General features: G+C 34.4%; 3 protein-coding genes and 3 long non-coding RNA genes across 10 annotated transcripts in view; 2 read left to right on the top strand and 4 right to left on the bottom strand.

Annotated features, from left to right (window-relative positions):
• The window catches only part of eml6 (EMAP like 6), a 64,062-nt gene extending 30,904 nt beyond the window's left edge, over positions 1-33,158 (top strand). Inside the window, exons 9-43 of one of the 3 annotated variants that reach the window (XM_058792143.1) lie at positions 359-496; positions 576-832; positions 1,964-2,173; positions 2,251-2,418; positions 3,501-3,607; positions 3,831-3,931; positions 4,825-5,011; positions 5,296-5,401; positions 6,514-6,607; positions 6,694-6,794; positions 7,200-7,402; positions 7,517-7,628; positions 9,667-9,794; positions 12,140-12,281; positions 12,368-12,520; positions 13,446-13,577; positions 13,929-14,017; positions 14,098-14,265; positions 14,802-15,003; positions 15,159-15,285; positions 16,034-16,112; positions 16,223-16,352; positions 17,532-17,630; positions 17,892-17,912; positions 20,455-20,628; positions 21,928-22,136; positions 23,855-24,012; positions 26,420-26,534; positions 26,622-26,810; positions 28,302-28,474; positions 28,559-28,721; positions 29,816-29,919; positions 30,000-30,153; positions 32,004-32,104; positions 32,185-33,158. In XM_058792143.1, the coding sequence (XP_058648126.1) occupies positions 359-496; positions 576-832; positions 1,964-2,173; positions 2,251-2,418; positions 3,501-3,607; positions 3,831-3,931; positions 4,825-5,011; positions 5,296-5,401; positions 6,514-6,607; positions 6,694-6,794; positions 7,200-7,402; positions 7,517-7,628; positions 9,667-9,794; positions 12,140-12,281; positions 12,368-12,520; positions 13,446-13,577; positions 13,929-14,017; positions 14,098-14,265; positions 14,802-15,003; positions 15,159-15,285; positions 16,034-16,112; positions 16,223-16,352; positions 17,532-17,630; positions 17,892-17,912; positions 20,455-20,628; positions 21,928-22,136; positions 23,855-24,012; positions 26,420-26,534; positions 26,622-26,810; positions 28,302-28,474; positions 28,559-28,721; positions 29,816-29,919; positions 30,000-30,153; positions 32,004-32,104; positions 32,185-32,209 (4,819 nt within the window). In that variant the 3' untranslated portion in view covers positions 32,210-33,158. Of the gene's footprint in view, positions 1-358; positions 497-575; positions 833-1,963; positions 2,174-2,250; positions 2,419-3,500; positions 3,608-3,830; positions 3,932-4,824; positions 5,012-5,295; positions 5,402-6,513; positions 6,608-6,693; positions 6,795-7,199; positions 7,403-7,516; positions 7,629-9,666; positions 9,795-12,139; positions 12,282-12,367; positions 12,521-13,445; positions 13,578-13,928; positions 14,018-14,097; positions 14,266-14,801; positions 15,004-15,158; positions 15,286-16,033; positions 16,139-16,222; positions 16,354-17,531; positions 17,631-17,891; positions 17,913-20,454; positions 20,629-21,927; positions 22,137-23,854; positions 24,013-26,419; positions 26,535-26,621; positions 26,811-28,301; positions 28,475-28,558; positions 28,722-29,815; positions 29,920-29,999; positions 30,154-32,003; positions 32,105-32,184 lie in introns of those variants that run through there. The other 2 variants (XM_058792144.1, XM_058792146.1) reach the window with 2 other exon arrangements.
• A 6,897-nt stretch (positions 33,159-40,055) lies between these two features.
• On the bottom strand, positions 40,056-45,603 carry LOC131549795 (uncharacterized). Its single transcript, XR_009273485.1, has 4 exons — positions 45,412-45,603; positions 43,420-44,773; positions 40,819-40,933; positions 40,056-40,673 (listed from the first exon to the last, which is right to left on the bottom strand). It is a non-coding gene; the product is annotated as an uncharacterized LOC131549795 (long non-coding RNA).
• On the top strand, positions 44,659-48,766 carry LOC131549793 (protocadherin-20). Its single transcript, XM_058792276.1, has 2 exons — positions 44,659-44,797; positions 45,480-48,766. The coding sequence occupies exons 1-2, from the start codon at positions 44,747-44,749 to the stop codon at positions 48,075-48,077; spliced, it is 2,649 nt and encodes an 882-aa protein (XP_058648259.1). The 5' UTR covers positions 44,659-44,746; the 3' UTR covers positions 48,078-48,766.
• On the bottom strand, positions 48,359-49,777 carry LOC131549794 (uncharacterized). Its single transcript, XR_009273484.1, has 3 exons — positions 49,661-49,777; positions 49,350-49,554; positions 48,359-48,463 (listed from the first exon to the last, which is right to left on the bottom strand). It is a non-coding gene; the product is annotated as an uncharacterized LOC131549794 (long non-coding RNA).
• Positions 49,778-52,094: 2,317 nt separating this feature from the next.
• On the bottom strand, positions 52,095-95,881 carry LOC131549796 (uncharacterized). Of its 2 annotated transcripts, XR_009273487.1 has the most exons (8): positions 95,594-95,881; positions 89,020-89,100; positions 88,132-88,334; positions 86,371-86,484; positions 79,926-80,102; positions 53,811-53,874; positions 52,632-52,681; positions 52,095-52,224 (listed from the first exon to the last, which is right to left on the bottom strand). It is a non-coding gene; the product is annotated as an uncharacterized LOC131549796 (long non-coding RNA). The 2 variants fall into 2 exon arrangements; XR_009273486.1 differs by having other exon boundaries at positions 88,132-89,100.
• Positions 95,882-97,294: 1,413 nt separating this feature from the next.
• tdrd3 (tudor domain containing 3) lies at positions 97,295-120,528 on the bottom strand. 2 transcript variants are annotated; one of them, XM_058791689.1, is made up of 13 exons: positions 120,346-120,528; positions 118,489-118,579; positions 118,269-118,334; positions 117,728-117,888; positions 112,519-112,660; positions 111,475-111,546; positions 111,212-111,361; positions 109,858-110,007; positions 108,394-108,565; positions 107,994-108,116; positions 104,633-105,483; positions 103,810-103,935; positions 97,295-98,618 (listed from the first exon to the last, which is right to left on the bottom strand). In XM_058791689.1, exons 1-13 carry the CDS (start codon positions 120,381-120,383, stop codon positions 98,502-98,504), a joined length of 2,259 nt encoding a protein of 752 aa, XP_058647672.1. In that variant the 5' UTR covers positions 120,384-120,528; the 3' UTR covers positions 97,295-98,501. The 2 variants fall into 2 exon arrangements, with proteins under 2 accessions (XP_058647672.1, XP_058647673.1); XM_058791690.1 differs by lacking the exon at positions 118,269-118,334.
• Between the last annotated feature and the right edge of the window lie 23,651 nt (positions 120,529-144,179).

The raw sequence follows: 144,179 nt of genomic DNA, 5'->3' as shown, positions 1-144,179 counted from the left end.
ACAAAATTGTGTTGCTCAAAATTATTTGTTATATTTTCATTTTATTACATTTGGAAAAACATTTAATTGTTAAAATTTTATTGATGCATTAAATTATAATCTATAAATATAGAAAAAAATTAATACATGAATTTAGGGAAAAATAAAATGAATTTATTGGGCCTAGATTAAAGTTCATTCTCAAGGTCTAACAAACATGTGGACTGCATTTCCTTCCCCATTAATAGTAAATTAATATTATAAAATGGGAAAAATATTGTTGTAATATTTTTAGCCATATTGCCCAGTCCTAGCTTAAACATACAATACAGCCATAAATATGGACACATTTGAATTTTCCTCAAACATGCTTGTTTAGACTGTGGAGTTTGTCTGAACACACGTTGATCGCTCGCTGTAACATGGAAGAGGCGGTTCGCAGCGTTTCCTTCAACAACGATGGTTCCCAGTTGGCTCTCGGCATGAAGGACGGCTCCTTCACTGTTCTTCGTGTCAGGTAATTGAATTTGGGTCCCCTACACTTCATTATTTCAGCTTCATTATTCACAAACTGAGAGCTTGTCTGGTTTTCGAAGGGACATGACGGAGGTGGTCCACATCAAGGACAGGAAGGAAGTCATTCACGAGCTCAAGTTCTCACCCGATGGCTCTTATTTGGCCGTGGGCTCCAACGACGGGTTTGTGGACATCTACGCTGTGGCCCAACGCTATAAGAAAGTGGGAGAGTGCAACAAGTCCACCTGCTTCATAACACACCTGGACTGGTCCGTGGACAGCCGCTTCCTGCAGACCAACGATGGAGCTGGAGAACGATTCTTCTACAGGATGCCAAGTAAGAATAATTATTCATTTATAATTCATGGGAAAGTCGTGAAAATTATTGACACTTTACGATATGTATACATTTCAAGCTGTATTTTCTTTCAAAAATTGTGCAATTTTTAGTGAAGTTGGATGATAAAATACAAAATTCCAGTGAATTATGGGACAGGAAAACCTGTTTGGAAACAGTCGATATTTATGCATTTTGTCATGAAGTCGGTATACATTGTTAAAGTTTTAAATATTTATTCAAATATGCATTGTATAAATTACTAGGGTTTTCACAGTCATGAAAAAAGTTTCAGAGCCGGAAAAGTCATAAACCTATTTTAGTGAAGTTGGATGCTAAAATGTTAAATTCCAGTTACTTATGGACATGAAAACCTGTTTGGAAGCAATTTATGCTTTTTTTTTTTTTTTTAAATTATTAGGGTTTTTACAGTCATGAAAAGTGATTTTAAAATTGTGATTTCCATCAAAAGCGGAGCTTGTGAAAAAAATCTGGGAAGATTCATTGATAATTCATGTGAAAGTCATGAAATTTAAATTTTTTTATTTCACTGTTAAAGTTTTAAATATTAATGTATTTAATATTTATGCTAATATGTTTGCATTTTCTTAAATTAACAGGGTTTTCACAGTCATGACAAATTATTTTTAAAATTTTCCAGACCTGAAAAAGTAATTAAAAACCTTCACAGAGGTGGTTGCTGGTCAAAAAAAGGTCTTGAAAATGAATGAATAATTAATGCAAAGCCGTGAAAATTAAAAACACTCTAGGATTCATTTAAATTTCAAATGTCAATAGACATTTTTAAAGTTTTAAGTATTTCAGAGCTTGAAGTCACTCTTTGTGAGTGGTTCTGTAGAGGAAATTTCTCTTGCAAGCAAATTAGCAATACGACTTGAGTTCAAATTCAAGTTTTAAAACATTTTTGACTTGTTTTGGACAAAAAGTCTATTTATTAATTCCAGGAATTCACACAACAAAGATATTCTATGTGATTTTTAAAAATCTTTGTCCAGCAATCAACAGCGCTGCAAAGGTCATGAAACCCTGAATTACATACTAAGAAGGTAATAAGGTATTTTATGAGTCATATCATGCTTATAATTTTCCTAACTGTTGTTCTGTCTATAGCTGGTAAATTCCTGCCGAAGGAGGAAGCCAAAGGAATCCATTGGATGACGTGGACCTGTGTTCTCGGACCAGAGGTCAACGGAATCTGGCCTAAATATTCCAACGTGAACGACATCAATTCTGTGGATGCAAACTACAGCAGTGCAGTGCTGGTGACGGGTGACGACTTCGGCCTCGTCAAACTCTTCCGATTCCCTTGTCTTAAAAAAGGTCAGCTCGGTGTTCCAGATATCTGTGTGATCCGTGCTGAATAAACCAGTGTGCACTAACAAATGCCATTCTTTCAGCTGCCAAATTCAAGAAATACATCGGCCACTCTGCCCATGTGACCAATGTGCGCTGGTCACATGACCTGCAGTGGGTTCTGAGCACAGGCGGAGCCGATCACTCCGTCTTCCAGTGGAGGTTTCTGCCGGAGGGAGTCATGAATGGAGTTCTGGAGCCGCTGTTGCAAGGTGAGTAGAATTATGGGATTATTATGGGACATGAGAACCTGTTCGGAAACAGTTGGCATTTATGCATTATTCAAAATATTATGTTTTCGCAATCATGAAGCATATGGAAAGGTCAGGGAATTGTAAAATTGTGATTTTCAGACCTGGAAAAGTTATCAAAAACCGTGTTGAGAATTCATTAATAGTTAATGGTAAAGTCTTGAACATTTATGACACTTTATGATTCATCTACATTTTAAAGGTCAGTATTTATGTAAATATTTTATGCTTTTTTTTTTGTTAAAAAATCATCTATTCACAGTCACACAAAAACAAAATCTTAAGATTTGAAAATTAAGAATTTAAAACAAAAATATTAGCTTTGTAACTAATTATTATTATTAGGCCTAAAATATAATTGTTTTATTTCACAGGATAATTGTAATTTATAACAATAATGTTTATAATGTTATTGTTATGATTGTTAAACAATTAATAATAATAAATAGTAATATAAAATAATACATAATATTATAATAATATATTTAAATGTAATTAATATAATAATATAATGTAATAAATACTTAGTATAAATAATATAAAATAATAATAATAAAAGCTATATACATGCTGATACATGCAGGCTTATGCATAAATAATTTTGAGATAAAAAAAATAATACATAATATATTTAAATGCAATTAATATAATAATACAATGTAATAAATATTTAGTATGAATAATATAAAATTATAATAATAAAAGCTCTATGCATACTGGTACATGCAGCCTTATGTATAAATAATTTTGAGATAAAAAATAAAACACTTATTAAAAAATATTAGATATTTTATCTGTTTACGACGTGGAAGTCATGTGACCAACATTAACCAGTCATGAACATGTGAATTAAATTATTTAAATATTAACTTAAAATCTCAGGTACTGTAAGTAAATATTTTACGTCTAAAAAAAATTTGGGGAACCTCTCAATAAAAATGAGTATAGTGTTTTTAATTGTACGTTTTATTTATTTTTTTACATTGAAATGAATCATATCACACAGAGAAAGCGATATTCTGACAGTGTTTTCTGGTTCACAGAGAGCTACGCTGACTCTAACAGCGGCGATTCTGACTCCGACTTTTCCGACGTTCCCGAGCTGGACTCAGACATCGAACAGGAAGCCCAGATGAACTACGAGCGTCAGGCAAGAGACACTTTAAACCCCAACAAAACCCATGTTCCCAAACTGAGAGGGTCTTATGTTGAGTGTTTTATGTAACAGTCATGCTCGGCTGCTTTCTTCCTGTTCCTCTCGTTATTTTCACAGCTGATTGGCCGGCTTCTGTTGCCCTTTATGCTTTTTCTGAATCTCTGAATGTGTCGCGAGTGGATTTCTCCCTGTAACTCTTCTCCCAAACACCCCTCAGGTGTATAAAGAAGATCTTCCTCAGCTCAAGAAGAAACTGGCTGGATCTCTGAAGAGGCAGAAAGCGCCAGATGAGGGGCTGCGCCTGCAGTTCGTCCACGGGTAAATTCATTGCAAACGTTATTATGTGTTTGGTATGAACTAAGTGTGTGTACAAATCTTTTACCCTCTCTTGGGTTATAAATTGTACTGTATGTAAAAAATATTTTTAATATTTTTATTTTAATATATAATTATAAATTATACTTATAAAATTTATTATATTATTATATATGTACTTTTTCTAAATGTATATGAAAATATATAAATATATAAAATGTATAATATTTATATGATATTATATGATTTTATATATACAGAATGAATCCATTAATTATAAAGTATACATATATACAATTATAAGATATATTCATGTTATATGTATAATTTATATTTATATATTTTATAATATAAATTAGAATTTTTAAACTATAATGTGTAATTATATATTTTGCCATTAAAGTGAGATTTACTGAACCTAAACAGGAGCCTAATAAAAGGCTCATTTAAAAGAAAAAGTATAAAAAAAAATATATATATATATATATATATATATATATATATATATATATATATATATATATATATAAATTGGAATTGTTCTATGAACTTCATGTATTTCAGAACTCTTTTTTTTATCATGTATTCTGACAAAATCCATCTTCAAACTTTTATTTTACACATATTTTGTATATAACAGGTTATATATAACCTAAATGCAAACCATGTGAGAAAGTTGAGTTTTGTTAAAATTAATGTTTAATTGTTTTTGTTTTTCTATAAACTTTACATCTTTCAGAGCTTAAACATTTTTTTGGGAATCAAATGCTTCCCCATTAGTGCTTTTAGGATTGTATTTTTCTACAATGCACAGTTGCTTACATTAATAGAGCTGATGGCTGGTTGTTTGATTGATTTGTGCAGTGGTTGTTGACTGGCGTGTGTCTGTGTCTCAGGTACAGGGGCTGTGACTGCAGGAATAATCTGTTCTACACTCAGGCCGGAGAGGTGGTGTATCATGTGGCGGCTGTGGCCGTGGTTTATAATAGACAGCAGCACACGCAGCGCTTTTACCTCGGTCATGACGACGATATCCTGGGCCTCACTGTGCATCCGCTCAAAGATTACGTGGCCACTGGTCAGGTGAGAGGTTTACAAAACAGCAAGACTGAAACTGTTGTCCACAATCTGTTGTCAAACCAGATCAGATCAGATTTCATAGGGTTTTTCCCCCCAAACAGATTTCTATCAAATATGCCTAACAGTTGGATTTGAGCTGTCAGCATGCACAGCCTCATTTCAGATCATATTGCCTTCAGTTGGTGATAATTTTATGGAGTGTGTATTTTCCTGACAGCTGTTCTCTGTAAGGCGTGGTTATAAATGTGCAGTGCATGATGTTGAACTGGTGTGTGTGTGTGTGTCAGGTGGGTCGAGATCCGGCCATCCATGTGTGGGACATCCAGACGCTCAAGTGTTTGTCTCTGCTGAAGGGTCAACATCAGCGCGGGGTTTGTGCTCTGGAGTTCACAGGTCAGACCACGACATATAGTTTACATGGAAACCTGTAATAAAATGATATTTCCATTAATGCTTTTTTAATTTAATCCTAATTTGAGACTTTAAAATACATTATAAAAAAAATTAAAAAAAAAAACTGATTTTATTTTAATTCTTTTTAAGGACACATTTCTCATTTTCATTTATCTCAATGTACCAAAATAAAAAAATAAAATACAAATTAATCAAAACTACATAGACATTAAAAGATTTAAACAAATAAAAATTAATAAAAATAAAATAAAATAAATAAAAAACTAATAAAAAAAATTAAAAAAAAAAAAAAAATGCACAACAAAATTTCTAAACTTTAACTAAAATTAAAATGAAAACAGAAAATATAAAAATAAACACTAATTCAAAATATTAATTATAAATAATAAAATATTTACAATAATATTATACCTGGGTAAAATGTATATATATATATAACTTTGAAATACAATAAGTGATTAAAAAAAGTATGTATTATATTTTAATCCTATTTTTATTTAACTCACGTACACTATGAAGCCTCTGAATATTCAAATGACACAAAAGTGGAGAATCTCTGCTTTTACGACAATTTTAAAGCATTTAGATAGGATTAGCAGTTCAAAAGTTATTAGACATTTAAGAACAATAGTTATTTTTAGCCGCGGGCGGCTGTCTCGGTCTTTGAGGGTTAATAAACTATATAGATTTTTTTTTTTTTTTTTTATCTAAAACTAATAAAAAAGACAAAAATGCACAACAAAATTTATAAGCTTTAAAATTAAAATTAAAGCAGAAAATAGACAAATAAAAACTAATTCAAAATATTAATATTAAAATAATAGTATATCAATGATACTAAAATAACACTGCGTTTTGCATGGAAGTCAGCTGAGAAACTTTGAGTTAAAAGTAATGTTACATTTTTTTTAAATTACATTTAAACTATATATATTTTCAGGGCTTACTCAATTTCATTAAATATTCTGACAAAATTGCCAGAGTAAGCCAATGCATCTCCATTAATGTTTCCAGAATCTTATTTTTATACGATGTACAATTGCTTAAACATGTTTTTAAACATTTCTGTGTCACATTCTTCTCAAATCTAGCGGATGGCAAGAGTTTAGTGTCAGTGGCAATCGACGAAGATCATTCCATAGTCATCTGGGACTGGAAAAAAGGCGAAAAACTGGCCAAATCCAGGTAAAACCATCCCTTTATAATGGTAAAGAGTGTTTACAGCAATCTGAATCGCTCACAAAAGACATCTGTCTCTCTTTTTACCATAGAGGACATAAAGATAAGATCTTTGTGGTGAAAGGAAACCCGTTCCGCATGGACAAACTGCTGACGGTGGGAATGAAACACATCAAGTTCTGGCTGCATACTGGTGAGATTCATTAGTTAATGCTGTGAATACTAAGAGTCTCGCATCCTAAATCACAGCAGTAGCACTTGTTTTCAACTTAGGGTGTTTGTTATATGTGCAGACAGTGTTTTTACTGAAATATCTGAAGCATAAGCTCTTGCCCATCTCTCTCACGAGAACATGACTGTGAGGAGAATCTGCCACATCACATCGAGCCGTCATAAGCTGATGTGACTGTTTCATCAACTTTACCATCAGCGCGCCGTATTTGACCAATTAAATGTGAGCACGAGCTTTAAAAAGAGCTCAGTGAGTCAAAACCAAATGCTCCAATAACAGAATTACTCTCTGTGAACTAATGCTTTGGTTGCTTTTTCCTCTGGATAAATTCAAATGCATTTGCTTGATGTCTATTTCTCACTCCAGGAGGAGGTTTAACATTTAAAAGAGGCATTTTCGGGAATCTCGGTAGGCAAGAGACCATGATGTCCGCCTGCTACGGACGCTCGGAGGATCTGGTGTTTTCAGGGGCGACGACAGGTGACGTGTACATCTGGAAAGACACAACGCTCATGAAGAGCATCAAAGCTCACGACGGGCCCGTGTTTGCCATGTGCTCTCTGGATAAGGTGAGCTGATTTTGCCACAGGTACATGGTATCCTGCTTAGACTGTGCATTAAATATAGATAAACAGTAGGTCAAATGCATTTCTTAGCTGTTAATGGTGTGTTGTGACCTAAAGGGTTTTGTGACGGGGGGTAAAGATGGAGTTGTTGAGCTGTGGGACGACATGTTTGAGAGATGTCTGAAGACGTACGCCATCAAGAGGGCGGCACTCTCGCCTTCATCTAAGGGTAATTATAAATCCTCAAAACAGAAATAAATATACTATATTTTGTTTCAATAATTATTAGTTATTATTTTGTATTGTGAGGGATTTCATGGTACTCAACATTATTTACCTCCAAAAAATAAACTATTTATTTCTATATAATAATAATAATAATAATATGTTAATATAAATATTAGAAAAACAATTAATATGATTTTTAATTATTGCAGTGTTTTTTTAATGAAATTATTTAACGTTTTGTATTGTGAGGGAATTTCATGGTACTAGACAATATTTACCTCTAAAAATATTTATTTCTATATTAATAATATGTAAACATAAATATCAGAAAAAAACTATTAATATAATTTTTAATTAATGCAGTGTTTTTTAGAGGTCGACCGATAGTGGATTTTACAGATACCGATAGCTAGGTTGGACCACAATGGCCGATACCGATTAATCAACCGATACTGAACGAAAACTAAAATAGAGCTTTACTATTTTTTAAAAAGCAGTAACAGTACTGAACCATACTTTGTAAATGAATAAAAATTGTAGTATTAATATTAATTATTATATTGATCATTAGTTATTTCATAGTTTACTAATGTTAAAAGAAGAAACTTTAAAATTTAAAAATGAAGCCTATTAGTAATAGTAAATGTTGAAACGAAATGAACACACTCTAACAAGGAACAATACTTCTACAGCTTTCATTAATGTTACAAATGAACTCTTATTGTTAAGTATTACCATTTAATTTCAACAGTCATGCTTAAAGATAGCCATTTTGAAATACCTACACAAGGCCATATTAAAATTACATGCACAAGTTATTGGTATTGTATGTATACTCTCACATTTTCAAGCACAGCGTTGCGTCTTAGAGAAGTCCCAGGTGTCACACACAACAGACGCGTCATATTCAATTCAAGCAGCGGTCTAAAACTGTTTATTTAATCACCAAACGGACATAAGTTTGCTTCAAGAATGAACTATGTGGCATAAATGAGTTTGAAGTTCGGTGTTTAAAAAAACAGAGCAAACATAAAGAGAGCGCAATCTGTATTACAGCTCTCTTTATTACAGCTCTCTATATGAAGCATACAAGACTGTATTAGAGCCACAGAAAGACAAACATTTTGCTGAAAAATGCACAATACATAATCTAGGATGAAGTCATTATGTAAATTAACAATGATTTGGGACAAATATAATGTTATTTAGTGGAAAACTATGTGAATGGCGCTCTGTTCCGCAGCAGGATTTTCTGTCGGCTGCATTTAAATGCGCGTTTGAAGTTTCCCGCTGGCTCAGCATCACATGCCAAAACAAACAACATGTGCTGTCAGTGATTGCCGCCTCTAGAGGCCGCTCTCGTACTTTATAATGACAGCAGACCATTCTCAGCCACTCCAGCAACAGACGCAACACGGAAAACTATCGGCATGGATTTTTGCCGATAACCGATAGTTCTGCAAATCAACTATCGGCGCCGATTAATCGGTCGACCTCTAGTGTTTTTTGTACTGAAATGAATGTACTATATTTTGTCTCAGTCATATTTATTATTTAATATTTTGTATTTAAAGGTACAAGACAGCTCTAAAACACATCTTATTTCTATTAAAAATAATACAACACAAATATTAATAATATTTACCTCTAAATTTTCTATATAAAATAACACAAATATTAGAAAAATCCTTCCTATTATTTTTGATGAATACAGTGTTTATGTTAAATGAATGCTGTGTTTAACTTTGAAATAAATGTACTAAATGTTTCAATAATATTTACTTTTTAATATTTTGTATTGTTTTAGGTATTTCATGATACTCAACGATATTTACCTCTAAATAAACACTATTTATTTTTATATAAAATAATACAAATATTGATGCATATTATTTTCAATGAATACAGGCAGATTTATTAATAATTAATAAACTCACCAAGTTTCCTACCATTATGATGTAGTAAAAATGACAAAACTTTGAAGTGACCACAGACCTACAGAGGGTTATGCTTATATAATAAAACCTACTGTTGTTTAGGACTGCTGTTAGAGGACAACCCGTCCATCAGAGCGATCACTCTGGGACACGGACACATTCTGGTCGGCACCAAAAACGGAGAGATCCTGGAAATCGACAAGAGCGGCCCCATGACTTTACTCGTACAGGTGCGTGTCACGCTCAAATATACAGCTGCAAATCCAGATGTAACGAGTCACTCAACTCAAATTCACGATTTGATTTTTTTTTTTTAACAAAATGAGATTGAAGACAAATTATACAGTAAATGAGAAGGTGTCCTTTTATTAGGCTATCGCTGCACGTTTCTTTGTGAAGTTTAAATATAACAAAACTAAATTGAAATTTTAAAACAAACCAAATCGAACAAGTGACACAAATAACAAACAAAGGTTTTGTCTGTGCTCTTTCCATTTAAAATTGGAGGCAACCACTGCATTTTAATCATGATCCAAACAAAGATGCAGCATACAAGCAGCAATTTCGAAATTTGAAGCAAAAACAGAATGGTTTGACTTTAGTTTTGTTAAACTATACTACATTAAACATATCTGAACAAAACAGCAGACGAGCTGAATGAGACTCAAATTCACTTTCTGCCAGCAGGTGGTGCTTATGAACAGCAATCATATAGGGCCCTATTTTAACGATCTAAGCGCATGGTCTAAAGCGCACGGCGCAGGTGCACTTAGAGCGTGTCCGAATCCACTTTTGCTAGTTTAAAGCCCGAAACGCATACTGCACGATTTTCGGCTGTCCCAGATGCCAGTCTTTCGTCTGGGACAGGGCTTAACAACGGAAAAAAACGGTCAGTGCATGGTCTAAAAGGGTTGTCCCTATTCTCTTAATGAGTAATGGGTGTGTTTTTGGGCATAACGTGCAATAAACCAATCAGAGTCTCATCAGTTGCGCTCGCGCCATGGCAAATTCGCTATTTACACAGCAAGCGTAAAAGACTGAACACGTCTCCGAGAGGAATTCTGATACATGCAATGCCTATCCATTTTGACATGTAGGTATTTTTATATTTATGTAGCATACACAATAATAATCTTTTACACTGTAATCCTTTAATTTTTAATATTTGGCATGTTTGTGTGCTGCTGCGCTTCCCTGTGTGAGTAATAAGCAGAGTGTACGTGCATTGTGGACTCGCCTATAGGAGCATATTACTAACGCGCTCTTTAAATAACAAAAAAATACTGTGCCATTGACTTTAGAGCAGGTTTTAGTTGGTCAATGGCACGCTCTATTTCAGTCGCCTCAAAATAGCAACGCGCCAACGATGCACCTGAACACATCTCGTTTTCAGACCAGCACGCCCAAGGGCGCACAAATGGGCACAAATGCATTTGCTATTTAAGCAACGTGGCGCAGGACGTGAAAATGATAACTGTGTCGGGCTGAAACTAGCAAAAACACTCGCGTCGTTGTGTAAATTGATGCAAACGTGATGCGATTAATTTAGTGCCTCAGATGCGGCCGTTCTAATGACGTACAAAACACTTCTGTTATTCACTCGCCAGAAAACCTTGTTAACTTCATTTGAGCATGATTTTCAGAGTGTCCAAGATCTTATATAAAGCCAAAACACCAACTCTGATGACGCATTGTTTAATTACTGGGAAAAAAGACCTTTCCCCCTTTCTATCTTTTTTTTGTGTGTGTGTGTGTGTGTGCCGTGGGATTTTTTTACTTAGAAAAAAGGTTGGGAAACACTGCCATAGTGTTTCCTGGGTTACCGCTGTAAACAAAGCAGAGCTGCGTTTATGAACACTACTTTAATATGCATCGTTCAGAGGCAAGATGAAAAGAAAATGCCATCTAAACTTTTCTAAAGACAGTCAGTTCCCCTCAGAGATACATTCATATAAACTCCTACCCCCAACTGTATCGCAATTTGTTTAGCATCTCAACCGATTTGAATTGTCACATATGTGACCCTGGACCACAAAACCATAAAAATACAAACAAAAAAATAAGTGTCAATTTTTTAAAATTGAGATTTCTACCTCATCTGAAAGCTGAATAAATAATCTTTCCATTGATGTGTGGTTTGTTAGGATCGGACAATATTTGGCTGAGATACAACTATTTGAAAATCTGGAATCTGAGTGTGCAAAAAAATAATCAAAATATTGAGAAAATCGCTTTTAAAATTGTCCAAATGAAGTTCTTAGCAATGCATATTACTAATCAAAAATTAAGTTTTGATATATTTACAGTAGGAAATTCACTAAGTATCTTCATGGAACGTGATCTTTACTTAATATCCTAATGATTTTTGGCATAAAAGAAAAAATTTATAATTTTGACCCATAAAATTAATTTTTGGCTATTGCTGCAAATATACCCCAGCGACTTAAGACCAGGGTCACATATTTGAATCGATTTTCAACCGGCTCACGGTTGAATCGTTACATCCCTACAAACCAGATTAGATGGTCAGGCTGGTCAACTAGTTGAAGTGTGTGTTGTGTTTGATGTGTTTTAGGGTCACATGGAGGGGGAAGTCTGGGGCCTCGCTGCTCATCCGCTGCTGCCCATCTGTGCCACTGTGAGTGACGACAAAACGCTGCGCATCTGGGAGCTTTCAGCCAACCATCGTATGGTGGCCGTCCGGAAACTTAAGAAAGGTTCGTGATTCGCTAACCTCCGTCCACATTTGGAAGATCTCAAATTAGTTATCACAAGCAGTTTTGGTGTATGTGTGTGTTTGTAGGTGGTCGATGCTGTGCCTTCTCGCCAGACGGAAAAGCCTTAGCGGTGGGTCTAAACGACGGCAGCTTCCTGGTGGTGAATGCAGACACGCTGGAGGACATGGTGACCTTTCACCACAGGAAGGAGATCATCTCTGACATCAGGTTCTCTCAAGGTAACTGTCTGGCAGTTTTAGATATTAAAAAAGGCTGATAATGCATATGTTATTTAAAATACAAATTCCCATTAGAAATATGTGATAGATATAGTTGTAGTTTTGTAGCTCCAGAGCTGAATTTATCTCGTAAGCTTTGACCCACAAATTTGCTCTGCTTCCAAGTTAGACATTTTTATCCAATGGTAAATTAAATTATTCCACAAAAAAATTATTTTGGGTGTTAAAATCGAAGGGATCACAACCCTGGAGGGGTCAAATGAGGTGAAAACATTTATTGTTGTCAGAGATGCTTTCTAATAGTATGTCAACAATATATAATACGTAAAATAAAAAAGATAATTTGGTCATTCATTCATAAACCCACATATAAGACCAAATGATATTTTGCAGAGTAATTTCATAGCCAAAATTGATGTGCAATTAATTTGATGAATTAATTGGTATGTCATGTAATTAGATGTTTGTTTGTTTTTAAATTAATTAATTTAATTTAATATTTATAAGCCCAAATATTTATAAATACACATGTATAAATGATAATAATAAAGTATTACTTATTTCTGTAAATACATGTAATTAAATAGATATATAGTAAATTAAAAAGTGTGTATATATATTTTTAAATAAAATATAAATGTATATATAAATTTATTATCATTTATATAATATATATAAAATAATATGTGTGGTGTGTGTGTATATATATATATATATATATATAAACAAAATTAATATATAATAATAAAATAATCTAATTTTATATATACAATTATAGTATTAAAAAAATATGTATATGTGTGTGTGTATTTGTATTTTAGTAAAATAAATAAACAAATAAATATTAAATATATTTCATTATGTAAAATGTTCATAAAACATGTAATATATCTTTTTTACGGTTTTTTTTTCTTCTTTCTTGAAGATGCTGGAAAATACCTCGCCGTGGCCTCCCACGACTCATTTGTGGACATTTATAACGTTCTGACCAGTAAGCGGGTGGGAATCTGTAAAGGAGCGTCCAGCTGTATCACACATGTGGACTGGGACGTCCGCGGTAATCCAGACATACACAAAACACAAATATATATTCAAGCAATAATATGCACATTAATGTCTCTCTGCATGTAATGAATCAATCCTTGAATGAAATACAGTTAAAATACAGTTGAAGGGATTTATTTGGCCAGCTGTAGCTTGAATTATATTTTATTAGGGAACAGCTTTTTTAGACCTACAGTTAAAGGACTTGTATAGTATTTATGTCATGTATTTTTGGCAGTATAATAAAAGGGTAATTTTGCTTTAAGAGCATTAGAACAGCGCCTGCAGAAATCCATCATTAGCAAATAAAAAAAAACAAATGCATAAAGACACTTAATCAAACATTTTTTGCGTGTTGATGCAGGAAAACTGCTTCAAGTCAACACTGGTGCCAAAGAGCAGCTATTTTTTGAAGCTCCACGTGGAAGACGACAAACTATCAGCAGTTTAGAGGTAAAAAAAACTACACACAGCCATATATATCACCAACTCCAGCGTCATCACCGTGTAACTGTGTGTTTGTGTGTGCTCAGTTTGAGAAGATGGAATGGGCCACATGGACGTCAGTGCTGGGTCCCACCTGCGAGGGCATCTGGCCGACGCTCAGTTTCGTCAATGCCTCTTCACTTACCAAAGACAAGAAGCTGCTGGCCACCGGAGACGACTTCGGCTTCGTCAAGCTCTTCAGCTTCCCCTGCAAGGTCCGACAGCAGCAAAACCACATCATATATTCACATACACTACTGTTCAAACGTTTTTAATGCTTCAGAAAGAAGTCTCTTATGTTCTCCAAGGCTGCATTCATTTGATCAAAATACTGTAAAAACTGTAATATTGTGAAATATCATTTCAATTCAAAATAGTTGTTTTTTGTGTGAATATTTCATAAAATTAATTTATTTCTGACATAAAGCTGAATTTTCAGCATCATTACTCCAGTCTTCAGTGTCACACGATCCTTCAGAAATCACTTTAATATGCTGATTTGCTGCTTTTCTTATTATCAATGTTGAAAACTGCTTCATATTTATGTAAAATCTGTTATAATTTTTTCTTGTATTTTTTGATGAATAGAAACTTCAAAAGAACAGCATTTCTTATTATAGTTTTATTTTAGTTTATTTATCAACTATTATATTTCTTTATAATAAATGATCATTTTTTTCCTTTAAAAGTGACAAAACCTGTCCAATTAATACCAATTAAAAATATAATTTTCTTTAAATTTTTCATACAGGGTCAGTTTGCCAAGTTTAAAAAGTACGTGGCTCACAGTGGCAATGTGACGAACGTACGATGGTCCAATGACGACGCGATGTTGCTGTCGGTGGGCGGAGCTGACACCGCCCTCATGATCTGGGCGAGAGAGGGGATTGGTCCACGCGAGAGCAAAGCTGTGGACAGCGAGGAATCAGACGACGACGCTGAAGAGGATGGAGGTAATGGTTTTGTTTGTGATCACATTAAATTTATCATTGAAATTTTACATTTAGTTTAAATTCAAATGTAAATTTTTTATTTAATTATTTAATTTGACATTTTTAATTACAATTTTTAATTTGCAATTTTATTTAACTAACGTTTGTGTGTTTAGGGTACGACAGTGACGTTTCTCGGGAAAAGAACATGGATTACACAACGAAGATCTACGCCGTTAGTATAAGACAAATGACAGGCGTGAAACCGCACCAACAACAGAAGGAGATCCTGGTGGATGAACGGTAATATAAAACAAAAAAGTTCATCACTGCAAAAGATGTTTTTCCTTTTTAGTAGTTTTTTCTTCCTAGCTTAATAACATGAGATATTACTTGTTTTACTAGTTTTCTGAAAAAAATATCAAAATGAAGTGTTCATGCTTAAAACAAGAAAATTATCTGCCGAATGCGATCAAAATAAACATATGAAAATGTCTAAAGAAATAAAAAGAAATAAGCAATGAGAAAAAAAAATTTTTTGTTTGAATTAAATAGATTTTTCTGACCTCGCTGGCAGATAAATGTTCTTGTTTTAATCAAAAACTCACTTCATTTTGATATATTTAGCAGAAAATGAGAGACAATTTGCAAAAAGTTTTTACTCTTAGTATATTTGTCTTGTTTTCCATTAGAAATATTGAAAAATTAAATCAAGATAAATTTACTTTGGATGAAAAAAAAAAAACGTTTCTGAAAAATGTATCAAAATGAAATTAGTTTATGCCACAAAAAAAAAAAAAAAAAAAAAAACCTTTTCCCTTTGAATTAAGTTGATTTTGCTGACTCCACTGGTTCTTGTTTTAAGCAAAAACTCACTTCATTTTGATACATTTATCAGAAAACAAGACTTGATATCTTAGGTCATTTTGCATCTCAAGTAAATACAGTATATCTTGATTTGAGAATGTTTAGATATTTGTAATAGAAAACAAGACAAAAATACTGAGAAATAAACTCTTTTTTTAAAAACGTCATTATTGGTTTCCTGCAGGCCTCCAGTGAGTCGAGCCGCACCGTTACCTGACAAACTGGTGAAGAACAACATCACAAAGAAGAAGAAGATCGTGGAGGTCAGTCGGTCATGAGCTCATGAAGAGTCAGTATTGTCCTCATATACTGTCAGTGTGTGTGTGTGTGTATGTGTGTGTGTGTGTGTGCTGACGTCTGTGTGTGTCAGCAGGAACTGTCTCTGGATCACGTGTTTGGCTACAGGGGCTTTGATTGTCGAAACAACCTTCACTACCTCAATGATGGAGCAGACATCATCTTCCACACGGCCGCCGCTGCTGTTATTCAGAACCTCTCTGCTGGTACAGTCCTGATTCAGCTTCACTGCTGACCTCTGACCTCTGGCTTAGTGTCTCAGCATGTGGCAGATGTGCAGGAAAAACACAACTAGACGTTTTAAATACTACAGACTTTGAAATAGTACAGTTTGACATTATGCATCAGCTGAGTTTGTGGGCGTGTCTTCTGAGACTAATCTGGTTCCAGATCAGACAGGAGGTGCTGCTGACCTCTACAGGCTGCAGAGGGAACTTGCTAAAGTTAAATGAACTAAACCAGCTTTAGTTACAACATATTTAAAAAAAAAAAAAAAAAGATTTATTAAATATGTATTTAATTATATTATACTAAAATGATATAAAACTACAATTTATATATATATAATATATATATAAAATACCTACAGTATTTAAAAATTATTATTAAAATGTGCACATTATTTTATTTTCAAAGTAGTTTTTTTTACAGTAATTAATTATGTACTACAGTATGATTTTTGGTTAAAGTTTACGTGTATAATTAGAATATACACTACCATTCAAAAGGTTAAACATTTAAAAAAAATGTAAACTTTTATTTAGCAAGGATGCATTAAATTGATCAAAAGTGTCAGTAAAGACATTTATAATGTTGCTAAATATTTCTATTTCAAATAAATGCTGTTCTTTTGAACTTCCTATTCATCAAAGTACCTGAAAAATAAAATGTATCACAGTTTTCACAAAAATATGAGAAAAAACTGTTTTTAAGATTGTTAATAATGATAAATGTTTCTTGAGCAGCAAATCAGCATATTAGAATGATTTCTGAAGGATCACGTGACACTGATGCTGAAAATTCAGCTGCATCACAGCTATAAATTACATTTTACAGTATATTGACATGGAAAACAGCTATTTTAAATTGTAATAATATTTCACATTATAACAGATTTTACTGTATTTTAATCAAATAAATACAACCTTTGTGAGCAGATGAGGCTTCTTTTAAAAACATATTTAAAAATCGTACTTTTATTGACCCAAAACTTGAAGCAGTGAATGAGATAAGTATATTTTCTGCTACGTACTAAAATAATATAGCAGTGTGACAATTTTTTAAAAGTACATGTGGTCTTTCTATTAATGTGCGCTGCATGCATGCTGTTTAACACGGACTGGAGAATTAAAGTAGTTGTAGATGAAGGTGTTTGTGATTTGCAGGAACTCAGAGCTTTTATCTGGAGCACACGGATGACATCCTCTGTCTGACTGTCAATCAACATCCCAAATTTCTCAACATCATCGCCACCGGTCAGATCGGTGAGTGGGCTAATGAACAAACCAGCCTCTGCACACATTTCCTAATGCAAATCGGTGTAATTTTCACCATCTGAGTCATTTTCATTTGCTCACGTTGACTTTTGCGTTGCTTCTTTCAGCTGCACTGCTTGGTTTTGTGTTAATAACAAGCCTGCTTGTGATTTGTGCGAATAAGTTGAATCTCTCACGTAATTCTGCTTTGGCTTCTCTCATTTTTGTTCATCACTGTCTCATCCTCTCACCCAACACACCACCACACAGGCGACATCACCGATCTGCCAGGTAGGACAGCAGGACCTCCTGCCATCTGACTTCAGTTTGTCTCACTGACCTTTTGTGTTCGACTCCAGAAATCCAGGACAGCTTTTTTGGGCTCCGAACTAGAACTAAAGCATGCATTTTTTTCTCCAAAGCAATGATCCTGGTTCAATGCAAGTCAAACACTTGAGTTCCGTAGATGTGAATTTAAATTCAGCATTCAGTTTGCGATGTTAACATGACACTTTGCGTTATTCTGTAACGCTTTACCAGTTACGTGCATGGTAAACCAGTTAATATGGTACTAAGCACTGTATGATGCACACAGATTTATCCATTTAGAAGAATAAACTAAATGGGAATAACTTGCATAATAATATATGTAAATATAATATTAAAGCAGTTACTGCAATAATGAAGTAAATAATCATCATCAAATAATAAATGTATCATATATTTTAATCAAATTAATCATAATAATAACAAGCTAAAATAATGCAGTTTAAATAACCATCAAAGAATCTGATTAGAATCTGACTTTTGAAGTAATGATGCTGAAAATTCAGCTTTGATCACAGGAATAAATTGCATTTTACTATATATTCACATAGAAAACAGCTGTTTTATATTTTAAATAATATTTCACAAAATTACTGTTTTTGCTTTATTTTTAATCAGAAGAGACTTCTTTTATGAACATTAAACAATGTTTTTTCTAAACTTTTATGAATAACTTTATAAGAATAAGAGTAACAAACTAAAATATTACATCTTTGAACAGAATAATTAATATAAATACTTGCACAAAAATACAAACTTCAAACTTCACATTTCTGCTTTTAAACCATTAACTGAATTTATGAATTAATTTATTTATTCATTTTGCTTGCATGAATGAATTCATGCATTTATCTGTATTTAGTGCATTTAATTTTGCATTTATTTATCTAGCTATTTATGTTTTTATGCATTTATCTATGCATTTAGTGTATATTTGTTTGTTCGAAATTTCATTAAGAATCCTCATTGATTTTGCACCAGAAAAATACAGCTCTGTTTAAAAAACTTTTCAAAACTAAAGTTTAAATTCATTTTTTTGGTTCTTCCAGCATGTCATAGATAAGATCTCTTAATATGTATTGAACTCTGAATATTTCTTTAAGGAATCAATCTTTAATCTCACATTTGATGGAATAACATCTGTCTGTGGTTCATGAGGGTCTGGAAGCTGGATTTCCACAGATTTCCGGGTTTTATGTCCGGGTTTCAGTAAAGACCACCTCTGTAAAGAATACATTCTCATGTTTGCATGAAGCATCATGCAGCATATTGGCTTGATTTTCTGTCATCATCTCAGAGTCATGATGCCTCGTTCCCTCCCTCAGCGCTAGAATACATATCTAATACTGACATGCCCGCGGCGTGTGTTTGCTCTGTCATGTTGAAAACCTCGAGGACTGTCATTATGAACTCATAATAGCCATCCCAAATTCATTCTGCTGCTTTATTAACAGTGTTGGGGAGTGACTAACTAAAAGTAGTGACACTAACTATATTCTTCCTACATTACATCATACAACTATATTGTTTTCTAATTAGAGTAGCTTCTCCAGCAACAGGCTATTTTTTTTAAGCCATACTAGTGTCGCATGATGAACATTTAATTCAATGATGCTTTTTAGCACAATGTTTTCAAATTATTTATCTATTTATGCGGTTATTTATTTGCATTTATTTATGCATTTTTCTATGCATGTAGTGCATTTATGAATTTATACATTTACTGCATTTATTTTTGCATTTTTATATAGATTTTTTATATGCAGTTATTTATATGCATTATTAATGCATTTATGTATTTATTCATTTATTTAAGCTTGCATACATTTATATTTGCATTTAGTACATTTATTTTGCAATTATTTATATGCATTTATTTATGAATTTATGCATTTTTCTACACGTTTAGTGCATTTGTTTTTGCATTGATTTATAGTTATTTAAATGCAGTTTTTTAATGCTTTTATTTGTGTTTATGCATTTATTCATGCATTTGTCTATGCATTTAGTGCATTTATTTTTACATGTATTTATGCAGTTACTTGTATGCCTTTATGTATGCATTTTATGCTTGTATGCATTTACAATATCTATGCATTTAGTGAATTTATTTTTGCATTTATCTATGCATTTTGTTGTGTAAATTTGTCTGTTTAAAAAAATTCATTAAAAACTCCAGAAAATGTGCCAGAAAAATACAGCTCTTAAGTAACAAGTTGTATAATCCCCCTTTAAATAGCATAGTTAACTGCTTCTTGTTAGTAGCGTGTAGTTGTACTACTTTTTCTAAATGCATCTTTACTGCAGTGCAACTACTGTAATCCAGTTTCATAGTAGCTTCCCAACACTGTCTATTAATATAAATAACCCACAACATTTGCATAATTGATGTCTTCTAATACACCTAATATGGATTTTATTGATCTTGTGCTGAAAGGAGCAGTTGTGGATCTGTCCTTCAGCTGAGAGTAATGTGATGTTGGTCTGTGTCTGTGTGTGTGTGTAGGCCTGGCGCCGTCTATTCACGTGTGGGACGCCATGAGCAAACAGACGCTGTCAGTGCTGCGCTGCTCTCATGCCAAAGGGATCGGATACGTCAACTTCAGTGCCACGGGAAAACTGCTGCTGTCTGTGGGAGTGGATCCGGAGCACACCATCACTGTGTGGAGATGGCAGGAAGGTGTGTGAAAACCAGTGGTTTAACTAAATGTATACTTAAAGTTAGCCCTGCATCTGAAAAAAAAGCCTAATGTTAGCTAATTTGATGATGCTCAAAATTTTTTAAATGTCAATAAAACTTTCCATCGCGTGCACTTTGTTCAAAAAATAATGTGTATGTATTAGCTTTAATGCACTTATCAAATTAACAAAAGCAGTGAAAAGTCAAAAGCTTGAGTTTTAATGACAAAAGGAAGTATTCAGAAGTGGATAATTTGACTTAGAATTTGCAAAGGAGCGGAAAAAATTTTCTAATATTTAATCAATTTTTTTTTTTACATAAACAGAAATGATAAAAAAGGAAATTGCAATAGCAATTAAGTTAATTAAGGTTTTTTTGTTTTGTTTTTGTTAAGTTTAAATCTCGCAATTCTGACTTTTTTCTCAGAAATTTTGAATTCTTGCAAATTATAAAACTGCATTTTTAACTAAAACCATGCTAAAAACATCTTTATTACTAGAAATAAAAAAATGTTAACTGAAATAAAATATAAAAAAATTACAAATAAATAAAATAAAGTAATAAAACAAAACATTTAATTTAAGGTAGTTGCCAAGGCAAAACTTCTAATTTTCAGTTACTTTAACTTAGTTAGGCCACTGAAATAACTAAAACTAAAATGGAAATTCATAAAAACCTACATAGATGTATTTTAAAAAATAATAAAATGGTAAAAACATGCAACAAAATTACTAAAATTATAAAAGTGAAAAAAGAAAATACAAAGATACAAATTCTAAATATTATTAAAAATTATAATGGTGTCTTAATGATATTAAAATAACACTGGTAATGACAATAATTCTTTAATAAAGAAAATAATGTTAAAAATTGCAATTGTGAGTTAACATCTTGCAATTCAGTTTTTTTCTCTCAGAAAAAGATATAAACTCAGAATTTCTGACTTTTTTCTTAGAACTTAGAGTTTTTTCAGAGAAAAAAACTGAACTGCAATTACCCTTTTCACGTTTTGGTTGGATATGGCTTTTAAAAAACATTTTCTACAAAAAAAAAAAAAAAAAAGGAATTATTGAATGGCAATTAAATTTACCTTTTTTTATTTGTATTTTTTTATTCCATGGTGGAAATAAGCTTCCATAGTCAGAAGAAAAAATGTTATGAAATGCACATCTTATTTTGTGAGAGACTGATGTGTTCGAGCAAAACAGACACTGTTTCTGGAATCAGTAAGAAACAGGTATTGGAATTTGTTCAGCATATTCAGACGCAGTTATTAATGCTTTCATCATGTGATCTCAGGCTCTAGGGTTTGCAGTAAGGGCGGTCACATCGACCGGATCTTCGTGGTGGAGTTCAGGCCTGACTCGGACACTCAGTTCGTGTCTGTGGGAATCAAACACATCAAGTTCTGGACGCTGGTGGGAGGCTCTCTGCTGTATAAGAAAGGAGTGATCGGAGCGGTGGAGGACGGGCGCATGCAGACCATGCTCTCTGTAGCGTTTGGAGCCGTGAGTCTTTCTCATCTTTGATTATTTAGCTGATTTTTGTCTAGAATGGATTTACAGTGCACCGATCATAGGAACCGCTCCCGTGGTGCAGTCTGGGGTTAATCATGTTGCTCACGTCACAGCACAACAATGACAGATTAGATGCGTAAAATTATTTTTTTCTTTAGAAAAGAATTATTGTAGATACTAGATTATTTTAGCGTCATTGAGATTGAGACCATTACAGTTTTTATTGAATATTTTGAATGAGTTTTTATCTTTATATTTTCATTTTAATTCAAATCAATTTAAATTTGTATTAAAGTTTAGTCTTTTTGTTGTGTTGTTGTCGTTTTTATTATTTTTAAATGTCTGTAGAGTTTCTATAAATTTCAGCTAATTGTTAAATTAATGGAATATGATAAATGTTGCCTTGGCAACTAGCTGAAATCCAGAATCACTCCAGACCCTTTAGATTCACAGCTCCATGTTGCTGCTTCTTCTCTTCAGTTCACTCATCTTCTACAGGGTTCAGGTCAGAGGATTGGAATGGCCAGCAGAAGCTTGGTTTTGTGCTCAGTGACCCATTTTTGTGTTGTTTTTGAGGTTTGTGTTTGGATTATTGTACAGATCCAAACATGGCCCATTATAAGATTTCTAACAGAGTCAGTCACTTATTGATAATAAAAAAGTATAAGACCACTGTATGTTAAGTCTCACACTTATCTGTGCATGTTACGACCCTTCCAGGCTGTTGATCATCTAGGGAGTGAGAAGGGGAACATTTTAACAGTTCCTTTTCCTGTCGTTAGTGACCACTGTGTAGCAATTGAGAATAAGACAAAACCCGAAACGTCAAGTGAAAACAATAATTTAATTAATATAAAGTAAGATGTACACTAATAATTCAGAATCAAATATTAACCCACAAATGAACAACCCCACACTAAATATACCAAAGGAAAAATTAACACAAGTCACAAATAGGTTCTGAGGGGGAGAACGAAGGGAAAACTGGATCGTGCCAAACAAAAGAAAGTAATATAATCAAAACGAGTCTTACTAAATCATTTCAAACTAATCCTAGACTAAAAAGAAAAGATTAAAGGAAAAGTCTTCAACGTCCATGACGTCGTAACTTCCCTACTCTCACTATCAAAACCAAAAATACAAAATGTGGCACAAACCCTAACCTAGTGTATCTAGACAAAATAAAATTAACCTAAGTGTGCATTATGTATGTCACGTGACATCCTACCTAATCCCTTCGCCTCCAACCAGGTGAGCTCAACTTTGAAAGTTACTCAAAAGAGTTCCAACCTCCCAACTGAGAAGTTTACAAGGGTAGACCCAAAAAGGCAGGATACACATGACAATACAAAATGCTAGAAAACACAAACTCAGAAACAAAAAGAAACAAGCATACAAAAACAGGTCAGATTCAGAACAGGCAGTCAGTCTCCCGCTTTGCAGCCCCATGTCCCTTAAGTAGCGTGTTCACCAGGTGTAGAGCATCAGGCTGTTTGGAAGAACGCGCCCACACAGCAGATCAGCCAATCACGTCCTCAGGAAGGATTGACAGGTCAGGCAGCCAACCAGCACACGGCCTGTTAAAGGGACAGTGCAAGAGAAAAGAAAAACCCCACACAGAAAACAAGCAATAACCAAAAATACTCAAAACGTCCCAAGGGACGTAACAGTGCATATGAAATGATTTTCTCATGTGTTTTGTCTGGTAGAATAACCTGACGTTCACGGGGGCCATAAACGGTGACGTGTATGTGTGGCGGGAGCATTTCCTGGTGCGTGTGGTGGCTAAAGCTCATACAGGACCAGTGTTCACCATGTACACCACGCTCAGAGACGGACTCATCGTGACCGGAGGCAAAGAGAGACCGTGAGTTCACAACACATGCTGATATGTCAGTTGTATATGGCTTTTAAAAATCATTTTCAGCTAAATTGTTTTGACCATAAAGACAAAAAATTTTATACCTTGAATGTTTTTGAAAGATGTCTCTTCTGCTCACCATAGCTGCATTTATTTGATTATAAATACAGTAAAAATTGTAAAATATTATTACTATTTATAATGGATGTTTTCTATATGAATATCTTTTAAACTGTAATTTACTGCTTTGTTCAAAGCTGAATTTTCAGCATCATTACTTCAGTCTTCAGTGTCACATGATCCTTCAGAAATCATTCTAATATGCTGATTTTCTGCTCAAGAAACATTTATTTTTATCATCTGTGTTGAATTTTTGTAGGAACTATGATTTTTTTTAGGAGTCTTTGATGAATAGAAAGTTCAAAAGAACTGCATTTATTTGAAATAGAAATATTTTTTCGCTGCTCAAGAAACGTCTCGGTTACGTATGTAACCCTCGTTCCCTGAAGGAGGGAACGGAGACGTAACGTCAGTGTGACTGACTAATGGAATTTCGCCCGAGAGCCCAATCACCTTTGAGTGTTAACAAAACAAGCCAATGACAGTTGGCGTGCGTGTTTCGCCACGCGCACCCCGCCCCGTAGTGCGGGTATAAAAGGAGAGTGCATGCAAACGCACATCGGTTTTTCGCTTCGGAGCCGAGATTGTGTGCCCCGGCCGTACAGCGGTGGTACAGCAACTGTGGCGACGGGACGTTACGTCTCCGTTCCCTCCTTCAGGGAACGAGGGTTACATACGTAACTGAGACATTCCCTATCAGTCAGTCACGTTCGACGTAACGTCAGTGTGACTGACTAATGGGATCCCTCGGAAAACGCCACCATTGCTGACCCCTTCCAGTGCCCTGCGGAAGCCGGCAAGTCCCCCCACACCAGTTGGGACGGAAGATAGGACAGGGCTTAGGCAGAGATGACAGCCACTGCTGTTCCGTACAGTGGATATGGATAACACTGGGAAAGCGTACTTCAAGTAGGGGAACGCTACAGAAGCCACATCCTGCATGAAGGAGGTACCATGTGGAGATTACACATATGGACTGGCCTAGGCAGTACTACATATGGAATGGCGCAGCAACCGTGATCGACACCGAGCGGGTCCTGTGTTACTGGCCACCTGAGGTGAGTACACGGGAGGACACGGGCTCTACACGGAGATTATAGAACCTCGCAAACATGTTAGGTGTCGCCCAGCCGGCAGCTCTACAGATGTCTGCTATCGAGGCGCCCCGCGCCAATGCCCAAGAAGAAGCAACGCCTCTCGTAGAGTGTGCCCTTACTCCGAAGGGGCACGGCAAGCGTCGGGCCTGGTAAGCTAGGACTATAACCTCCACTATCCAGTGGGCAAGTCTTTGTTTGGAGACAGCCTTTCCCTTCTGCTGTCCTCCAAAGCAGACAAAGAGCTGGTCTGAGGTCCTGAAGCTCTGCGGACGGGACAGAGCAGAGCAATGGCTGGGTCTGCCTCCTCCCAGGGCAGCGCTTGCAAGTTCACCACCTGATCCATAGGAACTTTGGGCACATATCCAGGCCGGATATGTCTCAGGACAACGTGAGAGCTACCCGGCCCGAATTCTAGGCACAAATCGTTGACCGAAAATCCCTGCAGGTGAGGCCAGTGTGAGGAGCACTCTTTTAGAGAAGCGCTGAAGCGCCCAGGGAGGTTGCGGCGCGACCGCAGAATGACGAGCTGCAGCACGCCGTCAGAAGCAGCAGCACTGGACAGCAACCTCCGCTGACGCACCGTAACACCAACTGCTTCGTAGCTGTCTTGCAGACACTCTCGGAGATTCGCGCTGAATGGCTCGGCTCCGAAGCGAAAAGCTGATGTGCGTTTGCTCTCCTTTTATACCCACACTGCGGGGCGGGGTGCGCGTGGTGAAACACGCACGCCAACTGTCATTGGCTTGTTTTGTTAACACTCGAAGGTGATTGGGCTCTCGGGCGAGATCCCATGAGTCAGTCACACTGGCGTTACGTCGAACGTGGCTGACTGATAGGGAACATTTATTTTTATCATCAGTGTTGAATTTTTGTGGCAACCATGATTTTTATTTTTAAGTTAATTTAATTCATTTATATTTATTTTTATTTTTCAGGAGTCAAAAGAACAGCATTTATTTGAAATATAAATATTTTGTAATAATATGAATGACTTAAATGTCACTTTTGATCAATGCATTTTAAATAAAAGTATTAATTTCTTTAAAAACATACCCTAAACTTTTGAACATAGTGTACAGCAAGTGAACAAAATGTATATATTTTAAGGTAATCTTTTTATTAAAGTTATACTATTTGCACACAAAACATGAGGATAATGTCATTGCTTCATTAACGTGTGTATTGTGTATGTGCAGGACTAAAGAGGGCGGCGCTGTGAAACTGTGGGATCAGGAAATGAAGAGATGCAGAGCGTTTCAGCTGGAGACGGGACTTCCTGTCGAGACGGTCAGATCTGTGTGCCGAGGAAAGGTCAGTCAGTCAGGCTTCATGAGCACTGATTTCAAGTGCAAGTTTAGTAGAAAGACAGTATTAAGATGTTTGTTTATTGGATGGCAGGGAAAGATCTTGGTGGGAACGAAGGATGGCGAGATCATCGAGGTTGGAGAAAAGAACGCCGCCTCCAACACCATGATAAACGGACACACACAGGGACGCATCTGGGGTCTGGCCACACACCCCTCCAAAGACGTCTTCATTTCCGCCAGCGATGATGGAACCATCCGCATCTGGGACCTGGCCGATAAGGTGAGGGATTGTGGGTAGAGGAGTGAGAAGAGGGGATTTTACACTACCGCTCAAAGATTTCCATTTCAAATAAATGCTGCTCTTTTAAACTTTCTGTTCATCAAAGAATCCTAAAAAATCAAATGTATCACAGCTTCCACAAAAATATGAATCTGCCCAACTGTTTTCAACATTGGTAATAATCAGAAATGTTTCTTGAGCAGCAAATCAGCAGAATATCACGTTCAGCTCTTAAAGTCATAGCAGCCAAATAACCTAATATCCCAGCTGCTGTGATGTCTGTTAATCATAGAATAAAAGAAAAAAGAGAAAATCAGTAACTTTTGTAGCTTCAAGGTTGAGGATTCATCTGTATTTAAATTAGAATTTAGTGTTTGATAACTTGATTCAATTTCTGTATATTTCCTACTTGCTGAAGGGCACAGGTAAATATGACATTTATTATAATTGGTTTATGTGAAGATTGTTTTAAGTTCTCTTAAATTATAAGTTCTTTTTTAAAAATCTAATAAATGTTAAAACTGATAGCTCTCAATTATACTGTAATGTTGAATGGCTAGTCAATGGTTAAATATTAGGAAAAAAAGAACAATTTCCTAGAGACATCAGTAGTATTGGTATCAGACATAAAAAAAAATGTAAAAATATTAAATGCCATTAAACAACTATTAAAAATATACTTTCCCTATCTTTGTTGTTTCTACATTCATTTGAAGATTGAATGTGAAATTATTGCAGTATAAAAGTATATTTAATAACTTAGATGGGATTAATCATGATTAATTTTTACAAAATGTGTGATTTAGCACTAAAGATGCACTAAAATACCAATTTCAAATTGTATATGAAATATATATTTTCCAAAATATGTTTTACATTAAAACTGCAAGAAATTAAAGTCATAAATCTAAACAAGTTTTGTTCCAAATTTGAGGTTGATATCACAAAAAAATAAGCTTTCAAAAAGATTTTGTTTGGGCGCAGTAACAAAATTTTCCACTAAATAAATTAATTTCCCATTTGTTTCCCATTCATCATTTTTGAATATTTTTTTCAGGACCATTTAACCTTTTCGAAGCATGATTGATTGATTGATTGATTGATTGATTGATTGATTGATTTTTGGTGTTTTTTCACATAGCAAGTGCCAAAATCTTCACCAAAAATACTCAAAAACTGAAACGTAAAATTTTCCGATTTAAAAATGACTGAAGAGCACCAGAGGGTTGATCATTTTTTTGTCTTTCAGAAACTCCTGAACAAAGTCAGTCTGGGTCACATATATATTTTGCCCTCCATATATTAAACTTTTTTATTTTTTATTAAAAATTTTATTTACGTCACATTTGAAGAAAAACTTCATTTGTTGAACTACTATATAAGTTTTGTAACATCCTGAAGTAAAAAATACTCAAAAACTGAAACGTAAAATTTTCCGATTTAAAAATGACTGAAGAGCACCAGAGGGTTGATCATTTTTTTGTCTTTCAGAAACTCCTGAACAAAGTCAGTCTGGGTCATCCAGCGAAGTGCACGGCGTACAGTCCGAACGGTGAGATGGTGTCCATCGGGATGGAGAACGGAGAGTTCATCGTGCTGCTGGTGAATTCACTGACCGTATGGGGCAAGAAGAGAGACCGCAGCGTGGCCATCCAGGACATACGGTCAGAAGAGACACTGCATGACAAATACACAACAAAACACATGATCATACAAGCACAAGTTCTCAAGCCGTGTTTCTCATGCAGGTTCAGCTCTGATAACCGGCTGCTGGCCGTCGGCTCGGTGGAGTGCGCTGTCGATTTCTACGATCTGACTCTGGGTCCGTCTCTCAACCGGATCGGCTACTGCAAAGATATTCCTGGATTTGTGATCCAACTGGACTTCTCGGCTGACAGCAAATACATAGAGGTATAAATCATTCAGAAAACATGTTGAGGACTAAATAATTAGAAATAGATCATTTTGATAACATGCATGTACATTTTGCACAAATAAAGGGTGTTGCATGGAGTTCGAGTCAACAAAAATATTTTGTTTAAAAACATTGACTTAAAAGTTATTAGCTAAAACGCATGTGAATTTTAAACTGATTTGCGACACTGGAGATTTTTTTAGTTTCCTGTACAGTTCTATAGAACAATAAAAAAAAACGAACATATACACATTCACTTGGTGCCTTAAAACATGTCAAGTCACCTTTATTTATATGGCACTTCATAAAATACAGATTTTTTTCAAATCAGATTCACCATAATAAAACCGTAAACCAACAGCATTAATGTGCCAAAAAATTTAATATATTTTTAAATATCAAAATAAATTTATGTAAACATATTTACTACGATTGTTTTTTTGACCACTTTTTCTGTTTTTGAAATACATTTTGAAATACATTTTAAAATGTGTGTGTGTATGTGTATATATATATATATATATATATACACTCAACTTTAAAAAAAAAACTATTGTATGCAAACATTTAAATTGCACATAATGTATAACATATAAATAATATTTCTAGGCTGTTTGTTAAAATATATTCAATTACACACTGGCTGTCATAGCATGTTTCATAACAGATTAATTTAAACATACATTAAATAATTAAGACTAACAGGTTTAGTAAAATATAATATAAGTATATGGTGTAATATTTCCTCTCTAGACTTCATTTCTCTAGTGAACTAACGAGCTGTGGACACTGATGACTTGCTGAGGTAAATGTAATGCTACGTGACATTTTATTTCCACGCTGTTCTGTTGATGTCTTTCCGCGGTTGAGACACTGATTGAGCGATTACATGAGGCATGAGATGTTCAGTCATGTTTATTCATGTTAAAACTAGTAGTACAGAGGAAGGAATGATCGCGTTCATTCGCGTAACGGCTCAGACATGGGAACCGGAGTTGATTCAGTTCAAATTGAATCTTGCAATAATTGTGATTTAGTGTGAATGTAGTTTGTGTAAGTAACACTGTTATGATTTAAACTTTGTGTGCAGGTCTCTACCGGTTCATATAAGCGTCAGGTTCATGAGGTTCCCAACGGGAAGATCGTCACAGAACAAGTCCTGATTGACCGGATCACCTGGGCGACCTGGACCAGGTGAGGACACAGATCCGTGCAGAAAACTGTCCTCAGAAATGATGTCAGTGTCCTGTAGTAAAGCTCTTCCTCCTGTACAGTGTTCTGGGTGACGAGGTTCTGGGCATCTGGCCGCGTAACGCAGAGAAGGCAGATGTGAACTGCGCCTGTGTTTCTCACGCTGGGCTCAACGTGGTCACCGGTGATGATTTTGGACTCGTGAAGCTCTTTGACTTCCCCTGCTCCGAAAAATTTGTAAGTCAACCGTGACTCGAGTCAAATTTATTTCTATAGCGTTTTTCACATTACCTATTTTTTTCATCTTCATGCTTTGTAGTCACATTTAGCAAAGTTAATATAAGATAATATAGTTACATTTCGAACAAAATAAAAAAATCAGGCAGTAGAGATTAGCTATATACGTAATCTAAATCACTTTGCATGAGTATTCTGTATGTATGCAGATAAACTTGGATATAACATATATTCAAACTCATGTGAACACTTGAAATATGAAATTACGGTTACATTTTACGTAAGGTTTTAGTTAATGCAATAAGATGAACTAACAATCAGCAATACATCTGCTTCAGCATTTATTAGTCTTTGTTAATTTTATATATATATATATATAAATCCTTAGTAACCCTTATTATTAACAATATTAACCTATTATAATTAGCCATATTAACCCATTATTATTAACCTTTATTATAACATTAACCCTTAATTATTAACAACATTAACCCTTATCTTATTAATATAAAACTATGCTAACATTTTATTTTAACCCTTATTATTAACCATATAAACCTTTATTATTAACCATATTAATATTTTATTTTTTAACCTTATTATTAATCATATTAGTGCTTTAATATTAAATCTTATTATCAACAATAATAACCCTTATTATTAACCCTTAGTATTATTAACCATATTAACCTTATTATTAAACCTTATTGTTAACATATTACCCCTTTATTAGTAGCCATTATTATTCTTAACAATATTGATCCTTTATTATTAGCCCTTATTATAATTAACAATATAAACCCTATATTATCAAACCTTAGTATTATTAATCAAAATTAACCCTTAATTATTAAACCTTATTACTCACCATGTTAACCCTTTATTATTAAACCTTATTATTAACCATATAAACCTATTATCAAACCTTAGTATTATTAACTATATTAATCCTTTATTTTAAACCTTATTGTTAAGATTTAATATTTAAGAGCTAATCTCATTATCAACCATAATAACCCTTTATTATTAACCCTTATTATTATTATTAACTATATTAACCCTTCATTATTAACCCTTATTATTATTATTATTAACTATATTAACCCTTTATTATCGAACCGTAGTATTATTAACCATACTAACCTTTTATTATTAACCCTTATTATCAACAATATTAATCATTTATTATTAACACTTATTATTAACCTTTATTTTTTAACTATAGTAACCATTTATTATTAACCCTCATTAATAACTTTAATTAACCACATTAACCCTTTATTAACCCTTATTTGTATTCACATTAATTCTTTATTATTAACCCTTATTATAATTAACCATATTAACCCTTAATTAATAAAATTGATTGTAATTAAACATATTAACCCTTTATTATTAACCATGTTAATCTTTTATTATTAAAACTTATAATTAACCTTTATTTTAACCATATTAATCCTTTATTAATCCTTATTCGTATTGTCCACAATAATCCTTTATTATTAACCCTTATTATAATTAACCATATTAACCCTTATTTTAACCTTTATTGTTATTAACCATATTAACCCTTAATTAATAAACTTTATTGTAATGAAACATATTAACCCTTTATTGTTAACCATGTTAATCTTTTATTATTAACACTTATAATTAACCTTTATTTTAACCATATTAACCCTTATTCGTATTATCCACATTAATCCTTTATTATTAACCCTTTATTATAATCAACCATATTAACCCTATATTAAAGAACTAATATTATATAAACATATTATCCATTAAGCCTTGAACGATTTATTTTAGAGCATTTGATATTTTTACTGATGGTTTGCATTTCTTCACAGGCCAAACACAAGCGTTATTTTGGCCACTCTGCCCACGTGACCAACATCCGTTTCTCTTACGACGACAAATATGTGATAAGTGTAGGAGGCAACGACTGTAGGTGAGCTGACATCCATTCATCCGTCTATCAGTCCGTCAGTATGTCTGACCTGTTATTAATGCGTCTCCTCTGTCTCTCAGTGTGTTTGTGTGGAGATGCATCTGATCAGCCTCCACCCAGCTGGGAATCTCTCCTCCAAACATCAAGCCGGAAAGATTCCCGCCCGATACCTCCAGCGTCCGGATGCTGCACTTCTGTTATGCTGCGTTTTACCCCTCTAGACCAGATGGATCCTAGACGAGCCTGAGTTCGAAGAGGGTTTTTTAACCATTCTGTGAAGTGCAATGTTTACGCTCACATGTACTTTTACAAAAAAAAAAGAAAAGAAAAGATACACTCATAAATCATGCCAATATTTCAGAAATAAATGTATTTTTTGTTCGGATTCTGAAGTGCCTTGGAGACACAGTTTGCTGATCTTTGCCCCGAAATGTTCATATGATGCATATATGGTGCTAAATGTCCTCTTAGAGCTTTTTTAAATTCTTTTAAAAATCATGCATTATGCAATTTCTTTTTTTTTCTTTCTTTATCTTCTTTTTACATTTTGTACATAAATGTCAACTATATCCACTCACTAAATGCTCTTCCTGTTAAAAATATCAAAATATCCAAATACATGGGACTCAGGAGAAATTAAGTACTGTAATGTGTAGATGTTATATTTGACCTGTGCTATTTTTGTTAAAATATTTATTTTTTATGTATGACGTATGCAATTTAGTCGGTCGGTCGGTCTGTGGGCGTATATGAAAAATGAAAATGCAAAAAAGTCGCTGTCCAAATATTAAAGTTATATGAAATGTACGTAGTAGCGTTGTCTGTTGCGACGTGTGTAGATTGCGATGCGCTGTTTGTAGCCAATCATGTGACAGCAGCTGTTTATCGTGCGCAGATATCGCGTTATATCTGTCATTTGTATGTTCGTGTTTTTGTAATTTGTCTGATCAGAGGTCAATCTAATTGAAAGCTATATAATAATGCATGAATCGAAGTCTGTGTGGTTGTTGATCATGAATGAATACTGTTGTTTTATAATTAAAGAGAACTATGTGCTCACATGTGAAACTCGGTGTGTTTCCATCTTTCACCAGATGATGGCAGTGTGTGTACAAACTGTGTTTCTCAAAACACAATATTTGTAGCACTATTAAACATAAAATAAGCTGTGGAAATGATTGAATACAGTATTTAAGGTGAATTAGTTTCACTAATAAATATCACCATATTCCTCAGTTGATTAATCACAGTGTATTACACATGTTTAAAAAGTCATTATATATTTATAAATCAAATAAAGCTAAATAAATTAAGTAAATACCCCCCCACACACAAACACACACACACACATATACAAAATAAATAAACTAATATCATAAGGGGAATAGGATAAAAAGCTTCACTTATAGATATTGCCATAATGATTAATTGCAGTATATTAAGGTAATTGTTTTGTTGTTGTTTATGCAAATTACATTTTTATTATAAATGTGTATTATAATAAATATATATTTGCATAAACAACATTTAATAAAATGTTACATTACGTATACACATTACATTACATTTACATATACATTTATTATAAAGCCTTGAATTGTTTATTTTAGATCATTTAAGATATTTACAAATGGTTATCATTTCCTCACAGGCCAAACACAAGCATTACATATTTAATCAATTGTTTTGCATTACAAGTTTAATGTTATCTAATTGAATATTCAATCATTTGCATAAATTGTTAGCATATTAGGGTTAAAGATTTTTGGGTTTTCTTTTTATGACTCCATAATGAATGAAAGTTTTTGTATGCATTGTTTTGCATCAATTTTTTCTTTCTTTCCAAGAATCGAATATTATATAAATCAGACGAATGTTTGGTTTTTTTTGCATGCTGTGTTTTGCCTCAAAAAAAAAATAATAATAATCGCTGCCGCGCTTAAAGCTGATTGGCCCGTGAACTTTCCGCGATGATGCGCAGCGGAGTTCATGATATTTAACACTAATCAATCAGCAAATAAAAGAAAACAATACAGCGATTATTAATGCGGAGCTGCATTCCAGATCCACCCACCGCACTGCAGAGAGAGAGTCCGTGAGTCATCAGTCTCATGAAACACACACTTACACAACAAGAAACACAGTTCAACATGTCACTCTATTTCAGTCAGGCTTTACTTGCATAACTTGTGGTGAAATGTACTGGATACTATAGTAAAATCACTCATGGTAGCAGTGTCATGACTAATGCGGGTTTTGTATTGGGTGCCAAAACATTCCACTCGTGTTTTTGTGCCACACAGAGTCTTAAACGCTCTCAACATGATGCCTACCATTCGTTTGTTTTTGCCTTTTGAGAGTAGATCATTAATTTAAGAATATTTGTCCTCAAACGTGTCTGGATACAGATTTAAATTTTAAAAATTTAAAAAAAATTAAAAAATAATAAAATTCCCTAATCCAATAAATGTAGTAAATCCCCCCCCCCCCCTCCCCAAGTTATGTACTTAATAAATTATTTTTATTAATTAATTAACTAATCCCATCATAAAAAAACCCTAACCTAATTAAATAAATAAATCCCCTATAAAGCAAATGTAGTAAATAAATCCCCCCAATAAACGTATTAAATAAAATTTATTAAATAAATACATATAACCCCCCACCCCTCCAATAAAATAATATACTAAATTTAAAAATAAAAACAATAATATAAATAAATAAATCCCCCTCCAATAAATATATATTGTAAACAAATAAATGTACTCATTAAATCCACCCAATAAAATAACTGTAGTTAGTAAGTAAATAAATAAATACAAATAAATCCCCCAATGAAAGAAATGTATTAAATAAATACATAAATGCCCCCATAAATAGTAAACAAATAAATGATATAAATGGTCTAATTGTTTCCCCTATAATAAAATAAAAATAGTAAATAAATAAATAAAACGACATAAAATAAAACAAATGTACTAACTAAATAAATAAACAAATACGTGTAATGAATAAATCCCCCTAAATAAATACATAAATTAATCTTCCAAATAAAATCCCAAATAAATCCCTAATAAAATAAATGCATGTATCCCCCCTATTAAAATAAATTAGCTAAATAAATAAACAAACCACCTTGCTCACAATATAATGAACGTAGTAAGTAAATAAATAAATAAATAAATAACTCCCCAATAAAATTAATTTACTAAATAAATAAAATAAATTCCCTAATAAGATCCTGCAGCATCTGAATGCAGATGCAGACGTTTGCTCTGATGAATCACATCTGTACAAACACTCTGGGTCACATCAGGTGTTTCTGGCTCATAGGTCACATGGTTTTAAAATGCCACACTGAACGATGCGTTTGAGACGCAGCTCATGCATAAGTGCTGCTACATTAATGTTTCACAGACTTAAATAACACATCCAGCTCAGTCTTGAGCTAATGCAACTCATGCTGTATGATGTGTGAAATTAATGGCCCATTTAACAGCTTGTGTGTTTGTTTGTGTGTGTGTGTGAGAGAGAGACAGAGAGAGAACAGAGTGTGTTACACAGCAAGAGCGAAGGAAAAGCAATGAGGCATGTTTGGTTTTTTAAGTCAGTGTCTTTACTGATAACAGCAGCACTGAAAGACTTCATATTTTTCAGGCTGAACGTTGCAAAGGTTTTTCCAGAATTCCCAAAACAGTTATTATAGACACCTAAAACTGAAACCGTTTAATAATAATAATAATAATAATAATAATACATTTCATTTTTGAAAATGTAAGTGCTAAAATAACTAAAACTAAAACTAAATTGTAAAAAAAAAAAAAAAAAATGTTAAAAGATCAATACCAATACTAAAACTTTAACTTGATTTATCACATTTAGTTTAACTTTATTTGCTAAAATAAACTAAAACAAAATGAAAAAAATGTAAAATAAATAAATGAATGAAAATTTAATTGAAAAATATAAAATTTCAAACATCATAAATATTTTAAGAAATGCAAACAAAACTAATAAAAAATACAAAACCACAAAAAATAGTAAAACTTTAACTAAAATTAAATTTAAATTTAAAATGTAAAAAGTTAAATAATTCAAAAAATTGTAAATAAAAATGCCAAAAACATAAAATTACTGAAACTTTAACTTTATTTAGCACACCAACTTAAACATTTAGTTTCATCCTGATTTGCTAAAATAATTAAAAAGAAATGTAAAACATGAAAAATTTATATAAAATCAAACAAATCATTTAAAATATTTAAAAACAAAATGTATAAAAATGACAAAAACTTTAACTAAAATTAAATATAAGATAAATAGTATATATATATATATAAACAGAATAATTCAAAATAGTCTATGAATGATACTAAAATAAGACTGATCCAGGTTTCCTCTTTTGATGTGTGTATAGGGGTAAAACTTTTCTTTTCATTCTCAGCTTTTGTTTTAGTTGTTCAGCAGGCTTTGTTTTTCTAGCAGTAAAGCTTTAGCGTGCTGCATTCTGAAGTGGGTTCTGACGTACATTGAGTTCATTCTCTTTTTATGGATGTGAAATGAGTCTAAAACATATTTGTTATTCTCGCCTGGTTCCTGCGGATCATCCTGGGATGTGTTTCTCATGTTCTGAGCTCTGCTATCAATGTAGCTTAAAGGCGCTTTAATTAAACTGGAGCGCAAAGTATGGTGACATCTGGCCTGAAATCTAACGCAACATTCACTGCGTTTACTGGCAATCAGTTTCCAACGTACAGCAGTGTCTCCGTGTCCTTAAGCCACCATTAAATGAGATCAAACACACACACACGGCAAACAGAAGAGTGGCCCAAATGCCCGCGTCTCATTGTCTGAATAAATAAAACCATACGGCTGATGAAAATGTGTAAATGCATTCAATGCAGATTTCATTTTCATGTCAGCACTAACAAACCTTGAGTGCTACTGAGAACAATATAGTAATCATTCAATACACACACCAGTACTTTTTTGTAGTTTTGTTTTAGTATCATTTACATATTACAGTAAAATTTTTGAATTAGATTTTATTTTTATATTTTTTATTAAAAATTAATTAATTAATTAGTTAATTGTAAAAATTAATAGTTGTTTCAGTTAAACTTTTGTTGTGAATAATAATTTTATTTATTTTTTTTTAAATATGTCCATATACTGTAGGTTTTAGTACTTAAACTAAATGAAAATGAGAAATGTTGCCTTGGCAAATAGCTGAAATAAAATAAGTTTATATATATATATATATATATTACTTTATTATATTGCATTTTATTTTGGTTAACGTTTATTTTATTTCAAATAATGAAAATATTTTTATGCTTTTAATTTTAGTTGATAACCTTGATATTTTCTATATTTTGTCATTTCTATTAGTTTTTTAATGTCTATAAAATTTGTATTCATTTTATTTATCAGTTTTAGTTTCTTTAATTTTATTTATTTTCATACTTAAACTAAACAATGTTGAGAAATGCTGCCTTAGCAACAAACTGAAATAAAATAACCTTAGGTCTTTTAATATTTTATTTTATTTCAAGTAACAAGGTTTATAAATATATATATATATATATATATATATATATATATTACTACGTTTTATAAGCTACATCTTATGCAATTATCTGAAAATGTAGTCATATTCTTATTTATTTTTCATAATTTCACATGCATTGTTCTGTATGGTGTTTGTGTCATAAAGCCATGATTTGATCTGTGAATGTCTCGTTCCTGCAGCTGAAGCTCTGAGATCCGCTTCACTCATTCGCTGACGTTCTGCATCCTCACCGCCGCTCAGTGCAGCTTCACTCGCTGAAGAGCAGAAATAGCAGTGCAAACGAAAGGTGACAGCAGTGTTTTTCTAGTTCGGCTGTAGTGCAAACCCAGTTCTGTTACTTCTGTGATGCATATGTGGATTTTCTGAGTGAGGGCGCCCTCTGGCTACCAGTATGAATGAAACACACATTACATGTGTTTATAGCACTCAATAATGGCCAATCTGTCCTGTTTTGGGTGAAAATAGGAAAAACAATACTTTTTTGCAAAAGAAATTTGAAGTAGACATATGGTAATCCATGTTTTTCTGCAGTGTACAGGGGATTACAGGAGTTTTTTTTTTTTTTAATTATAGTTAATTTGCTTTAAAAATCACAGTTTAAATTGCAAATTACAAAAAACCCTATGAGGTGCCAAGCCATCAGAACAGAACCGAACCTGAAAACTGTGGCCTGACTGTATGTATGTATATATATATATATATATATATATTATATATAATAACTAAACTAAATAAAAATAAAACATTTATTTATTCATTTAATTTGTAAATCTATTTTCATTTTATTTAGCATAAGTGAACTGCAGGGCAAAAAAAAAAAAAAATTATGAAAAAAAGAGAATGCATTGACCTCTTTAACGTAATTGCAATATTGTGAAATAGCCCTCAAAAGTACTTGACAAACTGTTGATTAATTTCCTTTAGACAGTAAACTGTACAGTACTGCACATGCCCTGAGAGACTGAAGAGTGAGAAATGGCTCTCTGAACGTCCCGCCCTCCGTTTACCCAAAATCCTGTTCAGCAGAAGGTCTCTGGCTTTACTGGAGACGAGGCGTGTCGTCACGAAACCTCACGCAAACACACACAGAGTGAGCTTCCTACAGTAAGGTTACGTGACGCACACCGACCGGAACGACTGCTGAAGAAACGTGTTCAGGACAAAAGACATTCAGAAACTCTTCAGCAGTTTCTTTCTCGACATTGTTACTTTTGTTGTTTTCGTAGCGTAAATGTGTTCAAAATGTAGTCTTTAGAACTGAAAATATAAGAATGTTTATGATTCTAGTAAACACACATTATTATAGTACAGCAACAATAATTACTCTTTGATAAATGTATTATTTATTATTATTTTGAATTTTCCATTTTAATTTTAGATGTTTTTTTTTTGTTGTTGTTATTTTGTAATGCTTTTGTGTCATTTATTGTTTGTTAATATGTCTAAATAATTTTTAAATTAATTTTATTTCCGTTTTAGTTTTAGTAATTTTAGTAATCAGGTTAATCTAAATGAAAAGAAATGTTGCCTTGGCAACCAGCTGAAATAAAATGTTTACATTTTTAATATTCTATTCAGTTAATTAAAAATATAACATTTTTGCCAAATGGTTCTAGTAAACATACATTATAATACTCCAACAATATTATACTGATTGATATTTGTATTTTTTTTCTGAACAGCATCTTGATGAACTTGGATATTTTTATAGTATCAAGATTATTATTTACGGTTTCATTTTAATTTCAAATTAAACTTTTAGTAATTTTGTGTTTTTGTATTTTTTAAAAATTATTATTATTTCTTAATACACTGTAAAAATACACGTTTTCAACTAATTATTATTTAGTAACTAGTTCCACAGAAATTTTAAAGTGTTATCTGAATTGTTATTTTTTTTAGTTTGCTCAACCTTTACTGAACTAGTTTTATAGTCCATTCAACTAAAATGTTTTAATTGGTCAAACGTTTAGAAGACTACAGCAAGTTATGTCAATTAAAATGTAACCGTTTACTCTGTGTTTTATATGTTACCTCAACTAAGATTTATTATTTGTGCATCATAAGAAATTGCAGGGGAACTACATAAACATATTTTTATAGTTTAACAAAATGATTAAAAATGATTAACTGGTGTTTATCAATCACTAAAAACACACTTTGTGAAAAATGGCCTTGGATGGCCTGACGGTCAGTAAATTAACAGCAACTTTTCATTTGTGGGTGCACTATCCCTTTAAAGCTCCAGTTGACAAACATTACATCTGTAATACAGCTGCAAAATTCAGTTTAAACTTTGTTTAATGAACTAAGAAAAAAACTAAACAAGCTAAACAAAATGTTAGCAAACAAACATTTACAAATAATATTACTGTTCACAATTACATCTTTAAAATGAGGCAGAAGTCAAAAAAATAAATTGTTACAGTATATAAAATCAAATCAAGTCACCTTTATTTACATAGTGCTTTATACAATACTGATCGTGTCAAAGTAGCTTTACAGAGTCAAACAGGAAAATAGTTTGTCAATAATGCAAGAGGACATTAACAAGTCATTTTTCCAGTTAAAGTCAGTTCATTGGTGATTCAGTGTTGGCATCATCCAGTTCAGCTCTCTTCCAGTAATGTCTGTGCAATCAGCCAAGCGTCCCCAAATAAGCAGCTGCAAGGACCCAAAACTCCATCGGTGACAGAGATTGAGTAGAAAACCTTGGGAGAAACCAGGCTCAGTCGAGGGGCAGTTCTCCTCTGGCCAGACGAAACCAGCATGACGTGGTTTAATTCTAGGCTGCAACACAGGTCAGATTGAGCAGAGGACTCGTCTGGTTCTCGTGGTCTTGTCCCGATGGCTGACGGGGGCTTCGCAGGGGATCTGTCTCTGGAGCTCATCTAGCTGCCATGGTCTCCGCTGACATTCAGGGCTGCAGAGGTCGTCTCTAGGTGCTGATCCACCATCTGATCTGCATACAGACTGAATCTGGGTGGCTACATTCACCTCGGAATAAGAATGAAACAGACTAATATTAGCACAGATGCCACTGAGAACAGTAAAGCACATTATAATTGTAGTAAAAACTCTGAACATTTACACATATTGCTTGGAATGAAAACAATAAACTCCTAGTCTTGAAAGTACACACAGTATATATCTGCAGTGGAGCGGTCTGGACACATGCTAGTGTTTGGTGCCTTGACTGGCCAGCATCTGAAATCTTGCAGTGACGACAAAGCACCAATGAAACCTTTGGCCACACCCTGATGGAGAAAGAAAAGTACATTTTAAGTTCAAAAAATGAAATGATGCCTTTTAAATCATTTACAGTGTATCAATGTCAGTTCATTAAATTTTTGATGAAACAGAAGTTGCAACTTTTTTTTCTTTTCTTTTCATTGCACAACAGGGAGCACTGATGCTGACTGGATTTGTAATAGAACATGTACATTTCATATTATAGGGCTAAGTTACCTCAAATAGCATAAAAATAATATGTCTTCTCAACTAAGCCCAATCAATAAAATTAGTTCAACTTAAATAGTTTTGCCCATCCAACATTTTGTTAATTTCTATTTTTTACAGTGTAGTTTTTATTAATTTTATTTCAGTTTTAGTTTTAGTTATTTTGATAGATCGAGTTAAACTAAACCGAAATATTCCTTTGGCTACTAGCTGAAATAAAAGTTAACTAAAAATATAAAATTGAAAATATATATATATATTTTTGCCTAATGGTTCTATTAAACACATTATTTTGTGCAAAACAGCAAACAGCAAATTTGTTGTGTGCTTTTGTCATTTTTCTTAGTTATTGTTTTTTTTTTTAATGTCTAAATAATTTTTATTACTTTTATTTTAGTAATCAAGTTACACAAAAAGTAATGTTGTTTTGGCAACTAGCTGAAATAAAATGTTTTAAATTTCAGTTAATTAAAAATATAATAATTCTAGCCTAAGGGTTCTATAAACAAATATCATATTCTTTAATAAACATATTTATTTGTTGTCTGAAATGCAGCATGATAAGCTTGTATATGTGAAATGAAAGACTTTGTGAGAAGGGTACGAGCAGTAACAGATATCTGGTGTTGCAATACTTTCTGTAACTGACTGAAGGAACGTATCCTGGCCTGCAGCTAAAACGACAACCAATGTAATTATAGGGAGTATTTATATAAGATCTGTTTGCTCAGGTGAATCTGAATTAGATCCAGATATCTGAGCTCAGTTCTGCTTTGTGGTTTTAATGTGTGCAGGTGAGAATTCAACGACATCATTTCACAATCCACTATTCATGACTTTCACATTGTGTGAACTTTTACTGTAATACAAGAGTTGGTTTGCCAACCTTGAATGGCACGTCTCGACGCTTCATATTTAAATGCACGTGAATGCAAAAGAGATTTAAGAACTGCAGCAAAGGGAAGATTTCCAGCGCAAATTAATTAAATTGTCTTCAATGGAAAAAAGAAAATTTATTTGGAATGACATAAGGATGAATTAACAAACTAATTGTTTTGTTTTTTTCATTTTAAATATTGAATTATTATTATTTGTTTTTATGTTTCCATTTTAATTTTAGTTCAAGCTTTATGCATTTTGTTGTGTGCTTCTGTCATTTTTATAAGCTTTTTTTCCCCTAGTTTTTATTAATTTTATTTCCATTTTAGTTTGAGTTGTTTTAGCATTTTGGCAACTAGCTGAAATAAAATTTCTAATTTTTAATGCAGTTAACTTTTTAATTTTTTATTTCAAGTAATGAAAATATTTTTAAATGGTTTTAGTTACCTATAAAACCCTGGTGTTTTGCACACTGTCAGAGAAACACAAGATAATTCATCAGTAAAAAATACAAAAAAATACTGATGAAATAGTAAATAAGAGTAAATAACATTGATGAAAAAACAGCTAAGATTTCTACATTTCTGCAGAAAACTTGAATGGCGTTTACCTGTGCAAAACTTGTTTCTATGCAGTTACTAAGAAACTGGAAGAAATTGTGTTATTTATTGTGTTGTTTATATCATTGAGACACTATTATACTTTTTTTTTTTTTTTTTTAATTGAATTAATTTTTATTTTTGTATTTTCCGTTTGCATTGTAATTTAAAAGTTTTAGCAATTTTGTTGTGGTTTTTGCCATTTTTATTAGTTATGAAAGAGTTCTTCTGAATGTTTTCTGCACATTCAAAACATCCAATTTTTGCGATTTTTAAAATACATTTTTCTTGGATATGTACCAACGTGCCATTTTACAATTTTGTAAACATTCGGCGAACATTACTTTTGAAAGTTCTCTGAACGTTCTTAAATGCAGTAACACTTACAAAATGTTAGATGAACATCCAACTAAAACGTTTCAGAAAAAATAAACTCCCCTCAACGTTTTTTTTTGTGCAAATGTTTTGAGAACATTAGAAGAGACGGATTGAACGAACGTTCTTTTAATGTTACTGAAGAACGTTTGTTCATAACTTTGAAAGAACCTTGTGAGAATGTTCCTTGTTACCCGCACAGGTGTTCTGAGGGGTTTCTAAGTGCACTGAAAAAAATGATACTTAATTTTTTTTTAAGGTAAGTGGTTGCAAACAATTTATTTTAGCTACATTTAAATAAAAAATAATGTTGAGAATTAGTCAACTAAATTTGTTTATTTAAATGCAGCTAAAATAAATTGCTTGCAACCACTTACCTTAAAAAAAATGTAATTGAATAGTGAATTAATTTAATTATTTATTTTTCTCACTGGTTCAAGTCCTTGCACCTTGAAGTCTGTGATTTTCTGGATTAGATCTGCCTCCCAAGACAAAAAACATAAGACAAACGCATCAATTTGAACCATCATGTGATGCAGTGTTTTATTTAAATGAAATTGTGTATAATCAGAGCTAAAGCTCATGTGCTTGTCTGTAGTGACTCTGCTGATGTCAGAGGGTCAATATGTTCTCAATCACGGCCAGCATCTGTTGAGGAGGTTAAAAACGCTCAGATTAAGACAAGTTGATTTGATGAAGGTTACGCTGATTGTTCAGATTCTTCCTTCTATAATCCTCACATCATCAACTCATGTGATGCTCTGCATGGAAAGCAAATGCAAAGGTTAAAAAGGGAAAAAGGGGTTTAAAAGACGCAGAAAATAAACAAGTGTTTAGTAATTGTTCAGCAAGTGTTACAGAGACAAAGAAAGTGAGTCATATTTACTCTCAGCTTTGCTGAGTTTTATGTAAATGGGAGATTAATGTAATCTCAACCGCAGGGCTGCAAACGCATATCTGTCTCCTTCTGCTTCCCTTCCACCAGGAAATTATTGTTTTGTTACAGCAATGCTGATCATCTGCACTAATTACTCATACGCTCTAATGCACATTTATATCTACAGTACATTCATCAGGGTCTCTGATTATTTTTTAATCTCTAAAGAAATGTTTACAGACTAAAAAAAGTTCTTGATAAGAAGCATATTCTATGCTGAATCCAGATTTTTATCAGTGAACACTCTGTGTACATAATCATATACATTAGATTTAATTACATTACAAATACATATACATTAGGTTTAATAATTTAGCAGCCACTTTTATGCAAAGTGACTTATAATACCACAAATGATTTGCATTAAGTGTAATGCACAAGCATAGAAAAGCTAGAACAGAATTAAAAATGAAGAAATGTAGAAGAAAACGGAATTAATTATATGCATTTAGAATTGTTAAGAAAGTAGAGTACGTATTATCAGCATTATTATTTTTCATGCCATGCTGATGTTTTCTTAACTGCAAGAAATAAATAACTCAGTCCAAAACTATTTAAACGTCTAAAAACATTTAACTTGCAAATGAGTTGTTTCTAGACACGCCTCCTGGCTCTGCGTCAACGCTGGTTGGTCGCGCCAGCCGTCATTAGCATGCGGTGGGCGTGTCCGCAGCGTGTCTGTCAGATGAATGAGTAGAGCGCTTCAGTCGCGCATCGGGCAGCGAGCGAGAACTCAGCCGCTCACCGGCGCTCAGAATGCGGCTGCTACTGTAAACTCATCCCGCTCCCGTTCCCTGTGACGCCAACACTGAACGGGAAACATGTGGAACACTAAAAGAGGAACCTGCCTGCACAGCAAAGGAGAGTTATGGGTAAGTTTCTTACACTTATGAAAACTGCATTTATCATGACAGCGAATTCTCTTAACAGAAAATGATTGGTAACTCTTTATAATATCTTTAAATAATCCAAAATTATTATATCATCCAAATTCATCCGATGATTTATTAAGATAGCTATGTGAATCAAAGTCTAATAAGTATTTGGAAGGATTGCACACTAAATTTGGATCATATTGTTTTATGTTAAAAATGATTTATAAAGCACGTGTTATGATTTCGTTTGCAGGTTCATTGCAGTCCCTTGTAAAGTGATATCCATATTTTCTGTCAAAATGTCTTTGCTATTAGTTACAATTGTGGTACCACCACTCTCCTCCAAATACATAGAGAGAGAGAGAGGGAGAGAAAGAAACTATATGCTGAAGCTATGCCAGAAATTATGGTTATCATGGTAAATAATTGGGTAAATATTTTGTTATATCAGTAAGGGTGGATGTAGATTTAGTCCAATCATTTTCCCAGCACACACATACAGTAATGTTAAACCCAACTGCTTCTGATGTGCTTAATGAATCATTTATATGCAAAAGATATATGCAGTAAATATATACATTGCTTCTCTGACCATTTTCATATATACTTACCATTTGATTCTGATGCATTTTTACATATGTTGCTTCTTATTAAATAGCTTTTCTGTTATTTATTTCAGGGTTTGTTCATCCTCCTCTTGTACACCAGTCCCCCCTCCTGCTCGTCTAATTTCAGTCACCTCATCTATAAGATAAAAGAAGGATTACCTAAAGCGATACTCATAGGGGCTATCGGTGCAGACTTAAATTTGGATCTTTCTGTCAATCCTCCTCGTTCATTCAATCTGGAGCTAAAGACGGCCGGCCAGCAGTACGTGAATCTGAATAACACGACGGGGGAGCTGTTCACATCTGCTGTGGAGATTGACAGAGAGGCTCTGTGCGCGGAGTCCCACGAGGGCCAGGGCTGCGCAATCTTTCTGGACGTGCTAATCCTTCCTCAACAGTACTTTCAGCTGGTTAAGGTTAAAATTATTATTGAGGATGTGAATGACAACCGTCCGCATTTCCCTGTTGAGGAAATCAGGGTGCCTGTGCCGGAGAACGCACCCGTTAACGCAAGGTTTGCGGTGGAGCAATCCGCAGTAGATCCCGACATCGGGATTCACAGTGTTCAAACATACTGGCTTGTTAATGACTATGGAGTTTTCACATTAGACGTAGAGGAGAACGAAGGCGGTGAACTGACGCCCTTTCTCATCATTACCGAGTCTCTTGATAGGGAGACACAAGCTGAGTATGTGACTGACATTATAGCCGAGGATGGTGGCTCTCCGCCGCTTCTAGGCACTGCGACTTTGAGGATTATCATCACGGATGTCAACGACAACTGCCCCAAGTTTACAGAGTCGCTAGTGAACGTTACTATTTACGGAAACGCTACTAAGGGCATGCAACTGGCTCGTCTACAAGCCTACGATCCAGACGAAGGAGCCAACGCTTTGATCACGTATGCCTTCAGCGAACGGGTCACCCAGGAAAGCAGAAACCTGTTTCATTTGGATACAAACAGTGGGATTCTTAAACTAGCAGGAAAGATTGACAACAACACCGGAAAACTCTTCAAACTAATCGTGCTGGCCAATGGGCCGACGTGTATTCCAGAAGTTGCAACGGTTACCGTTCACGTCATCAAACAGCTCTCCGGGCCTCCGGCGGTTATCCCTCGTTACATTGCTTCAGAGAAGGACGGTGTTGTGAGTTTAAGTGAATCAGAGCCACCGTTTTCACCCATCGCTTTTTTTACCATCAAAAACACAGAGCCACAACAGAAGATAGAGTGTCTTCTTGAAGGTGCAGGGCCGTTTAGGCTTGTACCGTATGAGCATTTTAAAAACGAGTACCTGCTCGAGACCACCGAGCTATTGGATTATGAGCAGCAACAGGATTATGAAATGGTTATTGTGGTACGTAACTCTCATGGATTAGTAGTTAACACCGTAGTGAAGGTCCATGTGTTGGACGTTAACGACAATGCTCCGGTTTTCAAGCAATCTTTCATGGATCTCACAGTGGAGGAGAACAACCCACCAAATACATTCCTCGTTCAGCTTCAGGCCACCGATGCAGATAGTGAAAGCAGAGGTGAGGTGTATTACCTACTCGGTGCCGATGCTCCCACCATTTTTGACTTGGATAGGTCAACTGGGGTACTGACGGTGTCCACTTCTCTTGACCGAGAGGAAAAAGAGACGTATCGTTTCATGGTGCGAGCCGTAGACCGCGGCACGCCGAGAAAGGAGTCAATCGCCACTGTGATTATCAACGTCCAGGATCGGAATGACAACAGTCCAAGGTTCATCAACAAGGACTTCACCTTCTTTGTGCCAGAGAACTTTCCAGGTTTCGGGGAAATTGGCGTTCTTACTGTCACAGATGCGGATGCTGGGGAGAACGGCTGGGTGGCGTTGTCCATCCTTAATGGGAGCGACATCTTCGTGATTGACACCGGACGAGGAGCGTTGCGAGCCAAGACCCCTCTGGACCGGGAGCAACAAGGAACGTATTATGTTTGGATCGAGGCAATTGACGGAGGCGAACCTGCTCTTTCTTGCATCACAATGGTGACTGTTCTCCTCCTGGATGTCAACGATAACCCTCCAACTGTTCTTTTCCCCCAGTCCAACCAGTCGTACATGTTGGTACTTCCCAACACGCTTCCGGGAACGTCCATAACGGAGGTCTACGCGGTGGACCGGGACACAGGAATGAATGCTGTTATTGCGTACAGCATCATCAAGAGAACGGATGGAGAGCCAGGTTCGTTTGACATCGACCCCTACACTGGAAACATCACCTTGAGGAAAGCCTTGAGCAATCGAGGCCTCTACAGTTTGTGGGTCAAAGTCAGAGACCACGGTCAACCAGAACTCTACTCTACCGTACTGGTCAACCTGTTTGTGAATGAGACAGTCAGCAATGAGACCCTCATTCAGAGTTTGTTGCCCAGAAGTGTAGATATTGACCATGGTGAGCTTCCTCCTGATAAGGAAGGGAGGAAGGGTGAACAAGTGCCAAACATGTGTGGCGAGTACCAAGTTTTACTGCTTGCATTGACGGCTATCTGCTTGGGATTGTTTCTGACCGTTGTGTCGTTGGTGACGTACATTTGCTGCAAGAAAAGAAAACCGAAAAAGAAGAGGTTAGACATTGAGATTCCTTTAAAACTCAACCATGAAATGGTGGACAAGAACCCAATGGAGATTTCAAACATCTGACACTGCAACTGCTTGTACTGCCCAAATTAATCTGTTTACAGTGTGTTTTGTGCATCTTAATATCTCTTAAGTATATGATTTGAAAATACGATGTATATATTGTGCATACAGTATGTTTTATAACTATGATGAAACCTACAAATATATATATATATATTGACAAGATCGAAATATGAAGATTTTGCTATTTGCATTTGCCGCCCAACATGCTTTTAATGTCATTTATCTTACAATGGTGCCCTTTGCAGTGTGTTGTGTCAAATCGTCAAACCTCTTTTATACGCCTGTCTCTGAAGCCCAACGCAGTTCTCTACACAAACATCGTTCTCCCCATGGAAAGCTGTTCGCTTTCAGATGTAATGCTCCTTATGTTTGTCATCACCCTTCTGAAAATGAAGTCCAAAGGAGATGAGAAATCAATGCCACATTGATTCCTCAACTGTTTCTCGGTTATTAACAGGTGGTGTTGTACATTTTGTGTTTTCTGTAGGATACTAGGCTGGTGTGCAATATCCTAATGAGTTTCTTGAACCCCAGAATTTCTTGGTTCCTCCAAATGGTTTCTGTTTGTGATGACTTTTGTGCACTCAGCTCAAAAGCTTTCTTCAAAGCAGCTAAGGCTACATTTCTCTGATCTCATTTCTGTGTAAGCAATGAATTCATGAACATTAAAGTGCTTTATTTTCTTATTAATAGCTTGGATATGATTTTCTTTCATGTATTATAGACTAAACCGGTATTAGATATGGACATGACTCAGCAATTGTGTTGCAGCAGTCTTTGCTCAAAAAGTTAATCTACTAAAGCATTTAGTAGATTCATTTAATCATAAGTAGAATTCAAAAACCATCTCAGTGGTTGATTTGACTGTGTCTAAATGTCGTTTATACAGACAATTGAAGTGCTTCTTTCTTGGAATGTGTTTGTACACAAAGTATTGCAGTTTTCTTTGGAAAAGAGATGATTCAAAGGGTTATCAGGAAAATGGGTAATCAGTTTCATCAGAGACCAAACCGCAAAGTTATTTACATCGAAAAACGGCATTCAGTGACTCAAGATATAGAAGATAACAGTAGTGTGCTGCTGGTGCCAAAAACAATGAAAGAGAACTTGTGCGATTACATTCTATTAAAGAACTCTCGTATATGTGCATCAACACATGAAAGTTAACAACGTTAATTTCACCATAATCAAGCTAGCATTACACAAAGCATTTGGAGAGCCTTTTGGTTGTGGTGTGGTTGGCGTCTCATTCTGCTCTTTTTAATCTACCTCTTTGTGTCGGACCAATAAGATGGCTTCTCCAGTGTCCCGACCCATTACAGAGGTCAGATCAGGAGTGTGTGTTTAGCTTGTCCTCGCTCGTGGAACACCATTCAGCTCTCTAAAACAGACAAGCTTGGCATGGCCACTCGCCACTTCTATTATTCCAAAAACCAGTTCGGTTTCATTTTTCCCTTTCTCTCTCTGGAACTCTCTGAAATGCTCACAATAGAAAGCAGTCATTTAAAACCACAAGAAGCCGGAAGACAGATAATGTATCGAGGCTTTGCAGTGCACAGGTTGCGAGTAGGGCCTGTCACCTGGGGTCAGATTCACTGCTTAATCTGCTTACTTCACCAGCAACGTGTGTTCACAAACCAGCAGGAGACTGAAATCCACCAGCATGCATTTAAAGATCCATGGGCCAAGATCAAGCTTCAGATTAAAGAAAAAAATTATGTTGCGCATTATTAAATTCTTTGAAACTGGTGTAACAATGCCAAAGTCGTGGGTTCGATTCCCAGGGATATTTATATAATATATTCCCCAAATACATTGTAGTTTGCATTGGATAAAAAACATTTGGCAAATGCATAAAAGCATTACTGTAGCATGGCAACCAAACCAACCAAAGAGAGCCTTGACACTGCCAGTGATTTAAAGTGACCAGAAATCCTTTATTTTTAACGAGTTACACCGAGTGAAGAGTGTGAGCAGTGTTGGCTCATTTGCATAAAGTTGAACTCTTCTCAACATTGTTGCATCAGCAATGGAATTTGAAGTTGACTTTCTGACAAGTTATTCAAGTTCAAAGTCAACTTCACAATGCAATGTTTTGATGAGCGGCATGAGTTCAAAGTCACATAAACAGTATATAAAAAGCAATCAAAATTGCTTCTTTGATTGTCAAAGGAATATTCAAGTTCAGTCAAAATGTGTCACTCGCAGTATAGACATACACATATTGGCTGAACTGTTTCAGAAGTCATATCTCATGAGCTCCGCTGTCTCCACTCCCATTTCCTGACATGACAAAATTAAAATGACCAAAAGAAATTAATAAAAGAGTATTACATTTGAAGTAATTTCAGATTTATATCAAGGAAATGTGACTGATGCTTGTGCAAAACTCAACACCATGATGCAAGGGTGCTTCTATGCAGTTTCTAAGGTGTTCTGAGTTTTTTTAAGTGCTTTGCTATGCAGTTACTAGGCCATTATTATGTGGTTACTTACTGGCCCAATTACATTTACATTTCTGCTTTTAAAAATGTAAAGTGACTTACATTGCATTAAAGGTATGCATTTATATTTTTTCAATTCTTGTTTTCTCTGGGAATCAATCTCATGACCTTGCTGTAGGTAGTGCCATGCACTACTGTTTCAGCTACAGGAAAGCCCCAATGACATTTACGTTTATGTAATTTGGCAGACGGTTTTACCCAAAGCAAATTACATTGCATTCAGTGTCTACAAACAAGTCTTGCTTTCACTTGACCTTTACTGTTTGAGTTACAGGAAAGCCCCAATTACATTTACATTTTCTTTTTTGCATTTAACAAACACTTTTATCCAAAGTGACTTACACTGCATTCACATTTACATTTTATCATGAAAGACCCAATTACTTTTACATTTATGCTTTTAACGCTTTTATCCAAAGCAACTTACAATGTATTCAAGGTATACATTTGATCAGTTCATGCATTTGCTAGGAATCAAACCCATGACCTTGGCATTGCTTTGAGCTACACAAAAGCCCCAATTACTTTTACATTTACGCTTTTAACACTTTTAAACAAAGCTTCCCTGGGAAACGAACCCACAACCTTGGTTTTACTAGTGCCATGCTCTGCCGTTTGAGCTATAGAAAAACCCTGATTACATTTACAATAATATATTTAAAAGATGTTTTCATGCAAAGCAACTTTGCATTTAAGGTAAACATTCTATCAGTTCTTGTTTCCCTGGGAAACGAACCCACAATCTTGGTTTTACTAGTGCCATGCTCTGCTGTTTGGGCTATAGGAAAACCCCAATTACATTCACAATAATGTATTTAAAAGATGCTTTCATGCAAAGGGTATACATTTGATCAATTAATGCATTGCCTGGGAATCAAACCCATGACCTTGGCATTGCTAATGGCATGATCTAATGTTTGAACTACAGAAAAGCAAATCAATTAAAGTCTCTAGACATGGTTCAGGTCTCAGATTTCTTTGCCCATTTTATGGTCTACCAGGTGAAGTTGATTGTTAAGAAAAATAACAGCACTGCAAAAAGCTTCGGGATTTTATGTCTGTAGCTTAAACTAAAGTTTAATAGCATTAGAGGTTTGTTCAAATCACTAACCCTAAATATGAGCCATAATAACTGATGCTTTATTTAGCAAACACAACTAAAAACTATGCTGCATGCATGCACCGATTCAATAAACACATCTAAATACATTAAAATGAAACGGAAATCACACCCCTGTGGAGCAGTTTGCACAAAAATATCTATAATAGAAGAATGTCATACTGCAGAAGTAGACTATAGAATATGCCTTAAACATATTATGCAAGAACAAAATAAGAGTGCAGTGCAGTTTTGTTATTCAATACAGTGTACATCCATTATGATGGGGTTTGATCGGCTCACATTTAATCTGAGCTTTCCTCTGTGTTGATTACTCATGTCACTCTATAAGTATGTGTGTATGTTCTCACTCCTCCAGCATACAATCGGCTTTCCTCTCCGCTTTCCCACCTGGCCAGACGGTTATGTGCCTCTCGTGGCCCCAGATGGCCCTCCGCATCTGCTCAACGGCGACCAACACAAACAGAACATTAGCCTGGAGACGTACGGCCTGATTGCGCTCGTTGTGGTGATGGAGGACCTGTGAGAGACCCACAACAAACAGCCTCTGATTAATAAAATACACTTTATTCCCTTTCTGCTCCAGCTCTCCATCTGATTGCTGCTTGGAGAGAAATGTGCAGCTACCAAAAAGAGCTGTTCAAATTTAATTAAAGCTCTTTTGTCCGTTGGGCTTATAATGTTTAAAGTACAACTGCTATAATTTTTCTTGGTGTTGAGTTTGCATGCAATATCATTTTCTCCAATCTTGGCACTGTAAGCGCTTCTCGAAAACCTGACCAGCATGTTTTTGAAGTGGTTGGTGGCCTTTCCCAACTTTTGACACTGTTTACATTCCAAATAACACGATAGCTATCTACTTTGCAGACAGAAGGTGCTTCAAAATGACTCACTGCCTCTGAATCATACGCACAGCCGCAGATTTACCTTTCAGATTATGAGGTGCGACAATGCGGTTGAATCCAAACCAAATGCATCTGCAAAGCAGCACATGGAAATGAGAGATGGTTACACTACAGTCGCAAGTTTGGAAAGTGCATTTTCATTCTGACTATTAAATGACAAATGCAATTTTAAAATTTCAATTGCTACCAAAGTTTTTATGCTCACCAAGGCTGCATTTTTTTAAGTAAAAAATGTGAAATATTATTATAAATTAACATTACTGCCTTCTATGTTTATATATGTTAAAATGTAATTTATTCCTGCAATGCAAAGCTGAATTTTTGCATCATTACTGCAGTCTTCAGTGTCACATGATCCTTCAGAAATCATTCTGATATACTGATTTGCTGCTCAAGAAACATTTCTGATTATTATCAATGTTGTATACAGATTGATTCATAGTTTTGTGGAAATCATAATACATTTTATTTTTTAGGATTCTTTGATGAATAGAACGCTCAAAAGATCAGCATTTATTTGAAATAATATATTTTGTACCATTACAAATGTCTTTACTGTCACTTTTGATCAATTAAATGCATCATTGCCAAATAGAAGTAAAAAAAAAAAAAAAAATCTTACTGACCACAAACGTTTGAATGGTAGCGTACAGTATGCATACAGGATTCGAAAAATAAATCACCTTTTTGTTCATTTACAGGCGGTTCATGCCTTACATAAAATACTGAGACAGTATGATGGTAGATGATAGGCATAATCAGATGCCACCATTTGTGCCATCACAAGTGTTTTTGATAATCAGATGGCAACACATAGTGCCAAGTTCAAAGAATACCACTATATTGGCAAGTATGTTTTCCTACGTGATCTGATCTGTGCATATGGGGGTAAAGTATCTTATTTTCCTAATCTATTTAAGTTAGCATGAAACTGTTTTACTTCTTCAGTGGTAAGTGTGTGTGTCTCGTATCTGAATGTAAGTTTGCAGTGTTGTTGATAATCTACTCTTCTTTTGCCCTGGTGAGTTACGTTCAAGAATACCAGGAACATTAAGAAAGTCATTCTTTTACATATTTAAACATCTGCATTTCCCTCTGGTGCATTACTGTCAGTTTGCTTAAACTAACATCTGAACCTCAGTTAAAGCTCTAGTGAAGGTGAAAACACAGGAAATGACATCAGCCTGACCTCATAACTCACCCAATCCTCTGATCTCTCCACAAACATGATGTCCGGTCTGCTTTTCTTGGCTCTGTTGAGGGAACTACAAACATTTTTGTTATTATTTCATTACATTTCATCTGCTAATATTTTTGTAGAACAGATATGTGATGTGTCTTTTACAAACATTAATTTGAAGTTTTGTTGTTGGTCACATCCTGTTGTGTGAAAGGAATAGTTCAACCAGAACATTTGCTGAAAATGTATTCACCCTCAGGCCATCCAAGATGTAGATGAGTTTGTTTCTTCATCAGATCTGGAGAAATGTAGCATTGCATCAGTGTCTCAGCAATGGATGCTCTGCAGTGAATGGGTGCCGTCAGAATGAGAGTCCAAACAGCTGATAAAAACATCACAATAATCCACACCACTCCAGTCCATTAAGTAACCTCTTGAAAAGCCGAAAGATGTTTGTTTGTAAGAAATAAATCCATCATTAAGACGTTTTTAACTTCAAACCTTTGCTTCCGGCTAAAATACTATAATCCATAATAACACCTCCTCCTGTGAAAAAGTCTATCTTCTGTTGTCTCTCACATAAAAATTCACTCACATATTTGTTTAGAGCTGTTTTGGCTTGTAAACGGTGCTTGATCTGTGCAGATTTCTCTCCTGATTCAGACACAACAATTTTTCCTAGAGGAAGCGTTATTATGGATTATGCACTCTCAGAAATAAAGGTACAAAAGCTGTCACTGGGGTGATACCTTTTCAAAAGGTACATGTTTGTACCTAAAGGGTCCATTTTGGTACTTTAAAAGTACATATTAGTACTTGAAGTGTACATATTTAAACCTAATAGGTACAAAAGTGTACCTTTTGAAAAGGTACTGCCCCAGTGACAGCTTTTGTACCTTTATTTCTGAGAGTGTGGACAGGCGCTGTTGTCTGGAAGAAGCATTTAAAAACATCTTAATGATGGATTTATTTCTTTCAAACACACAGCTTTTGTCTTCTCCAGATGTTAACTGATGGACTGGAGTGGTGTGGATTATTGTGATGTTTTTATCAGCTGTTTGGACTCTCATTCTGACGGCACCCATTCACTGCAGAGCATCCATTGCTGAGACACTGATGCAATGCTACATTTCTCCAAATCTGATGAAGAAACAACTCATCTACATCTTGGATGGCCTGAGGGTGAGCACATGTTCAGTAAATTCTCCTTTTAGCTGAACTATTTCTTTAAGAACAGCACAGCAGATCCTGTACCGTGTGTGTGAGCGTTTGACAGCGTGCCATTCTCTTCCTTTGGAAAGTGCTGGATCTGAAATTACGTTCAATTATTAATTGTGTAGACAGCAAGTAATTACTATCAGTCATGGGCTGATCCCGTTTCCAGATTGGCCTTATAGTTCCTCCTATGCTTTGAATCCAAACAAACGTGGGCACACAATGCCGCTCGGTCTCCAGTTTCAGAGTCACGGACCGCGCCGCTGTCCCCTGCCGGGCCGTTATGACACCGGATCCACCTTCATCTTCTCACTCCTGTCTCCGCACTTCAATAATGCATTCAGATATTATTCTCCTCCCCAAAATCTCGGCCTTTGATCTAATAGGTCTTTCAGACCCGTGATGCAATAGAAAATAATCCAATCCAAGCCTTTTGATCCTCGTCCGGATTATGTTGCTGATTTCTTTCCCGTTTCCCACTCGGTCTCTCTCAATATCTCTCGCTGCCTCGGTATATGTGAAGATGATGGGCTAATTCAGTGTCTGTGAAAGCTTTGTGGCTTAGTTTTAAGGCATAATGGCTGTTGTCAGGGCAGGAACGGGGCCAGAAGCCCCAGCTGCTTGTTCTCTTGTGGACTATTCATTTGTTTAGTTTGTTTAGTTAGTCATATCAAACTTTGTAACCTATTGACTACTGGTTATTGTCTGTTATTGTAAGAGAACTGAATAGATGTAATCAGCGTTTGTAAAGCTGATTGGATGTTTTGTTTATGTTGGCTACATTCACACACAGATAAATGGAAAGTATTTTATGCACATCAGTACTGAAAAATAGCTATTTTAATGTACTAAATTAATTTTATTATGGAATCTGGTTTTCGCCACAGTTTACTAAAACATAATTATTCTGTGTTTGTATCATGGAATTCTGTCTTTTTTCTCACAATTCTGACTTTTTCTCGATTCTGAGTTTCTATCACACAATTCTCACTTTTTTATTACGATTCTGAGTTTGTATCGCACAATTCTGCCTTTTTATTCATGATTATGAGTTTGTATCGCACAATTCTGCCTTTTTATTCATGATTATGAGTTTGTATCGCACAATTCTGACTTTTTTATTACGATTCTGAGTTTGTATCACACAATTCTGACTTTTTTTCTCATGATTGTGAGTTTTAATCGCACAATTCAGATTTTTTCCCATCCCGTGATTCTGAATTTATATCTCACAATTCTGACTTTTTCTTACAATTCTGTTTCAATTCAGATTTTTTTCTCGCAATTTTGCATTTATTTCTTACAAAACTGCAATTCTGATAAAAAGTAAGAATTGTTTGATAAAACGTTCAGGCTATCTGTTCGAGTTTGATGCTGTCACACTAATCAAGGTCTGCAATATTTTATGCCAGATAAATGCTGCTTTGATAGATGAAACATCCATTTGATCTAATAATTAAATATTTAAAATATATTTCCCCACATTTCACCATCTTTGCAGTAGCTTAACTTCAACTGTTTTCAAAACGGTGTAATCTTTCCTGCTACTAGTAATGCCCTGCCCACTCAACAATTCAGACCCAATGCAGCATTTCACATTTTCAGCATTTCATAATTTTTTTTATTAAATATGTAATTTTATCTAATAGCTACATATTTAATAATTAAAAGACTTTAAAAAAAAAAAAATTAGTTTAACATTTTTTTTCCAAATAAACACTGTTGCCATGACAACAGATTGACAATGAGAAAAAGTAACAAAGTAACAATATGACTTGTAACTCTTTATAAGTAATGCAGTATTGTAACAAATCATTTCACTGTATCATCACTTTATCGATTAGCTTCAATGCTGATTGTTTTTATCAACAACAATCTATAACTAGCACATAAGCAAATATTTACCGGCATCAAAAGAGTTTCTGCATCCCATCAACCTCTCTGCTTTGCAGAGTGTTCATAGCTTCTCATTTACATAGTAATGATGTTTTGTGGATTTCAGATGCATTATTCACTGTTTCCCAATGTTTTATTTTTCTCTGAATCTCTCTAAAGACGCACATAAATTCTCACAGGAGAGAAAATGGCTGGTGTTTAATACGACTGACTGCCATAAAAAGCCATAAAAACCATAATCAGCCTCCTGACAGCATAATGCATATTGGTGAAATATCTCTGGTTTTTTAATGCAGGCAGCTATAGTATCACCATAACCTCAGTTAATCCACAGGCAGATGATTGTGCTGGTAAAGGCCCCCCTGTGTGAAACCCGTCTTAAAGTTAACCCGCTGCTGCTTTGACCTATTTCTGTACCTCATTGTTCATATGACGCTTCTGGCCTTCACGCAACACAGTGCTGTCATTGTTGCTCCTGTTGCTGGAGTAAGTCTAGAATTTTAATGATATAAAATTATATTTTATATAAGATATATATTCAAATAATAACAATAACACAATAACTATTAATAATAATAATAATAAAATGTAATTATATATCAAATTTACAATATAAAGTTGATCAAAATTAAAGTGTGTGTGTGTATATACAGGTGCATCTCAATAAATTAGAATGTCGTGGAAACGTTTGTATTAAATAAATTCAGTGCACACAGACTGAAGTAGTTTAAGTCTTTGGTTCTTTTAATTGCGATGATTTTGGCTCACATTTAACAAAAACCCACCAATTCAATAACAAATTAGAATACTTCATAAGACCAATTAAAAAAAATAATAATAATTTTTAGTGAATTGTTGGCCTTCTGGAAAGTACAGTGTGTGCAGAATTATTAGGCAAGTTGATATTATGGTCATATTTTTTTTCCAAGAACATTTTACCAATTCCAAACCACATCAATCTTAATAACTACGATTGATTTTGTATTTAATAATTTATAAGTGATATATAATTGTCCATGAAGGCTGATAGTCAGAAACTTCTTATTTCAGGTGTGCAGAATTATTAGGCAGGTTTTCCTTTACAGATAAAATGAGCCAAAAAAGAGATTGAACTCAAGAATAAAAGTTAAAAAAATTATTAAATGCCCATGAGAAGGATGCAATACTAATGCAATAATAGAATTAGCAAAGTTAAGGCATGACCATTGGGCAGCGAAATGCTCATTGGGTCAGCAGGGTCAGAAAAAACAGGTGGAAAGGAAAAGACACGTTAACTGCAAAAGAATTAAGAATTAATGTCAAGAATTAGGTGAGAAACCATCAGGAACCATTTAGTCTCCAGCACCATCATTTTCCAGAACTGCAACCTTCCTGGAGTCTCCAGAATTACAAGGTGTCAGGTTCTCAGAGACTTTGCTTGGGTAAAAAATTCTTTAAAATGGCCCTCACTTAATAACATGCTGAAGTGTTGTGAAATACATGAAGGACAGATAAGTTGAGAGTGACTCTTGAAGGACCAGCATCACATCCTCTTGTACCACTGTTTGAAGAATTTATCTTCCAGAATCTGGCAGTATGTTTTGGGAGCTCATTTTAGTTCATCTCCTATCCTGAAAAGTCTGTCTTGCGGGATTGATTAAAAATGAGCTCCTAAAACTTACCAAAAAATATGACCAGAATATCAACTTGCCTAATAATTCTGCACACACTGTATGTTCATTTACTGTATATGTACTCAATACTTGGTAGGGGCTCCTTTTGCTTTAATTACTGCCTCCATTCAGCGTGGCATGGAGGTGAGTTTGTGGCACTGCTGAGGTGGTCTGGAAGCCCAGGTTTCTTTGACAGTGGCCTTCAGCTCATCTGCATTTTTTGGTCTCTTGTTTCTCATTTTCCTCTTGACAGATTCTCTGTGGGGTTCAGGTCTGGTGAGTTTGCTGGCCAGTCAAGCACACCAACACCATGGTCATTTAACCAACTTTTGGTGCTTTTGGCAGTGTGGGCAGGTGCCAAATCCTGCTGGAAAATGAAATCAGCATCTTTAAAAAGCTGGTCATCAGAAGGAAGCATGAAGTGCTCCAAAATTTCTTGGTAAACGGGTGCAGTGACTTTGGTTTTCAAAAAACACAATGAACCAACACCAGCAGATGACATTGCACCCCAAATCATCACAGACTGTGGAAACGTAACACTGGACTTCAAGCAACTTGGGCTATGAGCTTCTCCACCCTTCCTCCAGACTCTAGGTCCTTGGTTTCTAGATGAAATACAAAACTTGCTCTCATCTGAAAAGAGGACTTTGGACCACTGGGCAACAGTCCAGTTCTTCTCCTTAGCCCAGGTAAGACGCCTCTGATGTTGTCTGTGGTTCAGGAGTGGCTTAACAAGAGGAATACGACAACTGTAGCCAAATTCCTGGTCACGTCTGTGTGTGGTGGCTCTTGATGCTTTGACCCCAGCCTCAGTCCATTCCTTGTGAAGTTCACCCAAATTCTTGAATCGATTTTGCTTGACAATCCTCATAAGGCTGCGGTTCTCTCGGTTGGTTGTGCATCTTTTCTTCCACACTTTTCCTTCCACTCAACTTTCTGTTAACATGCTTGGATACAGCACTCTGTGAACAGCCAGCTTCTTCGGCAATGAATGTTTGTGGCTTACCCTCCTTGTGAAGGGTGTCAATGATTGTCTTCTGGACAACTGTGAGATCAGCAGTCTTCCCCATGATTGTGTAGCCTAGTGAACCAAACTGAGAGACCATTTTGAAGGCTCAGGAAACCTTTGCAGGTGTTTTGAGTTGATTAGCTGATTGGCATGTCACCATATTCTAATTTGTTGAGATAGTGAATTGGTGGGTTTTTGTTAAATGTGGACCAAAATCATCACAATTCAAAGAACCAAAGACTTAAACTACTTCAGTCTGTGTGCATTGAATTTATTTAATACACGAGTTTCACAATTTGAGTTGAATTACTGAAATAAATGAACTTTTCCACGACATTCTAATTTATTGAGATGCACCTGTATATATGCTGTCAGAAGTAAAAATAAAAAATAAATCAAAATAAAAAATAAATTACTATAAATAAAAATAATAAATTATTTATATATATATATATATATATATATATATATATATATATATATATTATAATTTGTATTATTTATGAAATACTTTTATGCATGAATTTACAATTGTTATATATATATATATATATATATATATATATATATATATATATATATATATATATATATATATATAAAATTGTAAATTCATGCATAAAAGTATAAATAATAATACAAATATTATATATATATATAATACAACACACACAACACATAAATATAATATTTCAAATAATAGTTTTTCCTGCCTTTTTATGTTTAAGTTTTTTATTATTTTTTATAATTTAAATAAAATGATTTCTTGTATATAAATAAATACTGCATATGTGAACTGCGGATTACCACAGAAACTGATTCAAATCAATCAAAAATCACATTTACAATAATGCACTTACAATGAATGGTGAGACATTACATTTCAAAAGCTCAGTCACGTACAACACTCTTTGAACTATTGCTGTTTTGCTCCAAAGTCATTAATCCATCTAAACCAGCGGTCCTAAAGCTAAAAAGACAATGTTGACAACTTCACAGCTCACATGACATGCTTGTACAGAAGAATGAGTTCATATGAGCTGCACACTTCTGTAGACGTCCATTACTGTAAACACAACTTCAGAGTCTAAATGAGCGTGTGTGTTAATGGACGAGCGGTTGCAGATGCACTACATAAAGCTTAATTTGTTTTGAACCGGAACATTATTTTAACCCTTCAGTGGCGTCTCTGCATCTGTTGTGTGTCTGTGCGAGAGCTTATACTGAATGCAGTCAGCGGCTAATGTACTGTAGATGTGAAGCTATAGCTGCGTTTCAATACAGATTATACACCCTGAATGTCAGATTAAGATTAACATTGCATTTCTGACGCTATTGAAACATGGAAATAAGATATTAGTGGAGCCCAATGCATCTAATATGAGTTGCATGCATTTTTTGAATTCATACAGCATCATAAAAGCTCAAAAAAGCCTAAAATTGCCATGAAACAACATTCAGAACATTCATTTGCACTAACTAAACAGAATATCTGATAGATGGACTCACCTTTGGGCTCAAACAAAAACCGGATTGATGTTTTTCACTTATTTAATTAGGACAAACGTAGGCATCTTAACATTTAATTGATAGACTCCACTTGTCAAATGAAGTACTATTTTTTAATACACCCGAAAACACAGAGTTTAATCAAAAGATGAAAATGTGATCCGTTTCATCTTTAGTACAGAATATTAAAAACTTCTTACTTATAAATACAGCGTGATGATCACTGAACACATTTATAAAAGGCATAATTCAGAAACCAAAGTTGTGCAGTTTTAAAAGTATTCTTCATTTTTCTCTTTACGTTATGATTACATATTCCCTTTTTTCCTACTTTTTGGCTGCGCAGACATAACGAGGTAATAATGCATGAACGCAGGGCTTGAAAGCAGGTGCTGGAAGATGCTTTTTTTACTGATCAGTGATCAGGATTCGCATGTCAACATCACAGAGAATGTGCTGACGGATCGCTTTTGTGTCAAAGGAGAACTAGAGGGTTTGAAACTCTCACCCATAAACATGCAAACATGCATTTGTTTTCAACACAAAAAGCGACAGATATATATATTATAAAATAATGTATTATTATTATTATTATTAAATTATTATTAAAATTGAATGATATAATTAAAAATAAATGAAAATAATTGAAAATATAAATAAATATTCTAAAATGATAAATACTACTTTTACTACTATTTAAAATTAAAATTAGAAATATTTCATATTAATACATAAATAATAATTTTTAATTTAAAGCTAATTTTTAAAATACTATAAAATATATACACACAATTGTAAGTATTTAGCTATTTTAATACTATTTAAAAAATAATGTATAATTAAAAAAATAAAAATAATATAATATAAATATAATATAAAATTTAATACTGTTATTACTTTACTACTATTAAAAATAAATACAAAAATACATATTAAAAAATGTATAAAAAATGGACTTTTAATGTTAAATATATTTAAAATAATGTTTTATAAATTTTGCTTATTATTTGACTATTTCACTGCTATTTAAAAAGAAAAAAAAATATTTTATAACTTTTTTAACTTACATTTTAATTTATTATTATTTTACTTATTTTCTAAGGCTTCAAAAGCATTACTAAATAGCTTTGTGTGTAATTTGTCATATGAAATACTTCCTAATGTGCTAATGGCTGTAACTCTTTCACTGGTGACCCATTAACAGGAAGCACGTTTAGAAGGAAAAACTGTATGGCAGTGCATGCTTGTGTAAAAAAAACAAAAAACCACTCGTCCTCTTTTGGCAGGAGAATCATGTTGCACTTTCATAAACTTCCATTTTCATATTTGTGAGCTGAACTCATGCATCTATTAATGCACTAATTGACGAGAGTTCGCGTCTAAAATGCAGCAGCAGTGCCAAGATTCATCCGCCGCTTGACGGAGAACTAAGAATCTGTGTTATGTGAATTTTGCTCGTTTGCGTTTCATGTTTCAGCGTTTGGTAACATCTAAAAGGCCGTGTTGATGCAGGAAAGAGGAAGTTCAGAGCAGGCTAAATGAGATTCCCATAAACAGCTCTGGTTTTAATTAAATAAATCTCCGCTGGCGTTCTGACAGAAGCTTCACATCTACTGGAAAGCCTCCACCAGCGTCTTCCTTTTACTCTATTAACATTCCTGATGAAAGTTTGATGTAGTACAGAGGCACAAATGCTCCTCGTGGCCAACTCTCATTGCATTCTGTCCCCTTCCATCCCGGCCGCTCTGTCTGCGAGTCTCATTCAATTAGGATTTTACGCAAAAGGGGAAGCCAGATATTCTCTCAAAGGCTGGAAGACAATTTGCTTCTTGCAAAATGGATGCATGAGCCAATTTTGATTTAATATCCACCATCAATGACCTCCTCGTTTCAGCCAACGTGTTGTTCCCTCAGCAACTCATGCGTATTACACACAAAACTGACAATTCTTCCTGGTTTTACTCAATGTCTGCAGGGAAAAACAAACCGGTTTCGTTTATCAGCCTAGAAATATGCTAACACTGGAAACATTTGGTGTAGAAACTAATTTCTTTCAGAAATTTCTAGTAAATTTCACAAAGAAAGGAAAGAAATTCAGATCTATACACTTGTACACAATTGCTTTTTTCTGTATAATTATTTGCAGCCGTTTTACTTATTTTAGTATCACTGGGATACTATTATAGTTTTATTAATATTTTTATTTTTTCATTTTTTTAATATAAATTTTAAAGTTTTAGTATTTTTGCTAAAACTTTGTAATTCTGTGTTTTTGTCATTTTTAATTTTAATATGTCAAGTTAAATGAAATTAAAATGAGAAATCATCTTTTTACAGCAATATTTTTAATTAATTTTTTAATTTAAATTTTAGTTAAAGTTTTGCTAATTTTGCTGTGTTTTTGTAATTTTTAGTAGTTTTTGATTTTTATTACAGTTTTAGTTTGTTATTTTATCATTAAATTACATTTAAATGAAAAATGTTGCCTTGCCAACTAATTGAAATAAAAGACACTACAGTTTTTATTATTATTATTATGAATCAGTTTTGATTTTTACATTTTCATTTTTAATTTAATTAAAGTTTTAGTAATTTAGTATTTTATTTTTTTCATTTTTAGTATTTTTTTTTAAAATATGTCTATATAGTTGTATCATTTTATTTTAGTTTTAGTTACTTTAGTAGTTAAATTAAATGTTAAATTAAAGTGAGAAATGTTGCCTTGGCAACTATCTGAAATATAAAAGATACTATTAAATATTTAAATTTGTCAGAAGTTCAGACAGCTTTTTAATGATTAAAAATGACAAATTATTTAGATTTTTTTAGTTATTAGTATATTAGTTATTTAATTGCCAATTATTAAATATCTATGGAAGGCACAGCAATTTCAGCAGCAGGCCAAACTCTAAATGACCCCCTTTAAATATTAATATATATTAATATATATATGAAAACAAACAGTTTTCAAAAAATCTTACAAGATGCTTTAACAGTGGCGTAAGAAAATAGTTTTACACACAAGACTGTTTTACAGATGAAAAACAACCAATAATGAAAACTGAGCTGCTAAATAATTGAAAATGTTTGCTAAATGTTAATAAATATAATTTATTACTAAATATAATTAAACTATAATATAAATATATATCTTTAATAAACACACATTTATAAGTTATACTCAAATAATAAATCTTTAACATGCACTTTGTGGATGTGACGGTATCAGATCAACTCTATGAATTAAACTAGTTAGATTCTCTCTGAACTGAAGAACTCGTGAATAACTTGAAAATATTCCTGAATGTTCAGGCGTAAATGGTTGGTTTTCTCTGGAGACGAAGAAAAACGCTGCCCTATCTGTTCAGCTGTATTGAGATTAGCTCAGTATAAACTGACCTCATGCTTTTTATTCATCTAAAGTAGCGAGTCAGATCTATAACTAATAGCTCGTTATGTGAAAGCACTTTCTCTTTTGGAGTTCTAAGAGCATTTGATATGAGGGATGATTAAAAATGCATAACATATAGTGCTGGTCAGTTATCAGACTGCATAAAACACGAGCGAACAGAGAACATCGACCGCATCAGAAGTGAGTTTTATCTGTTCACGCTAATGAAAATTCAGGTCTGCTCTTTTCCCGCCTCACGTTTGTGATGAATTGAAGATTTTATTGAATCCTCATTTTGTGCTCTGATCGTTTTGACGCAGAGAGGATTTTATCCCCCAAAAATGGATAATGTTTATACTTTTTGGGAGTTTTAAACTTAAAATTGACTTTTTTCTTGATATTCTGAATTGATATCTCACAATTCTGCTTCAATTCTGAGTTATGTCATATCAGTTCTAAGTTTATATTGACATTTTGGGGTTTTATCTCAATTCTGAGATTTTATTTTAATGCAGTTTATTTCTCAGTTCTGAGTTTTTAATTCTGTTTATATCTTACCATTCTCTATCATTTCCGAGTTTATATCTCGCAGTTTTGAGTTATGTCAATTCTGAGTTTATCACACAATTCTGAGTTTTATCACAATTATGAGATTTTATCTCAATTCTGAAGTTATATCTTAATTCTGTGTTTATATCTCACAATTCTGAGTCAGTTCTGAGATTATATCGCAATTTTGAGTTTTTTGAATTGTAAGAAATCGCAATTACTTTTTTCTTCTTTTTTTTTTATTATTCAGTGGCGGAAACAGAGTTCTATGGTTCCCAGTGAAAAATGACTTTTTAATAATAATGCTTTATCACTCAAACACAAAAGGTACACAAGCTCAGCTCAATGAAGCCAACGATCAATCACTTCAAAAAACAACAAAACCAGGGGCCCGTTCTTCGTACGTCGCTTATTACATCTGAGATGATTTGAGAGATGCCAGATCTTCTAATCCTGATAACTGATCTCTGGCTAATTTGGTTCTTCAAACGAATTTGCGTTTTAGATTAAAATATCTGGATTAAGTTATCTAAGATTACTGCGCGTTCTCGTGTTTCCCGAAAAGGGCAGATGTATCGATCCTCGAAACCGCGATCAGCAATGCAGTGATTGGCTGGCGGCTAGACAGCAACGTAATGACATCATATCATTAAAAAAGACACCTGACGAAAAGGTTGACAAATTGCAATACCTTCATAAAGAAACAGCCAAACGAACAAAACTACATAAATGTTATAGGCTAATAGATAAATTAAATGTGCACTGTTTTTAATTTATTTGTAATTCATGATTCATACATGATTTCTAGTAACACTTTTATTTCAATGTTGTAATTAGCAATTCATTTAATTTTATCTTTGAAGCAGATTTATGACACTTATGTGACAGCATTAAAGTTTTTTAGAGATCAAGTTATCTGCATCTCCTTGATGGACAAGCCACTCCCATAATAGCTGTCACCACTCAAATTAATGCACGACTCAGATTAACTGTATAGCATGTGTGTAAGACTCCAATACAATTATAAAGTAATTATTGCATCACTAATACATTTTTCAATGAGTTAAACTGGCCATGTCTATAGTATTATAGACTACACAACATTGTTATATTATTTTCAAATTAATTTTCAAATTATTATTATTTTAAATTATTGTCCCTGGATCAGTAGGATACTCTTGTAATAAAGTAACGGTGGCTGGGACATATTTTAAATATCAATTCTGCTTAAAAAAGATGCAATCTAATCCTGTTTACATGAAATAAGCCTGCTCCCGAGCAGGTTTAAGTTTACGGACCTGTTGCTATGACAACAACTCCGGGATGAGCTTCGAAGAACGGCAACAATCAAATCCAGCTAACTGAGTTAGCGACGTACGAAGAACGGACCCCTGTTCTAATTGAAAGAAAACAAGGTTTTCTGATAATACAGCATAATCACATTAAAAAGACATTTTTAAAAGGCCACTCATTTTTGACCAGGACCACCGATTATATTTTAATTGCAGCACAAGGGTTAATTTACCCAATTATGTATGTTTGGGATTTAATTTTTTTGAATCACTCACATTCATTCTAATTATTATTATTATTATGTATTCTTAAAGCCCATTTCCTGATTGCCCTGCATGAGCAACTCATTCAACATGTTCGTATTAGTTTGTCTTGATTGCATGTCACCGGCTCTGATGTAAAAGGTTTTACGAGTAAACACTTGTACTAATAGCACCTTTCCCATCAGTGCTTGGGTTTCGATTGTTTTCAGATCAGTGGGCGTGGCCTTACTGGCTGGTCACCGTGGCGACGGTGAGGCGGTGGAGCTGAAGGCTGTATTATGAGGGAACGCAGGAGCGTTAGGAGCTCAGACGGAGGCTCGAGTCCATCATGTTTGACAGCAGCATTCTGCTCTTATAACAGCGAGTGACGTTAGCGGCGAGGAGCTGTCAGTCCTCCACAGCTTTGTGGGAAAATCACGCTAAGCACTCGAGTTGAGTGGTGGAAAACAGCAAACGTTCCTGCTGAATGACACAGGCATGAGGTTTCAGGGCTAAATCCTGGTTTTCTAAGAACACAAAGTACTGTAATTTGAGTCAAACAGGGGCCTTAAATGCACCATATATCTCAAACAGTATAATTAGTGATGTTTGCCAAGTCAAGCTTCAATGATTCGCTCAAAAAATTGATTTTTAGCACTAAATATTAAACTTCAGTGTGTAATTTGTGCAACTATTTGTGCTTCAAATGAGTAACATATAAATAATGTAATAAAATGGGTTAACCACTCGATCACCCAGAACACGTTAACAACCACCTAGCAATGATCTAGCAACCAGTGTTCATTTGTTATTATTTACATACTATTATAATATTTATTAGTATTCGAATTAGCTTTTATTTTTCAATTTAAAATTTAAATTTGAGTATTTTTATGTGCATTTTTTTTATTTTGTATGTTGCTTTATTTCAATCTTGTTTTAATAATTGTTTTTTTTTTTTTAATTGTTTCAGCTTTTTTCTATTAATGAAAACGACCTCAGTTTTAGTTTTTTAGTACACTTAAGCATTGCTATTAAAATAACTAATTTCGGGAAAAAATACACTTACTGTAAATGCAAACTAAATGTTCAGATACTTAATTGCATGTTATTTGCAATTAAATGAAAATGTATTGATTTAAATGTATAATAAATGCAATTAGTTTTTGACATAAATAGGATTGAAATATATCTTAATATGTCTTTTCACAATTGCTTCTATTGTCTTTAAAATACGGTTCAAGTGTACTGCTGAATGCACCGATGAGCATTTATAATAAACTAAAAATATTTCTTTAGAAATTACATGTATGTTGCATTTAAATACATTTGCAATTAACATTTTTAATAATCAAGTTGCAGTTTAGCACATTTAAAATATATTAAATGTAATATCAGAAAACAGACTACAGTTAAAATCAATCAAGTACTTTAGTATGTTAGTCAATGCATCAAAATAAGTTTACTACTTAAAATGTTGATTTAAAATGTTTTTAAAGTAAAACCTAGTCATGAAAGTGTCTCTTTTTAAATACACTTAAGTGGCCTTTTATTTCATTAATAATCCATTCTGCAAGTACAGGTTTTTTTTTTTTTGGTGACATAAGATATGCTTAGTTCTATTGAATGTGCACTTTTTAGTGTACTTCAAAGCATTTGAGATCAATTGCAAATAATAAGCATTTAGGCTTTCAAATAGACTACATTTAATTCACACTTAAGTGTAGTTTTTTAAGGATATTATTTGCGTAATAAGCACACTTTATAAAAGTATGCTAAAGTGCAGTTCTCTTTCACAAAAGGTGGTGATATCAAACTTTCTTTCCACTTTTCTTTTCTCGCACAGTCAGAGCAGGTCTAAATGAGACGGGCCTTATACGGTCACTGTGACTTCAGATCGCATTAGTGACGCGCGGCGTGACCGGACTCCTCGTTAATTTCGGCCACTGAGGCATTTCGGCCAGCTGTCAGGACGAGAGCGAGCGCCGTGATCCCGGCTCTCGGAGGGAAGCGTCTGATTGGCTGGAGATGAAGAGCAGAAACGCTCCATCACCCCTCTTATGGGCTCCGGTGTGGCCACTTCACACACAAAACCTGGAAAAGCCTTAAAAGGAGACAAACAGCTCCTTCTGTCCAGCCTTTAAAGTGTGATTTATCATCACACACCAGCCACTGACTGGATGCTAGTGGAGAAACTGAAAGAGCTTGTCTAATTTAGTAAAACTTCTCATTGTAAAGTGTTTGCATGGTGATTTTATTATCACCATGGGGTAAATTGAGGTAAATGGATGCAGTTTACCTGAACTCACCCGACTTAAGATCCACAGTGGCCTCAAAAAGTAGGCTACACTGAAAAATAAAAAAGGAAAAATAAACAAATCCCACAAAAATTTCAGAAACAATTATAAAGCAATGGCAAGTAAAACACTGAGTTAAATGTATTTGGACACTTAAATCAACATTAAATTTTGAAGTAGAAAAACTGAAATTGCATTTTCTTGTAAAATGCACTCAAGTAATCTTTGATTTATTTATTTTAAATGAAACAAATATATATTTTTCATTGTATTTGGACACTTAAATCAACATGAAATTTTGAAGCAGAAAAAGAAATAGTATTATAAAAAGTTTTATTTACTTCAAATACAAAAAATAAATAATAGTATTTTATTAATAATTTTTCTTAATTCCTTGTTTTATTTACTTTAACTTCAAAAAATATTTTCACAATGTTATTGAATACCAAAATCAACATGACATTTTGATGTAGAAAAAATAAGATCGTATTTTCTTGTAAAATTTGCACTAATATTGTTTTCAAAATATTTTTACAGTGTATTTAGACACTTAAAGGGATAGTTTACCCAAAAATGAAAATGCTGTCATTAAGGACTCATCCTCATGCCGTTCCAAGCCTGTAAGACACTAATTTATCATCAAAAAGATTTTTGATGAATTTTTTTTTTTTACAAACAAAATAAAATAAAATAAAATAATATATTTTCTTGTAAATTAACCCTAAAAAGTTTTGTTTTATTTACTATTTACAATATTTACTTTACAATATTTTTGGACACCTAAATCAACATGAAATTTTTAAGTAGAAAAAAAATATTTTATTGTAAAATTTACCTTAATCCTTGTTTTATTTAGTTTAACTTCAAAAAAATCATTTTTACAGTGTATTTTACAGTATATTTAGATCATTTAAACAATTATAGTGTATTAGGACACTTAAATCAACATTAAATTTACTTAAGTTTTACTTAAGTAAGTTTTCTTGTAAACTAAAATAATATATTTTCTTTACTTCAATTTAAAAAAATAGAGTGTATTTGGACTCTTAAATGAACAAAAGCTTGAAGTACAAAAAAATTGAACCGCATATTCTTGTAAAATGTACAAAAATATTTTATTTACTTTAACTTAAAAAAATATATATTTTTAAAGTGTATTTGAACAACTAAACATGTCGTAGTGTCACTGCACACTGTAAAAAATGTTAAGGTGTAAATAAAAAAGATTATTGGAATGAATTTTAAAAATCACTCCTTCAAAATTTCTAATTTAATTCAACGTCGCTTCCCGTTTCTTTGTTATTATTTGTGAAATTTACTACATAATTTTACTTAATTTCAAACTAAATCATACTCCAAATGTTTTCAGTGCATCAGATAAAAATATCCAAGCAATAAAAGATGTCACGAGATAAAACAGATCCAAACTTTTTTAGGCAAGTATGTGATTTCTATAATGCAAAATCCCTGCAAACATGTTTCACTTGCATAAACGGATTCACTATGTACAAAAACAGATATTATGTGAGATAGTAATAATGTTATGTGATATTACATAACTTGCATTCAGCATGAACACATGAGAACGCAAGAAAAGCTCGTGACCTACGGGTCACAGAAATAATCACAAGATTACAACTCTATTCTCTCTCTCTGAAGACTGCGTCCCAAAACACTGCAGACTAAACCCGGAGAGAAAAAGACTGAATTCTCCACCCGCAGCGCTGATAAACCTACATCAGATCCATGCAGATGACTGAAAAAGCACAGTTAAATTCCTGGAAATGAAAAACTAATCCTTAAAGAGATCACACTGAGACCATACAGACACACAAACACGGAGGCAATAAAAGCCATGAGTGCCAGAAGGCTTTTTTTCTTCTTTGTAGTACGTAGTACTAATGAATCTGTTCTATGTCAATAAGTCTGATAATTAGTTTGTTTTTTTTGCAATTAATCTCTCAGTTAATCTCACAACCAAGACTTTCAGAATTATATAAAATCAGAATAATAAGTTAAAAAGTCACAATTACCTATTTTATTTTTTATTCCACGGTGAAAACAATCTTGATTTTTGTCATTTTGACTGTTTTTCTCAGAATTGCGAGTTTAGCAAGACTTATTTCTTGCAATTCTGACTACTGAGAAAAAAAAAATCAGAATTGGGGATATAAAGAGATAAAAAGTCAGAACTGTGAGAAGCTTGATTTTCATCCAGTTCTAAGAAAGAACTGCAAGGTATAAATTGATCAATGTAAACTCAGTATTTTGAGAAATAAACTCGCAATCTAAATCTGAATCATGATATGAAGTCATAATTGCAAGAAAAAAAGTGTGTATATATGTATATATATATATATATATTTTTTTTTTCTTCTCACAATTGCGAGCTAACATCTTGCAATTCTGATTTTTCTCTTGCAGTCCTGAGAAAATAATTCAGAATTGCAAGACATTAACCCCCATTTCACAGCATAGCATTTTGGTTGCAACTGGGTAATTCAATTAATATTTAAAGGGGTCATATGATGTTGCTAAAAAGAACATTATTTTGTGTATTTGGTGTAATGCAATGTGTTTATGTGGTTTAAGGTTAAAAAACACATTTTCCACATACATTATTGTTGCTACTCTGTGCCCTGCCTTTCTGAAACGCTGCGATTTTTACAAAGCTCATTGTTCTGAGAAGCGAGGTGTGCTCTGATTGGCCAGCTATCCAGTATTGTGATGCCGTGTCCTGGCGTGACGACACAAAAACAATAAAACCCATTATAAACTAGGCATTTGTTGCATCCAGTGGGGACATAATTACTGATTATAATGACTTATACTGTCTTTTTACGCGTCGCGCTTATGACTACCATGTCTGCATTTGTGATCGGAGAAACAACAAACAACAAGCGCTACTCTACACAGCTCAAAACTTGCGTTTGAATCGTCAGTAGCAAATTCTTTAAATAAGAAAACATACTTACAGGCTGTGAGTCAGAAGCGCCAGACTGTCCTTGCAAAGATGGAATTGCTCCACTTTATAGAAACAGTCTTTGAGCAGCTGGCAGCTACTCGGTTCAGGAAACAGTCCTCTGTAAAATGCACTGCACACACTCTAATATTTGGGTTGAACTGTTCTGGAACAGTGTTGTACATACAACTTAACCACTGATTTCTAGTTGTGTCCTCTTTTGGAAACCCAAACAAAGCAGTTTCGCTTTCACAACAAAACACAGCGTCTCCAGGACACGGCGCCGGCGGCAGCAACAACACTACAGCGAGAATAAAAATCACGCCCTCTTTCTTTGCGTATACATTTGGGCAGGGTTATGCAAATCTTCCCACACCGTGACGTAGATGTGGGGGCATGTTTGAATGAGCCGTTTTAGGTGGACGAGTCTTAACTTTGATAAAGAACATCTCTTTGGGTTTGAGACTTTAGTCTTTGCAACTTCAGGGATCTTATCTATGCACGAACAGCTTGTATCACTCCAAAGAGAGAGGAAAACTTGAAATCGCATCATATGACCCCTTTAAATATTTAATAAAAACGCTTTAGGATTTACACCATATGTTTTTTAAAGACTTTATCCAAAACATGACATGCCGTTTACTTGGATTAAACTATTACGAAAAGTTATTAGCCATTTCAGTTACAAATACAGACCGCAACCAAAATAAAACATTTTTGAAATGTTGTTAATTGTTTTTCCAAACCAAGTGTGAACTCGAAACTGCTGCTAGTCAGAACAAAACTCATTTTTCATGTTGACTGGATTTTGAACCAATGATATTTCACTGTGGTCAAAAAAACACAAACTAATCCATGGACAAAATGTCCCGACACTCGTCACAGCTGTACAGCACAAAAACTGCAAGTAGATTGAGTTACGCCTGCAGGACACTGTGTTCATTTACCATGAGAACATGCTTCAGATCAGCACATTAATCACAAATACTGCATATTTTTAGACAACATGTCAAAACACATCAGTGCAATTTGGACTTGTCAAGCTTTCATATTAAATAATACAGAAGTTAAAAAGAAAGACATCTAAGCATGTTATTTTAGATGTTGGCAAGGATTTCCGTTCTGTTCTTCATGTTGGACTCAATCCAACAGTCTGGATGGTTCAGCAAGACATTTAATTTTTTTTAGACACTTTGTAATGTTTTACACGGAGGTGAAAGTAGCTATGGATCCTTGATGATAATCTGTGACTCTGGAATGGAATGTTTTCTAGTGATGAATGATGAAGATAATTATAGGGCTGAACTCACGAATACACAATGCATTTAACAGAACATGACTTGACGGCTAATTATATATAACATGTTTTTCTCTCTATAGATTTTTAACCTGTTCATATGATGATTTTTTTTTCTCCACTCATTTAAAATCACATATATCTGACAGCAATGATATTAAATTGACACTTTTCACCTACTTAACAAGAAAAAACAAAACAAAAAAACTATCTCAAAATCGCCTCGAGAGAGCTCAACATCTCAAAATGTGCTCAGGTTTGCTAAGATACCAATTAAAGTCAGATATCTCCATATAAACTCTAAAATTTCTCATCAAATGATCTGAACTGATCTTCACATTCATTTTATTGCTTAATAATTTTGACGGGACTACTGATTCATTTCCATTTTTATTAGTGCATTTGAGACCAAGTTGTACAAAAAAAAATATTCAAAATAACTGTTTTCAATGTGAATATATCTTTCAGCATCATTACTTCAGTCTTCAGTGTTACATGATCCTTCAGAAATATTCTAATATGCTGATTTTTGTTAAAGTTTTATTCAGCAAGGATGCATAAAACTGGTCAGAAGTGACAGTAAAGATATTAATAATGTTACAAAAGATTTTGATTTCAAACAATTGCTGTTCTTTGTAATTTTCTATTCATCAAAGATTCCTGAAAAATAATATGTTTCCAAATGGTTTCCACAAAAATATATTGGGCAGCACAACTGTTTTAGACATTGATAATAATCAGAAATGTTTCTTGAGCAGCAAATCAGCATATTAGAATGATTTCTGAAGGATCATGTGAAATCTGAAGACTGGAGTAATGATGCTGAAAATACAGCTTTGATCACAGAAATAAATTACATTTTAACATGCATTTAATTTTAAATACATGTATTTTTTACATGCAATTTTTACTGTATTTTTGATCAAATAAATGAAGCCTTGAGGAGCATACGAGACTTTCAAATGCATTAAAAATCTTAATTATTCCTTTTTTTGACAGGTAATGACAGGCGTATCAATTATAGAGTCACCTCATCTCAAGCTGTTAAACCAAAAGGCAAATAAAATCACAGCCGGCACTAGTGAGCTGTGACACACGTGTGTTCAAGTGGTTAAATCTGACCAACAACCACATGACCAGCGGCCTGTTTTGACTGTGGCCTTGCTTTGATACCTGCGTCATTGTTACATTTCAAAGACACATCGTTTGAGCTTGTGTTCCATTTAGCAGCAACATATTTACACTCGCATCCTCTCTAGTGTCCAGGACACCTTACAAATCACACACGCTGCGACATGTTTGCACGGTGCTGGGATTTACAGCCGTGGCAGATGAAAGAGTGTTTATAAAGCGCAAAGTTCTGGCTCTGAAATCTGATCGCAGGAGACACGTTTGTTGTAAAATATCTCCACCTGTGACCGCACGTCAGCTTAATCCTATGTTAATGAGCCAAGACTACATAGCTTAGAAAGGAATACTAGTGCACTTCTTACTGCCCAGTGTACTTATGACTAAAAGTAGTATGCATACAGTGCCCTCCACTAATATTGGCACCCTTGGTAAATATGAGCAAAGGTGGCTGTGAAAATAAATCTGCATTGTTTATCTTCTTGATCTTTCATTCAAAAGAAATCACAAAATTCTAACATATCACTTCAGTAAAACAACTGAAAGTGCATCTGAACAAGATGTTCAGGACCTCCGGCAGAAAAACAGGCCCACAACATTAAAGATCCAGCAGTATATTTAACCGTGGACATGGGGTACGTTTTTATCCCTGTTTGTACTAAACTCATCTTGAGTGTTTGCTGCTAAAAAGCTCATTTTTTAGTTTCATCTGACCATAGAAGCCAGTCCCATTTGAAGTTCCAGTCGTGTCTGATAACTGAATATACTGGAGTTTGTTTTTGGATGAGCGAGGAGAATTTTTCTTGAAACCCTCCCAAACAACATGTGCTGATGTAGGGGATGTCTGATATATATGTTTTTAGGCTTTCTGACCCCAAGACTCAACTAATCTCTACAATTCTCCAGCTGTGGTCCTTGGAGAGTGTTTGGCCACTCAAACTCTCCTTTTCACCGTGCATTAGGACGATATTGACACACATCCTCTTCCAGGCAGATTTGTAACATCTTCAGTTGATTAGAAATTCTTAATTATTGCCCTGATGGTGGAAATGGGGATTTTCAATGCTTTAGCTTTTGTCTTACAGCAACTTTCTATTTTGTGAAGCTCAACAATCTTGTTCTGCACATCAGAACTATATTGTTTGGTTTTACTCCTTGTGATTTGGCCTTTGTTTTCTTTATATTTACAATCCTTTGGAACAGGAAGTCATAGCTGGACAATTTCATGCTCCTAGTCACCCTGGTGTGCTAAAAAAAAAAAAAAAAAAAAAAAAAAAAAATGTAAATATGATATTTTATTCACAAGAATTTCCAGGGGTGCCAATAATTGTGGCCAACATGCATTGGAGAAAAACATTTATTTTATCATGAGATTTTCTCCCCACTTTAAATTATTTTGCTTTAGTGATAGGTTAGAATTTTGTGAATTTTTTAATGAAAGATCAAAAGGATAAACAATGCAGATTTATTTTCACAGCCGCCTTTGCTTAGATTTACCAAGGGTGCCAATATTAGTGGAGGGCTCTGTAATATGCTATATTGGGTATACAGTACATTATAATAACGTTTCATATAGTTTACAGGAACTAATACTTCTACGGTATTTATTAATCTTTGTTACAGTTTTTCACATGCATTTGGATAAGTGCATATATGCACTTCTGTCTGTTGCATTCAATGCATAATTTATCAGTTCATGCATTCCCTGGAAATCAAGCCCATGACTTGGATGTTGCAAGCATAAAATATTTACTCAGAAATTGCTACTAAATTTCACAGACAGTTATAAAGAAAGGGCAAGTAACACATCGAATTAAATGTGAAGATTTGAAGTAGAAAGACTGAAATAGTATTTACTTGTAAAAACAGTTTGAGTTGCAGGAATGCTTTTATTGTTAATCTTTACCAATGCATTTATAAAATCAGAAGTCATATCTGTTTACATTACTTATTAGACTGAGAACTATTACGAATAAACAATTAACCATTTTATAACTAACAAAGGAATGTACTCACCCTCAGGCCATCTAAGATGTTTGTTTCATCATATGAACGGATCTGGAGAAATGTAGCTTTGCATCACTTACTCAGCAATGGATGCTCTGCAGTGAATGGGTGCCGTCAGAATGAGTCAAAACAGCTGATAAAAACATCACAATAATCCACACCACTCCAGTCCATCAGTCTTGAGAAGCCAAAAACTGCATGTTTATAAGAAACAAATCCATAATTAAGGCGTTTTTAATTTCAAATCATTGCTTCCGACTAAAACACAAGTCCATAATCCATAATAACGCTTCCTCCAGTGAAAAAGATCATTTTCTGTCGTCTCCCACATCAAAATCCACCAAAATATTTGTTTAGAGCTGTTTTGGCTTGTAAGCGGTGCTTAATCTGCACAGATTTCTTTCCTGATTCAGACCAGACCACTTTTTCACTGGAGGAAGCTTATTATGGATTATGGACTTGTATATTAGCTGGAAGCAACTGTTTGAAGTTAAAAACTTACTGATAGATTTGTTTCTTACAAACACAGAACTTCTGGCTTCTCAAGATGTTAATTGATGGACTTACTTGTGTCATTCTGACGGCACCCATTCACTGCAGAGGATCCATTGGTGAGCAAGTGATGCAAGGACACATTTCTTCAAATCTGATGAAGAAACAAAGTCATCCACATCTTGGATGACCTGAAGTTGAGTACATTTTCATCAGATTTTATTTTTTAGAGCAAAATAGGTATGATAATAATCTATATTACTTCACAGATGAAGTGCAATCATAATGTAGCTGTTATTTTATACAGTCAATAAGCCTCTTCAAGTGAGCGACACAACCAGACTAGAGCCCCGTGGTGGTTTCAGTGCAGCTGTTTACACACCGTAAGCATGTGAGCTGGTCTGGTCTCATTATAGTCACAGTCTCCATGCGAGCAAAGAACATTTCCAGCCTCCTGCTCATTAATGTCCACAGTAACAGGTGGCTCTGATTAAGATCGGCACACATTCACACACTGAAGCAGAGCTTATCACTCACTGCATTTAACACACACTTCACTGCACAAATAGCTTGTCAAAAACACCAACTTTTGCAACTTTTCAACCGCAGTTTGACCCGACGGTACAGTCAGGTTTAATGGTTAAACATTCGCTGAGATCTATAAATCATTCTAACGTTATTCAGGCACAAGAACTTATTACAGTATAAAAATAAAACTGAGCAGTTGATGTTGAACTTACAGTATATGCTGTGGAAACACCAAAATATGAAAAGGTTTTAGGGATAGGTTCAAAAGTTTTCAAAAAGGTCATAAGATTTTAATTTATTTTTAAAAGTATTCTCTTCTGCTTTATTTAAAACATGCTTTATTTATAAATAAATAAATAAATAAAAACCAGAAATATTATAAATTATTATTACAATTAAAAATAATTATTTTTCTTTTTGTAGTTTATTCCTGTGATGCAAAGCTGAATTTTCAGCATCATTACTTCAGACTTCAAGGTTTTAATTTGAAGTATAAACTTCTGTTGTGCACTAAGTTGGCAAAGAAAGTGTGTGTGGGGGTAATTTTCTTTTGATTAAAAGAAACAGAAAAAAATAGGGCCCTATTTTTTAAGTTCTTTTTTAATTAAATTTAATAAGACATGCTACTGATAACTAATTAAATTAAACAATTAAAATATGTATTTTGAAGTGCAGCTCATCTTATTAATGAAGTGTTTCACTTGCTAGCAGTAAACCGGTTATCTCACCTTAGGCTATCTTAGGAATGGAAAATTTTATATTTTATTTGTAAACATCATACTTTTTTCTCTTATTTAATTAGTCATAAAACTAGTGAGCTAAGCCAGTAGTAGTATTGACAGCGTCGTGTAAACATGACTGAAGATGTAAAAAGGGGACGAACAGACAAACCGATTCAATAGAGAGTCATTTACGCTGGAACCGCTCCGATTGATTCAAACTCATGACTTCGATCATTCAGTGATTCACTAGCAAAACCCAGATCAAAAGAGCCATTCATTTTTCGAATTCCGACATAGCTTGTAATGGTTTTAAAGAGCACGTATAGTGATGGATGAAACTTTGGAGCGTGGATTGCGAATCTTTTGATTCAGATCATAACTTGGGAGCAGGTTCGTGAGTCATTTCGCGAATTGAACGATTCTCGATCCCTGAAGTCACGATTAAAAATGATGATTCGCGATCTGCGTTTCGAAATTCCATCTAAATAATGATTCGCGAATCATCATTTTTAATCATGATTTCGGGGCGCGGATCGCGAGTCATTTGATTCAGATCATTACTTTGGAGCGCGTATCGCAAACCTTTAAAACAGAAAGAAAAGTCACTTACAAAATGAGATTGGATGAACATTAAAAAAGATCTGACCAAAATGTCTCCGTGTGGATTCATTTGCCAAAAAAGTGAATGAATCTTTCTCAGAAGAGTGACAAAAACAGCAACTCACTTTAATGTCTAAAATTTAAATGAAAATGAAAACAGCCACATGTATGAGTCATGGGTATATATGCTGTTAAAAAAAAAAAAAAAAAAAAGCTTTGTGGGTCACATCTCATCTCTCAAGCATCGCTGATCTGAATTCATGATTTCGTGCTTTAGTGTCTTTCTTGTACACGACTAGTTTCAAGTTAAACTGAGAGGATCAGAACAAAGCGCCATTGGCAAAACTGCAGATAGCGTCAAGTAGAAATGCTTTGATCGCCTAAAAGCATGTGTACAAGATTGCTAGATAGCCGGAAAACATCTACATCACATGAGAGACACGGTCGTGCAACAACAGATCAGCATTTCCTATACTGCAGCCTACCATAAACTACCACAGCAGTACCTATAGTACTATGGTAAAACCATCTGAAACAACCACTAGATTTGACATTTCAAATCTGCAATTAAAATGCAAATTCAGTGTCAAGTGATGATAAATGACAGGCCAAAAGCATTACAGGATATCCATGTCAGTCTTAATACTCGTCCCATGTTCAACAGCAGGAAACTTGTCCTCAGGATCTTGTTTTGTGAAAACACTCCTACAGCCAATCGAAACCCGAAGATGTTTGACAATCTGATGGGGAAATTTCCTCAATGTACCGAAATGTCAATCATCTTTAAAGCCGCAAACGATATTTTACTCATTTGGTGCATAAAATGATTTCACTGGCGTCGGCCACAAACTCTGCGTCTGCTTTGCGCTCATCTGAATTCAACACAAGTTTCTAGTGCGGTTCGTTCATTATGCATGAAGATGATAAATTACAGACCTTGGACTAAATCAGAGGCAACAGCGCCGCTAATTACCTTTGTTTGAAAAGAAAATCACACCGCCAAATTAGCCTGGTGTGTTTATATTCATAATAAGTTCATTTAAGACATAGACTCACAGCGTAATACCACTTCTGGGTGTCGATTTTACAGCGCTAGAAAGAAAATAATATAAAAAAATAAATAAATAAATGGAAGAAATGAAGACTGAATTACAAATGAAAACAGGAGTTTGATACTCTGTTCTATGTTGGTTCAATGTGTCATTTGGCCAAAAATCACTGGTATGTTTCAAAACCTAGTGACAAAATCCAAAACATCTTTCTAATGGATATTAGATGAATCTAATGACGCGATGCACTTAAGGAATAGTTTACCTAAAAGTGAAAACCTGCTGATAATGCACTCACCCTCAGGCTCAAGATGTAGATGAGTTTGTTGCTTCATCAGATTTGGAGAAATGTAGCATTGCATCAGTGTCTCAGCAATGGATGCTCTGCAGTGAATGGGTGCCGTCAGAATGAGAGTCCAAACAGCTGATAAAAACATCACAATAATCCACTCCACTCCAGTCCATCAGTTAACATCTGGAGAAGACAAAAGCTGTGTGTTTGTAAGAAACAAATCCATTAAGACTGTTCTCCAGAGAAAAAAATGGTCTGGTCTGAATCAGGAGAGAAATCTGCACAGATCAAGCACCGTTTACAAACTAAAACAGCTCTAAACTAATTTGTGAGAAGAGAAGGACATTTTGATGAATAAGCTCGTCTCATGCTGAACCTCCATGTAAATAAAAGCATGAGACAATGATGATAATCTTCAGGTCATTCTTAGGAAACATATGACGATTAACAGGACACTGAACTTAGTTACACTGATATATAAATACACACTACTATTCAAAAAGTGTGTTTTTAATTAATTATTATTTTTTTTTTTTAATTAAAACTTTTATTAAGCAAGGATGCATTCAATTGATCAAAAGAGACAGAAAAGACTCTTATAATGTTACAAAGTATTTCTATTCATCAAAGAATCCTGAAAAATAAAATGTATCAGTTTCCACAAAAATTTTCAACATTGATCATATTCAGAAATGTTTGTTGAGCAGCAAATTGGCATATTAGAATGATTTCTGAAGGATCATGTGCCACTTAAGACTGGAGTAATGATGCTGAAAATTCAGCTTTGATAGAAAATAGCATAGAAAACAGCTATTGTAATACTATTTTACAATTTTATTGTATTTTTGATCATATAAATGCAGCCTCAACAACATCTGATAAACTTTTAAATGTTAGTGTATATACATAGATAATTTCATTTTCATTGGAATATCACCCAAATTTGATTGAATTAGTTCTACAGAAATCAAATCAACTTTTTTGATTTTTTTTCTTCACTCCCCGTTTAACCTCTTTATGGCAACTTAAGTCATTTACCACCCTGCCACTTTGGTCTTGAGGTGAGACAAATTATTCTGATTATTGTAATTTCAATGGCAATTTTTATTCCACTACAACGATAAAACAGAAACGTCTCTGAGCAGAACTGACTCACAACACAACAATCTTCATACATGCCATCATCTCTCATTAGTCGTGTGAAATTAACTGTCAAAGTTTTGCCTTCAAGGCAAGTTCTGAAATGTTCACATGTGAGTTTTTTAAAGATAGCATCAAATAACCGGCATCACAGGCAGACAGCTTCACTAACAGAAAAGCAGCAGAACCTTATGGCTCTGTGTAAATATTAAAAAGTATGAATATGGTAATCAACCAATACCGTGGTATAAGAACAGGCCAGGATCCCAAACAAGACATGTTCCTGAATCGACATCCTTGTTGGTCTTTAAGACAGTGTTATTTTAGCATTATTGATATAATTACAGTTTTTGGTAACATTTTGAATTATTTGAATTTTGAATGTATTTTAATTATTTAATTAGTAATTTTTTACATTTTAATAGTTTTTCCCCCCCATTTTTATTTAATTATTTTTTTTTAAAAGCTTTTATTCATTTTTCTTATTTGGTTTAGTTTATATAGTTTTAGTATGTAAAGTTAAACTGGAGAAGTTGCTTTGGTAATAGATGAAATAAAATAAGCTTATGTTTTTTTTATATTTTATTTCAGTAACTTTTATCTCAACAAAAATGTTTTTTTTTTTTTTTATTATTTATTTTATTTAAAGTTTAAGTTTTCTTTCAGCCAAAGCGTCTGCAAGAAAAGTCAGAATGCTGAATGTTTCTCTCACAATTCAGACTTTTATCCCCTCGTAGATTTAAGGGAAAAAGTCAGGATTGCAACAAAAAAGCCTGAATTATTTGCACGATAAAAAGTTGCAATTCCCTTTTTCATTATTTTATTCTGTGGCAGAAATGGCTTTCATACAACTCTCATCTGAACAGCCATGAAAACACAAAGTTACAAAGTAACTTTATTAACCTTTGCAAAAATGCACACAATCTACTTTGAAACTTCCAGATTTTTTTCAGCTAAACTGACATCCTCGTGAACATCTATAAATCAGAAGAGTCAAGCATCAAGGAGTTTCTCTGTGTCGTTTGAAGTCTAACCCTCTGTCTAACTGCTGGAGATTCACTTCAAACTGACAAGCAAACAAACCACGATGCATGACTGGAATGACTGCTCACAAGCTTATGGAAGGAGCAAAACAAACAGGTTTTTACATGTTCTGAAGAATATTTAATGTTTGTACATGCAAATGATGCCAACACGTCACATGCACCGAGGATTCATAATGTAGTTATTTAATGAAAATGCCATTATGAATATTGTTGGCTCTTTGATGAATTGCTTTTGTTTAGTGTCTTCTAAAAAGACAGTGCTGAAAGACTACGACTTTAACACGCTGGTGCTGTTCAGTCATTTTTGACAGAAAAATTCTGTTCTTTTTTTTTGTTTTGGTTTTGTTTTTAATTGGAATGGCACAAAACTTGTTAAAGGTTTTGGCAATTGTTACATGAACACAAAAATTGTGAACATGATCCAAAAAGATTAAATGGTCCTGAAAAAAATAGTCACACTTTTACTGTATAGGTTAAAAATGACTGCATTGGAAACAAATGGGAAGCAAATTTTATATAGTGGAAACATGCGCCCAAACAAAACAAAATTATTATTATTTTTTTTTACATGCAATTTTTTTGTAACATTTTTAATTTGTGCTCCAAAACATTCCAGATTTATGACAGTTTAAGTTGGAAATTTCATTCTCAGGTCTATGCTCATAAAGTGGTTAACAGGTGATAAATGGATCATAACTATTCCATAAATACAATTTAGTACCCTAAAATCCCCTAAAAATATATGAAGTAAAAAACATTATTGAACTTAAATGTAGTACATTCATTTAATTGAAATAAAGAAAAAAAAGGTCATTTTTGACCACCAAGCAAGCAGAACCAAAGGGTTAATACTTTGGTGTTAGAGATTTGATCACACATCAAAAACATTAAGCAATAGTATTGCAATAAGCAATTTCTCAATATTTAGATTTTTTTTGCAACCTCGGATTCCAGATTTTCAAATAGTTGTATTTCAGCCAAATATTTTCCTATTCAGGTTATGTATAAATCTCAATTTTGAAAAATTGACACTTAACACTGGTTTTGTCGTCCAGGGTCACATAATATTAAATGCTTCTATGCAATGTCCTCATTCTTAGCGTTCTTCTGCACAACAATTATTTCATTGAAAAAGACAAATGCATCACCCCCTTCTTTGGCTGAATAAGTCTCATACATGATCATGCACACACACACATGCATGCATGTCAGTCACGCGTAAAGATGCATGAAGCATCAGTGCAGCCCCAGACTTCCCACTACTATGGCAGGCAGACAGGGTCAAAAGTTTTTAAACAGAACACGTGAAATTTGACAGTGTCAACACGCACTGTTTTTATGCGTTAGGGTGACAACACACGTAATAGTACATAATGGTACACTGAGGGATGATGCATCAGAGATGGGCACTCGAGTCGCATTTTTATAGACTTCAGACTTGACTCAGACCTTTTTTTTTTTTTTACAAAGCAGATCATACATCATATATTTTGTCTAAAGCCTATAAAACAGCTTTGTAAATAGGAAGATTTCAATACATGAGGATTCTGAATGGGATTTTTTAGCGAGCCATTAAATGACTTGAGACTCGACTCGGACTCGTGAACATCTCTGGTATATTGTGTGTGATGTCAGTCTTGTGCCATTATTTGTCATTTCTTTTTTTAGTTGTTTAGTTCAAGGTTCTATCTCAGGCAGAAAGGTCTTATTTTTACGTTGTAACATTATTTAATTTACTCTAGAACAGTAGATATGGGAGATAAAGCAATGTCTTGGTGAACCTAAAGAAAAGATTAAATTGAAAGTGTGCACATTGAGAAACATGTTCAAATTCATTGTGTTAATATGGTAAAACTGTGCGTCTTTACACATACTAAAGAAACACGGTGAAACCTTAACTTGGCCAGAACGTGCTTGTCTACACATATAGAAGCAGCGTGTTCAAAATCGCTATGTTAACGCAGACGTAATTTCACACATTCTGTTTAAGGACTTTTGGCCCCTTCTGCCTTCCATACACTACAAACATGTTTATCTTAGGTGAACAAGCCTCGTGTAACCTCATCCCGGACGGCTTCATTTACACATCACAGGCCGTCCTCATCCTTCATCTGTATCTGACCCTGGAACAGAGTCACGCCGCTCGTTTATCTCCATACAAAAGCAGTTAATGAGCGACTGCATTTCAGGGACAGAAAAAGTTATTCTACAGTGACCTCGAAAACCGTGCAAGGACTTTCCTCTAATAAATATGAAAAACGTACTGAGGAATTGGTTAAAGGTGAAGTGTGTGATGTGTTTGATGTTAAAACACTTTAATCTTTACTTCTCGTTTGAAGAGAAAGTCTGACTAGCCTGACAAAGCAACTTTGGCTCAAGCAATGCTGTGGTTTATCTGAAAAATAATTTAGTTTGATGATGCTAGTTGCACATACATTACACACTTCACCTTTAAAACATGAGTACTGCGCAAAAATATTACTAAATTAAATAAAACTAGCCAAATACACAATAAAAAGTTTTTACATTTAATCAAATTTTAGTAAAAAAAAAAAAGATTTTTAGTTGAAAAATCTGGGTCATCTTTTTTGTTTTATGTTGACCCTAATTGGTTTCCATGCAATATGCCAAACATTGACAATAAAAAATAAAATAAAATAAAAAAAAAAAGAGAGAGAGAGAGAGAAAAACCTCTATGGTAGCTTGTCAGAAAAATAAAATAAAATAAAGAAAATATTTAAAGTAACAAATAAAATATTTATTAGCACAAAAACAATTCAGTTAACATTTAATAACAAAAATGTTTTTATTTAAAATAAACTTTAAATTTAGTGGTAACACTTTACAATAAGGTTCATTAGTTAACATTAACTAATAATAAACTGCACTTATACAGCGTTTATTAATCTTTGTTAATGTTAATTTCAACATTTACTAATACATTATTAAATTCTTGTTAACATTAGTTAATGCACTGTGAACTAACATGATATAACAATGAACATCTGTATTTTTATTAACTAACGTTAGCGAAGATTAGTAAATACAGTGACAAATGTATTGCTCATGGTTAGTTCATGTTAGTTAATACATTAACTAATGTTTAACTAATGAACCTTATTGTAAGTGTTACCAATTTAGTTGAACTAAAACTTAAATATATATAGGCATCTACAGTACATATCAAAATACTACTAAAAATGACAAACTCAAAATTTGTAAAACTTTAAAATGATTTAATAGTATCTCAATAATACTAAAATAACACTAAAATAACTACTACTTGCAAACTGAAGTGGAAATAACTACACCCAAGTATAAATAGTATCACATCATTTGTACTTAGTGTAAAAAGTATTTATTGCTATTTGTATTTGGGGTAAATAGCTTTTGCTTTATTGTGTTAAATTGGTTAAATGAGTTTATCACACTTATTTTCAGTGCTGTAGCAACTGAGATACAAAAAAAACGAGAAAAAAAATTAAATTTCACAGATTTTTTTTTTTTTTTTTTTACTGTGAAACTCAAACTGATGAAGAAACAGTGAATTCTCCCCGGACGATTCAGAAGACGGTCTTTAATCTTGAGTAAACTTTGTGTCTTAACTTCGTGTTTTCTCTTGTCTTTAATATTTAATTTTTGACAAGCTACAATAAAAAAAAAATATTTTTTTTTTTCAAAGTGTTTATTTCTTGTGAATTGCATGGGAACCAATGAGGGTCGATAACATCATCGATGTAATCAAAATCTGTACAGCCTTTCCAAAACACATCCGTGTCTCCAAACTCGGTATGCACATTCAAGACCCTAAATGAAAAACAGCCACAACATCTCAAGAAATCAAATGTTTAACCAGCGTTTCACACGGTTTAAAAATCGACAACACAATAAGCCAAATGTTTCTCAATGCTGAATCTAGTATAATGAAACCTGTTGCTTGAAATGACTGAACTTCATCAGCAAGCTGTTGACAGACTGAACGTCCATTAGAGTCGAGTTTCATGATAAAATGCCTTCAAAGACTGCGTTGAGTGAAGAATAAGACTTTAACAAAGACAAACGATCATCGCATTTTACACTTACATTACATTTCACTGCCGGCAAAAGTGAAGTAATGAGTGTAAAGTGTAAATGGCATTCAAAACACATCAGCATGTAATAGAGTGAATGTACAAGCATTCGGTTAGAATAACACACAAATATATTTTAGTAATGAAGTACATGATTAATTCAGAAGCTTGGCAGCTCGTGTGGTTTCAACACACCTCAGATTCTGCAAATGCCATTTTTAATCCAATGTCATTGTTGTGGGTCGATGTGCAAAACTGGTTTTCGCGGCTCTCGCCAACATTCCTCGTCCACCGGCCAACATGTAAATCCTGCGTTAGCAGAGAAACAACAACATGAGCGTTTGGTTGTTCTGCTTTCAAAGGCAAAACACTCTGGTAATGCAAACCACCATCTGCCAAAATACTGACTTTCCTTCATCTCAAACCAGATCCTTAAATAATTCTCACATACTGACACAGAATCACATTATAAAAGCATGAGCCTGCAGATCCATACTTTCGATTTTCAGCATTAAATATGGATCACTTTGCAGGTCGTTCTGGCCAAAAACTACATCAAGAGAAGGTTTACTCTTAACTGTCGATAAGCGCTAGCTCAAGTAACCTTGTAAACTCGTACAAGTGCAGGTCAAGATGATCAGCGAGTTCAGAAGATCTCGTTGGGTCATCAAGGTCTGACAAAAACAGATGCCCGACCTGCAGATCATCAACATCCTGCGTCTGGTTTTTCACACATTGACGAGAGAGATAACATGGTGTTACTGTGTAACCTAATTTTTGAAGAGTTGACTTTGCCCTAAAATGACGAATCTTACAAGAACATAAGCTTTTGTTCATCAAGACATTTTGTGTACACATGCACACATTTTTGTCTCATATTCATATTACTGCAGTGCATAATAATAATAATAAGAAGAAATAAAATACATGTTTCACATTTATCACATGCACAGAATTTCACTGTTGTTTTAGTTTAGTTTGTAATTTCCAATTATTTTTGGAATATCTGCATAAAGCCAGTACAACAAATACTATCATGTTTAAGAAATAAATTCAATTAAAAAAATAATAGATAAATACATAAACAAATAAATAAACACACACACACCTATTTTTGGGACCATTATGTATTCTTCATGCATTATGACATTATTTTTTCATACATTTCATACATGACATACATTTTTTCTGTCAAATTCTTATCAATGCAATGGAAAATAATACAAAGAAAAAGATTTATTTAATAAAAAATAAAAAATAAAGTTAAAATTTTATCACTACAATATTTTTGTTCCAATTATTTATGAATGCAAAATAAGTAAAAATAAACAAACAATAATAAAAAAAAAAAATTACATTAAATTACTGGCATACATTCTTTTTTTTCTTTTAATTAACAAAGCCAGTACAACAAATACTATTATATTTAATAAATATAATCAATTATTTTTTCTGCAATAAATAAGAATGTCTTTAATTGTAAAGAAAATCGAAAAGGTAAAAGGTTTTTATGCTCCAAAAACCAACCTTGATTTTATCTTTATATCTTTTATTTTCCTTTAGATTTTGTAGGTAAATACAACCCAGATATATTCTTGACAGGTTTGACCTCCAAACTTGTCTTTGTCGAGATCTTAATTCAAACTAAACGTCACTAAAAATCACTGCAGATTAGAAGCTGCTACATTAATTTCATTGTAAGGACAAGCATTCTGGCATTTTCTTCGGCTCGCTAAATTAACGCATTAGGAGCCACAATGGTGGTGTAAAAGTCTTCGTGGGAGGCCGCTGGTTTAAGATGAATTAGGAAAGCGATATCCCACCATAAACCGCTGGAACGGCCCCTCCTCTGTCTGCATCTATACATCTCCGCTCAACTGGACCAAACTCTCCCAGCGCCTCACAAACTCAACCTGAGACTCACAAATCTATTGTGTCTGTGTCCTTTGCACTTACGTCGGCCTTCTGTCCCACAATGCTCCTCTGTTCTGGGGCCGTCCCGTGAGAACCGCACAGAAAGGACGCTGAAGCCTATATCACAAGGTTCATATAACACTGTGACCGAAGCTCAGGGTCTCCAGAAAGAGCAAAGTGGAGAAAGAGGTTTCCTCACTCATTCCTCTTTCTGTTCATGCCGCTTATCGGGTTCCAGACTGGAGCTATGAAAGAGAAAACGACATGAGAACAACGGTGGAAAAAAAAAAAAAAGAGAAAGAATTGTTAGGTTAAAAGAGGAAAATCACTAGAGAAACAATGTTATTGAGCAGATGTTGCTCGTTCATGGTTCAGGAGAGGTTTAAATGAAGTACCAACCTCGTTTCAGAAGCTGCTTCTTCTTCAACAAACAAATCAAATAGAATACAATCAAATTAAAAATTGAAACGTATTCAAAATGGAGCTTAATTTTTGGGACAATTTCTTTTTTAAATAATAATAAATTACATTTAGTATGGGAATTTCATACAAATTTAGCAGGTTTTCTCCCTACTGCAATGCAATGCAATGCTAAACGAATAAATGAATGTTTTTAAATATTTTAATGCACATTGCATTTAATTTTTGGAATTGTTTTGTAATTCTGCCATAATAATACTAAATACTAATAATCAAAAGATGCTGCATGTTTAAATAAACCTTTAAAACAAACCTGTCTCAAATGTTGTTGTTTTAAAAAATTAACAGAAAAAAAGAACAATAACTGGGGAAAAAAGACAGAACTTGGTGAGAAATATTTATACTGAGATCTGGACACAGTGTAACGAGTGTTGATGTCGAGATGTAGAGGAGAACACTCTTTATGGAATGACAGAGCGAGAAGAATGAGTCTGGAGAAACTGCACGTACCTCACGAGTTATTTCCAGGACAAACATGGAGCATGTAGATAAAACGTCTCCTGAGAGACTCGATATTATTTTTACATAAACCTGCAAAGAGATTATCATGATTGAATGTTCAAATGATGATGTTTAACACAAAACACACATTGATTATCAGAGGGAAATGAAGGACAGATTATTTTATTTTTTTGAAGTTGTATATAACAAGGATTACTAGTACGTTTAATAAGATAACACTACTCCAGTCTGTTCATTTCAAATAATTTAATGTTATTTGGTGTTTATTTGAATTATTTGTGACATACTAGCAATTATTTAGCAAATTATTTTTTACTGCAATGCAATGCAATGCAAAAAAAAAAAAGAATAAGCTTTCATTACTGTAATATACATAAGTGTTTTAGTAGACAATTTTGGAATATTAGAATTGTTTGTAACTAAGTTTTAGAAATTACTAGCACAAATAAAATAAAATTTAACTTAAATTCAACTTGTTTTCTCCTCAAATCCTCCCTTATTGCAATGCAATGAAACAAACAAACAAACATTTCATTTCTGTGATATGCATGCACGTTTTACTGGATTTTTTTTTTTTTTTTTGAATAATAGAAATGTTCGTAATTCCAACTTCCAAGGTTTTAAAGTAAACCTCACACTATTTTTTTTTTCAGTCTCTCCCTCATTCTGTGTGAAACCTTGTCTGAAAAGTTTCTTTAAAAATAAACAAAAAATTCAATAAAACATTTAAAGCATTAAAATTGAAGCTTTTGGGGGGACCTTACATTTTTTATACAAATGTAAAGCTTCAGCTGTGTCAGTCACATAAGCTTATTATGTTTAATGTTATGCATTTTTAATCACATTTTGTGCACAAAACGAGAGACTTTTGACAGTCTCACCAAAATAATAAGTCAAGAAAGAGATTGTGGTCGAAATTCAGTTCATTTGATAAGGAAACAGAAGTCAAGCTGCACAGTGTGACACAGTATTCAACACTATACTCTTTTGCATAGTGCACACAACTGTATCACAACTTCACCCAGGAACAATATGCATTCAGAAAAACCATATACTGTGCACAATTTTCATGCCGCAAAAATGAAAACAGTACAGTAGGATGCCATTCCAGACATAGCACTTTTCAGGGAGTGTCACCCACTTTCACCTTTCACTTTAGCATCTGGTTTCCTCTGACATGGTCTTTTGTGCTCAGAATGCAAGAAAAACTAAAATCATTCACAATCCAACCACTTCATTAGACCTCAGAACTGAGCTTTATAAACAAATTTTCATCCATGTCTTATAAAGATTCGAGTTCAGAGTTTGAACTGATTTGCTGGTAAATTGGGTCACTGTCGCCACATGAATCTCACTGATTTCACAGCCGCTTGCTCTGCTTCAGTACAGTCTGAGGTCCACCGCTGCTCTATATATTATTCATACATAGGTTTGATGAGGAGAAAGAGAGCGCGGTCAGTAGGTTTAAACTCTGACTGATGGTGCTGTGACTAAACTGTAATCCCATTAACAAACTGATGTTTTAATGCTTTTGAGGAGCTGGGTCTGAGAATAAGCGAGAACCAGTAGCATACTTAAAGTCTGACAGTCGGCCGGAGCGCTCGCTCAGATTTAACCAGCTACACCGCGTATTACACGCAGCCATGTTCGGCTGAATTAGAGCTCCTGTACTTTGACTTTTCACATTATTAAAATAGGTTCTGTCTCTTTCCAATGCTTTAAGTTACCCGAGCGCAGAGTCGCTCATCCCGAGAGCACCGGCGTGCAGAAATTCACAGGATTTGTGTCAGTGGCTTATTAGCTGGAGTAATACTTTCAGTTTAATATCTGCCAACCTCAGCGGTGACCAGAAACATCACCGTTCAACTGAGAGTCCAAATTGAAAGAAAAAAAAAAAAGTGTTTCTGAAATAGTTTACACACTGTTACTTCCTTTAAAAGAAATACTGTACTTTACAAGATAGAAACTACTGCTGTATCCCATCAACGATGAATAAGGAAACAAAATGCTAACACAAATGTCAAACTTGACGATGTTTAAATGTCAAACAAAGAAGTCTTTTAGTAACCAAACGGCAGAGTTTAAAAAAATTCAACAATGATCAACAAGATATTTTGCCGTGTTTTACACCCCTGGCACTACAAATGTTTGCTAAAGGGGTTTTAACTGACTCATTGATGCATTTTGTCTGCTAAAAACTCAGTGTTTATCATTAACTGTGCACAGTTCCCAGTTTATCCATAATGCAACGAAACTAGGTTTTTTTCCAAGTTCCAAATCAAAAGGGAATATATTATATGTATGTACAGGTGCTGGTCATATAATTAGAATATCATCAAAAAGTTGATTTATTTCACTAATTCCATTCAAAAAGTGAAACTTATATATTATATTCATTCATTACACACAGACTGATATATTTCAAATGTGTATTTCTTTTAATTTTGATGATTAGAGCTTACAGCTCATGAAAGTCAAAAATCAGTATCTCAAAATATTAGAATATTTACATTTGAGTTTGAATAAATAACCATCCCTACAGTATAAATTCTGGGTATCTCTTGTTCTTTGAAACCACAATAATGGAGAAGACTGCTGACTTGGCAATGATCCAGAAGACGAACATTGACACCCTCCACAAAGAGGGTAAGTCACAGAAGGTCATTACTGAAATGTGTGGCTGTTTACAGAGTGCTGTATCAAAGCATATTAAATGCAAAGTTGACTGGAAGGAAGAATTTGGGTAGAAAAAGGTGCACAAGCAACAGGGATGACCGCAAGCTTGAGAATACAGTCAAGCAAAGCCGATTCAAACACTTGGGAGAGCTTCACAAGGAGAGAACTGAAGCTGGAGTCAGTGCATCAAGAGTCACCACGCTCAGGCGTCTTCAGGAAAAGGGCTACCAAGCCACTTCTGAACCAGAGACAACGTCAGAAGCATCTTAACCTGGGCTGTGGAGAAAAAGAACTGGACTGTTGCTCAGTGTTCCAAAGTCCTCTTTTCAGATGAAAGTAAATTTTACATTTCATTTGGAAATCAAGGTCCCAGAGTCTGAAGGAAGAGTGGAGAGGCACAGAATCCATGTTGCTTGAAGTCCAGTGTGAAGTTTCCACAGTCAGTGATGATTTGGGCTGCCATGTCATCTGCTGGTGTTGGTCCACTGTGTTTTCTGATATCCACAGTCAACGCAGCCATCTACCAGGAAATTTTAGAGCACTTCATGCTTCCTTCTGTTGACAAGCTTTATGGAGAGGCTGATTTCATTTTCCAGCAGGACTTGGCACCTGCCCACACTGCCAAAGGTACCAAAAGCTGGTTCAATGACCATAGCGTTACTGTGCTTGATTGGCCAGCAAACTCGCCTGACCTGAACCCCATAGAGAATCTGTGGGGTATTGTCAAGAGGAAGATGAGAGACACCAGACCCAACAATGCAGAAGAGCTGAAGGCCACTATCAGAGCAACCTGGGCTCTCATAACACCTGAGCAGTGCCACAGACTGATCGACTCCATGCCACGCCGCATTGCTGCAGTAATTCAGGCAAAGGAGCCCCAACTAAGTATTGAGTGCTGTACATGCTCATACTTTTCATTTTCATACTTTTTAGTTGGCCAAGATTTCTAAAAATCCTTTCTTTGTATTGGTCTTAAGTAATATTCTAATATTTTGAGATACTGATTTTTGACTTTCATGAGCTGTAAGCTCTAATCATCAAAATTAAAAGAAATAAACATTTGAAATATATCAGTCTGTGTGTAATGAATGAATATAATATACAAGTTTCACTTTTTGAATGGAATTAGTGAAATAAATCAACTTTTTGATGATATTCTAATTATATGACCAGCACCTGTATATGTGTGACCCTGGACCACAAAACAAGTCTTAAGTGTCAATTTTTCAAAATTGAGATTTATACATCATCTGAAATCTGAATAAATAAGCTTTCCATTGATGCATGGTTTGTTATGATAGGACAATATTTGGCTGAGATACAACTATTTGAAAATCTGGAATCTGAGGGTGCAAAAAAATCTAAATATTGAGAAAATCACCTTTAAAGTTGTTACAAAAAAAAAAAGAAATTCTTAGCAATGCATATTACTAATTAAAAGTTTTTATACATTTACAGTAAGAAATTTACAAAATATCTTCATGGAATATGATCTTTACTTAATATCCTAATGATTTTTGGCATAAAAGAAAAATTTATAATATTGACCCATACAATGCATTTTTGGCTATTGCTACAAATATACCCCAGCGACTTAAGACTGGTTTTGTGCTCCAGGGTCACATATACACATACAGGTGCATCTCAATAAATTAGAATGTCGTGGAAAAGTTTCAGTAATTCAACTCAAATTGTGAAACTCGTGTATTAAATAAATTCAATGCACAAAGACTGAAGTAGTTTAAGTCTTTGGTTCTTTGAATTGTGATGATTTTGGCTCACATTTAATAAAAACCCACCAATTCACTCTCAACAAATTAGAATACTTCATAAGACCAATAAAAAAAAAACATTTTTAGTGAATTGTTGGCCTCCTGGAAAGTATGTTCATTTACTGTATATGTACTCAATACTTGGTAGGGGCTCCTTTTGCTTTAATTACTGCCTCAATTCAGCGTGGCATGGAGGTGATCAGTTTGTGGCACTGCTGAGGTGGTCTGGAAGCCCAGGTTTCTTTGACAGTGGCCTTCAGCTCATCTGCATTTTTTGGTCTCTTGTTTCTCATTTTCCTCTTGACAGATTCTCTATGGGGTTCAGGTCTGGTGAGTTTGCTGGCCAGTCAAGCACACCAACACCATGGTCATTTAACCAACTTTTGGTTCCAAATCCTGCTGGAAAATGAAATCAGCATCTTTAAAAAGCTGGTCAACAGAAGGAAGCATGAAGTGCTCCAAAATTTCTTGGTAAACGGGTGCAGTGACTTTGGTTTTCAAAAAACACAATGAACCAACACCAGCAGATGACACTGCTCTCCAAATCATCACAGACTGTGGAAACTTAACACTGGACTTCAAGCAACTTGGGCTATGAGCTTCTCCACCCTTCCTCCAGACTCTAGGTCCTTGGTTTCCAAATGAAATACAAAACTTGCTCTCATCTGAAAAGAGGACTTTGGACCACTGGGCAACAGTCCAGTTCTTCTTCTCCTTAGCCCAGGTAAGACGCCTCTGATGTTGTCTGTGGTTCAGGAGTGGCTTAACAAGAGGAATACGACAACTGTAGCCAAATTCCTCGACACGTCTGTGTGTGGTGGCTCTTGATGTCTTGACCCCAGCCTCAGTCCATTCCTTGTGAAGTTCACCTAAGTTCTTGAATGGATTGTGCTTGACAATCCTCATAAGGCTGCGTTGTTCTCTCAGTTGGTTGTGCATCTTTTTCTTCCACACTTTTTCCTTCCGCTCAACTTTCTGTTAACATGCTTGGATACAGCACTCTGTGAACAGCCAGCTTCTTCGGCAATGAATGTTTGTGGCTTACCCTCCTTGTGAAGGGTGTCAATGATTGTCTTCTGGACAACTGTCAGATCAGCAGTCTTCCCCGTGATTGTGTAGCCTAGTGAACCAAACTGAGACCATTTTGAAGGCTCAGGAAACCTTTGCAGGTGTTTTGAGTTGATTAGCTGATTGGCATGTCACCATATTTTCATTTGTTGACAGTGAATTGGTGGGTTTTTGTTAAATGTGAGCCAAAATCATCACAATTAAAAGAACCAGACTTAAACTACTTCAGTCTGTGTGCATTGAATTTATTTAATTATTAATTTATTTACACGACATTCTAATTTATTGAGATGCACCTGTATATAAATATATATTTATACATACATATAAATATATACAAAATTATTTTTATAAGATAGCACTGAATTTGCTTAAGAAAATAAATAAGATGTCTAGCAGCAGCTTTTAACTGAATGATGCTTTCACGTCTGCAGAGTGTCAGTAACTTGGCATCTGATGCCATAATGCTAACCTGTCATCTTTTCGTCATATTACAAAACAGATCAATCCATTAACAGTGTGCAAAACTCTCTTCTATTACTCAGGAGTCTTAGCATTTCCATTCTGACCGCTTAACTTATAATTACATATGCAACGCAAGTTGTGCTAGTTCTTTAGTTTGTGTTTTCTAGGCCAGTTCTCATCACACGTCTAACCTAATTTGTCTGCACTAATCAGTAAAAGTGTAGAAGAACAAGCTCTCTGTCAGGCCGAGACTTCCAGCACTCAACTTTCAGCTATTCTGGTGATGGTCTCCATATCACACACTATGAATTATTTATATATGCAAATTCAGAGCTTCAACATGCATACACTAAAGCCCTCCCAACCTCACCGCCGTTTACAATAACAAACAAATATCAGTTTTCTTTGCATTGACATTTCTGGCTCTCTTTTTCATGATAAGATCCAAATGTTTTGACGTCGTGGTTCTGAGCGAGTCTTTGGCTTCGGATGAAATGTTGGTCATAGTGTGTTTTGTAATGTGAAAAATGATAGCGCCCCACCGCCGAGATCTCTGTTTCAGGCGGATGCTATTGACTTACTGTGTGTGTTCGCTTCACTGGCTACAACAAATGAAGCTGGAGGGATGCAGAGCAGTCTGATGTTTGCTGATAAGGGAAGACACGAGACTCTGGCTCGGGGTTCATTCAATATCTCTGACTTCTGTTCTCAACTCTGAGCTACTCCTGTCCTGTCTCCTAAGAAATACAAAAACACTTCAAAATCGGTGAGCGACAGATGGCAGGTGGCACATTTAAACCCTGCTAAATATTAACTAGTAGCTGCTGTTCGGTGTCCGACTTTGTATGCAAACAGCAGCATGTCAGACCTAATGTTTGATTAAGTATCAGGTGTTTGCAGTTTGAAATGCTTAAAGGAATAGTTTGCCAAAAAATGGATGCTCTGCAGTGAATGGGTGCCGTCAGAATGAGAGTCCAAACAGCTGATAAAAACATCACAATAATCCACACCACTCCAGTCCATCAGTTAACGTCTTGTGAAGTGAAAAGCTGCATGTTTGTATGAAACAAATCCATCAAGACATTTTTAACCATTGCTTCTGGCCAAAATATAAGTCCATAATCCATAATAACATCTCCCTCCAGTGAAAAAGTCCATCTTCTGTTGTCTCAACATTAATCCACATTAATTAATTAATTAATTAACATTAATATGTAGATATTTGTTTAAAGCTGTTTTGGCTTGATCTGTGCAGATTTCTCTCCTGATTCAGATCAGACCACATTTTCCCTGGAGGAAGCAACATAATGAATAGAGGACTCTTATTTTAGCCAAAAGCAACTGTTTGTAGTTAAAAACATCTTGATGGATTTGTTTCTTACAAACAAGCAGCTTTTGTCCTCACAAGATGTTAACTGATGGACTGGAGTGGTGTGGATTATTGTGATGTTTTTATCAGCTGTTTGGACTCTCATTCTGACGGCACCCATTCACTGCAGAGCATCCATTGATGAGACACTGATGCAATGCTACATTTCTCCAAATCTGATGAAGAAACAAACTCATCTACATCTTGGATGACCTGAGAGTGATTAAATTGTCAGCAAATGTTTAATTTTGGGCAAAATATAACTTTAAAGTATAGATAGTTTTGTGGCAACTTCTGTACAAAATCTTTTAGGAACGATTCACACAACAGACATTTATTATGTTTGTGTTTCAACACTAAAGGTCCGTTCACACCAAGGACGATAATTATAACAAAGTTTTAAAACCGAAGAACAATAAAAACTTTGACAACCAATCAGAATCTACTCTATTCCAAAGAGCTCGAGCATTTAAAGCAACATGCAACAAAACTGCAGTGTGCACGCTTATAATAAAAAGTGATATAGTGCGTTGGTGTGGACACTAATAACTTTCTTATATTTGTTGTTCTTGGTGTGAACAGGACTTAAAGGGACAGTTCAACCAAAAATTTAAATTCGGTCATCATTTACTCACCTTCAAGTTGTTCCAAACCTGTACAAGTTTCTTTCTTCTGTTAAACACAAAATATGATATTTTGAAAAATGCTGGTAACCAAACAGCTGATGGTAGTTATTGACTTCCATAGTATGGAAAAAAAACACTGGCTACCGTCAAATATTTGGTGAAAGAATTTTCGTTTTTGGGTGAACGGTCCCTTTAAGAATCATTATTTTGCAGTATTTTGCTTTAAATACTGCCAACAAATTCAAAGAAACAAGAAAGCAAAAACAAATGACGCATTGATTTTTGAACAAAAGAGCGTAACGCTTTTATAATTATTAATATCAAGTCCTTTACAAATAGTCACCGTGTACAGCAGCCGTTTGCATGGCAAGTTTCACAGAGTCCAGAAATCATCAATGCAACATGTGCTGCAAGCCCTTACGGATCCGTCTCCCATGCCAAGACAGGGATCAGATATTTTTGAGATATGTTCTTTCATCTCCTCAGCTAGAGATCAAATCATCAGTCTTTGAATTGAAAAAACATATTTGAGATCAAGCACAAATGTATCAGATACGGTTTTGTTGTATTGTTGCTGCTGTTTTAACTCGCATGAAACCGTGCATATCGCAGCGAGTACCTCGCACAGATTCACTCAGGCATGTAACCAAAGCATTGTCATGTGACAGCGCATCATTTTCATGAATGCTTATTTAGTGAATCTCATTAGTTCTCATGTCCAGGTCACATTTCACCCCAAAATCAAAAAAAGAAATTTTGCATAAAGAAAATGAAGCCTAATTAAGGATCATTCAGTTTTTTTGCATTGTGACATTTTCATTTGCATATTTTCCCCACAAATTCACATCATCATCCGGATGCATTGAGTTCTGTGTGATTGAAACTACTGTAATATTGTTTTTTTACTGTATTCCGTTAGAAAAATACAGTAATACAATTATTTTATTTAAATCAAAATAAAAAATACTGTTATAAAAAATTATATTTTACTTTTTTATAACAGTAATAGGAATTATTAATAATTTATAAATTAATTATTAATAATTCCCATTCCTAATGATTAGTGAAGCCCTAATAAAAAAACACTAATAATGTCACAATGCAAAATATAATTTCCTATTCTTTTATTTTGGAGTGAAATATTCTGATATTCACTCTATTAGCATTTCCTATATATTTAGCTGCTAATGATGCTTCTGAAAAGGTACAACAAACTGCATGTAATGTTCTCCAATTAGAGTCGTTTACTTGTGGATAACGAGATGATAATTACCTGCATGGGCAGAGAACATCATGTTGCATTTATACTGTTCTACAGAAACTACACAATGCTAGAAGAGTAACAGCTGTAAACCTGATCTAGTCCTGACCTAAGCGTGCAGGTTTACCAAAAGAGTAATTGTGTTTATTTCCAGGAGTAATGAACAAATCAAATGAGTTTCCTTGCTAGTGAAAGGTTGTGAGTGTGGATTTGTGAGTGTGTGAGAGTGTGTGTCAGTCTCTTGCACGTGGCGGTTGGTAATATTGTTGTGTCGGTCGAGCGCGGCGAGGTTGTCCATCTCCTCCTCTTCGAAATTCAAGTGAATTCTCATAGTAAACGTCTTCGTCATCCTGTAAAGAAGTTACCAGGAATGAGTGACCAATGTTACTGATAAATGCAAGTCTATCGCATTAGTCATGGGAAACAGAAGACAAACTTTTTTGAGAATTTTGAACAAACTAAACCAAACCAAAACTAAATTAAATAAATGAATAAATAATGTAAAATTATATTTTATAAAATTATTAAAATGAAAAAAAAGGAAAAAAATCAATAAAATAATATATACTTAATTATAAAAACACTGCAGTACTGAAACATCTTGGAACGTGGAACAAAAACAAATAAATGTACTAATAAGTAAAACAAATAAAATTTAAGTAAATAAAAGTGGATTTAAATAAGAAAAATGTAAAAATATTATTAAATTAAAAATATTAATAAAAAACAGTACAGTATTATAATGTATGATGTACCGTTTAATAATTAAAAAAGAAAAAAATAAGTAATTATGTGACTTAAAAGAAAATAAATATTTTCCAACTATTTTTATATTTACAGTAATTTTTCACAGTATAAATTGGGTCTGTATAAATGAAAATATATAAAACCCTTTTAAATTTTAGGGATGGTGATATATTTATTAGACTTAAATCTAATCTTTTAAACAAAAACAATCAAAGAAAGAAAGCAAGAAAGAAAGAAAGAAAGAAAATTGAATTGATTTATTTAAAGCAAGCAAGAATATTTATAAGCAACATTTCTCTCACTTTGGTACAATGTTCCCAAATGATATGTTTGCTACAAGAAGGTATTTTAGAAGGCAGCAACATGTTGAACAGCCTTCAAGTTTTTGGTTTTGGTCAAGTTTAGGTTTTGTAACAGAGCTCAAAGATCTTGGGTACTCTGTTGCTTACCCACAGAGGCGGACAAACAAAGTACTTACTGTACTTAAGTACACTTTTTGAGTATTTTTACTTTACTTGAATATAATTTTTTTCCTGGAAACTTATGACTTTAACTTCACTACATTTGAAAGTCAAATATCGCATAGTGGTCGACTGATATTGTTTTTTTGACAGCCGATATCTTAGAGCGCAGGGTGGCCGATATATATCATTTTTATTTATTCTAATTAATATTTAAGAAATTTGAAATAGTTTGAAAATGATAAATGTGTAAAATAAACGTACTTATACTTTAGATGACAACTACTTGATTCTGTAATCCTATTACAGTATTTTTCACAAATAAAGAAATATATATATATATATATATATATATATATATATATATATATATATATATATATATATATATATATATATATATATATATATATATATATATAAAGGAAGTAAACACTGTAACCAACAGTGCTCTCAGTAATCTGGGAAGTTTGTGTGCATTGGGAATATTTTTTTTTCTTTTCTTTTTTTCAAATAATGTCAAGGTAACACTCATTTTACATATAGCACACAAGTGAAAATGACATGAACATGACCGTGGGCAAATGCATAAAGCGCAGCATAGTTTGAAATCATGAGTTTAAAGTATGTAGACCACGTGTCTCCAGTGAAGCTGAACTCTCCTCCTGTCAGCATTCAATTCGCACGGACCGACCGTCACACAGAGAACACGCGATCATGCAGGACACTAGGGCTGTCCTCTACTAAAGATTTTTCTGGTCGACTAGTAGTCGTTCATTTGAAACATTAGTCAACTAATCGCACATTTATTAATAAACCATTTAAATCATAAATATGAGCCTTTGACTGCCTACGTAGCCTAATAAGCGCTCAAGCGCACATAAAGCTTGCCACAGCACACCGGCAGAAGTAATGATTATGAATGTGTCAGGGAAAAACAGTAAGGAGGCTGCATTATCATTAATAATTTCTTGATAAACTAGTGCTTTCTTTGTTTTCGGCTTAAGAGATGAAGTCGGCGACACAAACTCGTCATCTCCACAGTAGTGATGCATGTTTCATATGGATTATCGGAGAATAATAATAATAATCAGAGAATATTGTTTTCCATTTGAATTGGTTCATTTGAAAGTAGACATTTCACTCTCTATAGATATATTTTTAATGTCTATAAGGCAAGTATACACAGAGTTTCGCGCTCAAGTTCACAGAGACCAAGACGGCAGAAAGCTAATCCTGTTTGCTTTCATTATTTTACAAAAGCGCAATGATTTGTTGTTATTGTAAGTGCACACAAATAAACGTAGAGTCTTTACAGATTTGAAAGATGTATTACTCTTATCAGTTTAACCAAAAATGAGGGAGTATTTTATGAACAAGTGAGCGCACCAGCGCCTCCATCTGTCCTGCAGTGAGCGCTGTTCAGCTCCACACTCTATACAGACACTTGAATAGCGCACATATTTCTAGATTAAAATAAGATTGAGCGGCCATGTAAAGTTGCTGCTACTAACATATTTCAGATGATAAGTCATATTTAAGGTCGATGAATGATGGCGAGCGTTTGGATGTCCTGCCCGATGTACTGTATTACCACAAAGACCGGCCATTAACGATCTGTCTGTCACGGACTCCGTGATTTCGCCAATGTGGATTTTGTCATTTATTTATTTTTCTGCGACTAAACAACTAATAAACTTTTGCTCGACCAAGCCTCTTCTGGTCGACTAAAAGTTAGTCGACTATTAGGGGGCAGCCCTACAGGATACAAATGCACACTTTATAAGATCTCACAGCTGGATGGCATCATTTAAACAGATCTTTGAATGTTATTAAACATTCAAAGATCTGTTTAAATAATAAAAATGTGCATTTGCTGAAGGCTGATGGTAAACGAGAAAGTATTATGTTTGCCTTTCTATTACTAATAATATAAAAGCAATCGTTATAATCCTTTTGTATACCTTTTAATTCCTTTGTTTAACATTCTGATTAATAGACAGACTTCTGTCCCTATTAGAAAGAACTGTTAAACTGTGACAGAAAACAATGACGAGGGAGAATATGAGCACTGTGCTCAGGTGCTGCCGTTCTCAGCGCTGTCAAAATAAAAGTCCCACCTCAAACACATCGGCCAAAGAGAAAACTTATCAGCCGATGCCGATAATTTAAAAATGCCAAATATCAGCCGATATATCGGCCTTGGCAATATATCAGTCGACCACTAATATTGTATTTTTCACTCCACTATATTTTTATCAAGGTCCTCGAAGTAGAAAGTTGCTACTATGTAGCATCTTTGAAAGTCAGTGGGTGAATTGTTTATTTTAAAAGTAAAAGTGACTTTTAAATTATTTTTTTTACACAGCCTATCAGTAATCACTCTTGTAGGGCTAAGTGAAGTGATTTCCCCAGCATTGTTTGGACACTGACCAGTTGCAAATGTGATATTTATTTACAACAATAATAAGTTAATATTGCGGAATATATTCAACACAATATTGTTTGATTTTGACAAAATTGTACAAACGAAAATATTACCTATAAAGCCACAGAACAACTATTGTGTGTCTCCTAACAAAACACATTAGGTGTTTGACTTGAAGCCCCGCAGGTCTTTCTGTTTATGATATCAAAGTACCGCGAGAGCATTTTTGAAATTTTTGTTTTTTAAGTCAAATATATCTTGCGGTTGCTGTTGTAAAGTTAAACAGCTACAGTTGTGTTGCTGGGTTTTAAAGCAGGTATTTACAGCCATTTCACTGTCCACTCGGTTCAAATGTGGATGAATGGCTACATGTAGATGTGTGCACACACTGCCAAAGCTGTGTGAGATCATTACCATGCTGCTTTTGTGAGGATTTGCTTTTGTGGGGTATTTTATCAATTCCGATTCCGCTTATCGATTCCCAGTTTCGATTCCAATGCGATTAAAAAAATGAAATCAAACATTTAGATATCAAACATATTTATTCTGTGTCTCCTTTTGCAAAGCATTTAGTTGCAGCTGAATACCAAGAACAAAAATCAGCAGGCTACATAAAAACTGGACTCGATTAAGAGCTGTTTGTGTGCAAAATAAAGCTGCATGATTCTGGATAAATAGAGTTTGTTTTTGTTTTTTTTATGAAGATTGTCATTCTCTCACGATTCTGAAGAGAAAACATTAGACAACTAAACAAAATCACATGTAATTTATGAATGAATGATTCAATGACTCACTCAACATTTACTTGTTTTATTACTGGATGAATCAGCGTTTTTTGAACGAATCTCTTGTATGATTCAAAGACAAATACATTTTAACAGCCCCTTTTCGCCACCTACTGGCACAACAATGTAATCATCAATCTTTATTTGAAGTGTCAAATTACTTTGAAAAGGTGCTTTACTCTATTTTGATCGCTACAGTACACATCAGTGTTTATATCCGAACTATAAAGTTTTATCCCAGTACTTCTGTGGTTATCTGAATGTTTGTAACACAGAAATGATGATGCTGTGTGGTTGAAAAGACTGAAGCTGTTTCATTCATATACATAACAGCTGCTCTTTAGGTCAGCTGCAGCGCAAACGCACAGACAAACCAAGAGTGATGATAACGTGGTGATCGCACACCTCAAAGGTTAAGGAATGAAACAGACGAATCATTGTAATTTAGGAAAAGAATCACGTTGATGTTTGAATCGTGTTCGTGATCTTTAACTATCTGTTAAAGTGCTTAGTCATGTCGGTGGTAACACCTCTCTTGCAACATGTTTAGCTCATCACAAATAATATACTTAGCTTTTTCAGCTTCTGATCACAAGTGAAGCCAAACTTTGGAGCACTTAGGTTAGCGAGCAAGGTCCTGGCAGATCGCCAGGTCGGGTCCTCACAGATGAAGAAAAAAAAGAAAAAAAAAAGAAAAAAGGAATCGATAGGCGGAATTAAAATTTTTATTTTACAGCAAGTATCCGATTCCTAAACTTATGTATCCAAATCTGGAATTAGAATAGATTTGATTCCTAACCCTAGGTAGGGGTGTTAAATAAAATTGTTATTGTTTCTCTAGCTTTTTAACATTCTAAAAGCTCTTTATTTCAAAGATCCTACAAGCTAGTCAGTGTATTCAGTAGGTGTAATATATTGTAAGTTGCTTCAGAGGCATAAGGTAATGCAAGTATTACATACAACAATAATAAAACATTGCATTGACATAAAAGAAATTTACTTTTGGTACTTAAGTACTTGCTTTTGTCAACTTTCACTTGTAATTGAGCAATATTTGACCGGCAGTATCTGTACTTTCACTCAAGTAATGGAGTTGTGTACTTTGTCCACCTCTGCTTACCCACACATCCATGTGCAGAGGTTTGATATTGTGAAGCAGAACTTCTTCGCAGTTGCCGTAATCGCTGAAGACAACCACAGCCGTGGAGCCCGAAGGGTGGATGGCGTCGATTCTCGCCCGATAAAACTGCCACAAATACGCAAACATGTTTTATAAGAACACAAAAGGGGAAAATGCAACAAAAGTGTACAGAGTTGGGTTCTGGGAGTAAAAGCTCCATTCATTTTCTCCACAGGGAAACTGATTTTCAATAATAAACACTTAAAGACTACTTCAGCTACAGTACAGCACTGCAACTTTTGATTCAATGGGAGTAGATCTAAATAACACTTTTCACCACTAGTTCATCTTGTTGGCTGTTATAGTAAAATGGCCCCTTTAAAATAATCATGTTTAAAAGCATAGGCTAATTCCTGGTGAAAAACTACATTATCCATGATGCTATACAGAAAATTCAGTCATTAAACTACTTAAATATTTGTATATATGCATATTTTGCAATAAACTTAAAATATACTGTTTCTAGATAGATTAAATCAGAGTAGTTTTAAATCTTTCCATCGTTTTTAATTTGACTGTCATTCACAAAGCATCATGGGATTGTAGTTCTTTTCTTCAATAAAGCCATTGAGTACACACTCTTGTACCTTTGTTAAATTTTTTAAATGTTTTTTTTTTTTTGTAATGTTGTGATTCACCTTGCAGCTGGTTGGTTTGTGTTCATGACTTATAACTCTTTAACGAAGACTTTCCCTATGGGAAAAATGAATGGAAAAAACACTTACGGAACGGGCACCACTTAAAAATAAGACAAATGGCTCACCTTATTGTCTTCCCAGTAGAGCGCTAGACACTGGTCACCAGCTCTCCAGTTGATGTGATTATTTGTATCCGTCTGCTCTCTCGGACCTTTGATTGGTCCAGATCGTTTCTTGGGGGCCGAGTTATGTGCGTTGGTTTGTTTTTGAGGCGGGGCTGAAGAATGCAGCTTGACTGGACCGGTCCGTCTGTGTTCTAAATCACCATTAGGGAACTGCGCATTTGAAACCCCGCCCACTTTGATCACCTGACCTGATCCGGCATCTTGCGAAAAGTCTTTTTTTGTTGCATCTTGGGAGCGCTCAAAGTAGCCTGAATTGGGTCTTTCTGGCTTGCCTTTCCTTCTGTTGTTGGGTTCGTTTCTGGATTTAGGATCCGAGCTTGACGCAACAGGATTTGAGGATTTGGGAGCCGCGGGTCCGTTTGATTGGTTTTTCCTAAACAATGCAGGTCCTGTCCCATCCTGCTCTTTCAATCCGCCGTTATGTGGTTCCTGGGGGAAGCTTTTTGACCCACTATGCTCTTTTCCAGTGGGACCCTGCTGTTCCCTGGACTTCCCCATCGAGGTGTACATATTTCTTGCATCTTGAGAGTCGTTCTTCCATCGCTCTGATCCTCCTCTTCCCGTTCGCTCTCCGTCCCTCCATTTCTGCGGCTGGGAGACACTGGAGGAGGCTGCGCTGGGTTTAGGAAAGTCTGCGTCCTTCTGGAAGCGTGGAGGCCTGTCGTTTCTCTGCGGGCGTCCCTCGTTTCGGGGAGGGTGTTTGGACTGGGCGGCATCTCTGGACATATGATCGGTGTTGGGGAAAGTCATCTTAAACTGGTGGTCCTGAAATGAATGCTGGTTCTTTGACTCTAGAGTGTAAATTATGAGAAAAACAGTAAAGCAACTGATTAAAAATGGTAAATGTAGTAAGGGCCTAGGATGAAAAACGTGTGTGAATAAGTGGTGCAGTTTCATTTACTACATATAATCAAAGTAACAGTAAGAAACTAAAATTAAAACTATTTTTACAGAATCTCTCACAATATTGTTTAAATTTTAACAGTAAACCTTTTTTTGTGAAGCATTTTTTTGCCAAAAAAACTAAAAATTATACATTTTCACTTGACTACATTTTAAAAGATTAATTATATTGTTTATTTTTTGCCTTCATTTGATTAACACCACTTTTTATGGTAAATCTGAATTAAATAAATACAACAGACACTTTCTGAAATTACATAAAGATGTTAATAAATGATTCAGGTTTTAAGAATTCAATTGATTAGAAATGCTTTATCACTAAAATTTAATTACACCTTTAAAATGGAATCCAGAAAAAAAAAAAAAGAATTTTGGAAAAATAAATGGATTTCATAAAAATAACTTAATTTAACAACAAACTATTAAAAGTATACATTTCGTAATTTATTAATTAATAAATCGATTAATCAGATTTAGTGTTTGATTACGAAACTTTTAATGTAACTATTAAAAAGGGATTCCAGAAAAATTCTAATGAAAACAGAATTTGGGGAAAAAATTAAAAAATAGGTTTTACTTAACTTTTAATAAATTGTTGTCAAATTTAAAGTTTTATGATTCTAATTAGTCAGACTTTAATGTAATCATTAAAAAGGTGGCCTAGACAAATGAAAATGGGGGGGGGGGCAGAATTTAAAACAAGAAAAAAAATTAATAGAGCGCTGATATTACGCCAATCAATTAAATAGTACATTTCTGTATTTGCTCAGAAAAGCTCAGAAAATACTATTCAAACTCACTGAAAAGCCTGTTACCTTTTGTTTTGCATATTTTTAGTGTCTTGCACCATGAGCGTCACGGCATGCATTTAAATGACCTTTTATGATGTGGGAAAATGCGTCAAAAGAACAAGCGGTAATAACAAAGTTCATTCAAGAAAACTGTCAGGCTCTTCACAGAAATAACAACTTAAAGGCAGGACACAGTGATGATGCAGGACACTCCAAAAGCGCAATTACAGGTCAGTTTCATGTCATTCTGACTCAAAGCAAGAATTTTAAAACAACAGCACTGAAAGAGCGGAAAAATACAAACCGTTTCTCCACATATTAGCCCTGTCTGTTTTCTCCTAAAGCCATATGTCAGGCAGAGCTTACCAGCCGCAGAGACTTATCTAAAGCTGACTAATAGAGCACCTTCATTTGGGACTGGCCATCTGCTTGATGCCACAGAGTTCTGCAGCCCTCTGGGACTTTAACATAAGAGGAGATTAAAAATCCTGATACAATGTTCCCATTATTAAGATTGGTTCCTCTGCAAATGCAATAGGAATGAAGCAAATTATACAATAGTTTTAAAGCGATCATTTATGGTCATTACTGCAAAATAAACTCTGATCACAACCTCAAAATGAAAAAGGGACTTTTATCATGCCGAAGGGTTTATTCTGGAAGCTAACTGTCCATTATCCCACTTTTAATACAGATGCTTGCTAAATAAATAGATCTACATGAGTTGGAAAATCTGTGAAATGATAAAAATATTATAATGTGAAGTAGGAATCATGCAGATATACAAGTGTTTAGTACTTTAGTAAGTTGGTACAGAAAAAAAAAAAAGGGTTAACTAAAAATAAAACTATTAAAAAAAATTTCTTTCATCAAGCTAAAATAAAATAAAATAGTAGAAGAAAACCTTAAACTTAAAACACTTAAATTAGAAATGTTGTCCTGGCACCTAAAACAAGCTTAAAGATGAAGTACTAAAATTACTTAAGCTATAACCAAGATAAAAATTAATGAAAGCTAAACATAATAATAATAATAATAATAATAAATACTAAAATTAAAAAACAAAATATAAATGTAAAAATTACGGTAACACTTTACAATAAGGTGTCATTTGTTAACAGTTAATGTATTAACTAACATGAACAAACAATGAACAATGCATTTATTACACTATTTATTAATGTTTGTTAATGTTAGTTAATGAAAATACAGTTGTTCATTGTTTATTCATGTTAGTTCACAGTGCATTAACTAATGTTAACAAACACAACTTGTGATTTTAATAATGCATGAAATTAACATTAACTAAGATTAATAAATGCTGTAGAAGTATTGTTCATTCTTAGTTCATGTTTACTAATGTTGTTAACTAATGTTAACTAATGTACCTTATTGTAAAGTGTTACCAAAATTACATATAAGCTCATTTTAAATATTGATAGATACCAAAATAGAACATAAATAATACTAAAATAGCACTGTTACTATTTGAAAGGACAAAATAGCCCTGATATTATCAGCATCCAAAATTGATATCAAATTAAAAGAAGCACTAATATTGTCAGCATTTTTCATAAAAACATAAAGGTAAAAAAAATTCAGTGTACCGTCAATGGACAATGTCCCTATTTTTGACTCCAGGAAGTCAAACAGTGTGCTGGGTCCAGATGGTCTTCCTCCTGCTTCCTCATCCACATCTTGTCTGGAGCGTCCCCTTCCACGACCCTTTCCTGTCAGAGAAAAAATAAACCGTCAAATTACAAAGACAAACAAGCAAAGTGGCAATGAAAATACAAAATAATCAATTTGGGATGCTAGATTATCGTCAATGGGTTTTATTGCACTAAATAAACGAGAATAAAACTTGTGTATAAATGAATCGTATGAGTTTAAATAACCAACACAGCCCTGCTCTTATAACATCTACAGTCTGTTTTCCTGAGCAGCTGCATATCTGACAACGATCTGAAGGTTTCTGCTTCCTTTCTCAGCGCTTGAAGGTTTTACCTCGAGGTGGTGGGCGGCTCTGCTCCATTTGGGCCGCTTTGGGCTGGTTTGTTCCGGTGAGCAGGAAGTTGAGGGCCACCTCCAGGTTATTGTTGTTATCCAGCAGGGCCTGTCTGGCCGCCTCTCGGTTAAAGCCCATCTCCATGATGTCCCTCAAAGCACGCTCATCAACCTTGAAGAGACAGCAGCAGCAACATGAAACAGCAGAAAAGAATTTGATGAACTTGAGGGTCATCAAAAAAATGCATTAAAATCAAGGACAAAAGAACGGATGTAGCGTTGTAACATTTTCCCTTGCAATCAATAACAAAACAGACACAGAGGGGTCACATCGGTGCTTACGTCAGCCATCGATTCATCCTTTATCAGAGAAGGCATGTACAATCTTACGGAGAAATAATGGCATTTAATTATAACTAAAAGCCCATCATACAATTTTGGGGCACTTGACATGCTTTCATGGATAGTTATTTAAGAAATACCAAAGTGAAAACAGCAGAATTTGAATCCATTAACACACAAAAAAAAGCCTTGTACAGAAATGTTCGACCCCTATTTTCAAAGTCTAAATGAAGCACTTTCCACGACTTTCTCCTTGTATATGGTTCAAAAGTTTGAGGTCAGTGTGATATTGTTTTTGAAATGATTTTTAAAAATAGGTAATTAATAGATCTAGCAGAAAAAGGCGCATTAAAATTTATTAAAATGACAGTAATGTTAGTAATGTAAAAAGTAAATAAATGCTGCTTTTGAACTTTCTATTCAAAGTATCCTGAAAAACTAAATGTGTCACAGTTTCCACAAAAATATGAAGCAGCACAACTTTTCAACATAATAATAATGATAAAATGTTTCTTGAGCAGCAAATCAGCATATTAGAATGATTTCTGAAGGATCATGTGACACTGAAGACTGGAGAAATGATGCTGAAAATTCAGCTTTGAACAAATACATTTCATTTTACAATATATTCACATAGAATAATATTGCACAATATTACTGTTTCTAATCAAATAAATACTGCCTTGGAGAGTACAAAAGTCTTTTCAAAAATAATAAAAATTTAAGATCAATTAAAATCTCGCACAGTGCGACACGACCCCATTTTATGAAGAAAATACAGTATGAGCGATGCATGTTTGTGTAAAACTCACCATGATGATGCAGTAAAGTGTTGTGATCACTTAGTAAAGTAACAACACTAAATCTAGTAATGATGCATTTTATGGTTTCGGAAAGTCCAACTAACAACTAACAAGTGATCAAACAACAGCTGTTTTGTTCTCAGTGAGGACTGCAGAAAAACAGCTGCATATTTCACTGAACTAGATGTTATGATAATCAGTCTATATGGATCTTCTCCGTGTTTTACAGGATTAATTCAATTCATTTCATGAGGAAGAACTTGAAACTGCTGACAAAGCACTAATTTGACATCTTTTTATGATGATCTTTGGATCTCACCAAATCTCTGTAAACTCCTTCTGACTTGTTCTCTGCCCACGGCTTTTCTCTCTCCTCTCGTCTTCTTTGATAGGTGTCTCGGTTCTTGTAGGTGGATCCTGGATTGGCGAGGTTTCCACCTGCATTACCTCCACCACCGAACGTACGCGCCTAACACAGACCAAAGGAGAAGACCACAGATGCACAATGAAAAACACCAGACACTGGTGTATCTCCAGCAATTTTAAGAGTTGATTTTACAAGGGCACAACGAACAATGCTTCTGGACATCGTAAGTGTGTTTTGAAAGTTCAAATTAAACTGAGTTTTGAAACAGCCCAGGTGCTGCTGTGACCAAGTGTTTAATCATTTATGTGGTGTTCACTTATCATGTTACATTTGTAATTACACACTCAAAATCAAACATTTCTTAATTAAATATCGGAGAATATTAAGTTCACCCATGGCCTAAGGACGCAGTCATGAGAACGAACAAATTCAATTACATATTGCTTTAATATATCAATATTTCATTATCAAAAGGTGCTATGTTGTTGCAGGGGATGAAAATCATATTTATTCTGAACTGAAATGCCAATATCTTTGCACAATGCAGAACACTGAAATCTGGGGGTTATATGTACGTTACTGGTAAAACGTTTGGAATAATTCAAATTTTAACATGTTTTTGAAAGAAGTCTTTTCTGCTCACCAAGGCTGCATTTATTTGATCAAAAATACAGTAAAAACAACAATAATTTAAATTATTATTGCAATTTTAAAGTTGCTTACTTGAATTGAATATATTTTAAAATGTAACATTTATTTTACGAGAATTCTTTGATGAATAGAAAGATTAATGGATATTAATCTGAATCAGAATTTTTATGTATTTACTGCCACTTTTGGTCAATTTAATGGGCCCTTGCGGAATAAAAGTATTAATTTTTAAATCCTTTTTTTTTTTTTTTATTAAAAAAACAAACTTTTACAGTTTCTACAAAAATATGAAGCAACACAACTGCTTTCAATATTGATAATAATCAGAAATGCCGCAAATCAGCACATTAGAATGATTTCTGAAGGATCACATGGCACTGAAAACTGAAGCAGTGATGCTGAAAATTCAGCTTTGCAATACAGGAAGAAATTACATTTTAAAATATATTCACATAGAAAACAACTGTTTTAAATTGTAATAATTTTCCACATTTGTTTATCAAATAAATGCAGCAAAGAAGAGACTTCTTTAAAAATCAAACAGTAGTGTCCATTAATTTCACAAGAACTGCATCTTTAAACATATAGTCATAGGGTGGGCTAACTGCTCATATTATTAAATGTCTCATAATAATCATTAAGGACGACAGCACACCTCTTTACTCTTGGCGACCTCTGCGATAGCAGCGGTTCTTTGTTTCTCAAACTCGTCGTTGTCATCAGCAGATTTGACAGCGTTAGTGCTCTGCAGGGTCTTCCTCTGATCCAGAGCTCTGCTGTCCACCTGCTCCTTATGAGCACATTTCTACAGAGAGATGACGACAGATTATACACCATCCATCCATTCAGAGTCAAATCAACCTCATAAATAACCAGAAGGTCAAAGGTCACAATGAAAGAAGCTGATGGAGTTCTGACCTGTCCAAAGGGAACGAATGGAGGAGGTCCGCCTTCTGCACCAATGTTTCTTCGGCTGTGTTTGGCCAGGCTCTTTTGTGGGAAAAAGTTGAACATTAGATGTAATGTAACATTCAAGTGAATCCAGACTAGGGTTACTTTAGTATCATTGAGAGTTTTTACCAATATTTTGAATCTGTTTTAATACCGTTTTTCCATTTTCATTTTAGTTAAAGTGTTAATAATTTTACTGGGTTTTAATTTTAAAACTGAAGTAAAATGAGAAATGATGCCTTGGCAATTAGCTGAAACAAAATAAGATTTTTTTTCCCCCCAGTTAATGTTGATTTTATTTCAAATAATGAAGTTTTTTATGGTTTTCAGTTTTAGTTCATTATAATAACTCTGATCCATCAGAGAGAAGAATTTTTGGACTGAAGTTATTTACTCATCAAGATGAATAAAGCAATGCGTCTTCATGCTATCTGGCTTTGATTGAAAATTAAAATAAATCATCTGTTGCCAATGTGTCATCCATCACTGAGCTAAAACATGATGAATATTAACAGATGGTTACAGTCACTGACACTGTAGATTCTGTGTCTTAAGTTTTAATGAACAGAACCTTTAAAAGGTCACATTTTACACTTTTGCATCTCTTAATTTTTTCCCTAGAGCCCACTTATAATGTCAGCAAAGGCTTCCTGTGTTAAAAACGATTGTAAATTAGTGTAGTTTCATGTTTTACGCCAACTCCCTGAAACTCAGAATTAAACAGCTTGTGCCACACGGCATATTTAAGAATTCTGTATGCAAATGACCTCTGCTGTGATTGGCTAAGTTCATTTGGTGCGGGTCAAGTTGGATAATTCTAAGAGTGGGCGGTGATATGTTAATTCAAATTTAGTCTTTCTGGACTAGTTAAGAAGATATTAAATATGAACATACATGGTAGATTGAACCTCTATTTCATAAAAGCAATAAAAACAAATCCAGCTTGCTATTACGTGTCAAATACAACTACATCATATATATATATTATCTGAAAACATTCATGCACCTCACCCTCTGTAACTCCCACTTCTCGATCATGTGATCCACTTCGCCTCCAAGAACCGTGATCTTGGAATCGTCCAATAGCAGGAGGCCGTTTTTAACCTGAACGGCCCCCAGGAGCTTCACTTTGGTTCCAGGAGGAGTGTTCAGACTGAACGTGGAGAAATCAAATTAAAGTGTTAAATTAATTGCTTTCTTTTAAATAAACTGAGTGAAACAATGAAAACTTTGGATTCGGCAAGGGGTTTTTAATGTTTTTCTCTTCTGCTCACCAAGGTTGCATTTCAAAAATAGAGTAAAATCAGTAATATTATGAAATATTATTATGATTTAAAATAACTGTTTTCTACTTGAATATATTTAAAAATGTAATTTATTCCTGTGATGTAAAGCTGTATTTTCAGCATCATTACTCCAGTCTTCAGTGTCACATGATCCTTTGAAATTATTCTAATATGCTGTTTTTGTTTTTACAACAAATTTGGAGTTTAATTATGTCAAAGTCTTAATATTCTTAAAAAAGGCATAATTTCCTTTATGAAAATATAATTTCTGAATTTTTCCTTTTGATTTGTGGTATAACGTGACCCAGGGATTTCTTGAGAGAGTTTTCCAGAGATTCACCCCAAAAATAGGTCAGTTTTTCTTATTTGGCATCTGCAATGACTTTCCAAAAAAGGAGTGAGAGAATTTAAAATTCATAATTGCACTTCTCTGCTTTACTTGCTTCTATTTCCTGGTTGTCAATCAGGTTTTTTTCTCCGATGTGTTTCAGCTTTAGTTAGTGTGGGGCATTTGCTGTAAGTTGGGATTAAGAACTGGCTGTTTGACTTTAATTAAAGATTAAAGGGGGGGAGAAGGGATGGATTGAGAGAGAGGAAGAGGAAGAAACTCTATTTTCCCTCACAAACACTCTAATACCCCGAGGAGAGAAGTGGAGCAGTGAATTTTCCAAAACGCAGGCTTATTTCCTCAAATGTGTCCCCTCGCCTGCACCCTGATCAAATGTTAATGCACCGCTCTGCACTGCAGAAGAAGCGCCTGCTAAAAATACATCACACGCACACCTCCCTGCTCGCCTACATGCCAAATAAACTCGCCCTTTTCGAACTTTCCCTGGTCCTCTCATTAGAAGAGCCCGGGGAGTTTGACAGGACTCAATGTGTGACGTGACCAGCGCAATTACAGACTTTCCTGACCGGTTCATCGGCACGAAGCTCAAAGGGATGTAGGATCCGATACCAACTCTCTGGAGACGCCAGAAAACACACTGTTTGTTCCATTACAATGCTTCTGTTCTTTCAAACAATCTCACTACCATTTGAAGGTGAAACAATTATTTGAAATGAGTGACACTAAACAGAATTGTAAAAATAACTGTCTTTTTTGTAATGTAAATAACCAAAGTCAAACTACTGTTTATATACATGTTGAATTAATGCATGTCCTTTCTGTTCTTGTAATTCTGCGAATGAATGAAGAAAGCTTTGGTATCATTTACATGCACTTCTTTTTAAATAAACTGAATGACACACTGAAAAGTTTAGGGTCGATTAGGTTTTAAAATGTTTTTGAGTCTCTTAAGCTCACCAAGGCTGTATTTATTTGATCAAAACAGTAAAAAGGCTAAATATTATTACAATTTCAAATAACTGTTTTCTATTTGAATATCTTTTAAAATATAATTAATTCCTTTGATGCAAAGCTGAATTTTCAGCATTATTATACTCAGTGTCACATGATCCTTCAGAAATCATTCTAATATGTTGAAAACAATTGTTTTGCTTAGTATTTTTGTGGAAACTGTGATGCGTTTTGTTTTTCAGGATTCTTTGATGAACAAAGTTCAAAAGAACAGCATTTATTTGAAATTGGGAGTGTTGTTTTGTGAAATAATTATAGGCGAAAATTTTAAACTGAGACCAAACCGAAAAGTCAAACTACAATTTATAAGTGTGCAAACCCTTCATAGACACTTTAAAATATTGCACGTCCGTTCAGTGGTTGAATGAAGGAAGCTTTGGGTTCAAACGAACAGTGGATAGTTTCATTCTGCATGTTAGCGACAGGGATGGATGTAGGGAGAGAGTGAGTAGAGGAACAGACGAATAAAGAGAGCTCTGTTCCTCAAACGGCTCGACAACACAGTCTCCACCTGTAGCTGCTGGCTGACGGCCACCACAACGGCTGATACCCAACCAGAGCGGTAACGGAGACATGGGATTGGTGAGGTTTGAGCCAATCAGAAGGTCTGAAACTGGGGTTAAAAGGAAGGGGAGTACAAGAAAAGGGCAGAAAAGGTTGTTTGAGTTTGAAGGCGCTTTCAAAGATTACACAGTGTCAGATTTCCTGGACCGAAAGTGTTTTTGGGTATAAACAAGACTGTAAAGTATTACTGGAGTATGTTTTACAAGAAAATACTATTTCAGTATTTTCTACATCAAAATGTCAGGTTTAATACAATGAGTTACTTGCGGTCTCTTTGTAACAGGTTCAAAGTAAACCTAACACCATAGGAATAGTTCACCTAAGTGTGAAAATTTGCTGAAAATTTCCTCACCTTCAGGCCATCCAAGATGTAGATGAGTTTGTTTCTTCATCAGATTTGGAGAAATGCAGCATTGCATCACATGCTCAACAGTGGATGCTCTGCAGTGAATGGGTGCCGTCAGAATGAGAGTCCAAACAGCTGATAAAAACATCACAATAATCCACACCACTCCAGTCCATCAGTTAACATCTTGTGAAGACAAAAGAAACAAATCCATCAAGACGTTTTTAACTTCAAACCATTGCTTTCAGCTAAAATACGAGTCTGTAATAACACTTTACCTGGAGGATGCGTTATGGATTATGGACTAAGCAATGGTTTGAAGTCAAAACGTCTTAACGATGGCTTTATTTTTTATTGTTTGTTTGTTTTAAAAAACACACAGCTTTTAGTCTTCTCAAGATGTTAACTGATGGACTGGAGTGCTGAGGATTATTGTGATGTTTTTATCAGCTGTTTGGACTCTCATTCTGACGGCACCCATTCACTGCAGAGCATCCATTGCTGATGAAGTGATGTAAAGCTACATTTCTCTAATTCTGATGAACAACCAACTCATCTACATCTTGGATGATCTCATGGTGAATAAATATTTAGCAAATTTACATTTTTGTGAACTACCCCTTTAAGCATAATGGTAATTTTTGCTCATATTGGGGTTAATCATTTGAACAAACCCTTCAAATTGTGTATTAAAATTAAGGGTGTAACTCATAATGCATTTGTAGCTTCACAATTCAAAGCTTTGTATACACTATTAAAACACAAAATGACTCAAGTTGTTTTAAGAAGTTGACGCATCCCGTAAAAAAAACATTATAGTGACACATAAAACAATGCAACAAAAGAGACACATTCTTGGCATGCAACCCTGAATCTGACTTGAACAAACACAATTTTTCTGCATTTCAAAATGACACTGATGCTTTGGGTTGAGAAAATGAGCCTAAAATAACCTCAAAAGCAGCGCAATACCACGACCCTGAATGACTCTGGTAGTGCCGTGAACATCAATTCGTAGTGAAAAACCATTTTATGCAGCTCCCCACTACATCAAAACGTCTTTAGTCTGGCTCAAGGCAATTACAGGACCTCTTTATCATATTAAGAGCTGCATTTAATCAAATGCTGGGTTTTTGGCCTCATTATAGGCCACTTCACAGTGTCTGACGGGCCGAGACGTTATTTCATTAAATCATACGGCGCAATTAGACGTGCTTCAATTAAATGTCTGAGGTACTACATTTTATAGCCACTCGTTCACAAAAAGTGAGTGAGGGAAGTATGAAACTGCAGTCACTTGCCAAATTTTTACGTTTATGCTTTAATGTAATGTTTGACAGCAATAAACCTGAACAAATTAGCCAAATATCCAATAAACAAACAAGTAATGTGGAGGGAACTTTCTACAGAACTCTGCGGGCACAGATTCCACATCACTCATACTATCTTAAGTATGTAGTGTGCGTAGTAAACATACTTCCTCAATACATGGAAAACCCACATGCATTTGCCAAAGTGTGTACTATAACCACACGATATACTGTATCCCACAATGCAATGCTCGAGCTTGAGACGAATGAATCTTAAAGAACATCATTTTTAACATCTCTTTCTCCACTGCCAAGAGACTAATCATTGATTAAAATCATTAGATTAAAAAAGCTAAATTACTGTATTTATTTTCAAGATTTTCAACTTGACGCCACTTACTAAATTAAACATGCAACATAATAAGGTCATGTAACAACACTGCAGCGTTCTGCTTTTTGATTATTTAACACTGCATGTTGCATACTATTTCACATACTATTAAATAATAACAGGTGCCAAGTTTGCAGTCAATCATTTTAAAGAAATTAATATTTTTATTCAGCAAAGGTGCATAAAATAAAGCAAAAAAACCCAGTAAAGACATTTATAATTTTACAGAAGGTTTCCATTTCAAATACATGTTGTTGTTTTTTTTTTTTTACTATTTATCAAGGAATCGTGAAAAACTAAATGTATCACTGTTTCCACAAATATGAAGCAGCACAACTGTTTTCACCACTGATAATAATAATAATAATAATAAATGTTTTTTTTTCAGCAGCAAATCATTATATTAGAATGATTTCTGAAGGATCATGTGACACTGAAGACTGGAGTAATGATGCATTGCTGAAAATTCAGCTTTGATCACGTCAATAAATTACATTTAGTATGAAGTACAGTAGTATTGCATGCAAGACAGGGCCAATAAAATGTCATTCCCACCCTTGTTAAATCAACTACAACCCTGACTAGTCATCCACTAGTTAGTGAACCAATTAGTCTTTTTTTTCCAATTTTACTTTCAGCTTTAAACATTTTTAATGCAAGCGAATGAATGAGTTTTACATGGAAGAGAACTTCTCAGAAATGACTTTAGCACATCAAGCACCAGACGTCAGCATGATTCACTCCCTTTATTAAAGCAGCACTATCTTGCTGCATTTAGCATCCCCCACCAAGAACGTGAAATGTGTGAACCTGGACCTGACCTTCAATTAGTCTAATTATACAAGGCTTCCTTAGGACATAAGTTCCCACTCACTAGTCGATGCAGATTTACAAATCCCTACTTGCAGGTAGTGCATGTATAATGAAGAGGTGGAAAGATGCAAATATCTACATTAGCTGTACCTGATTTTGGACAGATGTTCGAACTCGAGGCCGATGCATGACGTGTGTCCGTCCGTCATCTGCAGACGCAGCATTCTGGGCGACGCCTGCGACTCCTCATGATCTTTAGAAGCAGAGACATTACGAATCTTCTGCACCTGAAGGACACACGGGCCCTCCAACTGCGGGAAAAACGAGAGGAATTTTTCATCAAACAGATAAAACACTAAGCTAAAAACATGTGCATTAAATATGTGAGTTTAAATTAGCATTACAGAGAAACGCAGCTCTCAGAAACCAGATCACAGTCATTATTCTGCAGTAATGTCACGTCCTTTTGATCAAACAAATGCTCTTTTACCTCTTCACCTCTGCTCTGACTATCTATCTTCTGCTAATGTTCTCTTTAATAACAGCGCCATCTTGTGGGCAGCATTAGCAAGTGCATGAAGTCTATTTATATTGTAATTGTGCATTATGTTGGATTTCAGCTTAAACTGGCAAAATCCCATCCAGTTTCTAATGATTGACACAAGTCAAAACCAGTTATACACAAATGTACCTTTTCTATTCGTCCACTGTTGATGTCAGTCGGCAGAAAGCTCTTTCCGATGGGTCTCAGATCACTCTGTGAATTATATAATAGTATGATTTCTGTTTGATTTCTATAGAGAGCCAAACCCCAAATATACATGATCACAAATGGACAAAGATATATTACATGAGTAAAAAAGGAAAGAGTAAATATAAATTGAAACAAGGTAATTTCTTAAAACACTTACGTTTAGTGCTACTTGGATGATATTAGTCGGTGAAGTTTTCTCCTTCTCTGATGAACTTTTACACTCCTCTATTCCTTCATCTGTAAGGTACCTGTGAAGAAAGGTGTGAATTTAGAGGAGATGTGTGTGTGATTTCAGCCAGGGTTTTTTTTACAAATATGAGAGGGATCTCAATCCAAAAATTTATAAAAGCATCATCTATATAGTTTCTTGGATTAAAAAAAATAAAATTAAATAAAAAATAAAAAAACTTTTAGAGTGAAAAAATATTATTATAAATATGTCCAAGTATTTTTTGGAAAATATTTCATTTCTATAAGTTACATTATTCATTTTATTATACTATTAGATGTATTATTTGTTTACTTATTTCATTCTAATTTTATTTACTTAATTTCATAATTTTCTGATTTCATTTTATTTATTTTTAAATACTTTGTTATAAATTTTATTTATTTATATATATATATATATATATATATATATATATATATATTTTTTTTTTACTTCAAACTTTTCCATGGCTTTGAAAGTATCACTGTCAGTGAAGCAAATTCAATTGTATCTTTACAACAGCACATAAAACATCTGTCGTTAATACCTGAACATACTTTTAGTTCTCCTAATGTCACTTTTACTCTTCATCAGATACATCATCATATTAACCTAGTACATAAAGTCACTAACAATAAATAGCACAACAATACCATATATTTTAAGGCAAAAACATTGTTTTTTTGTTGTTGTTTTTTTCAGGCACCTGTCTGTTTTGAGAAAATTTGGGCTATTCTGATTCCATAATGTGTCTTTTTTTTTTTTCTCTCAGATCAGCGGAAAGAAAGCATTAAAAATGCACATTCAAATGCTTTATTAAATTTGATCTATTTGAATCTGCAGGGTTAAATTACAATACATATCTTTAAAGGCTGTGAGTTTTTATCCTACATTTCAGCAGCTCTTACATACACCAGATTTAACGGTTTTATTCCTCTCTATATTCTTAAGATTTTTAGTGAAGGGTTTTTTTTGATATATCATTCACCTTATTAATATAACATTTTATTTCTAAAAATATACAGATGATTTTTATATTTATTTTTTTCTGGCTGGCTATTTTCTGATAAAAAAGATCCAAAATCTCCCCTGATATGTCAACAAAATCAAACAAGAATTTTGAACCAGGTTTTAATACAATGTTTAGATTTATTTTCTTAAAAAGTATGCAAATTAGTGCATATTTGATTAAATGACATCTCAATTGCATATTTAAAAACAATTCAGAAAACTTGTATGATAAAACAACTGCCTTAATGCACTGTGAGCACCATGCAAATACCATAGCATCAAAATACCATGGTATTAGCACTGGATACCATGACTGTAACATGGTACTTCAACATAACAATATATGTCAAGCTCTTACATATCTCAACACATACTCTTACAGTGTTGAAAGATGCTGTGGATTGATCTTAAGCACTTGTCAAACTTGTCATGACAGTCCAGACTGATTACAGGGAATCAATGAGAAACTTCAGAAGCCGATTATTAAACTATCACATATGACACGTATATATTATAATATTTATTATTAATTCAGAATGACCGATAATAGACTAGCAGGTAATAAATGTTGATTATCGTGCTAATGATTTAGCCGCTAACAGCACTAACTTAAACATCCCAAAAGCCAAACAGACATAGAAATAAACTAATAAAGTGATATAAACCGTACGTTGTCAAAGGAACTTATACGCAATTATAAATAAAATAGAAAAGTAAAAGTGAGGGAGTAAACGAGTGTAAACATGAGTTAGCATCAGCAGCATTAGCCGCTAGCGCTCAGTAGTGACTCACCAGCCCTCTTTAATGAGCGCTGAGCTCAGATCGCACATCTTCACATATACTGATGAGTCTGTACGGAATCACTGTCTGAAATATCGCTCAAATCCCATCGTGTTACTCGGGACTCATTTCTACTGCGTTAGCTCGTGCTGCAGCTGGACAAAGACAGATGACGTCACGCGCAAACTTCTGACGCGTCACAGGTCAAAGTGGAGCGCCGCTGATGACGTAGACCGCGAATAAAAGGAAGGAATGGATGCTGTATTTTTTTTATCTACCTTTCAGATCAAAACCTTTAAATATATAAAAATATAAAAAGCCTTTATACATGCGGTCAAAAGTTTGGAATAATTAAGTTTTTTTTTTTTTTTGTCTCCTCTGCTCACCAATACTGCATTTATTTGATCAAAAATACATAAAAACGGTGAAATATTTTTACAATTTAAAATACCTGGTTTCTATTTGAATATATTTTAAAATGTATTTTATTCCTGTGATCAAAGCTGAATTTTCTGCATCATTACTCCAGTCTTCCGTGTCACGTGACCCTTCAGAAATCATTCTAATATGCTGATTTGCTGCTCAAGAATAATTTCTGATTATTATAAATGTTAAAAAATAGTTGTGCTGCTTCATATTTTTGTGAAAACTGCAATTTAAATATTTGAAGTAAGATTTAGCCTAAAATAATAATAATTATTCAAGGATGCATTAAATTGATTTTAAAAAAGTGACAGTAGAGTCATATTCTTCAAAGAGTCCTGAATTATTAAATGTATATCGTTTCCACAAAAACAGGATGCTTCAACTCTTTTCAACTGCACCTTTTTTTTTTTTTTTTTTTTTACACAACCATAATAATATTTTATATATTATATATATAGGCTATTAATGACAGTGTCGGTTCTCTGATTAAAGTTAATCTCTGGAAGTAATTAGACAATATTCATTCATCAACAAGTGTAATAGAGTACATGAAGGCAAGTTTATTTATATAGCACATTTCATACATAATTGTAATTCATAGTGCTTTACATAAAAGGAAGTAAAATACTCATAAAAATAATCACAACAATAAAAGCAGAAATTTAAAAACATTTAAAATGATTTAAAAATTGATTTAAAATGAATTTAGAACAATTAGAACTAAAAATGTTTATACATAAAATACAGTGCAATCAGTTCGGACGTATACAGTGCTCATTCAACAAATGCACAGCTAAACAGATGAGTTTTGAGTCTGGATTTAAATGTGGCTAATGTTTTAGCACATCTGATCTCTTCTGGAAGCTGGTTCCAACTGTGGGCGGCATAATAGCTAAAAGCAGACTCCCCTTGTTTTGTGTGAACCCTTGGTATTTCTAACTGACTCGATCCTAATGATCTGAGTGGTCTGTTAGGTTTATATTCAGTGAGCATAGCTGCAATGTATTTAGGTCCTAGGCCATTGAGTGATTTGTAAATGAGTAAAAGTACTTTAAAATCAATCCTAAATGTAACTGGAAGCCAGTGTAAGGGCCTGAGGACTAGTGCGATATACTCAGATGTTCTGGTTCTAGTCAGAATCCTGGCAGCAGCGTTCTGGATGAGCTGCAGCTGTCTAATGCTCTTCTTTGGAAGAAGACCATTACAATAATCCACCTGCTGGTGATAAACAAGTTTCTCAAAGTCTTGACTGGACACAAAACAGCTAATTCTTGCAATGTTTTTGAGATGATAGTATGCTGATTTAGTTACTGCTTTGACTTGACTACTAAAACTAAGGTCTGTCTCCAGAATGAAGTGTAATTTCTCCTGAAGATCACTGTTATCATGTTTCCCATAAACTTCAGGGTGTTGCAGAAAAGTCTCTAAACATTTCTTAAGTCTAAATGTCATAGATGCCCACTGACATTTAGAAATGCAAATACAAGCAGAAAATGTCTTCCTCTTTTTTTTTTTTTCTTTTAACCAGGTTTTTTCTTTGCCTTTTTTTTGGCATCTGATCGTACCAACATATGAACAACAGAACACGCTAAATTACCCTAAAATTTACAAACTGTCATGACTTTAAAATGAAAAGTGTTTCATGCTTCCCCGTTATACAGCTCTCGAAAAAGAGACGAATCCAATTTTTGATCAAATCGGCTTCTTCTCTGTATAGCAGACATTTCATTGTCAACGAGGACGTATAGGTTTGATTTTGGCATTGGTGGGGACATAACAGCAGACAGTTGACACACATGTATTAAATGTGCATCCTTGAAAGCGCTCAGTTTTCTAGCGTATTTACTTTCACTTCTCAGATAATATCAATGGCATGACCTTTATCAGATATGGCTGAAATTATATACACATACACATATATTTAATAGTTTGATCAAAATGATTGCTAAGGACAGTATAGTAGTTGCTGGATATTGGTAGGGACATGTCTCTAAATTCTAATCCCTTGGACAAAATGGTCCAGTTATCAATTTTGTTTTCTTTAGGAATTTTTAAGTAAATTATACTGTACATAAAAAAGCTAAATTGGTATAATTTGAATCTGAAAAGTAAGACTGATTATCCCTTGATTAATTTCTAGGTCAAACTAGTTCTTAAAACTTTGATATTATGAGTGATTTTACTTTGATGATCCTTTGTATCTTGTAAATATTTCAAGCTATTTTACTGCATGTTCACACTGAAAAACAATTAAAAAGCAGCGGCACAGCAAACAACATCATCTCCATCAGAATATTATGACTGGCCCAAAGATTTCTTATTCTTATGCAGTACATCCAGACCTCATATGTGCCGTGATGACTCTTAAGAATAAAGATTTTTATTGCCATTAATGGTTCAATGAGGAACCTTTAACATCTATATGTAAAGAGAGTAAAAAGCAGAAGCGGTGTAAAGAATAAATGGATGGATGGATGTTAGCACCAAAATGCTAATTTACTGGTAACTTCTCGTCCCAGAAAATTGCAGTTTACTGGCAATATTCCAGAAACCTCCTAATAACACAGAGAGACTAAACACTCACACCTTGAGTCTGGGAATCACAGCAAACACTGAAGATTTGATATATGAGGATGAACTGATTTGGTATTTTGTGAAGGAAAACCTCAAGCTCTCAGATTGTGCTAAAGTGGAACTATTGCAAGAATACTTTTGGTACACTTTAAATAAATATCTTGCATTTAAAGACCGATATTATTCAAAGATCATACAATCAATAGTGACATTTTAACACATTTTTGGCTTAATATTAAGAAATGTGAATTGTACACAAATAGTACTCCAAATAAAGTTATTATAAAATTGTCATTTTTATATCAGCACACAATATGTCAGTAAATATGTTAATAGATTTGAATTTATTATGAAATAAATGTATTTTAAATATTACTTTTTATTAGGGCATAGAAGAACCATTTTTGGTTTCCCAAAGAACTTTTCATTGAAAACCAGAAGGTTCTTTGGGGAATGAAAATATTCTTCTACCTTGAAAACTTTTTTAAGGGATGTTTACACAATTGTTATCAACTAAAAACTTACATTTACACAATATAGTGTTTTGGGGGTCTGGAAACACAAACGTTTGGAAAACTGGACATAAATTATAAACCAAGCATGAAAAATGTCCGGAGTTTTCATGTTATTAGATTTTTTTACAAAAATTTTAATTTGTACCCATGGGTGGGGTAAAGTGCCCCTCAGTCTGACAAAGCAATTTGCTTTAAACTTTTACAGCAAAATCAGAGTAAAGACAGTTTTTGCTTAAAATTAAAAAGAATATAATCTATAATTATGAATTACAAAATTATAATTGCCTGTTTGAAAATTTTGTTAGCTGATGCTAACTGGCTAGCTAACTAGCTACCTGATGCTAACTTGAGGTAATTTTTAAATATAAAATCCAAATATTTTGGATTTATAAAGGATTTGATGTTCAGAACAGAATAACTACAGTAATTGCCCATTGCCCCCTGGGGGCGTTTTACCCCACTGACTATGTTTGAGAAAAAAAATATGTCATTCTGAAAATATTATTATATTTTTATTAAATAACACCTACTGTTCTCATATCGTATATAACTGTGATGATTTACAAAACAACAAGCTTTAAAACACTTACTGTTGAAAATTAGATCATTGTACGGTTGCAGAGAGAGCTCAACACGCTGCAAAAAGAAGAAAAAAAACACCTGCACATTAAGAAAACAACTTCATCAATTTGACAAAACACGCGCTGCAAATGCTCACAACACAAACAAAGAAAGAAACGCGCTGCAAATAAAATTCTTTATTTGTGAGCATTTGCACCACCTGCTGTCAAATTAATGAAGATGTTTTCTTGATTTGCTGGTGCTTTTTCTATTTGCATGTGTTTTCTGAAGTTGCAGGACGTTGAGCTCTCTCGGCCACCGTATCATTTACTGTGAAATCTGGTACATCACCAGTGTAAGCTTCATAGTGAAAACTTCTACGTCACTTTTGTCAACGTAGTCCATAGTTACAATAAAAATGGATCTTGACTTTATCTTGTGGTTATTTTGGGAAAAACAGTTTTTCCCACTCTGCCCTATTCCAGTAATCCCCTAATGACGCAGAGAGGCTAAACACTCACACCTTGAGTCTGGGAATCAAAGCAAACGCTAGTTTCGAGATGAACTGGCCTTTTCAAGATTTTGCAGGAAATCCTCTTTCAAGTAAAGAAGAGCGTTTGCCTGACCCTGTCTTGGATACTGTTTGCCCCAGCCTAGACTATTGCTCGTGTTTACAGATTACCCCTTTTGTCAAGCCCTCTGGATTTTGTTCGTCGATCGATGACCCACGCCTGCCTCTTTGTCTTGCCTCATTCATGTCTGTTTGCTGTTTATTGACCCATGCCTGTTTCCGACCATGCTCATGAATAAAGCTCGCCAGATGGATCGGAATGCTTCCTCTGTTCTCTTTTGATATTTTGGAGATAGTCATTGCGCTATTCGTTTACTAACTGCTTGTTTTTCTTAAAAAAAAAAAAATAACATTAGCTTCTCTATTCTTTTTATTCCTTTTGTATACTTATTTGTATTCTTATTTATTATACAATTAACACTAGCATGCTCTATTCTTTTTCTATTCTATATGTTTTCTTTATAACTGAGACTTGTTTTAGCACTTGCATATCATTGCTCTTTTGTTGTTTTTGATTGCTTCCATTGTCCTCATTTGTAAGTCGCTTTGGATAAAAGCATCTGCTAAATGACTAAATGTAAATGCACTTGACTGTACTGTGCTCAATAGGTTTACACTTACAGATCATAACAATGGTTTATAAATAAAGGGACACTATTTATCTCTAAATGATAAAATAGTTTTGGTGGATGCAATATGACACTGGTGGGTGAGGACTGCCTTATGGTGAAAGGTAGAAAACCCTTCGACACAAGATTTTCATTTCTAACTGATAAGGTTGCTCACTAAATGGAAACAAAGATTATTGGGACAGTTCCTGCTTTGTATGTAACTACAGTTAAAAGGGAATAAAATACAAAGTTGCTATGTATAATTTACTTTTTTAGAAACAGAAATGAGACTGCAGTCAGGAAATTCAAGTCAGAGATGGAAGAAAAGAAAGAGAGAATAGACAGGAAGGTAAGGCATGATATTCAATTTGTGGAGTGAAGAAAGGATCAGAGGAGCAAAATGTACATGCAAAATATAAAGCTTTAAAATATGAACACAATTAAAGATTGTTTAGAGTATTAGAACATAGACAGAAAAAACATTTTTACATATGGTTACCATTTTAAATGTTCCTCTTATTTATTTATTGTAGCCTATTTGTTGTTGCTTGTGTTACAGTAACATTGTTAATAGATTGTAGAGTTAATTTATCAATATTCTGATTTCTTTCATTACATTTAATGTCAACACAACATGTTCTTTCAGTTAGTTGGAATTTCACACATGAATTGAGATTTGGATTTAAACATGACTCATTTTACTCATAACCTGTAGGTTATATATTTTTGGTTTTTTAATGTTTGTCTGATAATATGTTAATGAATCATGTGTTTTTAATTAATATGCAGAATAATATTTGAATAAATAAGAGATTGTTAGAGAAGTGGACTGGACACAGAGGATTAGAACACAACGTGATATTTATTTGATTCAAAGGGTAAAGAGTCAAGGGAGGTGAGTGGATGCTGAGGAGAAGCACACACCCCAGGTTGCCGGAGGAGGAGAGAGAGTAGATCATCCACGGAGTGGAGCAGACGATGGGGATCCAGGGAAACAACGGTGGAGATAACTGGAGGTAAGTATACAAACAGGTTAGTATAAGGTAAGTCATAGGCAAAGAGTAGCGAGCGTCCACTTCGTCTTGGCATTTCAAATAAACGTAGACAAACGAGATCGGACGCTGGAGTGCTGTGAGGTCTGAATGGTGATACCAGGTGTGGGCATGTGTTGTGATAGGAGGAACAGACAGGTCCGTGACAGAGATGGCCCACTTTACCTGAAAATACATATTCCTGGAGTGCATGATTTCAAAATGTTTATTGGTATATATCTTGAAAATAACACATTATATGACCTGTATTCAAATTGAAATATTATAGATGGACATTAAAATTAACAAAAGTAATAAAGAAAAGAAAAGAAAAGAAAAAAAAACATTTAGGTATCTAAATTACATTTTACAAAAAGTGGCCCACTTTATCTGAATTCAACCAAATAAACCGATGCCACAGAAGAACCATTTTTGGTTTCCCAAAGAACCTAAAGAACCTGGACATGGAATCTTTCAGTTCCACAAAAGGGTCTTTATAATGGAATTTTTTTTTTTTAAATGTTTACATTTACTGTAAGAGCAGTTCATCTGAAGGTTCTTTGGGTAACAAAAATGGTTCTTGAAAACTTGAAAACTTTTACACAACACTGTTTTCAACTAAAAAATTTTGGGGGCCTAAAAAGCACAAACTTTTGAAAACTGGTTTTAAAGTGTAAGTTTCTGAAAACAATACCCCTATCATCTCTGTTTAAACAACAAAAATGTTAGTTGGTAAAAGTGGTGATGCCATGTGTATGCGTATTACGTTACATGTTCAGTCTGTAGGCATGAGCGAGTTCTTGACAACCAAAATGGAGCATCAAAATGCTAATTTACTGGTAATGTTACAACTTCTCATCCCAGAAAATTGCAAAGACTGATTAAAACTGTAATTTACTGGGAATATACCCCCTAATGACGCAGAGAGACTAAACACTCACACCTTGAGTCTGGGAATCAAAGCAAACGCTAGTTTCGAGATGAACTGGCCTTTTCAAGATTTAGCAGGAAATCCTCTTTCAAGTAAAGAAGAGTGTGTGACTTCTGCAAAGACTTTTTAAGATTGCATGGAAAGGTTTTTATGGATGTTGGAATTAAATTTTCTTCATAGAACCATTGATGCAAATAAAGAATCTTAATTTTTAAGAGAGTGTGTAAGTGTGTGTGTGTGTGTGTTGGATTTTTTGTTAAGGGATGATCAAACAAGACTGGTATTTTTCAGACAGGATGTCAAGCTTTAGGATTTCTGTTTTAATAAATAACAGGACATATTATAACAAATAATACAAGTCATAGTTTATGTGTTCATCATACACCACTTCTGTTTGTACATATCTTTTAAGTAACAATGGGCTCCATATGGGATGGAAAGTGATCAAGGATTTGGGCTTCAATTAAACCTACTGCAGGACTTCTTGTTTTTGTCTTTCACTTTCAGTTTCTGCTCCATAAAGTATATATATATGGAGCAGCGGTTCTGACTGAGACACCACGACACTCCACCAAAGACTTATTGAGATTGAGAACTTATGACACACTAAAATGTCTGAAAAACTACAGTTAAGCCTCCATGGACATGGTGGAAATGGTAAGTGCATTTTAATATAAAGCTTGTTGTTTTTCAACACATCTGTGTCTATTTGCACTGCATTAAAGCTCATTTATTTTATTTGCAGATGAAGACTCTGATGGACATTTCCACCCTGGAGATGAGGAAAGTGGTGAGTGTATTGTAATAGTGGTTTATATTACTAACACTGACTTTGCATAAACTCTACATATTAGTGTTATTTGTTAATTTATTTATTTTATTTAGTGTATTTATGTACTTTTTCATTTTCTCAATGGAGTTTGTCATTTTCAGTCATGTAGTCACAGAGCTATTAATTACCTTTGAATATTGATGTGTAACATTTCACTATCAAATCATTAAGACAAAAACCTTATTAAAAAAAATGTATTAAACATTTAAACTTAACCAGTTTTAATGCAGAATTAGTATTGTTATGGAGATATAAATACACAGAATTATACTTTAAAAATATGAAAATAATGTTTTATTTTAGATTTTATAAAAATGTTATGACTTTTATTTTATTTTATTTGTTATGAATAAATATTTGTATTTGGTTATGCATGGTATGCTTATTGCTTTTCTCTTCAGTGCTGTCATTCCATGCTTTTATGTTAAAATAATGAGTTCACAGACTTCTTCATCAATCGTACAATTGACAAAAACAATCTCCACGGCTTTTGTGCAAACATTCTATAAAAAAGCAGCTATATTTGTCCTTCAATGAATATATATATATATCTACATACATAGTTATCCATGAATTTTCGAATTTACTGTTTTACAAAAAAAAGAAGACAAACTAGTAAAGCACTGTATTATATTTATTATTATTATTTGGAAGTCAATAACAACAGAGACTGTGGAATAGTATATAAAAACAATGACTTTGCATGAACTCTACATTTTAGTGTTATTTGTTAATTTATTTTATTTTGTGTATTTATGTACTTCATTTTCTCAATGGAGTTTGTTATACAGTAGCCTATGTGTTTATGAATATTCCCAAACGCTGAATGAAATAGGTCATTGCTGTCATATTTTGAAAAAATCTGAAATACAGTGGCATGCGAAAGTTTGGGAACCCAGTGCCGGCTCGTAGAGTTGGCCCTAGGCAGGATAATGAAAATGGGCCCCACTAGTGTAAAACGTTTCATAGGAATTTGAGGAGTTAAGAGAAAGCACGTAAAATGACAATTTAAATATTTAAGCGTAAATGTGCCTTAAGTGTAACACATTCAACATACACATGTAAGAATAGGCTATTAAAAAAAAAGAGTGCAAGCTATTCTGAGAGGCAATATCCAGCGAATTTCAAAATATGAACCGTAACAAGAAATGTTTTTAGACAAACCTTTTATTTATTTGCTAAAAATGATACAGAGATTGTTGGGCATGATTGTAGGGCGAAACATCTTGTTTTTATATATCAGTATGACTACATATTTTTTAAATTTTTATTTTTTATTACTAAATAAAATCATTAAACGAAATAATTATTGATAGTGATTATTATCAGTATATTTAACAGAGAACTGCAGCATTAGGCTACCTGTTAACATGCAGGAGGCCTATAAAGGATTTATTATAAAATAAATTGTGAATAAAAATCTTTGACAGTAATTTCTTAATTTTTGTCAGGAAATCTTATGCATCTACTGAAAGAGAAAAAAAAACCCTTTACACTGGAGAAAAACTTAGAAGTATTATTTTTCCTTTTTTTAACCCAAAATTAGGTGTTGTGTTAGTGTGAGCATTAGTGAGTGCACAAGTGTAATGTTCTGGTAGCCGGAGGGCGCCCTTGCCACAGTAAATCCAAAAGTGAAAAACTCATAGAAATCTAAATCATAATCCCTAATTGACCTATCAAGTAAGCCAGTGGCGGTTCTACACTGAATTACTCCCCGGGCGAGACCCCTCTGAGCCCCCACCATCCGAGAAAAAAAATTATAGTTTTTTTTTGCTAAAAAATTTTGCACAAACAGTTTTACTATAACAATATAAGTGTAAGACAAGCTTATATTTCTCAATTCCACAAATCCTTCAACATGAAAAACACAATTCTGCACAAAACAGTATAAGTTATCAGAACTTAAATAAATATACTCTATATACATAATAAACACTGTGTGTTTATTTGGCACTCGACAATCAACAGATTTCCCATCCCCCAACACTGTCACTCACGACCAGAAGTCAAGACTAAACCACAAAGTGAAAATAGCAGTATTCTTTAGTGATGCTATTTACACAGTGCAAATAGCTTTAGATTCTATTTATTCTATGTTAAAATAAAATAAAAACATTATTAGAGAAAAACATTACTTATTGCTAAAATAGTGGTAATTATCTGCACTTCTGCATTATACTACATTATAAAATAGTATGCAATAACTTATTGAGTGTAATTCTTATTGAATGTAAAAAACTTATTGAATGTAAAGTTCGCCAAAAGGCAGATTCGAACCCCGGTCGATCGTGTCAAAAGAAGTGTATTGCAAACTTTACCATCCGCACCATTGAATCTGACAACTAGTAACCGTCTTTTGCATATTTGACTATCCCAATCATACATTTGTGGGTGGAGTTAATGTAAATAGCCTCTGCCAGCAACATAGCTATTTGCACTTAAATAGACACTCCGATTTTTTTTTTTTTTAAATATATATTCCCAACAATTAAACAGTTGCCCACATAAAAAAAACAGGGGGTGCTACAGCACCCTCAGCACCCCCACTTCCCGCGCCCCTGGGTGTGACTGACTTTAGCCCACTTGTCCCACTAATTTGAGAGAGGTGAACTGTCCCCCGCGGCCGCACCCCCCTCCCCTTTCCACTTCTCACACAGCTTCTGTGCTCGGTACCTTCTCAACAAGCAGGGACGCCAATTTGCCAATTCCCCGCACAGTTATATGATAGATAATATGATAGATAATAGAAAACCGCTTAGCGGCGCAGATGATTTTTTTTTTTCCAAGTGCTTGTGCCGCCCCCCACGTGTCATGAAAAAATGCCGCCCCGGGCGGCTGCCCCGTTCGCCCATGCCTAAAACCGCCACTGTCCCACCCTTAGTTACTGATGCGAACAGTGTCCCCAATTTAGCAACTTTTCAGACTACCCTAGCAACTTTTTCTTCCAAAAGCACCTAGCAACAAATTTAGCTATTTTTAAAATTTATTTGGCAACTTTTGATAAGTGACTCAAATGATAAAAAGGAACATTACCATTTAAATTACACAAAAAGAGAAAACCAAAGATGCCTAGTAGTACAAACATCACGTGAATTAAGTCAGCTGCTATTTGCAATTGTTTAATAAGAAAATAGTTTAGTAATAATTGTTCATTTATGATAGCTTATTTTGTTAGTAGCTTGTACTTTGTTGATCAGTTGGTACACTGTAAAAAAAAAATATCTAGAAAAATGGAAAAGGTACTAGTAATTTTCCCGGACATTATCCGTTGTCCATTATCTGCTGTAACCGAAAACACAAAATACAATGCGAAATAAAAAAATGCAGGTAAAAAACCCTGCAGAAAAATCAAGGATAGGGATAGAATACTGCCATCTGCAGGTTAGAATAAAAACTTTAGGAACTACAGTAAAAGAAAGAAAGTGCAATGACCACATATATCCAGCAGAGGCCCATAGGGACTCATTCATTTTCAGTTCAGTTTCAAATCAATTTTTCTTCATGTTTCAGCTTCTCCTTGCAACTTTATGATATATATTTTGTGAAAATATATTTAAAAATTCTAAAATATATTAAAAATCCATATTTTTGTCATAGATTAGAATTTGTTGTTGTTGTCTGGTGTCTTTTGAATGGTATACTTTTGCAAATTATGTTACATAAATTTGCAAAAATGTCTCTCTCTCTCTCACTCTCTCTCTGTGTGTGTGTTAAGTCTACCCCTTCACATTGTTATGCATTTATGTTCTGTGCATTTTATTTGCCAAAATCTAAAAAATGCCCTGGACACCTATGTCACACCTGTGTGTAACTCTGTCTCTCTCTCTGTGTGTTTGTGTGTGTGGTTTGCATGCATTTGTAAATAATTTTATATACATTTTTACTTTCATTGGAGCACCTAACCCCACCCTACCCTAAACCTACCCACTTCTGAACAATATAAAACACGTAACAGGAAAATATAAGTGCAGTCACAGGTATTTATTGCAAAAACTGACCATAAACAAGCAGGGTCCTTGAAATCCTTGAAAGTTTGTGAATCTGATTAAAAATTTAAGGCCCTGGAAAGTTTTTGAAAATAAACAAACATACATACAGGTCCTTAAATTCCATATTATTACCTCCGGTCCGCTAATGTGTTATTTCACCAACACTTTGTGGCCTATGCATACTAGCTTGCTTGATTTACGTTGCACATTAATGCGTTACGTTAAGTGTTACCCATGTGAGGTACTTTGTGTTGTTCGTTGCCATGACGTTCACACGCACACGAAACTACTAAGATGGTACCTCAACGTTTCACAGACACACCGTGAAACATTGCAAAAATAGGCTGAAACCGCTGAAACGTGATGACTGGTAAATGCAAGTTTCAAGATATTTGGCTCACCAAAGATTACAAAGAATGGCTTGCCAGAGATCCAAAGGATGTAATGTTGAATTGCTTTGCTTGTTAAGATAATGTAAAGCCATGAGGAAACTTAAAAGCATATTCATATATCTTAAAACTTCTGGTTACATGAGCCTAAGCTCTTTTCAATAAAATCCATGCAAAAGTTAATATCAGATCATTTTAGAATACTGTGTAGCATGTACCAAATATTATTCAATTTAATGCAAAACAGAAATACGACAAATATCAGATTTCTGTCATATGGCCAAAAATAAATGCAAAAAAAAAAAAAAAAAAAAATTTTTGCATAGTTGTGTTTGACACATGAAAACTGTAACAATGTATCTTACAAGGTGACACGATGTAACCTTTGCTCTCACTTGAAATGTGTCCCCACATTAAGTCCTTGAATTTGAGGGTATTGGAGCTGGAAAGTCCTAGAAAGGTCCTTGAATTTGAAGTTAACCAAGGTGTGGGAACCCTGCAATAGAGTGGGGGAACTATGACGTCACTTTGTATGCGGATGCTCTGTTAGCATGAAACTGGTTCCTCGACAAAAAGCCAATAGGATTTTTCCATAGGCTTTTGGATTATCGCAAAAAAATAAGCTCTGTGTTCAATCATAGTTCATGAAATTTACACGTTTTGTCCATCAAGATAATCTTCACAAAATAATATAACTTTGAAGAATTCTGAAGCCTAAATAAAAGCGCCAGAACTGAAAAGCTAAACTTAAACGAACTACAGCACCACGGTCGCTCGCCTTCAACGTCACCACCCCTTAGCTCCCAACGACCGTTTCAAACTTATTTTTAACATGTTTAGTGAAACGTATTTACTCTGTATATGAATTTTAATCCACACTACATTAACCTTTTCATATAAACTGGAATAAATACAAAACTAGAGCCAAACTAAAACTGAAATGAGACATTAGTAATAAATAGTATAGTGAATAAATGAAATAATCATAACTAAAGGACATTTAAAGCACTTATTTCTGTACATTTAGAAATAAGGTGTTTAGTGAAACGTATTGTCACAAAATGTCATTTTATTCTTGCTTCAAGGAAATCTTCAAGCTATATGCTTTCTAACAGCTTCATATGGCCATAAACATTTAATTTTAACGTGACTTTAAGCACTATTCATCATTAAAGTTTCACTTTCACCACATAAAGCACAAATGTGGTGTTTACATGTAATAATCATAATACAAGTTTACCTTATGGTCTGAACCCAGAGTCTCTGCATCAGTAGGAAAGCGATAAAACAAGCATCTTCCCTCCGAAGACATGTGTCGCGTTTCGGGGCAAAGCAATAAAAAAAACATTGTCGAACAACAATATAAAATGCGGAAAACTATTCGTTGGTTATTCTAAAATGAATTGTATTACAAATTATACTACAACTGGAAAATACTGTGAATTGATAAACTGTTCGGCGTGATGACGTTGAATGTCTCCGACAGCGTCTGTAGTCCCATTTAGCAACTTGTTAGCAACCGTCTTATTTAAGAAATGTAACAGCTTAAAAAAATCACGAGAGGGGTGTAACTGGTGTGTTTTATGTCGTAGAACAAAACGTAAAAGTATCTTGAGCTTGTGTGAACCACAGACCTTATTTAAGGGATTTAACCAAAATTCTATTTAAAAAACCCATTGACTCTGGGACGTTGGAACCGGAAGCGCTAAACTGCTAACTCGCTTCCGGGTTTTCGCCTACAAAGTGACATCATAGTTCCACCACTCTATATGTGACGAGATGGGAGTGAGAATGAGTTGTGATTACGTAATGATACACAACATCACTTAGCAAATTTTAGCAATAAATCAACCTTCCTTTAGCAACTTTCTCTGAAAATTAGTTGGCAACATTGATTCTGCCTCGCCATCTCCTCATTAGACGCCCCTTTAGAGAGAAGTGCATCTTTACAGATTATTATTATAATGAAAGTTTTGTTTTCGATTTGTTTTATTTAGCCAAGTAGTAATACTTATTGGGGCATAACACACACAGTTTCACCCAATCTCATGTTAATCTTGAGTACCTATAGAGTAGTATACTGCATCCTTCATATCTCCAAAAAGTCTTTAGTTTTAACTAGGAGTGTCAACGCTAACGTGTTAACGCATGCGATTAATCTAAAACTTTTAAAGCGTTAATATTTTTTTTACGCAAATTAATCGTTTGATAAGGTTTGACCCCAACTTCTTCCCATCATCGCAGCGCAGAAGGGTGTCAGTTGTGTGATGAGGGTACAGTGAACCAGTGTTGCCAGGGCAGCGGCAAAAGTGGGCTGTTTTGAAAAAACGGGGAAAATTACAGAGCTGTGGGTTGTGGTTTTTTGGGCTACTTTTATAATGTACTGCGGCCGCCCAAAGTTTATATAGACAAATAAAAATTAAAATAGATCCTTTTACTAATGTGTATTATACTTGGAATGTATACCTGGCAACTTAAGAATGGAGAGGCGGTTGTAACATCACAAACAACGTGAGTTTCAGCAGAGCATACATGTCAAGGCTTTTACACAGCAGAAATAAACACAACAGCCACTAAAGATTATATAAGATAATAAACACACGATTACAATAGGATATTTGTATGTGATTTTCTTGAGTGAATGTGTACATCTGAAATGCTAATTTGTGCAGAGATATAAAAGGCTATAAATAGCATATTTTAACACCAGTAAACGACCAAATTCCACATGTGATCGCAAAAGGAAGTTATTACAAACACTCGATGGTGGTTTGAAGTGAGTTCTGAGTAAAAGTGTACTATTAATCTCATAAATTGTCTTATGAAGCATATGCTAATATTAGCTCTAATGCAGCTGCAGAGCAGGTCCAATTCTTCTTCATAATGCATTTTGTCATAATACTTCACGTAAGGTCGCAAAAAATGTTCTGTTGTATTTATTTAGAAATACTTTTGATTTGTTGGGTAAATGTATACTAGAATGAAGCGATGTGGCTTGGTAAACGTTTTATTGCCAGTATAAAGGCTGATAATGGATGAATAAAAACAAAAGATTAATAAGGATTATGTCTCATACCTGGCGGAAGTGTGAAAGGTTCTGTTTCCTTAAACTAGTTTGTCATGCATTTCTTTATTTCAAAACATTTACAGGTAAATCCTAGTATTTTAAATTTGTGATTAATCATGATTAATCACAGTCCATGACTGTGATTAACGCAATTCATTTTTTAAATCGATTGACAGCACTAGTTTTATCATATTTATAAAAGAAAGATACAGCTTTACGATTCTCTCCGAAAAAAGCAGAGCTCCTGGAAGCGTGCCATGGGCGGAGCTAAAGAGTGACGAGCACTTGAGCGCCCATCGCCAACAAAACAGAGACATTTGATGCCGTTTCACTTACCGTCTGCAGTTCAGAATCATGACCGGGATCTTTTATAGCTGGGACTGCTCCATCTTTCAGTATCCAACTGATGTGCAAATCCAGCTTCGAACTGGGCCTTGTTTATAAAACATTCTTCAACAAACACACTTGTGAATCTTCATTGCTGCCCCGAAAAACAAACTGCATCCACTGTTCATGTAACGCTGGGTTCTTTTGGGAAGCGGAACAAGGTTATATTTCCCTTACAACCAAAAACACACTTCTTTAGAGACATTCTTCCCGAGCGAGTCCCGTGCAGTGCTGCCAAATGAAGCGTTGATGGGCACGCTCTTGCTCTGGTCGATGCGTGCACGGGCGAGTTCTTTCAGGCGAAATGCCCATATAAGGAGTTCCACCTCATTTATGTCAGCAAGAGCCATGATTGAAAAAAACTTTCCGAAACTTGTACGAGCCTGGAAGGAAGATTTTTGGCACAGAAATACTCCGTCATACTTCCAAATCGTTTTTTGAAACTTTGGCCATGCTTAGCATGAGAATCCAGCTCTTTACCAGTGTAAAGAACTCTGAATGCACGAAACAGCATTGTGCCCCCCTTTAAAGCTTTCTATAGATATATTTATCATGTCTGTGAGGCATGTATTCTCTGAGTTTCGGTTCATTTTTGTGAAGCGCTCCTGTTCAAAACGAGACGGCAGAAAGCGCATCATGTTTGTTTTCTTTATTTTATAAGTGAGTACACACAAATAAAAACCCTTTATACACTGACAAAAATTATAAACGCAACACATTTGTTTTTGCCCCTATTTTTCATGAGCTGAACTGAAAGATCTAAGACTTTTTCTATGTATACAAAAGGACTATTTCTCTCAAATATTTTTCACAAATCTGTCTAAATCTGTGTTAGTGAGCACTTCTCCTTTGCCAAGATAATCCATCCACCTCACAGGTCTGGCATATCAAGATGCTGATTAGAAAGCATGATTATTGCACAGGTGTGCCTTAGGCTGGCCACAATACATTTTACATTTACATTTATGCATTTAGCAGACGCTTTATCCAAAGCGACTTACATTGCATTCAAGTTACAGTTTTTACATTTTATCAGCTCTTGCTTTCCCTGGGAATCGAACCCATGATCTTGGCGTTGCTAGCGCCATGCTCTACTATTTGAGCTACAGGAAAGCCTTATAGCTAACTGACAATAACTAACCTTATAATCTTTCATTTTCTAACTGTGGTATATTATATGTGTGTGTGAACACTGTGACAGCACAATCTATAGAAGGAATAGGTTATTGTTGTCATATTTTGAATAAATCTGAGATATGTTTAATGAAAAATATATATTGAGGTAAAATAAAAAATATATTATGTAAAATATATTATTACAAACATTATGAAGAGGCAGAATATCACATCACTTTATAAGAGTTTTTTTGAACAGTTAGAGCTATTTTGTGTAGAGGATTGTGTGGCCAAACCAGATCTCAGACTAAATCACACCAAATACAGAACTTACAGGTTGAAAGGTTGAGTAAAACTAACTTGTCACATTCACAAAGTCTGAATGTTGAGTGTAAAATGGCATACATTTATATATAGCTTTTTGTTTCTCTAAATGTCTGTGTCTCTTTGCGCTGTATTAAAGCTCTTTTGTTTTATTTGCAGATGATGAAGAAAGTGGCATCCTTTATACAAAAAAAAACAGTGTAAAATTTAATGTTTCAAGTGACATAAATAAGAAATTATTTAAAAAGAAAACATGGAAAATCAAAAAGCAAATAAACAAAAAGCCAAGTGTGCAACTCGCATCAGCTCATGTTGATATATTAGATACTGTGAACATAATTGACACATTTGACCGACCTGCAGACGCCAATACAGAAGTCACCTATGCTCGAGCTGGAACATATGCAGTAAGTCCTGAAAATAAACCAGGAATGAGGATTCCCAAAGCTGGAGCCTTCGCAGAAGCAGGAGTTGGACGAGCTCGTGCTGAATACAGTGTATTTGAGGCAGAAGCCAGAGGCCCAAACGCCTCGGCTGGTGCTGAAGCCAGTGTGGTTGGAGCTGGAGCAATGGCTCGTGCTGAAATTGCCAGTGCTTCAGCTAAAGCCGGTCCAGTTGGTGTGAAAGTGGGACTTGGGCTTGACACGGGTGCATCCATTGGTCTGCATGGGGTTGAGGTCAAATTTTTGGGAACTGGAATCTCAATTGGTCCAAGAACCAGTGTATCTCTTCTGGGTTCAGAAGTGTCATGTTCAGTTATGTAATCGGACAGGTATTAATTATCTTTGAATATTCATATGTAACATTTTATCACTGAACCATGAAAACAAAAACAGAAATCCCATTTTTAAACTTTATGAAGTTTTAATACAGAATTACTATTGTTGTTGATCTACAAATACACAGAATTGTACTTTTATAATGCTAAAACATAATGATTTATTTTACAATTTATAATTCTACAATTGTTCAGGTGTATGTTTGTCTTTCCATGAATTTCTAAAAGATATGCAGATAGGTGGGTTCTGGCAATTCAATCAGAAGAAGGCCATTCATAACTAGTGAATAAAAAAATTAAATGAAGATCAACTGAACCAGTTACTTGGTAATGACATAATGCTTTGGAAATTACTGCCACTTATTTTCATTTACAGTTTTCCTCAGTCGCTTTGGTGCATTACTCAGATCACAGTTGAAATTCTCACCACCATGTCACATAGTTACCAACCCATTCTCACTCCCAAGGCGTCAAAAACTGAAGCATGGTCAAACTCCTTTCGCGTCACTATGAAGACGCCAAAGGTGCCCCTAGGCGTCATTATATGACAAAATAGGATCTCCATTGCTTTCAGTTACTTGCTTTATGCGTCAGGTCAAGACGCTTATGGAAAATGACAACACCTTATCCTCCGTTGTTTTCAGTTGTTTGTCTTAGTTTAATGGTTTGCATGCATTTGTAAAAATTATAAATCATTTTATATACATTTATACTTTTATTGGAGCACCTAACCCACCCCTACCCTAAACCTACCCACTTCTGAACAGCATAAAACACGAAACAGGCAAATATAAGTGCAGTCACAGGTATTTATTGCAAAAACTGACCATAAACAAGCAGTATAAAAGCATTACAAACAAGTCATGTTGCATTCCAAGTCTTCTGAAGCCATACGAAGTCTTTGTGAGAAGAAGAGAGCAAAACAAGGTTTTAATCGCTGAAAATGATCCCGCTCTTGTTAACGCGCTCGCATCTCATTCAAAAGATACTCCAGTCCCGTAGCATGACGCAATTGGTCACGAGACACACAAGAACCAATAGTATTTCACAACCAAGGCTGACGTAAGGCTTCTTCTGGCGGCATTTTTTTAATTCGCTCACAGACTGCAGCACACAGGCTGAGTTTAACGGCGGACGGAGACGGCAATCGCGTTTATTCCTCTCACAAATCAAATGTTTTGCCTCGGAAGACTTGGAATATTCATATTTTTTAAATAAATTATGACGGTAGTTGTATCTGCCTGTTATATCTTGTGTTTTATTGACAAATGGTAGGTTTAGGGGCAGGGGTTGGGTTATGTGCTCACAAATGTGTAAATATTGTAATATAAATAAAACTGTTGTGGCTGTTTACATTGAAAAATCACACCCCAACATATATGCAATAATGGCAATGTTATTACCCAATATATAATTTAATTATGACGATAAAATTCCCATTTTGGCGTCGGCATATTGACGCTAAGGGTTTCCTATTTAAAGCAACGGAGGACCCTGCAAGTCGAAAAATGACGCTAAGGGGTACCTTTAGCGTCAAAAAGCGACGCCAAGTGGTCCTGACCAATCTTCAATATGTGACGAGTTGGGTGTGAGAATGGGTTGCAACCGTATGTCAGGACTGACAGGAGGGGAGTCCTGTGTGGGTTTTATTCATTCAAAGAATTTGAGGGCTACTCGGTTGATTGTTTTATCAGTGATGGAGGTGAATTTCAGAATGAGTAGATGCAAATTTTTTTTATTTCTCCTGTGTCATGTTTATAGTCTATAGTCTTAATCTATATTTGTATATACAATTATATTTTCTGTTTTGTTCTTTGAAATAATAATTAAAAAAAAGATCACTGTTATCAGTTTGGTTTTTTGGAGGCACCATGCATAAAATGGGATGCAGACACTAAAAATATACTGTATGTGTCACGGTGCACACAGCAGGGAGGAACGAGGAACGAGGAACACGGCGACGAGGATAAACTTCAAAATAATAGTCTTTAATGAGGACATCAGGACAGGGCAAGACAGGGCAAGACAAGGCAAGGTTGACACAGACAGGAACACCGGAGAATAACGAGTAGACCAGACGACAACTAACTAAACAGGCAGGAACTAAATACACATGACAATCACTGATAATTACTAAAACACAGCTGGACAAGACTTAACTAATAATCACACTTAACAAGGACAGGAACATGACCAAATAAGGAAACAAGAGGCGGAACACATGACAGACACGACAGAGGACTGACAGTATGTAGTCAATTGAATTTAAAACTACTTTATTGGCTTAAATATTTCACATGCAGAATTGCCAATGCAAAAGGAAAATGTCCAAAATTATCCAAAATAAATAAATAAACAATAACCATGACAGAGGACAGATTAAAATAAGAAAGGCAGCAGCTATTTGCACTAAGTGATAGCAGGATTTTCTGCTATTTAAACTACTTATTGCAAACAGTGGTAATTACCTGTACCTCAGTATTGTAGTACATTATAAAACATTAACGTTATGCAATAATAACGTATTGAGTGTAAATTATAATTTTAATTCAAATTATTAAATGGATATCACCTTATTGGGACAATAAAGCCCTCCCTCACAACTTTTTGATTATTTCCTTAATTTTTATTGAAAATAAATGTTTTTTTGATGTGATGTGATTTGAAATTTGAAAAGGGAGAAAAAATACGTAGATACCTGACGTAGATACCTGACGTCACCGCGCTACAGTCTGCAGCGAGGGGTGTCTCGATAATTCACATCCCGAGTAGTTTGCGATCGGGTTTGGTGTAACGTTAATGCTAAGTTAATTATATTACTTTCAGAAGGCCTATTCAGATATTGTTATTTAGGAAAAGGCGTTAAACATATTCTGGTCATGTGATGAAGTGTTTTAACATTATGCCAAAAGTTATAAGCCATAATGAAGCTATGAAAAGGGATTGACATTTCACCACAACAGACAGCGACCTAAGCGCGTACTCGCAAATTAATGTTCAATCTGACTGATATCATTAGCCATTGGCCAATAAATTGTTAAATTTAACTCGCCAGTGTTTTTGTTAAAAGATATTTCAGCACAGATACATTTTCACTTGCCTACATTTGAACACTCTGACTGAACGATTAAGTTTCACTCTGTCTGGAGCAGTGAGTGCATTATTGGCTGAGGAAAGCGCTCTGCGTTTCTCTCTCTCACACACACACACGCAGAGAGTGAGTCTGACATGCCGATTAAAAATGGCACAGTCTGTGTATACGGCATCCTGTTAAAATGACCTTGTTTTCATTGACTAAGGCTCACTGATTGTATATGTGTGTATATATATATATATATATATATATATATATTAGTGCTGGGCAACGATTAATCGCGATTAATCGCATCCAAAATAAAAGTTTTTGTTTATATAATATATCTGTGTGTACTGTGTATATTTATTATGTGTATATAAAGACACACACATACAGTATATATTTTGAAAAGATTTACATGTATTTACATGTATATATTTATTAATATAATTTATATGATATATAAATATATTTAATATATAATCATAACACATTTTTCTTAAATATATACATACATGGGTGTGTATTCATATATACATAATAAATACACACAATACACACACATATATTATGTACACAAAAACTTTTATTTTGGATGCGATTAATCGCGATTAATCGTTGCCCAGCACTAATATATATATATATATATCTCACACACACACACACACACACACACACACAGCCGCTCGAAAATTTGGGATCAGTAAGACTTTTAATGCTTTTTAAGGGAGTCTCTTCTGCTCATCAAGGCTATATTATAATTTATTCCTGTGATCAAAGCTGTATTTTATTTTTTAATAGTCATATACCTTGTCTTTCAGAATGTTTTCAGTTGTGGAATTCACCTCAGATCACAGTGTAGCTGTAATTCCTGATGCATGGAAAGAAAAATTAGACCAGGTAAGATGTATAGACCTAGACATATGCATATTTGCTACATAAATCTCACTGGTTTACGGTTTTAAATAGTTTCAGTAATACAGTTGCCATATTAGAAAATGCACTTATATTACCTAACTTAGTCACTAGATCATTACAAAAATCATGGATTTTATGTTGATTATGCAAGTTATGTAAAATATTTTGTAACATGGCCACTGTAGCCTGAATTACTGTAACATCTTTATTTCAGTAACAAGAGTGATTCAAAACATGTATCTTGCATCGTCTGCTAATTAAATTAACTGATTGTTAAAAGTACTAAATTAAAAGGAAATAATACTGTTGTGTTTTGGTGGCCAAATGATCTCATTTGATATTACAGTCATCTTGTGCTTTCAAACAATGATTATGTGTAAAGAAATATGACCAGCGGTGTTGCAAAGGTGATCAGTTTGGAGTTTTTACTAATTGTTTTTAAAAAATTTATTGCCAAATTAATGTCAAAATGAATGTATGCAAATAGAGTATAATCTGACCCTTTCTATTTTGCACACCAAAACAAAATATGTAGATAAAAGAGATACATTTTTAAACATTTTGTGTTGAAAAATCTAATCCTCACTTTTTAAGTTTTTTTTAAATGTATATTTATACAATTTCTTCCTCAGGACATCTATTGCTACTGGCCACCCAACAATGTCCAAAGTCTATTAAAAAAAAGGACTTTGCCTGATAAAATAAAGTGGAACAGACTACAAGTCCACAGAGTTTTTAAATCCTCAGGTACGTCAAATATTACCCAGATTTTGTCTTTTGAGATAATGGATTTAAATTTGTATCTTTGTTTGTATGTTTTTTATAGTTTTTTTTATAGTTGCTTATATATGACCCTGGACCACAAAACCAGTCATAAGGGTCAATTTTTCAAAATTGAGATTCATACATCCTCTGAAAGCTGAATAAATAATCTTTCCATTGATGTATGGTTTGTTAGGATCGGACAATATTTGTCTGAGATACAACTATTTGAAAATCTGGAATCTGAGGGTGCAAAAAAATCTAAATATTGAGAAAATCACCTTTAAATTTGTCCAAAAGAAGTCCTTAGCAATGCATATTACTAATCAAAAATTAAGTTTTGATATATTTACAGTAAGAAATTTACAAAATATCTTCATGGAACTTGATCTTTACTTAATATCCTAATGATTTTTGGCATAAAAGAAAGATCAATAATTTTGACCCATACTGTCAGGGTTGGACTGAGAGACGAACACAGGTGAGTCGAATTACTTTTCTTTAATTCTTTCTTTGCAAACGTAAACAGATCTCGAAGGATAACAGAACCAAGTAGTAACAGTGCTGGAATCGTTTTCAACATAAGAGGTGAGTCCAACATAAAGACATTCTTCTTTCCTTTCAAACAGGTCTGAGTGCAAGGCTTACGGCACGGAGGAGTCCAGGAATCCAAGAGGTAAGTGAGAGATGATGATGAGCTTACGACCTTGAGACCAACCAACGAAGGATTGTGGTGAGTGACTTTATGTAGGGTGTTTGGTGATTGGAGTCAGGTGGTAATCAGTATTCGGGTGATTGTGAACGGGTGTTGATGGTTGGTGTAGGTGAGGTTGTGGGCGGATCCGTGACAGTACCCCCTCCCCCATGGGCGTCTCCCGGCGCCCGGGTCCGGCGGCGAGGGCGACCGCGTCCTCTTGGGGCTGGGCAGTTGGGGTGTGACTGGTGAAAGTCGGAAAGGAGCAAGGGGTCCAGTACATCCTCTCGGTTC

The sequence above is a fragment of the Onychostoma macrolepis genome, chromosome 11, assembly GCF_012432095.1.
Source record: "Onychostoma macrolepis isolate SWU-2019 chromosome 11, ASM1243209v1, whole genome shotgun sequence".
Taxonomy (NCBI): Eukaryota; Metazoa; Chordata; class Actinopteri; order Cypriniformes; family Cyprinidae; genus Onychostoma; species Onychostoma macrolepis.
This window is presented reverse-complemented; position numbering and strand designations above follow the sequence as displayed.

Coding starts and splice junctions, on each gene's coding strand:
- tdrd3 (XM_058791689.1), bottom strand. CDS start 120,383: ATGTGCGATCTGAGCTCAGCGCTCATTAAAGAGGGCTG. Junction 112,661..117,727: donor GAACATCTGTCCAAAATCAG/GTACAGCTAATG, acceptor CTCCACGTTCAG/TCTGAACACTCCTCCTGGAA. Junction 98,619..103,809: donor CTCTGCACATGGATGTGTGG/GTAAGCAGAGGT, acceptor ACTTCTTTACAG/GATGACGAAGACGTTTACTA.
- LOC131549793 (XM_058792276.1), top strand. CDS start 44,747: ATGTGGAACACTAAAAGAGGAACCTGCCTGCACAGCAAAGGAGAGTTA. Junction 44,798..45,479: donor ACAGCAAAGGAGAGTTATGG/GTAAGTTTCTTA, acceptor TATTTATTTCAG/GGTTTGTTCATCCTCCTCTT.